The sequence below is a fragment of the Aphelocoma coerulescens genome, chromosome 2 (assembly GCF_041296385.1).
Source record: "Aphelocoma coerulescens isolate FSJ_1873_10779 chromosome 2, UR_Acoe_1.0, whole genome shotgun sequence".
Classification (NCBI taxonomy): domain Eukaryota; kingdom Metazoa; phylum Chordata; class Aves; order Passeriformes; family Corvidae; genus Aphelocoma; species Aphelocoma coerulescens.
The window spans coordinates 66,927,992-67,072,170 of record NC_091015.1 but is presented as its reverse complement, the minus strand read 5'-3'; the positions used below and the strand labels follow the sequence as shown (position 1 = coordinate 67,072,170).

The following is a 144,179-nucleotide window of genomic DNA, read 5'->3' as shown; positions in this document are numbered from 1 at the left end:
AGTTGGTATGTCCAATTTATATCACAGGAGGACACAGCGGGAAAAAAGTTCACACTAAAAGGAGTACTCCAAACTAGGCAAGTGGGCACAGGCATCTCCCAATTTAATTAAGTATACCCAACACCACTTAGTGGTGAAAGCTGAGTCACCACTGACAGAAATGAGAAATTTGAATACCAGCCTTTTGTAGTTTTTAACCTTCTGAACAAGAACTAGGTCTAGCCTGTTTGTCCTCACTTGCCAAATACCACTGAAGTGCCTTTACTATTAGAAAGTACCTCTACCAAGCAAAAGAAGCCCAAGACGGCTCAATCTCTCGGCTGGCAGAACCAGAGCTGACATAGCTTGGAGCTGCATTTAAACAAATGATTCAGATTATCTGTCTGCCCTCCAGAGAACAGTGATCTCTTGGCTCATTTATATAGACTTGGGCTATAATCAAATGCAACAGATGTAGAAAAATTGAAAACTGACAGCAACTGAAACATAACTATTATTTTTCCTTTTCATCCACCAGTTATAAAACTATTCAACTTGTGCACTTACACAACAGAACACAGTAAGTAAGTAATAAAGTCTTTTATTCAGAACAGATTAATGTGTCTTTCCAAGAGAGTCACAATTTCAACTTAAAAAGTCAGCATTACCAATTCACCTTTCCTGAAGAGGAAATCCTTGTTGTTTATCAAATGTCAACTGCAAAATGTGTAAATAAAATAAACAAACAATCCACGCCAAAACCCACACCACAGAAGCTCTATTTAGATTTACATATTAAAAACCACATCTTCATAGATGACAACTCTATCAGTTTATACTTCAGGTGCTTCTCCTCCAGGAACCAGCTATAAAAGAATAAGACAATTTTACATTAGTGCCATAGATTTGAGCTTTACAAACTCCATACATTCTTGCTTTACAACACTTTAGGAGATGAAGACTAGAGTGGACCACAGAACTGGGTTTTAGATTCAGCATTATCTTCTTATCACAACAGAGGAAGTCAGCCACTTCCAGAGAAGCACATACCAAAAAGAATCTTCAAAATACAGAGGAAGTTTAACAAAACACAAAGGAGATCCTAGGAAACACACATTTTTGTTTTTCTCTTTGCTATTCACTCCAAGGATACAATTATATCTGGAAATACCACAGATAATTTTCAAAACAACAAAGAACACATTTCCTTTCACAAAGAATTTCTCCTACTGCTGATTCTTCCCCAAACTTGCTATACTGAGAAGCTGGTTTCCTCTTTCCAACTTCTGTTGTAAAGCAGGGCCCAAAAACTAAGAGCCTGAACCCTTCTACAGGCAGCAGGCAGTAAGCACAAACTTTTCCAGTGAAGAAAGTAAAGAACTGAACAGAAATACAAAAGAAAAACAATGAATAAGGGAAAAAAAGATAACCATTCCTTTTACTGATACGTTTTTAATAATCAGCTGAACATTTTGAGGCAAAGATTTGCTACTTTTGGGACCAAAGTAAGAAAAAGTCTAATGCAATTTTACCCCACACAAGAAACCGGAACATGCACTATCCTTCATGGATGGGGAACAATAAACAAAGCAGAAAATGGCTCAGAAATTAAGTCAAGATGGCACTTGCTCAGACACACTGTGTAGAGGTACAAGATAGGTAAGAGAACAAAATCATTTGCACAGAGCTGACTTTGACTCAAGACAGTTTTCTTCTGCCCACAAATCAGGAATGCTGTTATTTAGGAAGTCCAGACTTTAAGCCATCTATGCAAACAAGAAAAAAACTACTGTGGTTTTGCTTCTGTGGCATTTAGGAAATTGCAGAATTCAGCAATTGCAAAATTGCAATATTTAATTACTATTTCAGTATTGATCTACATACAGCAGCACATGATAAACTAAAAATCATAATGCTTCTGATTTGGTATAATCAACAGAACTTTAGTTTTTTTATTTTTTCAGAGTATGTAGAGATTCAGCTCTCTGGGTATCACATGGTATCATAATCACCAAATGACTTGACAAGCTTGTAAGCACCCAAACTGCTACAAACACATTTATACATAAGATAACAAATGAAATGTAGATGTATTCCATCTACATACTTATGCAGGCAAACAGCAGTTAGAAGCTGCTGTATGAAGCACCCGAGTGGGTGAGATCAGTGATTCCCTGCACATCTGAAAACCTGAAAAACATTCAATAAAATGAAATTAGGGCTATGCTCCTTTCTTTTTTCCCTTTTTTTTTTTTTTTTTTTTTTTTTTTTAACTGTAAAATCTACCAAGTAAGGCAACAAGGTCAGTTTTCAGGATAATTCATAGAATCATATGCCCTGGAAGCTACTTGAAAATAGCTTATGTAACAAAACTGTCTGGAAAGCTCATCTTGAAGTAGTTGAACTCAGTTACTGTTCAATTTACAGGTACAGAAAATGAATGCACAGTCTTTTAACAGTGATGACTTAACTTTGTTATGTTATTTCCATTTAGTAAAATCTTGACTAGCTTTGTTATTCTTCTGCCCTCAGGTGATATTCACTGAAGTAGCATTAGAAAAAGTAAGAACACATAATCAGGTACAAAGATCCCAGTTTGTATTACAGAAGTAAAACAAATCTCTAAGATCACAGCTATTGGAACTAACAAATAAATTAGCCATACTGCAGCATAATCTTGATAAATGGACCACCTGAGTAAAAAAAAGCTTACCTAGCAACTAAAAAGCACTTTTTGTCTCAGTACGCAAACATACAGATTCACCCGCTAAATCCTGGAAATTTCTTGAATACCAGTGGTACACAAAATATGTTTTCAATAGCAACAGGTCTTACCAAGGTAATACTCTTTAAGTCTGCTACCTTTTAAATCTTTGCCTAGACTTTAAGGGAAGTTTCAAAAGCAAACAAACTGCTGGAAAATTCAACACATAACCCATGCAAAATCAAGGCTACAAATTAGGAACCTGATTACACATATAAATCATGCAACAAGTACTCTGTGGCATGGCTGAAGAGATCCCCCTCTGTAATTTATGTCCAAAGCATAAACTATTCAGCTAGTAAGTATTCAAAAAATATAAGTCCACCTTTCTTATAGGTCTTACACAATCATTTTCCTCAGCAAACCAAGCATTAAATAGCATCAAGAGGCAGAAGTAATACTTAAAATTCTGTAACATCTTCTAATACAATATCTGAAAATCCAGTTCCGGGGAAAATAAGGCCCAGCACTTTAAAGTAAAAACATTTAGTTATTTTAGTTTTACACTGCACTGTGAATTTTTCCATAAAATAAAAATATCAGAAAATTACAACTAAGCCATACAAAAAGCTTCTAGCTAATGTACTCAAATATGTCAAAGGCATTTAGTGAATTGAGCCAAAGCATAAAGTGGATGGCTTTAACTCTTTCCATCAAAGGTTACTGACAAAATCATCAGATCCTAGGAGTGTTCCAAAAATTTTTTTATCACTCATCACAATATGAATGCATGAACTCATGCATTTGTCCACAAGCTCTGTAAACAAAACCAAAAGATGCTTTTTATAGAGTGTACCTATTTTTAGAACAAAAACCTTGACATTGTGATGACAAAAAGTAACTCCCACAGTCACGGGTAAAAAAAATAAAATCAAAAAGACACAAAAAGATATATGTTAAGGAAGAAGTTTCTTTGCACACTCTGCTGCTGCTAGTACGTAGACAAATTTCTCGGACAATGATTTTAACATGAAAGGATCATGTACACTTCAGTGAGAGCACTTACTGTTGCCAGTTTGTGGCTAATGACCACATGGCCAAGTACCAGCACTCAGCCCCAGCCATGGCCAAAGCCACCTTCCTGTCCACTGCCCCTGCCCTATGGCAGGGGCCAGGCGAGGAACCTCCCACTGAGCTTCAGCACCGTTCACACCACCCAAAGGTACCCACACACAGCCTCTTTGTTTTTTCTTCCCCCTTCTCTTCCCTGCCCACCAGACACTGAGTGAGTGTGGGAACATCGCGGTGACACTGGTTACCAAGCGGCAGGAGCTGAGGTGTTGGTGGTCATGTTGGCCACCATACTATATCCAGTCCCATCCAATTGCTGCGCTCCCCAGCAGGCCTGACAAGCAGTATCAGAGCTGTTGCTCCTCCTCTTCCGCCTCTACCCTCTAGCCCCACCCCTGCCCCACCAATGCCCTCTGCCGGCTCAGTTTTTCTTCCTTTTTTCCTCCCTGTTCTCCTCTAGCCAGTACAACCAGTAGTGGAACAGCCCAGCAGCACCAGTGTTAATCATCCCGTCATGTAAGTCACCGTTTTTGTGATGTGGAAGTATTTTATTCGCTGTATGTCATAGCTATTTCCTGTGTGGATTTCCACCCCCCGGGTTTTCTTATTTGTTCACAAGAGTGCTGTTGCATGAAGGCTCTTTGGAAGCCTTTTTGCACAGACAGCTGGCTTGGAGCTGAAAAAACACTGGCTGTTCAAACATGTTTTGCTTGCTTAATGCTGCAGCATTAAATAAAACTGTTATATCAATTTCTTGTGTCGATGTACATTTTGTAACACGGCAGAATCCAGAAGAATTGAATCTGAATAAACTCAAACTTCAAACCAGGAAGGTGTGGTCATGGAGTTGCTTTTTACATCAGGCAACACTTAGAATGTGACACTTTATTGTGCCATAAGTCGAGTCTCTCCTGATGGGAGAGAATTTGCTGAGAGTCCTTGCAAGGCGCTTAAAAGATAAAACGAGACGTCTTCTGTAGTTTCAATGCTTCTAGATAGTTATTTATTAAGTCTTATCAGAGAAACTGAGCCACTAGCATGACCCAGGTACAGCATGGAAGGAGGAAAAGTAGAAGTGAGAGCAATTATCAAGATTTACACAGCCTTTTAAAGACATTTTAACCAATAGTTACTAAAAACGTACATTATTTTTACTTTCTTACCAGTTATTCAGTAACATGACTAGGAACTGCGAATTTTCTATCCAATCAATCCAAACTACTTTTACTGCAAAAGAAGGAGAAGATTTAGAGAACAACAATCCTCCATTTTGATATTTTTTACTCTTATCTATTTACTACAAAGAGAAGCCCAAAACCTCTATAAATTTTTCACCCTGTGACAATCTTACATAGTAGTCTATAACCTAATTCACACCACTGTGTTTTTCTAGCTGTTGTCTGACTGTTGGTAATTTTTTCCAAGGTTTAAAGCTATACCAGTGGTGTCCAGGGGGGTAAAACCCCTTAAAAATAGGCAGAGAAATATTCTCAGCACCCTGGGTTCCTACAGAATGTATTGACCTCTGTCTTGGGTTGGATGATTAGCAGGTTGAGAGAGTGTCTTGGTTTAAAAGACAGGTGTCTGCCAAGGAAGGTGGGAACCTCCCTTGGAATGGAAAATGTGACCCCTTTCCTCCAAATTATTGTAACTTTGAAATTAAGGGGCTTTCAGGCAAAGATATGGGAAAAGGAATAACAGTTCTTTACTAGTATGTATGTGTATAACAAGGCAAGCAAACAACAACAGTGGCAGCAACAACAAACCAAGAAAACCAGAAACCCCAATAAACAGTCTCTTCCTGTTCTTTAAGCCATTTCCCCTTTGCTATAGTTGCGGCCACAGCTGGCAGGGGCGCTGTTGGCTCCCGTCTGGGCAGGGCAGGTGCGATGATTCCCCTGCAGCTGCAGGGGGTGCTCCGGTGCACGATAGGAGACCACGAGGTTAAATGGCAGCTTGGCTGAGCTGGGAAGTCATGGGTGCCAGTTGGTCATGATTGCAGGGTTACCCTGCAGAGGTGGCCCATAAGGGGTCACCCCACACGTTGGCTCTGGACCCTCTCCCAACAGCTGGAAAACAAAAAACCAACCAACCAACCAAACAAAAAATTAAGCAGACTTGCAGTGCAGGAAAACCACAGCAGACCGGGATCTTGGAGTCCAACACACAGGAGTGGCTGCGGCAATGTATCGTGGGCAGAGGGTTTGGCAAGAGCCGGTTCCAATGTTTCGGCACCACACACGCTGGTTCTGAGCGCTGAGTAGTCAGGTGGCAGGGAAGCAGGCAAACAGCCCCTTCCTCCCCTGAACTCAGAAACCACACTCAGCAAAACCCTGGCCAAAACCTGCGGGGTACCCCCCTCACCTTTTTCTTGCCCCCAGCCAGAGCCATTTCAATGGAATGTTGTGACACCTAGCTACATAATTTTTTCCTAATTGCCCCATTTGTCTCTTAGGCAATACCATCACACCCCCACACCCCCACTCCATTGTCCTTCTTCCAGGTAGCAGATGGGGAAAAAAATCACTGAAAGAAACAAACCCAGAACAGAGAATTAGGATAAAAGGGTTAGAATAGTAAGGGTGATGCTGTTGTGGATGTTTGCTACAGGCCACCTAAGCAGGAAGTGTGTGGCAGCTTGGGGCAGCCTCAAAGTCTCAAGCCCTGGTTCTTGTGGGGGACTTTAACTACTCTGACATCTGCTGGAGAAGCAACATAGACAAGCATGAACAGTTTAGGAGGTTCCTGGAAAGCACTGATAACTTCTTGTCACAAGTAGTGGAGATTCCCAGAAGGAATGGTGTGCTGCTTGACCTTATACTAACCAACAAGGAAGGCCTTGATGACATGAAGTTTGCAGGCAGCCTTTGCTGTAGTGACCATGGGATTGTAGAGTTCAGTACTGAACAAAGTAGCAGGAGAGAGAGCAAGATTATGACCACAGACTTCAGGAGAGCTAACTTTAGCATCTTTAGGGATCTTGGAAGAATTCCATGGGAGCAGCCCCTGCAGGGAAGAAGTATCAAGAGAGCTGATTGATATTCAAGGTTCTCTTTCTTCAGGCTCAATGACAATCCCAGTGAGGAAGAAATCAGTCTAAGGGCACACGAAATCTCTGTGGATGTATAAAGAACTACTGTCATGACTAAAGTACAAGAAAGAAATACACAGGAGATGGAAGGGGGGTCAGGCTACTTGCAGTGGATATAGGGCAATGGTCAGAGTAAGTAGAAATGAGGCTAGAAAGGCCAAGGCCCACCTGGAAGTAAATCTGGCCAAGGATGCCCAGAGTCTTTTTCAAATACATCAATAACAAAAGGAAAACAAAGGATCATGTGGGCCCATTATTTAATGGGAAGGGGACCCTGGTAACAGAGGATGCAGAGAAGGAAGAGGTATTGAATGTTTTCTTTGCATCAATATTCACTGATAAGAGCAGCCCTCAGGAATCTCTGACCCAGGAGACCCAGGGTAAATGAATTTTGGGAGAAGCACCTTCCCTTGGTTAAGGAGGATTGGGTCAGAGAATACCTAAACAAAGTCAACATCCACAAGTCCTTGGGCCCTGACAGGATGCATCCTTGAGCGCTAAGAGAGCTGGTGGACATCATAGCCAGGCTGCTCATGATCATCTTTGAAAGGTCATGACGATTAGGAGAGGTGCCTGTGGACTGGAAACGTTCAGTGATAGCAAATGTCACCCCTGTCTTCAAAAAGGGCCAGAAGGAGGACCCAGGACCAGTCAGCTGACCGGCCAGCCAGCCTTGCCTTGATCCCTGCAAAGGTGATGGAGTGCCTCATTCTGAAGGCCATCTTCATCTATGTGGATGACAAGAAGGTGATCAGGGAGTAGTCAGCATGGGTTCACTAAATGTAAGTCATGTTTGACCAACCTGATGACCTTCTACAATGAAACAACCACCTGGCTGGATGAAAGCAGAGCAGCGGATATTGTCTGCCTCAGTTTCAGCAAGACTTTCAACACTGTGTCTCACAACATCCTCATGGGCAAAGTCAAGAAGTGTGGGTTGGAGTGGACAGTGAGGTGGACTGGGAACTGGTTGAATGGCAAATCCTAGATGGTCATGATCCATTGCACAGTCTGGTTGGAGGCCTGTCACCTAGGGTTCTATACTGGGTCTAGTATTGTTTAACTTGTTCATCAATGACTTGGATGAGGGGGCAGATACCTCCTCAGCAAGTTCGCTGATGATACAAAACTAAGAAGTGGATGACACCTCAAAGGGGTGTGTGGGCCTTCAGAGGGACCTCGACATGTTGGAGAGATGGCAGAGAAGAACCTTCTGAATTTCAACAAGGGCAAATGCAGGGTCCTGCACCTGAGGAGGAATAACCCAAACACTAGTACAGGCTGGGTGCTGACCTGCTGGAAAGCAGCTCTGAGAAAAGGACCTAGGGGTCCTGGTGGACAAAAAACTACCCATGAGCCAGCAGTGTGTCCTTGTGGCCAAGAAGGCCAATGGTGTCCTGGGGTACATTAGGAAGAGCTCTGCCAGGAGGCCAACGGAGGTGATCCTGACCCTCTGCTCAGCCCTGGTGAGCCACATCTGGATTATTGTGTCCAGTTCTGGGCTCCTCAGTACAAAAGAGACATGGAGCTCCTGAAGCTCCATGCAGAGATCTACAAGAATGATTAGGGGACTGAAGCATCTCTCTTAGGAGGAATGTGGTGCTGCCTCCAGAGGTGTAACATACACAGGTATCACAGGGCTGCTAACTCAGTTCTTAAATTTGGTTAGTTGCTAAGTGCTAAGTTGCTGTGCTAAGTTGTTAAGTATCTCCTAACACCTGGACCTTCCCAAGTAAAATGCAGCTTCTGAAATCAGCAGATATTGCTGCCCCACTGGACTCCACACAGGAGTCCTTTGCAGAGCAGAGATGTAATGCTGGATGGACTCACTGCAGGGCTGCTGCCACTCCCTTGAGCAGAGGGTTTGTGAAGTGATAGCTGGGATAGTTATAATGGCTGCATGAGTCAGCACAGGCAGGACACTGGAACCACCAGAAAACCTCAGATGGAATGCAAAGAGTGAATCCGTTTTTATTACCATCTGGGACATCCCCAAAACAACACCCAGACAAGAGACATCCAGGGATACAGGTACCTCTGAGTTCAGTTCATGCTAGGGGATCACCAACCCTGCTGTTTTCATCTCTTTGTCAGCGATTTGTGCAGGCGTATTTTATTACTGTGCTTTGAGCTTCTCTGGAGCAGGGCAGTAATGTAGATACAAAAATGCTGCTAGCAAGGATTTTCTTGCTATTTTCTAAGTCCATGAGAGACTTCTCTCTCTCACAGAAGAGGTAGCAGAGTATGTAAACAACCAAGCCACCTGCAACCTTGAAAAAGTCTTGTTTATGGTATAGTAGAAAAATATTTTGACAATGGATGTTTTAGGATTTTAGCCAATCACCCCAAGGGGTGGCTGATCCTTTGTCCAATTAGACTATGAAGAAAAAAGTCTGTAAAAGAGTTTGTGAAATAATTAAATGAATAAATCTTGGTGCACAATTCCTGCATGTTGGATCTTCTCTCCTCCTCCTCCCTATGGCTGCGGGACACGGTGATATACCCTAGGGCCCAGGCCTGTGGTAATATAGTAATCTCAATCATGTGCAGCAGAGCACCACTGAATCTACCAAAGGCCTGTGTTATCTAAACAGAGATGTTCTACTTGTCAAATATAGGAAGCTAAAGAAAGATTTGTATGATACACATCTTTTTCTACACCCCAGCTGCATGTCACTGGAGCATGTCTATAATCCTCTACATCAATCTTCCATTATTATCCCACACTGGATCTGAAAATGACTAGCCGTTCCATTACACCAGCGTAAACTATGTCCCCTTGTTTTTCAAAGCTGATGTTATTTCCATGGTGATCTATTGTCACTGTCCTTCCTAGTCTATGGCTCTGGTTACACTTTAGCCTTCCTTTGGGCTGTGGCTGCTGAAGTCACCCAATTTTGCAATCTTGGGAAAGAGTCCAGATCATTGATTAAAAGTATTAAATGGAACTGACCCCAGGAAGATGAATTATGCCTCTCTGTAGATGACCAAATCTCCACCTTATTCCCAATTCCAGAACTGAGAATATTTGTTTACACTTTTAAAGGCACATCTGTTCTGTGAAGTTGTGATGAAAAGATGATGGTGGTGATCTTTATTTTTCCTTCTCCATCATTTCTAGAATAAATGCTTTCAGTCAGAAATGGTTTCTTTCTGCTTTCTGCTAATGTTTCTGCTGTGTGTTGTGGGAAATTATGCATAGAGCCACTGACTTGTCTTTTTCCATCCTCTGCTTCATTGGACTGAAGGTTTCTCTTGAGCCTGAGATCCATCACACAGCCTCAGTTTTACTTAGAGCTCTTTCTTTGTTGGGATTTTCACAGGCTGAAAGACAACCTTGGTTGTCCTCCTTATTATTTCCATTTTCATTTTGAGCACCAGCTAACCTGCTCCTAAGGAAGCAGAATTATAAGCTTAATGGATGCTTAGTAGAAGTGTAATCCTTTTGTTGTCGTTTTCTGCAGTGCTGTGAGATTATGTGATGAGGTTTATAGAGTCCACAGCATGTCTATTGAAACAAACTGATGTGCTGAATGAGTATTTTTTATACAGGAACACTGCTTCTCTACCTTATCTTGTGAAATTTTCTCTCACAATGTTTCTACCTGAAGGGGGGAGAATAAGGAAGAGAAGTCTCACAGGAGCACGCTTCTGTGAGTCACAGCTCTATTTTTCACACTCAGCAGATTCAAAACTAAAGTTTGTCCTTCCTGCAAGCTTTCTCAGGCTGAAATTGCAGACCTTTCAAGGCTCACTTTCCTTCACTTGATCCTTTTTAGATGCTTCACAGGACATATTATCTTGCAGGCAAATTAGTTTCTCTCTCATCAGAATTGGGTTTGGCCACTGTACACAGAATTTCTCCAAGTACAAAGTCTCTAAGGAGCAAGAGAGCCGATTGTTCTTAATATGCTCAAATACTGACAAGCTTGTGATTTTCCTTCCGCATTTATATGCTTAAAGCTTATGGTTCAGGTCTTGCTGGAGAGGTTTTTTTGTGGAAGAACATAGGCAGAGAAAATATTTGTATCCCAATTTCTCACTAGCTTGACAAGTAAAACCAGTGATTTACAATCAAGCATAATGGGAATGATTTGTAGCAATTCAACGCATTATCAGCATATATCGGTGTGTGGCATCAATGTTAACAGAGATGTTGGGAGGCATAGCAAGAAGAGAGGTGGTTTACATGGTCAGGAAAAGAGATGATGCCTGAAAAGTTCTCTGAAAGGCAGCCTATGCCACACACCACAAGTTTCTCTAACACAGAAAAGAGATGCCTCTTCTTCCTCATGACCTGCCTCTTTTCCTGAGTAAGGAGGTCACTATTTCTTGAGCTTTTACTTCTAGAACGGATCCCTCCCTTTCAGTACCAACTCAGGTCATTCCATGAATCAGCAACAAGTTGTCCCTTCACAGTTTCCTGCCTCAGCTTATGAGCAGCTCTTGCAAGAGCATTGCTGCTGCTGTTCCCTCCAGCTTGAGTCTGTTTACCCTGGATGCAGCTCTGCTGTTTCCAACTGCTACCTTCCGTACAGGCCCTCCACTGGACTTACAAGTACAGCTGTTGTAGGAACCCAGAGTGCAGAGAATATTTCTCTGCCTGTTTTGAAGGGTTTTTACCCCCCTGAACAACACTGTTTTGACCTTCGACCATGGAAAAAATTGCCAACTATTGGACAAGAACTAGAAAATACAGTGGTGTGAATTAGGTGATAGACTACTATGTAAGATTGCCACAGGGTGAAAAACTTAGAGGTTTTGGGCTTCTCTTTGTAGTAAATAGATAAGAGCAAAACCCATCAAAATGGAGGATTGTTGTTGCTCTCTAAACCTTCTTCTTCTACTACTCCATATTCTGCAGTAAAAGTAATTTGGGATGATTGGACAAAAATTCTGCAGTTCCTGGCTGTGTTACTGAATAATTGGTAGAAAAGTGAAAATAATATACATTTTTAGTAACTATTGGTTAAATTATCTTTAAAAAGCTGTGTAAATCTTGATAATTATGCTTTCTCCTGCATTCTCTGCTCTGTGCTCTGGGTCACGCTAGTGACTCTGTTTCTCTGATAAGACTTAATAAACAACTATCTAGCAGCAGTGAAGGCTGAAAGTCTCCGTTTGTCTCTCGAACTAACTCCTGGCAAGGACTTTAAAAACTCTCTCCCATCAGGAGAGATTTGATTTACGGCACGGATCTGTGTCAGCTGTGATGTGAGGTTTGTTTGCACTAACCCAGGAAGTGGGTATAGAGATACATAAAGAGCTAGGAATAAATACAGGCCTATAGGCATACATATAGGTAGTGGTATAGATATGTGTGCATGTTATTTTTTCCCAGTTGTTTCTAAGAGGTGATTATGTTCACTTGGTAACAGAGGGCAGAGGTAGTGGCGTTTTGTACTGTTGTGCCCAATGTGAATAATAGTTTTGGCAAAAAAGAGTTCAGATAGACATAAAATTTTCTTCATTTCAGTGAGGAACACAGCCAGGGCTGTCTACTTCAGCCTACAGCAATATCTCCAAACTGTGTGGTTTTCCCTTTTACCCTGATAGATAATTCCAGAAATAAATCTTACGGGAGAGAGAAAGCCTTTGGCATTCCAAGGATACAAACAAACTTGCTGGAGTGATCTATTGACAATTTCTACACTCAATACATTACCCTTTCCTTTAGCGATATTTAATGGAGTTGGTTTTTTTTCAACTGATCGAAACAATTTTGTCATTTTGCTTGAGTGTTGCCAGGAAAACCCACTCCATGCATCTTAAAGCAAATTGGGATCCAAGCATTTTATTTATCTGTTAACAGCACAAAATTAAGCAGCAATAAGAAAAGTGTGTCATTGAGGATAAACAGTGGTAGTATCACAGGTAAACCCCCAAACTTGACATACACAAATGTTAGTAGACACCAGCAAATTTTTAAACACCCTTTGTAAAAAACGTAAAAGAGCTTTCTGAAGAGCATTCACTTTCCCTTGGCAGCCTTTCAATAGCACCACCAACACTGGTGCTGTACACTTACCTTATCAACTAAAGGTACCATCAGATTCTTGGGGGAGTCCAGCTCCAAAACTGAAAATGGCCAGTAACTCCTCCCACACAAAATGTGCCAGGATAGAGAGCTGTTGATGTTCCTCTGGCAGGGCTTTCCATAGCATAACCAATACTACTGCTATTCACTTCTCTTGCAAACTAAAGGCACCATCACTATCTCTCAGTCTCCACAGTGCCCAGCTGTGAAATTGAAAATATCCAGCAATGGACCCTACACAAAAGGAGCCAGGACAAAAAGCTGTTGCTTTTACCTCCTCCCTGTCACTGTTCAACAGCACCACTAGATAGAGCTATGTCCTTGCCTTGCCAGCTAAAGGTACCATCACACAAACGCATTTCAAATGCAACTCCAAAATTGAAAACGTCCAGCACCTGTTCTGACACAAAAGGAGTCAGGACAGAAAGCTGACCCTTATCTTCTCCTGCCAGCCTTTCAACAGAACCACCAACCCGGAGGCTATGTGCTTGTCTTACCAATGAACTGTGCCAGTGCATTCTCTCACTCTCCCCAGAGTCTTTCTCCCATACAGAAAGTGCCAGGGCAGACCTCACCTTGCTCTTGCAGGCTTTCAACAGCACCAATTCCACTGTGGATAGGCAAGTGCATGCCTGCTGCTCTTGCACTATCAAGGCACCACTTATGTCCTGTTTCTCTTGTTCAGTGGAAGTTTAGAGAGGGAGCGAGCACTGCACTACCCTTAGCTCCATTTCCTCAGGGGATCTTGCTTATGCAAAAGAGCCTGTGCTTTAAAAGGACTCCAGGTTTGCTGCACTATCTGGATCTATTGCTTCTCAGCTGTCCCTGCATGCACTTCTCATACATCCCTGGCCAAGAAGCACAGCTGGGCAAGTTTTGAAAAGTACAAGGTGTGCTTGTCATTGACTTGTGTCATACTTTTGAAAATATTCTACAGTACTACATACCTCTTCTACATTTGTGTTTGTTCAATACTGATCCTCATTCTCCACATCCTCACTCTTCAGGAAACAGGGACTGCTTGGCCTGTACTCCTGCTGCTAGTCTTAGTGGCTTTTCTTTGCCAGACCGCAAGGGTATTTTTTCAAGCTAAACTGACGAACACATCAGCCTGCTCCTGCCTACATGTGTGCATTGTGTTAATGCTTGTGAGCATTGGTTCTGAAAAAGATACAGGAAAAAAAAAGAACAAAACCCCCACCATAAAATATAATCCTGTTTCCATTTGCAACCTTTTTTGATTTGTGTCCTTAAAAGAGTTTTTAGAACTGAAAACCCCCTGGTATTTCAGGCAAATAATGGTCTCATTGTTACTCAATGTCATTGAGTTCTGAGGTAAAGAGAGAGGGAAGCTGTTTTGGAATAAACCTACATCAATGGCCTAGTTCAGCTGCTGACCAAACACTGCAACTCGGCACTTGCTCTACCACCTAAGCTTCACCAGCAGTTAACCCTGACTCTTGAGAGAGACCAGCTCCAGGAGTGAGCAGGAGTTAAAGGTGTTTCTAGCTCTAATTTTTGAAGATCCAAAAGCTTCTTGGCAGCCCATTTAGAATCCTAGCATCACAGGAACTCTGAGCTTGCTCTACTACCTAAATCTTATGCCACTGTCCTTTGCATCTCTCAAATTTACAGGACAACCTACTCTATGCTTTAACTTCACAAACTCATTAAGAAATACCACAAAAAGCAAATGACAAAGATGGGCACAATCTCTTTCTCTAGACCATTCTAGCGTGTGAATTTAACTATTCACCACTTAAGTAATGGTATTTCATAGCTTATAACACGTAAGGTTTAATATTGTGCACCTATGACCAAAATCCAAAAGAATTACGTACCCAACAGACAAGTGCACTCATACGTCCTCCTGCATCATGGGTGCATTTACTACCTGACACCAAAAAGCATGAAAGCCTCAGGAGTTCAGCAGCTGTTGGATCTGCAGTCTATGTTTACTGCCATAAGTTAATGGATTTTTACCTAACTTCCTAACATATTTAAAGGCTGCAGGAGACAGCAATTTGCAGGTGAGAACAGGTGCAAAATTGTCCTGTAGCTTTTTCTTATGAGGTCATTAAGAAATATAACAAACTATCACCAGAAATAAGGCCTCAATGGCATTTTGCCCTGACTAGTCTTGCACATGAATTCACCTATCCACCACTTTAAATCATAGTGTTTGATAACTTATAGCCCATAATTCTTAATACTGTGCACCTACAAGCAAATCTCAAAAAAATGAAGCTGACATGGAAGTGTTCGTACATCCTCCTCCATCACAGCATGGGTGGTCCCTGTAACACATAAGGATGTATAAAAGTCTCAGAAGCCCATCTGCTGTTGGATCATTGAAAGCTTCCTTTCTAAGTTGATGTTTTGTACTTTCCAGCTTGAAGGTTTGTTCTCTACCGCTTCCGTAAGTTTATCAAATACCTTCTGTTATGCCCACAGAAACCCCTGTCAGTCTTGCCTTGCACCTAAGGGCACTCATAGAGCCTTTGGTAGGTCCCTGATGGCTCTGAAAGCTTATCTCTAAATTTTTATCATTACTTTTACTATAAGCCATCTACAGTTGTCTATAAATGCCTGCTGATGGCCCTGCACAACAGCCCATGGAGTGCCTTTTAATATGTCCCATGAAAAGCCTACAGCCACCTGGAGTGCAGTAGGGGCATCTGCTGATGTTTTTCTTCTCCTCACTGGTCTGAGAATGCTTTTTAATTCAATTGATCTGCTGTGCAAATCTAGAACCTTCATATGCCTTCTCATCTGTCCACAGGGCCTCCATGTGCCTTTCATTGCACCTAAGAGCCCCTGCAGTGTCTTTGGTGCACCCCCAAGGTACCTCTGAGCGACTATGCATAAACCTATTCCAAACTCAAGGCACACAGCTGCAGTCACACTCAGTGGTATATGGGGGCATTCTGGTGTGCAGCATGCCTTTCCAAGTGCCTTTTGATGTAACCCAGCAGTGTTTTTGAGTCATCAGGAATTCACTGGGTCATCTGATTACCTTTTTGTTCCCTCTGTTCCTGTGCATCAAACCACAGGGACAGGTAATGGCTGTTTTCAGCTTTTGCTGTTTATAGCTTTGTCTTACTTCAGCTGAGAGTGTTATGATAAAAACCCTGGCCTTGAGCCTAGCCAGGTACTTGGGCACTGCATCACTGCTGTTCTAGGCTGAGCAACAGATGTCTTGATTGTATTACAAAGGAATAAGAAAAAGAAAAACCAAAATAAGTGTTTATATGTCTAAATAGACCCATTCTTTTTACAGCAGGACAATCTTCTGATACACTTTAGATCTTAAACAACATTTACAAAGCTAAAGAGTGCCTGAAAGGAACAGAATTATAAAAGAAGCAAAAAGTTTCTATTGAACACCTAAGCTAAACTGTTCAAAAATTTCAAGTGAAAAACACTTAGGAGCTAGTTCAGTTGAGAAAAGCAGATTTTATTTCAAACAGCAGCATACATACAACATTTTCAAAATATACATATCTGAAAACAAGAGACTGCATTTCATTAACCACCTTGCTGTGGTTTATCAACTGTTAAATTATATTTGGAACCGGGTGAAGTTTCTGCACCATCGCCTTCCTATGAGTTGGATGCTCTCATGTTTCATCATTGGTATAATGGTGTAAGATAATGGTTAACTGCCAGTACCTCATAGAAAAGAACCCACACAGCTTGTCTATTTGCTATCACCTGGTGGTTTCAGCTACCTAAGTATTTTAAATACAGAAATATTATTTTTAACAGGTATGGCAAATCATGAACTTCAGGGAAACACTCTATGCATGTCATAGACAAATTTGACTGGCTATATATATATCTCTCTGAAGGAAGGTTCCTGAACCAGGACTAATTCCAACAGAAGCAACACAGCAGCATTTTGGTAAAGAAAGAAGACAACCTTTCCTACAACCCTTCCCTTTTATTATGATGCAGAACAAAGATTAAAATAATCAGAAGTTGCTTATATTTCTATATCTTTAAAAATATGATTGCATTACCAATTTTTTTGTTTTACCACAGCTTAAGAAGTGTCAGAATATGCTACACACACATAAATATCCTAACCCATCCACCATTTATCAATTCCCCATAGAAATATTTTCTACATAAATTTGCTTAAAATATTATTTAAATATAACATCTTACTAGGAAAAAAAGAATACATCATCATAAGATTCAGTTTGCAGGTAATTTTCAACGCACTAGAACACAATGAAGTTGCTCAAATTATAGCAAAAAACTTTGTCTTCTTATGGTGGTGGTGTATGGTGTTTGAAAAACACATGCAAACAGATTAAGAATAAATGGTGATCACTTCACGTCCACTGCCTCGGACTAGGAGAACTCTATCCAGACCTTCTGTCAGAACTTCCAGAAATTCCATGTCTGAAATACCATCTGGTCAAGGAATTTATTCAGAAGAGAAACAAAATAGCTAGTAATCTCTCAAAAAGTCTGACATATAATGCGAAAATAGAGTTCAACAATTTCATCAAAGAGTTTTTATGTGTCACCCTTTACTGTCCCATTACTGGTTATTCAAGTGGAAGTGAGGCCTAACTTGGGGGAAATTCCTAGTTTTTCCCTAGTCACCTACAAAAAAAGATAAAAGTAGGAAATTTTAAAATTAGTTCAAAGTTAAGAAATGCTTTATACCAATAGAAAATCCCCCTCCCTCAGCGCTACCAAGATTTTTTATAACTCTCTTTGTGTCACTTTCTTAAAGGCAGACTTATGCTTACCATACTTACTAATGGTTATCCCAACAGGTAATGGCAGAATCACAAAAATGAAACCCTCAATTTCAAGAAATATGGAATAAATACAGTAGAGGATACAGTTTTCATCCCCTTTTCTGTTTTTAGGAGGTCCAGGCATATTCAGGAGAACTAGCTGAGCATGTTGTGATTTATTAAGCACTACTCCGTTGAGCTTCACAGCGGTGTGCATTCTTCTCACATTTGACTGATTTCTAGCATGCAAAGAAACATTTTTAAGCACTGTCATAATACTTATGTAATTGAATCATATGTTATTTATTTGAAATTACAAGTATGTAAACCAAGCTATTTTCATGGACACTAATATTTGTACATATTCAAAATAAATAAGAAAATTCAATACCTTTGACAAGAACATTTAAGTCTGAAATTCAAGCAGTTCTAAGTAATTTGTCAGAATGCACAAATCTTCCAGTTGTCAATTATCTTTTACCAAGATGAATCAAAACTTTGGTTTCAATAGAAATTAAAGTTCAGACAAGAACCACTAAGAATCCAGTTTGAGTTATATAAAAAAGTAACTGGATTTATACAAGAATTCCCAGACAATGAAATTACAGGTATGCAATGGAAAGATCACAGTATTTATGTTGTACAGTACAAGGTTTTATTCACGCTCCTTTGGAAACATTACAAAATTCTATAAGCCAGTGAAGAAAATTCAGAAACACCACAGAATTTTGAAAAAATTACTAGCTTCTCACACCGTAAGAGTAAGGCAGTAAGCAGTGAACTGAAATTGAGCCTATTCCCTTACATTATCAACATTACCTAATATTTTCCTTGATGCATCTACAAATGTAATTGTTGTAGGTTTGTGCACAGGAAGAAAAAACGGCTAGGATTTAAAAAAAAGTCCTTACTGTAGTATTTCACTTGTATGGTTTAGTTGCTTTTCAGAACAAAATAAAAGAACAGTTTCCTTACAGTTCCTGAGAAACAGCTATCTGTGTAAAGTTAGCCATGGCTGGAAATGAGTCATATGCTACAATGTGACCAAAATATTCAAACTCTAACTTAGTCCATTTGTCCAAAAGATCTGCTGCCCAAAAAGAGATTTCTTTTTTTTTTTTTTTTTTAATAAATAGTTAAAATGCATTTGGCCTGAAATTTAGTGGCCAGTGAAAAACAGCCCTACCAATTCAATTGATTCTCTATACTCTGCCACCCCTAATCTTCCCCCTACAAGAGAATGACATTTCTAAAACTGAGTTTATCAGTCCCTCCTGGGGGATTTTCTATCACGATGCCCATCTATCCTAAGAACCAACTGCACAAGAACCATATATGGAACAAAGGAATGCTTGAAGCTCAGTTTTTTAGAAGCAGAACTGCATTTTGAGATGACCAAACAAGAACTATGAAGAAAGGCAAGATTGTATAATTGAGATGTATAAATATTGAAGCTGAAACATTGTTAAACTAAAAATAACACGCAGGGTGTAACTTTGTGACAGTGGGCAAAAAATTCAGCACTGAAATAAAGGCTTGCATTGTGTAAAATGTGAACTGAGGCTTACTAACATCACTTATCCTTCAAACATTGGTAGAACTGAAATCATACTTAGTAGACAAAGTAAACTTCCCAAATTTTCAAAAGAAGCTCAATTTGTTAAGCAGATAAAATTAAGAAAATGCTGAACTCTAAAAAAAAGCAGAGCAGTCAAGTGAATTTCACTCAAGAGAGGTAGTATCCCATTTTTGTGTGCTGTCATATATGTCTGAACTTATGTTATTTCTACACATGCATGGGTTGGTAGAAGGCAGGCAAGAACTGACTTTTGATGAAACATGAAAGTTCCCTTTGTGAACAAATATTCCTTATTGTGCAAGTAGTTATAGCACAATGAGAGGCTATTCTTCCAGAATAAAAATATATTCAATTTTAAATGTAGTTAATTAGAACACTAAATACTATGCTGGTGCAGAGGAGTACTGTCAATATTTATATTCTTACAGAAACTAAAACACATGTTTTGTGACTTAGCTTGAATAGAAATTTGATAATACTTAAGAGAACATTAACAAGTCACAATGATGAATATTTTTTCAGCACGTGCTATATCACATTATATTAAAAAGGAACAAAAGAATAAATGCATTGCAAATTATGATTTAAAAACATGCATAAAATGTAAAAGATCACAAGAACCAGAGAACCCAGCCTATGTTGTTTAAGTGAAGTGAAATTTAGACTTACAGATTTCCCCATTCTCTATGTGAAAGGGAAGCAAATGCATAGAAAGAAAAAATTATGCCATCAGGTACATTATTAAGTCAACGATATTAATATACTGTACAGGCACACCAAGTTTGAACTGTAATTTCTACCCAACTACACATTGTAGTTTTAAAATAATAATATCTGAAATCAGTGTCTTGCACAATTCTAAAGTAGTGATAAGAACTATTTCAAAGATACTAATTTTAAAAGCCCTTAAAGATTAGAGTATAATGCAGCCCAGGACAATGCTTTAGAGCATGAGCACAATAATTTTTGGAATCTGCAGAAGGCAAACTGTTTCTAAAGAGCTCAAAGCAAATCCACAAACCAACTTAGGATTTTAGGTACTGATTTTAAATATGCTTTCTAACTGCATTGCCTAAAAGTCCTAGATTTAAGATATGTTTTCTTTAGATATTAAGATTTCCCTTGACATCCACAGTTTTGGTTTGGTCATGTGCAGAAAATAATTTAAGCTATTCTTCTAAAATCACAACATGAGGAAACAAACAAACTGATTTCCTTCTGTAATTGTTTTTGTGTCTACTACATTGGTTTGACACAAGGAGTAGCTCTTATCTATCTAAGAAGAAGACATTAGGGAATATTTAAAACAGGAAATATTTAATATAGCAAGACATACATATTTAGACAAGTTTTATATTGCTTTAATTTACAGGATGAGCACTGAATGTCCATTAAAAAGCCAACCAACCAAAAAAAACCCCCAACTCCCCCTCTCTTCCTTTGTTCAATAAAACACCCCCCACACCCAAAAAAACATGCACCCAAAATCAAAAACACAACCTAAGTGTCTTGAAAGACTATCTGCTTCTTTGGTACTCCCTCTAGTACCAAACACAACAAAAATACACTAATTTTTCACACAGAGGGAGAAAGAAGAAGTTATCATTAAGCTTTTTAACATATATGCTTTCTGGTACAATCCAGATGTTGAGTTTACAGCTTGAAGTCTGCTATATTTAAACTTCACTCAAAACATTCTCTTTACAGTCATTCGACCCATAATGTACCCATAGTACATACTATTTTTATAAGGATGCCATTTAAGTGAAGTGCATGAAAAGATTATTTTTGTATTCAAGTTTAAATAAAGCAGAATCACTTAAAAAACAAAACCCAGATAAAACAACCAACTAGAACCCCTCCCCCCATTAAAATAAACACAATGAAATAAAAAGCTCCACATACCACATGCATACTTACGGCTTCATGTTGAAAATATCTTTAAAGCCAGACACATTTGAATCCTTGTTTTTATGCTTTTCCGCTACAAACTTTTCTTTAGTCCAGGTCATTTGCACTTTCTCTGGCATAGCAGCAGCCACACTTGCTTCAACTGCTGGAGCGGAGTGTGAGGCAGTGTTTCTATCATGGATCAGCTGGGCCTGGCCACAAAACAAATAATCACCGCAAGATTCAGTCAAAACTAGCATTTTCAAATTACACATTATTAAAATTTTGAAAAGGAATTTCATAGCAGGAGAACCAAAGAGGTTAAAGAAAAATGCACCTTACTTTGTGAACAAATATGAGACTATTGTGACTTTAGCATGAAGTGAAATTGCTTGTAAAAATGTACTTAATTGTTCATATTTGCAAAACTACATCTTACCTGGAACATTACTTTTGTAATGAACTCAAGTGAATTTCAATTTCACCAGAGAGTACTTTATTAACATCAGGGCATTTTGCCAATGAAAAACTTGAAAGCCAGTACTCTCATTGTTCACGAGTTACATTATTTCACAGATACTGTTGTAAACATTGTCCATTTCCCATGCCTTTAGCTGAACTACCACATGACTCTCATGACGCCAGTATGGGACTGGCTGAATTGAAGGCTAGCTGTAGATTTAAATTATTAAATTAGATTATTTATGCCTGCAAGAGCATAACATAACAAATTATGAATATTACATAACAAATCCAACCAATCTAGCCATGAAGGGGCCTTCTCTTCCCTTTTAACAGTAGAAAGTCAAATCAACTTCAAGAACACAAAAGCGCATGTCGGAAGAATATTGTGTTTTCTATTTTCCATTCCCCTTGCTTCTTTGGAGAAAAGAAAGATTAAATATTTAGCACATTATTTACTTACTTTCCCTCATAATACTTTGTCCATAGACTTCTCTATTTCCATCAAATGCAACACAAATACAGTAACTTAAGACTCTGAAAATTATAAATGAATTGGTATTTGGGGGCAGGATTCTTTTTGTGCTTTGGAGTTTTCTGTTTCGGAGGAGGTATTTATTTTTTTCCTGTGATTGTTTGTTTGTTTGTTTGTTTGCTTTTTGTTTAACAGTTCTGAAAGCTATTCAGAGACTTGTTAAATCATGAGTTGAAGGTCCTGTTCTGTTTGGGAACCCCAATTATTCACGTTAGACATCATCATGGTCCCTCCACATATATGTTGATTAAGAATTTCATGCAGGTCAATAAAAAGCACGAATAAAACCCAAGCAGATGAGAATACTACTTTTGTCTCAGAAAAGCAATTCCTCTAGTGGTTCACAAATTGTAATTGCAGGTGGTTTTAAATGCCTTTGAGCTTCTGTATATTCCCTAAATTATTTCCTAGTCCTTATCCTCCAGGATTCCCAAATTCTTGAGTTAATTTCTGAGGTTCATATAAATATCTCTTAGTCTGATGGTCTTCCTATGTTCACAGATGATTAAACGATGATTCAAGGCCACAAATCAGAAATTCCTATGAATACAATTAATTCTATGACGAGAATGAAAAAAGCTAACAAATACATGCCAATATTATAAATACCATGGAACAATAGCTGATGGACTAAAATTTCAAAGGAACACTGTAAGATGAGTTCAGTTCAACTATACTTCAATGGAAGAAAATTTGCCATGTTTAGAAAGACAGTGAGACCAAGAGAAATTCTGGACCTATAATACACATCTATAAAAATGCAAACACAACAAAAACACATTCTTGTTAGTGCTATTTTGATACCAAATTCAATTCATGAAACACAACACTTTGCTCTCTCACTCCATGATGAAAGGGAAATACAATGGTATACAGCACTTCTACAAACTAGGCTACACATTTTAGATATGAGCAACGCTTCAAGTGCACACTAAACTCATTGATTAAATCAGTCCATTTCCTTTCACTGTCACCATGCAGAAAGCAGTAATGACATATATGGGTTAATAATGGCTTGCAAATAAGCATAGAAATCTCCTTAAAAGACCTAGTATATCAATACAGTCTCTGCGAATCTTCAGTATTTCAACAGAGAAACTATAAAGGAAGTCAATGGTTGGTGAAAACATGAAATATATTTATTAATGTAACACCCTGCTTCTGGCTCTTAAGAAAACAGGAAATCTCAGAAATGTGTTTCTTTTACGGAAAGTAAGTTTGAGAAAGAGAATATAGTTCATGTCGCAGAAGCATCATCTAGAGACAAGAAATACAGGTTAAGATAATGAATGTAGAAAAAATGACTAAAAACTCCTCCATAACAATGAATGATTAAATTGTTCATGTGTAGTTCAGTTTGCAGTAGTGGCACTTCAAATATTGCAATGGAAAATATGTCTAGTCAGCACTATGTCCAACTACCTCTTCCTCTTGGTAATCATTAGTCAGCAGTGCCTGAACATCTTGGACAACGGACAATGGACTGGAGTAGCTGTTTCTTCTAATTGAGCCTCGAGATTCATCTGTGATGCTCTGAATCTGGGACAAAAATGTTACCAATGACAAAAAAAAAGTCTACAGAAAAAAGCAGATATCATATTCTTCTTCATTTCAGTAGATGAGATGTGGTATCAGCTTATAAGGCTCTTTTTAAAATGTTTAGTAGTTAGTTATGAAGTCCCTTTAAAAACATTTGTGAAAACATGAAGCCAGTTGAATCTTTCAGTCTCTATGGGAAGCTCAAATATTCACTTCTTTGTGAGGGTCACGTCCTTTTGTATACGTACATATTCAGGTGAATTTTTTTACTCAATTACAAACAAAAGCATGAAAAAAATTAAAGCATGTGAGAAAGCTACTTTCCAACTCTAAAAACCTAAAACCTTAAAAATCTAATGATTCACAAACTATAATTTTGCTCCTCACATGCATGCACCCAAATTTCTGCCAATGTTACCTAACAGCACAACCCAACACAATTTGGTGGGGAAAGGATTATTACCTTCTCACAGGTCCCATTACCACTGCCTGGCCCAAGAGTCATTACTGAGGGTTAACCAGAGAAAAAAGCCAAAAACCACCAAAAAGGGAAGCAAGAAAGTGAGCGAGGCTCTACATTTTCCTTTCCCTTTGTAGCATGTTGCAATGGGGTCTCCTGCAACATGCATTAGACAGCGAGGCCCGTGGAAAGAAATAGGGAGCGATTCTTGATAGAAGTTTCAGAGATCTTTATTGTCCAGCCACATGGCCGGGGGACTGCCGAAGAGCTGAGCAATCACAGGACAACCAGGGTCCTCCCTGGGCAGGGGAACACAAAATAACCAACGGGGAACAGGATTAGGGTACATGTGACCAGGAGACCCCATGCCTAGGCCATGCCTCTACCCCAGGGTCCCCTCTCCCAGGACCCCATGGCAGGGGGGAGGAACCCCAACAGTAGCGCTATTGACAAAGTCAAATAAATAAATGTTTGCCAGCTAAACTTAAGTTGCCTATCTTATGCTTTGCAGGCACATGTTATATTTACACCCAAACAGAAGCAATTTGACCAAGTTTTCCAAGAAAGTAAACAAAAATCTGATGAGTCCTCGATGCCCTGTTCTACAAGAAAACCCAGAGGGCAAGATCAAATCAGTTCTATTTTTAAAAAGTGACAGAAGAAGGAAGGGTGAGGGTGATTGCTCAGGGACAAAAGCAGGCCTATGAAACAGCAAAAGAACACTGTACAAAACCAAATGCACCTCTTTGAGAAGGTCTTGGCTTCATTTGAAGGCATCCACTTCAGGTTAAAGTGAGGTTAAAGTACTAATCTTTGTGGTAACAGGAAACCAAATTACACTCACCATTCAAAGCTGGAATACCAGGTTATATTTGAATGCCTGGAGACAGACAATAAAAAGAAAAGCAATGCTAATTTGAACTAGAGATACTAATAAATGAAATGTTTTGGAGGTCAGCAAAAACATGAAAAGAATGGCTCAGCTCATTTAAGGAAAGATGATCAGAGTAAGAATGGGCCTGAGTACATCTGATGTACACTGAGTACATCTACTCATCTTGTAGCTCCAGAGGACAAAAATTATCCACATTTTCTTATGAAAATACAAAAGAACAAGGTAGATTTAGATATCCTGATCAGAAACAATACATAGGTATGACTTTTAATCTTGGACAAGTCAGTAAATACTAGGGGTTCTTGGAATTATCAAGGGTTTTACTTCAGACCCTGAAATAAATTCAGTGATATTTTGAATGTCTCCACCAAAATTGTTGGGGTTTTGACACTGACTAGAAGCCAGGCACTCACAAAAAACTATCCACTTATTTTCCTCTGCTATAGCTGAGCAGAGGAGGGGAAATTAAAACAAAAACTTCATGAGTGAGATAAGGATTAGGGGAAAAACTAAGGCAAAACAGGTTCAAAACTCAAACAGTATAAAGAAGACTTATTGTTAACAGAATTAAAAGTAAAAAGTAATGAGAACTAAAATAAACCTTTAAAACACCTTTCCTTCCCAATCCCTCCCTCTTTCACACTGACTGTGCAAGGAGACAAAAACATGGGGTTTTGGTCAGTCTTTGTCACTTCCTAAAAATCTTCCTTCAGTACGCTTAAGGAAAGGAGTTTCCTTCTTCTGCTGTGCCGTGGGATCCTTCCCATGGGGATAGTTCTCTGTGAACTTCTCCAGCATGGTTTTAACATTCACGAATAGCAGCCCATCCGACCTGTTGTAACATGGCTCCCTCCCACGAACGGTGCAGTCTTCCCAATGCTGCACATCGTGGGTCATTTTAGTTCATGGGGTTTAGTCTTTTAAGGATAAGCTGTTCTAGTTTGGAAGCAAGGGCTCTCTATCTCTGGAAGAAAGGGTCTTCTCTCTCTCTTCGAGTTCCTCACTAGATTACAGCTTTTCAGCATCCACGTGCTCCAGCATGAGCACTTTTCCTCATGGGCTGAGCGTGGATCTCTGCATCCCCCCCCATGCACTTCATGAATTACAGGGAAATAATTTGTTGTATCATAGTCCTCACCACAGCTTGCAGAAGAATCTCAGCTCCTATGCCCGAAGCACTTCCTTCTCCTCCCTCCTTTCACTGACCTCGGTGCTGCCATGTTGGTTCTCCTCACATGTCCTCACTTTTCCTCTTCTCTGACTCAGAAGAAAATTTTTGTCCATAGGTAGTATTGTTCTCAAGTTTTATCAATTGAAAAGTTCTTATTGAGCTTCGCTATGCCAAAAAGGTTGATCTCGACTGTGTTCCATGTCGGGGAATTGTTTGCCATGTTTTTGTCGTTGGCCACGTGGTCCCTGCCGGCACCACATGGGTGGCCCTGGGCACGTTGCTCCTGCCCTCAGGAGGGCTTCGGCCTTGGGAGGGCCCCAGCCGTGCAGCCTCCCCTGGCCCCAGGAGGGCTCTGGCTGCACATTTTTGGCCATGCCACCCCAGCTGCACGGGCATTCCCAGTGCTGGTCACAGCACCTGCCCATTGTCAGAGCCTTCAGCGCTTGGCTCTGTGCCAGACATAGTAGAAGCTTTGAGCAGCTTTCTCCTGCCCACAAAAAACTAGACTGTTTTTTTAAACTAATACACTCAGGTTTTACCCTGCTTGATAAGAAGGAAGAAACTGAAGCTATAACGGTGATGGTAAAGTTCAGATAAAAGTGAGTAATAAAGAAAATTATATGGAGGGAATAGAAAGAAATAAAAACTTCCAAGCAAACAACTCTGAAGTATAGTCCAGATTCCAACCAGCTCAGAGCTGAGGAGAAATTCTTTCATCTCCTCCGCAGTTGATGTGCCATAGACTACAGAGCATTATTCATGTGGAAGTTAAATCCTTCAGAATCTCCAATAGATAAATCACTCAAACTCCACTTGAAAGATACTACTGTTCAATAAAGAAACAGTAAGACTGAATAGGATGTACAGAAAAGTTTGGTTTGTTACTGAAAATATGTTAGGCAGGCTCAAATTGAAAGAAAACTACCATGACATGGATAAGAAAGAGGATTTACAGTATCACATCATTGTAATAATAGCAGGCATCTTTAGGAATCTTTAAAAAATCCTGTGAGGTGGAAAAATGAATAGAGAGAAGAGGAGAAATAAAAGGAAAAAAACCATTAAAACCCCAAACTGCTTGGACTTGTACGATTAACATCAAAAAAGAAAAGCCACAAGAAAAACAATCTAGCTGTTTTACAAATGAGCAATTAAACACAGTAGAGTTCTCTTATTTGCCGTGGGATGGAAATAATTTTTGTGATGGCAAAGCCAGAGAATTCACTACCTTCTACATCACTAAAAAATCTTGATAATACTGAAAGAGTTAGCAGAATATATGAGGGGGTAGAAGCACAAGCCAAAAGGAAAGGACTTATAAGTTACAAATATTCATAAAATTACAGCTGAACGAAGCTTGTTACTAAATATGCAAAATAGTAAGGATAGGGGAGCAGCAAAAACAGCATTTCCATATTGATACTACAGGATTATAGTTTGTTGGCCTAAGTTTCCTTCCAGAAAGAAATCAGTTGATTCATAAAACATTCAAAATAATGCAGAAACTAAAAAAAATATTCAGTGCGATTTGAACAGATTTGTATTATATTGTGTAATATGGTGTATTTGTAAGTTATATGAGGAGTGGCTGAGGGAGGTAGGCTTCTCTAACATGGAGAAAAGGAGGCTCAGGAAGGTCTTTCTCATTCTATTCAACTACCTGGAAGACAGTTGTAGTGAGGTGGGGATTGGTCTCTTTTCCCCAGTAATAAGTAACAGGACAAGAGGAAATGGCCTTAAGTAGTACCAGAGGAAGTTTAGATAGAACATTAGGAAAAATTTCTTCACGGATAGGGTTATCAAGCATTTGAATGGGCTGTCCTGGGAGGTGGCTGAAGTTGAGGTACTGGAGGTATTTAAACAACATGTAGATATGGCACTTAGGGACATGGTTTAGTGGTGGATGTGGCAGTGTTAGGTTAAAGGTCTTTTTCAATCTAAATTATTCTATAATCCTAAAACCAAATCACAATCAAAGCTAATCAGTCCAGTTGTATAATCATGAATCTTATCTACTGATGCCAAGTTTGGAAAGGCTGTGAATATATTCCACACTGATGCTCAAATGTTTTGCTAATTAACACTTGCACTCAACAAGAACCGGAAAACTCTTCAAATCTGTTTAAATAAAAAATTATTTCTTTTCCCACGTAACTTTAACCTTGAAAGTTGTCTTGGGGTGACTTTATGATGTTGTATCCCATATCTCTGCCCTATGCCCAGAAAATAATTTCGTGCCTTTCTATGCCTTTAAACTGAGCCTGAGAGGGGGAAGAGAAAAAAAAAATGAGCAAACTCTTCAAAGCAGTTTACAGTTTGTTTCAAGGACGCAGAGATAGAGACAGTTCTCTGTGTTCAGCTGCGGCAGCAGAGGGAGAGTGGAGGGAAGCACTCTGCTTGCTTTCAGAGCCAGTTTTCAGCCAGTTTTCAGCTACTTTTTCTCCAGAAAGAGAGACAGAGAGTTGAACTTTGCTTTCCTGGGACTTTGGTTTTTTTTCCCCTTCTTTTTTGGACTGTTTCAACATCAGAACACATCGGGACCTTTTCCACAGAAGTGGAGGCCCTAGAGGAGGGGGCCCCACCCTGTCCCAGCTTTGAGGAGGAAGAGAGAGTCTACCTATGGAAGGACTCTGAAATTTTCCCAGGTTTTTTTCTCCACAGTAAGAGGTTTTACTATTTAGCATTATTATCCTCTCTGGTGTGTTTGTTAAATAAATAGTTTTTATCTCTTTCACTTTCTTCGAGGAAAATTAGTTTTTTCCTGAGCCTGGTGGGGGGAGGGGTGGTTGTAACCTGCCTTCTCTCAGAGGATATATTTCCAAATTTGTCCAAACTGGCACACAAGTAAAACTGGTTGTAGAGAAACACAGAATGCAGTTACGAAAGTTCTTAACTAGTTAGAAACTGATAAGAAGCCACAGCCCAAAGATAGTACTTTCAGATTTTTCACAGAACATCTTGTCAAGTCAAAGTTCCTACCTCCCTTTCCCTCTCATTCTTTGATAGCTGCATCTGTTTTAGCATCTGAGATCGCTGTTCCATCATAAGTGTCTTCTCATACGTGAACGCAGAAATATCATTTTCAAACTGCAAAATAAATTGGCATTAGAAACACCAGAAGAAAAGTACTACTTGGAAGAACAACATTTAGACAGTGTATCTCATACCTGTATTCATTCAGTGGTCCTGGATGTTTTCATGGCAATAGAGTAATCCTAAGCATATAATTTATCAATCACTTCTGTCCTCATTCTTAAAACTTAATCTTCGAACAGCAATTTCATACAGTGACCTATCCTACTGTAACAATACTATTGTTGTTTTATCTAAATTTTAGGTACTTGGAACAGACTTTCCACTATTCTGTTCCAACTAGGCTGCCGAAGTGAGAGTTGAAAGCAGTTATTTAAACTGGGCCTGCATTGCCTCCACCTAAGCATGTGTGTACACTTGTTTGCTTAAAAACTGTCCAGAGGCACAAATAACACATTATCCTTGCATCAGTGAGAAATGTCCATAAACAGAAGCCATTAGGAAAAAATTCTGAAATATATTCTCACATTGGCTCAAAACTAAAATGCAACACAAAAATCTACAGCAGTCACCTGTGTTGTCACTGACTTGTAAGGTATCTCTTATCCTCTGGAAGATTCCCAGAATTAAATATTACCCACAGCAGAAAAGAATAAATTGTATTTCTGTAGTGGTTTAACACTAGCCAGCAACCAAGGCTCATGCAGACTCTCACTCACTCCCTCACAAGTGGATTTGGGAGAGAATCAGAGGGATAAAAGCTAGAGAACTCATTAGTTGAGATAAAGACAGTTTAATAGGAAAAGCAAAAACTGTGCACACAAGCAAAGCAAAACAAGGAATTAATTCAATGCTTCCCATGGGCAGGTCCCCATCATGCATAATGGTTACTTGGGAAGACAAACTGCATCACTGCAAACATTCCCCCCTTCCTTCCTCTTCTCCCCACCTTATATATTGAGCATGATGTCATATGGTCTGGAATATCCCTTTAGTCAGTTTGGATCATCTGTCCCAACAGTGTCTCCTCCCAACCTCCCCTAACTTCCTTGTCAGTGTGGCAGTACAAAAAGAAGAAAAGATCTTGGCTCTGTGTAATCCCTGCTCAACAATAACAAAAACATCTCTATATTACCAACCCTGACATTTAATCAAGAACAAATCCAAAACACAGCCCCATACCAGCCACCATGAAAAAAATTAACTCTACCCCAGCTGAAACCAGCACAACTTTCTATACTGTCTTCTGCTCAAAATCCAACCAAGGCTGAGCCTTTTTATGGCACTCTGTGTTCATTCAACTGTACATGCCACAGCTTTTTAGACTTTCATATTTAGTAGTCTAAGCAAAGAATAGTAAATCTTTCACATGTAAATTTTTCCTAAGTAATTAAAACAATTCCTAAAATTGTTTTATGATTGATTAGCATGATAAATCTTTTTAATAAGTTCTGGTGATTCTAGAAACTAGTGGTGGTAGAAGTTTTGAACCAGTTTACTCATCTTCATCCCACTTCAGAATGAGCAGAAGTTTTGGTTGGTTTTTTTTTTCCATGCGCCTTACTTTGGGCATTATGCTAGTCACCTTTTAGTGCTGGAAATTACATCCTTAGTTTCCAAAAAAAGTGGACCTAGACAGAGTATAGCTTTAGTCCTTTCCTCTTAAACAGTTTATGACCCATATTTAGAAAAGGAAAAAAGTTACAAAATTCATTTTGTCACTACCTTGACTTGTGAAACTGTAGCTATACTGTCTTGCTGTTCAGTGCTGGCTGAGGCTGGTGATGCCAAAAACAACTCTCATTTGAGACTAGGAATTCCTTATTCCAGAGAGGTATTCTTCCAGCAGTTAGAGACATGGACAAGTTCATCCTGTCCCATACCATCTGTCATAGCTTATTAGATTAAGCACATTCAGCCTTCCATTTCACTGCTTGCTAAAAAGTCAAGCTTTTTCCTTCCTGAATGAACCAGCTCTATGGACTAGTCCTCATAAATAAAGTAAGAATTAACACATCAAACATCTCAAACTCTGCTTGACAAACCCATTAAACTCACCACCATGTACACTAGCATTGTAACACGGTAAGACAACGATGCTTATCTTCTTGTTCTCTGTGGGTCTGGAATCTTTCAATTTCTGTATTTGGGCTAATGTCTCTTTATTTGAAAAAAGCTAAATCTGTTTTCCCAAGTTTAGTCCCAGTATCACCTTAAAAATATTTAGTAACAAACCATTTCAACAACTTCCACTTGAGCATTCAGTCTAAGATGGTATAAGAACATCTGAAGATCCTTCTTCATTTGAATACTATTATCATCCATTTGAGCGACGGTGAAGATACGCATTTTACATTTTCTCCGAACCTACCAAAAAGATACATTATAACAGTTTGTAACACGGTGATTGCTACTACCATGCATAATTTGAACAACGTGAAGGAGTATTGAATTAGATATGCTTAGAACCATTCAGTGCTAGAAAACTAAATCCCAGCCATTTTCTGTTGTCCTTGCCTTGTGCTGTCGAAGGAGAAAAGGCAGCAACATCAGCATACCACCATCATGAACAATCCACCACACATCTGTATTTCCTTCAGTAAAACGTTCTTGATTTGTTGGAAATAAGTCAATGTTTTTAGCCACCAAAAGTGCTTGTTGAGCTGCAGTTGTTTCTCGTACAGTATCTGTAAGGGAAAACAAGACATTTAATCAAGAACTCCTAGTTTTCATTTACAGATTTTGCTTTTGTTTATAATTCAAAAGTTTCAACCCTCCCAGATTTTGCTGAGGCAAAAGAGGAATATCCTAGGTGTCTTGGCAAAAGACCTGGGTGTCTTGGTTCCAGCGGTTATTCTACACCACTTCATGCCATTGCTGGAAGCAAGGGGGAGTATTTTCCCAAGAGAAGGGGTTCCTTCTGGTCAAATAAACATGGTGCTGATTCCAAGGTGGAGGGAGTGGTTGGGTGGCACCAGTTCCAAGGCAAAGGGAGTGGTTGTGTGTCGGGGTCTCCTCCCCCCGCCATGTAGCCCTAAGGGGAGACACGGGGGTTCCCTGCCCCTGGTCAGCCTCGTTCCCCATTGGTTGGTTTGTGTTTCCTGCGCGGGCAAGGACCCTTGGTCCCGTGACTGTAACAGTTCCTCGGCAGAGCCCGGCCATGCGGCTGGGGAAATAAACATCTCTCTGAAACATCTATCAAGAATCCGTCTATATATATTTCTTTTCCACAGGACTCCTGGTTTGATATAGGCGTGTTACAGTATCCCCACTGTAACAGTTGTGGTGGCATGGCTGCAATCAGGTGGAGCTCCATGGTGAGCATTTTTGCATGTGCATCATTCTCTCTTTCGTATGCTTTTTGTTATTAACATTGTTGCTGTATCCAGTATCTTGTTCTTAACCTCTTATCTTTACCTTTTGTGCCTCCAATTCTCCTCTCCAACCAGCCACAGGGGAAGAGGAAAAGTGAGCGAGTGGCAGCATGGTTTGGAGTGTGTTAGTGGGAACACTTAACTGGGGAGTACTATTCCTAAACCACAGAAGTCTTTATTTGGTATCTGAGGTAAGGCACAATGGGTTGAGATAACAACAGACTGCCCAGAGCGGGTTGGAAACAAATTTGATCCAGGCATTTTTTATTTTAGGTATAGAGCCACTGGTCACAGTGTTGCATGGTCAGTTTATGTGGGAGTCTTACCTAAGCCTGTATATATTCCTGTGTGCACTCCTCATGATATTTTTCAGAGTAGCAAGAGGGATCAGGATTTCTTTGCTGATGTACCCTGGGATGTCAATTTATGACATGATAACGTCAAGGGTCATTTGGGATGTATCTTGAATGTTGCTCTCCGACTCTTAACCTTGAGCACTACCTTTGCATGTTTATTAATCATACACACTCTGTGGGGAGATCAGGGGAGGATGATTTTCCCCAGCTTTTCACCCCCTTTTCCTGGCCTTTTCCACGCCCTTCAGCCTGTTACATTTTGAGAATCTGAATTCTGTTTAGATGTTAAGGAAATAATATTTTTGGTGGTAAGCCTGCCATGTGTCCTCAGTCTACACCATGTTTAGAGTGAAGGAGTTTTCTAGGGACGTTATTCAGAGATCTGCCCCAAGGGTCATGAGTGACATGGAAGGTGGGAGAAAATGGGCCAGCTTTTGAAGGATTATTGTGCTCCAATGGTTTGGAACGTCACTCCTGAACAACTACAGGACCCTGGTAAAGTGACAGAATACTTGAAGGAAAAATGCTGCAGCAATTCCAGGGAGGTGTGAAGTTTTGCAGCGTGCTGGGCCCTGGCTACTATTTACTGTGCATTCCTTGATACTAGAAAGCAGTCTCAGGGGGAAGAGGAGGAAAGCAGACTGACAGGCACTGTAGCCACTCAAACTGCAGCTGAACCAGAGGAACAACCTGTGCCAGTAGCAGTTGCCCCTATATAGAAAAAGAAATCCAAGACAAAATCAGTTCACTTAGTGAGGTATGAAGAGGAAGGCAGGCCCTCACAAGAGGAGGAACAGGCAGGACCAGAGATAATCACCCAATCCCTATCTCCAGGTGAGCTGTGAGATCTGCAAAAAAAATTTCAGCCACCAGTTGGGTGAGCCCCTAGTGACTTAGCTGCTCTGATGCTGGGATATTGCTGCTGATGTGCAACTACATGGTAGTGAAGCCAAGCAACTGGGATCCCAGACTTGGGATGCCAGCACTGGCAAGGGGATTGGGAAGAAGACAGAAACGCAGCCTCTGGAGGCAACTGCTGTCAAGCATGAAGGAAAGGTATTTTCACAAGGATGACCTAGCACTGCGCCCAAGCAGGTGGACCACCATGGAGAAAGGTATCCAGTACCTGAGAGAATTAGCTGTGCTGAAGGTAATCCATAGGGATTCAAATAACAAACAGTCCCCTGTAGATCCAGATGAGGCTCATTGTACACAATCCACATGGCAGAAATTTGTACAGTGTATGCCATCATTGTATGCCAACTCATTGGCACTGATGTCAATGAAAGGAGAACAAACAGTGCTTCAGGCAGATATCTGACTCCAACAACATGAAGATCATCTGAAAAAGGGCTACTGGCATTATAACTGGATATTATAAAGGGATTCAAGCTTCTTCAGAAGTGATTGGCACTAAAGTACAGCTCCTCCTGGCATCCTGAATGCCAGTGCTGGACTAGATATTCAAAGGGAGAATCCTTTCCATACATCATGCCACTGACGTTACATGGAGTAAGTGGGTCACGCTGATCACACAGCAAGCTTGAAGAGGAAACCCCAATTACACAGGGATCTTGGAAGTCATCACAAACTAGTCCAAAGTTGAAAATTTCATACTAACATCAGAGGAGGAAAAGATGACACATGCTGAGGAGGCCCCACCATATAATCAGCTACTGGAAAATGAAAGGTGTTATGTTCTCTTTACTGATAGTCCCTGTCATATTGTAGGAATACATGGAAAATGGAAAGCTGCTCCATGGAGTCCTATGTGCTGAGTCACAGAAGCTATTGAGGGACAAGGTGGATCAAATCAGGTTGTGGAGCTGAATGCCATCCAGCTGGCTTTAAGTAAATGCTCTGTAGCAGTGGCTAGAACTATAGAAAATGACCTACTGGCAGCACAGAGGCAAAGCCACCGGGTCTGCTGAATTGTGCTAAGACATCGCTGCCTGGGTAGAGAAGGTGGCTGTAAAAGCATGCTGTGTAGATGCATACACACCCCAAAGTCATGCTATCAAACAACATCGCAACAACAGACAAGTGCATTGGGCAGCCAAGAATGAAGTCTCTCAGGTGGATGTGGACTGGCAACATAGGCTGAATTATTTCTGGCTCAGTGGGCCCATGGTATCTTAGGTCATCAGGAAAGAGATGCAAGATACTGATGGGCCTGTGATTGAGAAGTGGACTTAACCACGGACAATAAGTATGGACTACTATAGATACACCAGTCGTGAGCTCCTGATGCAGCTTGCAACCAGCCCTCCTGCCCTGGAAGACACCTAGGACAGATAGAACCCACAGTCATGGACTAAATGAACTCAAGAGACATCTTGGAGGAATGGATATTGACTGTGGAAATGATACTTGTTCATGTGTATGTATACATATATATATTAGTTGGAAGGTGTAGGATCTGGGCATGACATAAATGGTATAGAATAAGGAGTGGATAATGTTTTGATTCTGGCCAGGACAGGGTTAATTTTTGCAACAGCCAGGAGGGGGCATCAGGTAATTACCCAGAGGTAATTCTATACCACCTCAGGTCATTGCCAGGGTAAGGGAGTCTCTTCCAAGGAGAAGGGGCTTCTTCTGGTTGAATAAGCATGGCACTGGTTCAAAGCCAGAAGGAATGGCTGGCTGGCATGGTTCTGAGCCAGAGGGAGTGGTTGGGGTGGCATGGCTGTGGTTGAGGCAAGCTCCACGGTGGACGTTTTTGCATGTGAATCACTCTCTCTTTTGTATACTTTTTGTTATTAGCACTGTTGCTCTTACTGTTCATTTTCTTATATCATTGCTTTTTCCAGTAAATTGTTCTTATCTCAACCTGTGATCATTACCTTCTGTGCCTCCAATTTTTCTCTCCAACCCAGCACAAGGGGGGTGGGAAAGAGGAAGAGGGGCAAGCAAGCAGCAGTGTGATTTGGAAAGTCTCAGTGGGAGCACTGAATTGCTGAGTAGCATTCCTAAACCATGACACTGATTATAGTGACCAACCTGGTTAGAAGATGAAAAAGCAATGCCATGGTTGAAGAGGGCTGAGAAAACCCACTCCAGATGAAATCAGATATGGAGAAGTATTCAATTGTCCACCACATGTTCAGTAGCACATTTCCTCCACACAGCAACTACATTAGTTACACAGCTGAATTACAAATGCAAATGAGAAGGTCAATAAACACATACCAACAAAATGTTTCCACGAGAAACGATTTTCTGTCTGCTTCCACGACTGTGGCCATGCCATCAGGACCGTGTTGTGCTTCATCCCTCCTAGACCAGCTGACTGAATCAAATAGGATATTCCATCTCTAAAGTTAGGAGACACCACAATCTGGCAAAATCCTTTAGTCTTTTCTACTCCCATTAAGGCCTTAACATTCTGCAATAGGAAAATTACACACAGGGAAATACAAATCATCAACACTGATAATTAACACCAGACGGAATAACAGCATTAAATAATAGAAAAACTTTATCAACAATGTATAACCAACATGAAGAAATCACTAATTCCAAAAGAGTAAACATGATTCTATGAGAACTAGAGTCCAAATTGCTACCTCCCCAGAAGACACCACACAGTTTTTTCATTATTTTAATTATTCAGCCTTTTATTTCCAAAGAAGAATGAACAAGACATGAGTAAAAACACATAGATAAATAAAGCAACACTGCTTCAGGTAAAGTCAAAACCACTGTCTGACAAAACAACATATGGTTGGAATGATCAGTCCTTTCTTTTGGAATTGGAAGGGTTTGGAAGTGTGATGCCAAGTACTTAAGAAGAAGAGGCTGCCAAAGTTCCTTAAAAACCTTTGACATTAAGAGGCTGATTATTTATCAGCTCCCAAAATGGAAAAACAGATGTGCAGGAGACACTTGGAGGCACTGTCCAATAATGACAAGATAAACAGACCAGATTAAATACACCACACCCCTTTAATTTCAACATGGCTCTCCTCCATTTAAACACTGACAAACATGAAGACACATAACCAGGTAATTTAAAAGAAGCATTCAAACCAATATCAAGCTTGACTAGGGAACATGAGCTTTGGCATTTATTATTTTCTGATTAAATAACTTTGAACTCCTCCATCATTATCAGTGACTCGTGTGGAGATCAACATGTTTCAGAAGGAAGAACTAATATATCAATATTTTGAATTTTACAAAAACCAAAATCTGTCAAAAATCATCAGGAACAGATTGGATCACTGCCTCAGTGTGGCTTCACATCAGAAACTCCATTTAATAGAGAAAAAAGAGTCTTCAGAGAATTTGCTAGCAAAGCTAACCAGTATGTCTGTGCAAATATCTGTGAGGGTTTATCAGTGTAAATAGATGCTTTTTTTTTAAAGACAGACAGAAGAATCCCTTATTTCCTACAGGTCTCCTAGAAACACTTTCCAGTTTAAATTTTCCAGAATCAATGAGGCCTCCAGATGCTAGAACTTTTACAATTCATCTTCATTTCCATTTTAAAAGCAGTAGTTTCCTGAATCTTAACACCAGGTCTGACTTGCTAGAGAACTCATGGATTAGGCCTTCCTTAAACTCATTAATTTTCCACCTCTCAGAAAAATAGCTAAGTTAGGCCATCTACAGATAACATTTCAAATTCTTGTGGGTAAACAATTTCTGTTTAAAGGGTTTTTTCTGTTTTACTTCATAGGCCTGATTTTGTATTCTTCATCTTGTTTTCTACTCACACCTGATGATAGCAACAGCTTAGTAACAACTACTTTTACAATATAGCATTGCTAGACTTTTCAACTTGTTTTCAAGTTAAATGGTCTCTTAGAACTTTTTCATGTGATGTCAAATAGGTCATCTGTCTTTTTACTTTGTTATTTTAAAACCCACTATGGATAAACCTGAATACCAAGAGAAAAAAAAAGAAAACTGGGAGGAAATGGGCAGTTGGCTATGTTAGCTAGTCCATTTCAAGATTTTAAATGCCCATCTATTTAAGAGATACCATGTCTGAAAAAATCACAGGTGTTTTTACACAGCTTTGAAGACTATTTGGATCAAAATGGTAGACATATCAACTGGTACTCTTTCGAACCACACTGCAGAAATTAACCAATTTGGAAGATACAATGGCAATCAAAACCTACTTTTGGACATTTCAATACAATACAGGAAACATGGTACTTTCTCCAAATGTTTCCCCACTCTAAAAAGATAGGAGTAGGCGAGTTTGCATAGGCCAGTAAATAAAATTATTATTACTAAAGAAACATTGAAATTCAATTCAATTGTGTTTGTAAGCACAGTTGGATATAATTTTAAATTCTATGACAACTTACTATTTTTTCCTACCCATCCTACTTCTTCTGGAGATATGGGATAGATAGAAAGATAAAACAAAGGATCTCAAGAAGGATCTTGTTCACAGTATTCTGGCAAAGTCTGTGCCTAATCCTAATTCTCTTATGTGTTGCTAGAAGACTGTAGAAAATCACATCATGAGGATGATATTATGCCAAGCATTTGCATTTATTAGTTAAACATTAATTTTTTTGTTAAATATATTCTGTTTTCTTTATAAGGTAATTTGTTAAAACTTGAGTAGTTTGTTTTTTATTTAATGTAATTTGATTGTAGGCTCTCAATATTAAAGAAAAAGCTAGGAAGTATCAGTATTGCCTCATCCTACTGGAAAATTTTATAAAACATTTTGCTACATACACCAATCCATTCTTTTTTTACAATCATTGATTGCGCTGATAGCAAAAATAGATGTTTTATTCAATATTTTACAACAGTCTGTTCTAATTCAATGTGTGAGTTACCCAGATCCAGATTCAACATTTAAATACTAAGGTAAATTACAAGTATTTGCAAGCTCTCTTTTACATACCTCTTCAGCTTTCTGAGTTTCTGTACATTTATCTAAGTAGATTCCCTGAAGCACAGAACCCACAATAGTCAGTCCTTTACCAGCCTTCAACTGAGAAGTAAAAGAAAGCAATCTTGGGTGTTTCACTAACTGCTCATTATCCAAGTTTAACAAGACCAAAAGTTGAGGTCTGCCAAACAAAGGAAAAAAAAAAGTTAAGTGCACACACACACATTCATCAGGAAGAACTGGAAAATTAAAATTAACAATTAATAAAATGCAGATTAATTGCTTAATTCAATGGAAAACAGTCAACTACTAAGTAGGTAAGCCATAATTTGCAATAGCAACAACAGTTCAGGTACAGAATAACTACATAAGCCACCATAACGTCATTTTGAAAAGCTCTCTTAAAGACCAGCTTTACATAGAAAATTATAAAATCACAGTTATTTTACCCTTCCAATGTCATCTGGTGCAACCTGCTGCTTGAAATGACTAAACACTGAATGCACACCACATTGTTTACTGCTCCAATCAGTTGGATTTGGAAAACCTCTAGAAACAGACATATCTCCTCCGGATCACCTATTCAATGCTTAATTATTTTATCATGTTCTCTCACTCTTCTACCCTAATCTGTTGTAGGGAATCTGACTCCATCTTCTTAGTAACCTTCTTTTAGGTTTTAAATATTTATAAGTCAGTTATAACATCTTTTACGCTCCTCTTCAGCCTCCTCCAAGCAGAATAAGCATAGCTCCCCTCAGCCTCTCCCCAGAGGAAATATGCTCTTGTGCTCCAACCATGATCTGTGGTTGTATCTACTGGAGTTTATGTCATTCCTACACCACAGCACCTAAACATGGAAGAAATATTCTAAATGTATTCTAATGAGTGCTCCCAGTATATTTACTTCTCAATGGACTATCTATCCTGCTGCCAATGCTGTCCAGCGTGTCATTGCCAAGACATGCTGCTGGATTTCTATCTACTGGGAACCACAGGTCCTTTTTACTAGAGCAGCTTCTCAGTCTTGTATCACTGCTCTGAATATGCCTGTGCCGGGTACTGAACTTGCAGTTATCCTTCTGGATTTTCATGATGTTCTTAACGACCCATTCCTCTACCTGCGTAGATCCATCCAAAAGGACAGTCAACCCCTTAATCACACCAAAAGTACTTGAAGTTCAGTTTCAACTGCATACTAGATGAGAATGCATTCTATTTCCTTTAATCAATATTCAATCTACTTATTTTTCCCAAACCAACATTTATACATTTCCAATTGCTACGAATTCAAAAGACTGATGAAGAGTTGGATCATACTTCCTACCTCAAGACTAGCACAGTTTAAGTTGTAACAAGATGGTTCGGTTCTAGCAATTACATTGACACAATAGAAAGGTAAGTCATTTGGAACTGAAGCAGTCAAATATTTAACAGGATTGTCAACACTACATTACATTGGTGTCTCTGAGATGCCAAGTTCATCAGTCACAGGACAAATGGTAAAACAATGCCACTATACTGATGGACAACAGAACATTGCATGTGCATGCACTCTGTGATACTATCACTGAGCAGTGACAAGAATTAAAGTATCACATTACATTCATCAGAAATTACAATGTGCAAATGTCTTTCGTTTTTAAATGTTAAGTAATTTTTTATGTTGGCTTTGAGGAGAATTGAGTTTAACAAGTAAAAAAAATATATTGCAAAAATAGTAGTGAACATCTAACGCCATTACAGTAAAACGTGAGATTTTATTTTAATGGTATCTAAGCAATTTAGAAAGTGCTACTATTGAATGAAGCTATATAAAAAGTATACCACAAAAATGAATTTAAACAAATAAAGGGTCCTCTGTAGATTTGTACAATGTATTTCAGAGGGAACATATACAGAAGCAAAAAAAAAAAAAATTGCACCTATGGAAGTACAGTGTTTCTTCTGTAGAGACAGTGAGATTCAAAGATAACGCTTTGTTTGAGTATGAAAAGTCCATAAATAATCAAACATTTCAAATCTTCTGCACTTTTGCAAACCATGTCAACACCATATGGATTTAAGTTCTAGTTAGTTTGCCCATACTTCTAGCAAAGTTGATTAGATGCTGACCACAAGTCACATTCCATTTCAGTAAAATAGTAGTATTGCAATGACATCATTGCCATGCCCAAGTTAAAACATTATTTTAATGGTGAATTTCACTCTGTCTTTACTTCACTGCTTTACTAGAAGTATTCCCAATATATTTACATATTTCAAGAATTATGCGATCCTGAAAAACATAGGACTCTACCTCCAGTTCTTGGTGTGAGGAGGACCGTCTTCAACACGAAGCAAAGCATAGCGAGCTGCATTCAGAGACAATCCTCGGATTCCATCACCCCATTCTTTTTCCGCTCTTCAGGATACAAAAGAGATTCAGTTAACAGGGTCCCACTTATTTATACAAATCAAATACTTTTTCTCATGTGGAGGATAATGGATGTAAAAAATGATCCTTTTTTTTTTGCATGAATGCATGAAAAAACCTTGTCTTGCAGATTTAAATCAAGACTGAAGACTAACCAAGGTGAAGCAGTTTCAGGTCCTTTCAAGGTAATTTTTTCTGTGTTTATAAATATTTACTATGGTCTAGTTTATTCATACTTCAAAAGCATTTTTGTAATGGTGAGAGCTACTTAAGTTGCCTTTTAGCACTAGAATGAATAAGTGAAGGATAGTTAAAAGGAATTATTTTAAAGCAGCAAAATTAGTAAGTGAAACTTGACTTCACATGGATTAGTAACCTATCTTGCCGTCAGCACCACCACTACAGCCTTCTCCACTTTCTTTCCTTCCCAGCTTCTCTCCCAGAAAGTCTGAAGCTCCATCTATTCTCCTGACCACTTTCAATCTCCCTACATTTTCCAGTCCTTTTAATTCCAATATTAGAATATTGGTGATTGAAAGTGGTCAGAAGAATGGATTCTACAATGGCAAGGGGTCCATCTCCCTTGCCCACCCTCCCTCCAATTTTCCCTCATGAATTCTCTCTGAACTTTGCTACCTCTAGCAAAGCATCTCCTTCAACAAGGTAGATGTCCTGGTATGTGCCAACATTTGTAGAACCTATATACGAGTTTGGAATTACACATAATTTTATGTATGCGCCTATATACATACAGGCAAGCAGAACTGCTACCATCTAATCTGACTTCCTCACTAAAATTGGGAAATCAATTTCCTTATCATTACTGCAGTAAATTGAGATGTTAAAATCCAGGAAAGCAACTAATCTGGAAATGGAGATATTAAAAGATGGAGAATCCACAGGGTGGAGCAGTTTATACCGGCTGATCCACTTAAGAGCTGTGCTTAATCACTCATCAAAACAAGTGGCCTAGCTTCAATTTCCTGCTCCAAGATCTTACTATTTTCTTTCAGCATAAGGTATCTTTCCTTAGAAAGGGATAGCATGCACATTTACTGATCATAATTTCCTGTAGTGTTTGTATATGTTGTTTAGTTGGGGAGTTTTTTTGTGTTGTTTGCTGGTTTAGTTTTTTGAAGTTTTTTTTATGAACACAGCATGCTCTTTAAGACTCATCGTTGCTCAGCATGTCCTACAGGTATCTCTTGACAAATGCATACAGTGCAAAGTATGTTGCAATTTAAAGATTAATTCTAGAAAGTAATCAAGTCCACACACCAAAAAAAAGTAGAGTTTGAGCTTCTTCACAAGGTAATAATAATTTACAGTTCTGTAATAGTTGCTGCTTGATATTGAGAGGTAATGTTCATGAAGTGCCAAAAGTTTACACCATCATCTCTGCTCCAATGAGAGTTTCCCAGACTTATTGGTTCTTATTTCTATCAGTTCTGGCCGTTGAAAAGTTTGGAACAGAGCTTCCAGAGAAATTCAAATCTGAAAACTTACAAGCCTTAACAGAGATAGGATCTTACCTTGTTTCAAAGAATATTCTGAACTTTATTACTTCAGTTGTATCTCTTTCATATAAAACAGCTTTTTGCTGAGTGGTAAAGATATTAAATATAGAATAAATAAGATATATGGTCTTACCCTCTATATTCTATGTATTTGTATATACATCCTGCGATTAGCATGGCAATCAAAGCATAGTACCAAGAGCAAATGAACATCAAGGCAAGACATAAACTCATCCCCAGGAATGAAAGAGTCCTAAAAGAAACCATTTTTTTCCATTTTTTTAAATAGGCATGCAAATGTTCTACAAAAATAATTTCTTATATAACTTCCAGAAAGGCCTTTCTTCCTTCAAAGGCTATTTTTTAGCTACTATAAAAGCAAAAATACATTGTCCCAATTTGAGCTTATAAGAAAAAACTGCATTCCGAACCTTTGTGTGACATAAATAATACATCTGAATTAGATATAATAATATATTTATTACATTTGTCAGTGTTGAAACTTTATCAATACCTCCAAGTAAGGTCTGTTTCAAAACATATTATCACTTATTACTGTTGATTTGAATTTATGCTAAAAAAATTCTAACAGTAATAAACAACTTTGTTACTTCCACCAAAATAGTTGATTAGTTTAAATTCAATTTGACTCATCAATTCTATTCCTCACTTCTGTTGTGGTCTGTCTCTCCAGCAATAACACAAGTCAGTAGAATACAGAAAACAGTCTTCTAAAAGTTATAAAGAAAGAATGACTAAGCTGAAAAAATTACAGAAGTATTGCCAGACTTAAGTCTGTATGCCTGGTTTGCCCACACTTATTATCAAGTATAGATGTAAATAATTTCAAAATGGACAGTTTTGTGTATACTTTTAGTCACATACAACCTCCCAAATTCATTTTCACCCAATTTCCAAATTAGAGTTAGCTTTGACTATATCGACAGAGTGTCAATAGACCCAAGTTTGGTTTGGTACCTTTAGTTTGCTTCTTTAGTACATTGAGTTAAATTTTAAACTAAGGGAATGCTTTCTACCAGTTCTGAGCACAGCAGTCTTGTAGTTAGTCTAAATAAATAATAGCCGCTCTTTTATGTCTGAATTAACCTAAGACTCTACTTTCGCTCAAAAAACAAAATGCCATCCCAATTGCAGCTGAACATTCCAACACCTGCTTTGGCTAGAAGTAGTCACACAGTGAATCAGCTGCCTCACGGATGTCTCTGAGAAAAATATAAAAATGAATTGTTGCCAAATGCATGTATCTGGAGGGTTAGGTGTCAAACTAGTATGTAACTACGGAGCAGATTCAACAAGTTTTTTCAAAGCTAAAACTGCAACATTCCATTTTCACTCAACTCTTTGAAAGGAAAAATCATAAGCAGCTCTTACATCCTAAAATCACAGCAGCTTATCTACTAAATGCTCTAGTATTTAAGGTTATATTAGCAGTAAAATTTCTCAATAGAATTACTTTAAATTAAATTATGTACTTTTAACATACAGTTAAAAAAAAAAAAATAAAGCAGTTTCCCAATCTTAGTTTGAAATGTTTAAACTCTTAACATAATTAAAAAAGACTAGACAAAAACCCCACACTTTCACCTTTTGTGTTATTGATCTTTACTCACTTTTTAAAAGGTTGACTTCAGTTACCAAATGCTATGTCCAAAGCATATTTTAAAACCAGTCATCACATAATCAATGAGCCAACTGATGTATATTGAAAGAGATTTTTTTTCTGTAGAAGTTTTGGGTTTGTATATTTTTTTGCACAACCAAAATCAAAATTGTCCTAACCTTCCTGAACACTTTTACCAGTTCTCCTTAAGTATATACACAATTCAGATTTTATGGTTTTTCATCCCCATTTTCACACAGAAGATCTCTTGGCTTATAAGCAGAATAAAATGTCATCCTGTAACCCCTTTCCAAACCAGCTACACTGATCATGAAAACATGTGGCTAATGTTATTACTATGGTGCTATTCCAAACACATGAAAAAAAATTATGCTCTAACTCATTTAGGTCAGAAAGGAGATTTTGTTTTATTATTGCAATAAAATCAACAATTTAGGGTGTATAGTTAGTTTTAACCCTTTTGAATGAAGAAATATTCCCTACCAGTGGTAATACTTGAAACGAGGTCTCCAGTTGGGAGTTCGCAAAAGTGTCTGAACTGCGCAAGCCAGATTTACAAACATATAGCACATAAGGAAAAACCTGTTAAGAAAGGAAGAGCATTTTCTAATAAGAAATGTACTAGACAAATGTGCTTTAAAATGTAAACAGAATCCAAAAAAGGGAAGAAATGGATCCATTTTCCTGTGCACTGTGTTTACAGTGGCCAAGAGAACACAAGACATACATTAAGATTACTTATAGAATATTAGGCCTCAAAATATGGTATCACATGTATTTTGGAAACAAATGCAGCAAATAACTGACAATCATGGTGTATCATTTTTGGCTGGGACAGAGTTGATTTTCTCTTTCTATAGTAGCTCAGATGGTATCATGTTCTGGACAATGTCAATAAAATAAAATTCTATTCATATTCTAAAATGTTGAATTGTTTTTTCTGTCTCTGTTAGATGCACTTTACTTAAATAGCAGTAATTGTTATTTGAAAATCCAAGTTTTTTTAAAAGTGGAACATACTTTTATTAGCATTCAAGACCTCTGTCATGGAAAAAATTTTTTGGGCCTAGAAATCAGTTCAACCAAAACATTTTGTTGTTTTATATTATCTGTGGGATCAAATAGAAATACAATTTGCTAGAAAACAAAGTCTAACGTATTATTTCAAAAAGAAAAATAATTACCTACTTAATTTAAAAATAAAATACTATTTAACTTAAGAACACAAAACACCACACTCATACTTACATTGAAAGAATTGGTGCTACACTGTCCAATGAGGCTATCAAAATTCCTATTTCACAAATACCAGCAGTGAGGAGCAGAGCCCAAGTTGGTTCTCCATTTGCTTTTCCATGACCAAATATCTATTTCAATTCAAGATTAGGGAAAGCTGTTCATTATACAATTATGAGCCATGGTACAAATCATGAACTAACTTACTTAGTTCTAACTGGAACTAAAAGTAGACATTGGTTACAAAGGAAAATGATGCAATCTATACTGTGAAAAATCAAAACTAAAATTGCAGAACACATATTTCCAATATTAAATATGCTTACTAATGTAAGCAATGACTACATAACATTAAAGTACAATTGCAGCTGTTGTTGAAATATTCTTAAATAAATTAAAAACCATATGGATAAGAAATTTATGCCCAGTAAAAAGTTAATACAGTATTTTTTGTAACACAGAAATGAGGTGTCAATTCAGTCCTTATCAACATAATAACATAAGGAGGACTTGGATAAGACTATGATCCTGCACAGAGCCCTACCCAAAACCATTTTGCATGTGGCAATTTCCTTTGTGGAGAATTCTATCCAGCTATACTGGTGACAGATAGCAAAATGCTTTGCCTGAAGTTCCAGTGGTATTTATTCTCTTCTGTATTTCTCCATTCAATTACAGAAATTAAGTCCTTATTCATTCTCCATACTGTCTTCTGTAGCTTCCTGTCCTCCATCAATTTTCCTACCATTATATTAAAATCCCCCTTTTTTCTACTCATGTTTCAAGTATTTTGGTTTTTTTTCCTTAAATATGTCATACTCTTGCTTCTATAATAATCTCCTTTCATTTCCTTGATTGTCCATGCAGTAGCCATATCACTCCAAAACTGCAAGTGCATCCTCAAGTGTCAAATCCCTCTTTAAATATACTGCTTCTCTTCAATTCCCTTTCTCTCACTTCCCAAACCACAAATCTTTTCCTTTTGATTCTTCACTCCTTTCAAGTCTAACTCTGAAGACATGTAATTATAATGTCACCCTCTCTGTACCAAATTTTTTCTTCAGGCAAAAGTAAATTTTTCTTGTTTCTCTTTCTCTATACTACCCAGCACTTACAACTTATTGCATTATAACCCCTTTGTGTTGACAAATCGAACTCCACCACTACTCAGTCCCTCCACCCTAGCATACTTAGTGTATTTACTTCCCATTACAGATACTGATACTCTTGCAAGTCTTGAGGTAAGCTTTCAAACTCCAAACTTCACCATAGAGATCACAGCTTTACTCTCCAGACACTATTATCTTTCCGAGCCTTATTTACTAATTTTTAATTCAAGTGTTGTTGTTTAGGTTTTGCAGAAGCAGCCAGCAAGAATTCTCTCATCATCTTCTGTTTGCCAGCTCCCTTACTTTGAGAAAAATCTGATTTATTTCTTCTTAAAACATGCACAGAGGTGTTGGAACAAATCTTCATGTTTGGAGTAGTGGGATAGAATTCTACTGTTATATCTTTGCTGACTTCGTTTACCTTACAAAAATGAATAAAAAGTAGGTTTATATCTCCATAATATGAGAAGTATTATGCATTTCCATAGTGAGATTAAATAACTGTTCACAAATACAAGCAGTAAACACAGCGTGGAGTTTAGAATTTCAGTTATTAGTTGCTTCTTAGTTCATTTATTTCCATTTATAGAATACTATATTCTCAGTTTGGAACCACTAACTTTCATGTGTAAGAACAAACATAATTAAATTGCACTGCACAAAAGTACTGAAGCTCAAACTTTGTCCTACAATAGCCTGATCTATTATTCTACACAAATAGAACTGAGTTCCAAATCTTTTCTTCACATTCTACAGGAACAGCAGAAATAATGCCTCATATTTTTTTGTCAAAATAGAAGTCACATTGGAAGTACTGTAACAACAAGAACAAAAGAAATCTCACTTGAATAAACGGTACAATGCCATCTCTTGCAATGGCCTGCAACAGCCGGGGTGCACCAGTGAGACTCTGGAGACCAGCGCCACATGTTGAAAAGAATGAACCAATCACAATAACCCATGGAGAAGGCCAGGCCAGTGTACCAACCACCAGATTTCCATTAACTGCTTCTCCAAACCTTAGGAAAGAACAGGGGAAACAAAAATAATTAAAACAAAACAAAAAAGAATCAGTAAGCATTAAAATAACTTTTAATATAGTTTCAACACCCACATTTCAATGTTTTTGGACAACAGCACTTTTTAACAATAAACACTATGTTACAGTACACACTATAGGATTTCCCAACCAAGCAATCTCTCTTTACCGTGCTGTTTTAAAGACAGTAAAATTGCTTCACATTAAGTGCTGCCTCTAAGCAGTTATGTAGCAATTACCAAATATCTTGGCAAACTTTTCAGAATTAACAGCAATAGCAGGAGTATGTACATATGTATCTTACAGATTCTTGTGACAGCTAGGAACTAGATGGCAGAAATCTGTTCCACTAGTAATACAAGTATACCCTGGGGCATAAGCAGGAGATTCACAAAAAGTATTAGCCCTTCCTTTTAAAAGTGTGACACTGACAGACAACAAGTAAACAGAGAAATTACTAGACACAACGATTTTGAGTTTTCCACATCTTCTGGCTGTTTTGCTACCTGATGCAATTTTTAATTTACTACAGCAAACAAGTGGGTAGAAGTCAGGAAGAGGTGCTTTCATCACAGTCCTGAGTGTCCCATCCAATACTACCGCCACTATTTTTTTTGATACTTAACTTAATGTTAATTTAGGCATGACTTGAATAAACTACAAAAATGTTATTCCTTGCTCACCCCTCCTTCGAATTGACAGTTTTGTTTTAAAAGCAAGTAAGGTTCTTGTAGTTCAATCTTACTGTTGTTAGTAAGCAGCCAAAATTTATTTTAAGGCTATCTCTACCGTATATATATATATATATATATCTCACTATTATGTTTTTCCAATGAGTTCAGGTTTTCCAAAATAAAAGGAAAAGTCTACAGAAATGAAAAAAGATAAAAACTAAGAAAAATTAAGTGCTTTTTATCTTTTCAGACCTGCTATTAAAATAGGGTCAAGAAACACAGCAATAAAGTGAATAAAATAAGTCAGTGTTCAAATTCTTGCTTATGCCCAAGTTTGGATGCATGACTACATATATTTTCAGCAGAGGGGAAACGAAAATGTAAATCACACTCCTCAAAATTATAGGACAAAACCCATAGTGTGCTTCTATATCAAGATTTATATAACTACACATTTATTCTTTGTTCAAATTCTAATGCCTGTTTTTTTAACTAAACACAGGATAGGAATAACTTGAAGAGATGTAAGAAACAGAAAAATGTACAACCTACTTTTTTCCCATTGCAGACATAACAATCATAATGAAAAAAGCCTCAAAACCCAGTTTTTAAACCAGACTAAAAATCCATACACTTTACTATTCTGATGGATTTCAGCCACATAAAAACTGGCAGCAATGTAAATGAAAGTTCATGGATTCAAGGCTCTTGCTGCTATGCAACCTGCTCTAATGATAGATAACAGCTTGGAAAATTCCCTTCCCCTCTGCCCTGTAAATTTAAAAAATGTGAGTTTATAGATATTAGCTCTGCATTAATTTCTTATTTCAGAATTCATTTACTATTTCCTAGGCAGTTTGATTTGACTTTTATATTTACTTTGAAGAAACAATTACCAGGTATTTTCACTGATGCGGCAATATAATTTTAAAGTGAAAATCACAGAATCAAAGAACGAGTAAGGTTGGAAGGGACCACAGTGGGTCACCTGATCCAACCTCTCTGCTCAAGCAGAGTTATGCCAGAGCACATTGCATGGGATTGCATCCAGATAGTTCTGTAATATCTCCAATGAGGGAGACTCCACAAGCTCTCTGGACAATCTGTTTCAGTGCTCAGTCACCCGCACAGTAAAGAAGTTCATCCTTGTATTCACGTGGAACTTCCTGTGCATCAGTTTCTGCCCATTGCTTCTTGTCCTGTTGGCTGGCATCACTGACAAGAGCCCAGGTCCATCTTCTTGGCACCCCTCCTTTACTTACTTAAATACATTGATGAGGTCCCCTCTCAGTTGTGTCTTCGTAAGGCTGAACAGGCCCAGTTCCCTCAGCCTTTCCTCGTAAGAGAGATGCTCCAATTCCTTTATCATCTTCATAGCCCTCCACTGGACCTCCAGGGACTCCATGTCTCTCATGTACTGAGGAGCCCAGAAATGGACACAGCAATCCAAATACTGCCTCACCAGGGCTGAGTAGAGGGGCAGGATCACCTCCCTCGACCTGCTGGCAATGCTCTTCCTCCTAGTGCAACCCAGGATTACACTGGTCTTCTTGGCCACAAGGGCATACTACTGGTCCAGTATAGAACCCTGGGGGACACAGGCCTCCAACTAGACTCTGCCACTGACCATGACCCTCTGGGATTTGCCAGTCAGCCACTTCTCAATCCACCTTACTCTCCACACTTCTTGAGTTTACCTATGAGGATGCTGTGAGAAACAATGTCAAAAGCCTTTCATGGAAGAAACCTGCTGCTTCTTGTATTAGTTTGATTAGAAACCAGCTTTTAACTTCCGGTTTTCCTTCTAGACTAATGAAATAAGTAGTCTCAGCATCAACTTCACCACCTTTTAAACAATACCCCACTGCCACAACCAAAAGCAAACCTGGGCCTCAGTAGAAAAGAGAACCAGACACCAGCAAGAAAACAAATGTGAAACCTGACAAAAATTTCATCTTAACCAACTTCTCCTAATGGAGAAATTGATAAAAATCTGGAGATTTTCTTCATGCTCATATCCATCACATTTATTCCCTTCATCCTTCATATTATGCCTTAAATTTGTCAGGCAATTACATGCTTGAAAATCAAGATGACTCCTGATGTACAACTGAGATTTTAAAACAAAAAATAGTCATATGTCTAGAGGAAATCATGATGGTGCACTGCAGTCTTATAAAGTCCCCTTGTCACATAACTCCCAAATTTTTTAATTGGTCTTCAAAAGCCTATTACTTCTCCCAAAGTAATATCCCCTTATCCCCATGCATCAGTTCTGCAAATACTAATTATGAGTTTCTTTGTCAAGGACATTTTATTAGGCTGGTTCAACTTCAAACATTTATCTTAGGTTCTGCTTCTGCTTCTTGAAGGCATACAGTCTGGTAACCTGACCAGTTTTTGCAGCCATCTCAGTTTAACAGACAAGCTTTCCCTCCAGTTTTAACCTAAGCAAAATAAATATATACCATATGCATATTTCACAGAAGAGCCATTAATAAGTCCTATTAATGTAACTTATGATTATACTCCCTGTAATATTAGAAGTTGAATACGACTTACTTATCTCTTAATATCACACCTTCTATACAGGCACCAAACAACACTATACAGGAGAGATCTGTTACTGAGACTGAAGGAAGATTACTCTCTAAAAAAATCACATAGAAAAAACCCCACCACTTTTCACCTAGGTATGAAATGAAAACATCCACAACAATGAAAGTATGTGTGTGCATTTCCTGGTTGCTTTTTGTTTGTTTTTTTTCGTTCTTCCATGCTACAATTTTTTAGTTTATGTTCTTCATGACTGTATTCGACTCATAGCGATTTGTGAAGTATTGGAAGTAGCCAGTTCATATATCATGCAACAGAACAGGTATTTTCTCATACAAATAAGCAAGTACTTGTGTACATTAGGTTTTTGAAGGACCGACAATTTCAATTGCTGGTTGTTTGGTTTAAGATCTGGTTATACTGAGTATAACAACCACCTGCCAACTGAAACATAATGCTAAAAACTGTTGGATCGCTTGACTAAAACCATCAATTATATATTGGAATTTGAAGCACTAGTAGAATATAGAATACATATATTTGTTAATAAATTTTGACATATTTTAATAATATTTATAAATAATACTGATATTTTAGACAAATATAAAATATTTCTTTTCAGTTTAGATTTCATTCATTTTATACTCAGGGAACTCTAACGACTTTCCGGTAAAAATTCTGTTGCACCTACAAAATGTAGACTAGAAAAAAGGATACAAATAAAAGATGTAGTTGAAATAGCCAAAATCGTTCCAGTAGGAATAGATTTCTGAGCATCCTTTAGATCTCCAGATCTGTTTGAACCTGCCATAATACCTTAAAAAGAGACAAAATTTATGTCATAAAAACAATTAGCAATAACTCCCTGTTACTAACTAATAGAATATGAACATCTAATTTTAAGCCAAATTTAACTCAGGGATTACCAATGGAGCAGGCTACAAAAGTATAATATAATCCTTCACAAATAGTCAATTTATAGCTTCATTTTATTCAGAAATCTGTGTTACTACCCACTTGAATAAGCAAATCCTATAAAGGTTAGTAAAAAGACAGATTAAAAAAAAATATTTTTCAAGCATAACCTCAGAATAATTCTTGAAATGAAGGAGTAGCAAAATACTGGGGATGGATGTTATAAATTAATAGGGATTTAGCAATTTTAGCCAGTGTGACCTAAGGCACTGACTTTCTACTAAACAGACCATCAAAATAGCATATGCAAGCAAATCAATAAACTAACAAAAAAAAGCTTAGAAGCAAAAAAGAAAAGAGCAGGCAAGAAAAAGAATGGTTAGAAAAATCACATGTACACATGTATGTGAATCTAAAAAGAGAACAGAAGTACTTTGTAGAACATACTGTCATAGGAGGGAAAGAAACCCATACAATAACTATTTCTGCCATCTCTCCTAGAACTGACCTGACCACTGGAAGCAAAAACATAGAAGCTAATGTCAAGATGCTCCAGTGCAAAAACACTGTCAAACTCCATGGAATGAAACATTAACCATGGGTTCAGATATGATGAAATGTTGGTAAGCATCTGAAGTAAAGAAATGGGAGCAGTGGGGTTCAAACAATGAATACAAAGGGACACTTCCACTTGATAATACTAGCAAACAGTGCTGCAGCTTCTTATTGGAGTTCTGTTCTGTTACTTGATATTACTTCAGCTGGGACTTGAGAAGAAAAACATGTCTGGCTGTTTCAGTCAAGCGTGAGCTGAGGAAAATGAAATACAACTAGTTTAAGCTTGACAAAAAAGTCTACACAGTTAGTGTAGCAAAAAAATATTGGACATTTAAACAAAGCCCAGGCAGTTAACCAGGCAGCTTGAATACCTGCAGAATCATTTGAATATTAAACTGTTCTCATGCCTTTGAAGATTAAAGTATTATAAAGGTATGCATCTTATTTTGAATAAGCATTTAGTAACCCATAAGGATTTTGCCTTCTTTTCAGACATAGAAATGGCCCTTAAACAGATTTCCTGTTTAAGTCCTATAACCTCCAAAAGTCATCAGCCATGACCCATGTCTCCCTAGCACCAGAAGGTTTTAGGTATATAAACTTGGACACAGAAACTAGCAACAGAATGAGTCACCAATAAGATTGGTGAAAATGAAAAATTTTCACATGAAATTTTTTTTTCCAGGTATAAGTACACATTCTCAGGCAAGAAAAATAATTGTATCTACCTGTCACAGATGGGAAATAAATCCCTACAAGCATTGTGAAGTAGGTCATGATGTCTGTAAAAACATAAGGAAGTCCACCCATTTTTGACTCTTCTGATCCAGCAACTGATGGCTGATCTTTTTTCTCAACTATTGATCCTTTTTCTGAATAGGCACTCCAGAGATTATCTACAAGGTCGAGGAAAAAACAAAAATCAGTGTCATCTCTCTGTTTCAGGATATCGACTAGTGAGAATGCAATAATCCTAGGAATCAGATGCCTTTTTCTTACACAAAAATCATTACATTTCCCAGTATGATTAATACCAATAGTAACTGGTGGGCATTCCAGTCCATGCCAGTAAAAATGCAGTAGTGTGAGATGCGTCCTGCAAAATTTTCTCCTCCTTTAAAGGAAAATATAGAATTAAATTCTAATATATTTGTAGAACATACATTTCCATTGCGCAGGCACACAGATGTACTATTGTGAAAAAATAAGGAAACTTACTTCCAGGTTCCAGGAATCTCAGTATATACTAATACTTCTTGTTCTTGTGTTTTGAGGAGCAATATGAAAAAGAAATCCTACTTAACAGTAACTTGAGTTCTTTGAGACCTGCTGTACAGAATAATCCTGGATAACAGTTCAGGATTCAGCTGTTCATGGCTAAAGATTTCCACATGTTGACAAAAGCAGGGTAACCAGACTTCAGAAGATCACTGATAAGCAAAAAAACCCCCAGCAGAATATGGCTCAAATTCCCCAGCAAACTAAGCATATTTGTTTGAAGACTGATAGGTCAAAAAGCCAGAAACTTTTGAGAGCTTACATTTATGGAAACACTGGTTCTGTACCTTGATAAGATTGTGAGAACAGCCCACACTGATTCTTATTTGAAAATGAGATAAGTTGTCCTATCATATGTGAGGAAACAAAGTGGATACTCTCCTGCCCTGTCAAGAAGGCAAAGGATTTTACAGGAAATAAACAATTCCCATGGACTGCCAGCATGATCAAATAGCCAATTTTCAGACATCCTGAATAACTTTAGGGAATTCAAGTACAATATTTTAAGTTTTTATAATAGCAAGAAGTAACCTTGAGTAAAATAGAAGATGGACTTTGAACCATTAGTGGCCAAAGATAGGGTACTCATACCCAGATTTTTAACAAAAATCTTACAATCGGTAAGCATATACGGAAGTGTGCATGAGAAGCAGAAGAGAAAGCAGATCAAAGATTAAAAGTAAGTATCATTTGGTAAAGAATGCTATGTGTATTCAATCAAATGAAGAAGAGTAACAGACTGATCTAGAGATAAAACTGAAGCCTAAGAAGAGTTAATGAAACAAGAGAATTTTAAATTTCAGGAATTTGAGAAGTGACGTAAAATAAGACTAGATCTCCAAATTAGCATCTACCTACCCCCTGTGAAACATAAGAAGAAAGTCCAAAATTAGTTTGTAACTGCCAATCAAGAGCACTTAATCTCTTAATGAGCACTCAACAGCTTGTGTCCTTTATTCAGCATGACATATGGAGTGACAGTGACTTGAGCACTGCGATGCATACAACTTAATTGTGGAACTGTGCATGCCAGCACAAGTGGATAAAATTGGCTTAGATATTTTGTTAAATAGAAATCACTTTCCTATTTCACAGCATGTCACACAGAGCTTTCCTATGCTCATTTTCCCAAAAGTGATAATTCAAGTGGACTTGAAAGTTGGGGTGAGAAAAAAGAATAACTTTCCAGAAAAGTCCAGACATTTGTCCCTTCTAGGACCATTCCTTGATTGCGAAGGCTCCTCTAGCAACATTGAGGATACATACACAAGAACTGGTACAATGTATCAGACCAACATGCTACCATGAAGCAGAACAACGTTGATTAAACCTAGTTGCAGAATTGTATCATTTTTGTTAGAGTTACAGGAGTATTTAGTCAGTCACTCGCAGAATGATTTGTTATTGTTAGGACAACATTCACAGAAGGTATATAAGAGATGAATACTTATTGTATATGAGTGCCCAATAAATGGTGTGGACTTATCACACTTCCTAAGACATGCAGTCACGGCATCTGAATACTCCCAGCCACAGCTCAAGAAACTTTAATTTGCAAAGCCTGCAGCTCCAAAGTCTTCACACAATGTAGAACATATATCAACTGGAAGAAAACTCTCCTTGAGAAATCTGTGCCACTTGAGCTCAAGCGAACACTAGGTATCAGAATGTGTGCTCACACTCAGCAAGTAGAACACCTAGTTTTAGCATTCGGTGTAATTAGGTTAGTGAAATTGTTACAAAGTAGTTCTTGTTCAGAGAAATGTTAATCAGCGAACGGGAGCAGAGCACGCACTTCCAAAAGCAGGGAAAGCAGTACTCAGCCCAAAATCTCCAAGAACACTGAAAGACCTGAGGTTGAGGCGAAATAATATTGATACCCAAGGACAAACAGAAAGCCATTTCTTTCATTTAAAAGTGTTTCAGGGAGACGTAGAAATTAAAGACTCATGAGTAGCACCTGCACAGGAACAGTCAACAGCAACAATAGCAGTTGATAGAGGCAATAAACATAGGAATTATCTTTGGGTTCTGACAAAACATAGTAGTTATTCACAGTTTTTCTTGAGTTTTGAAAAACTGGGGAAGCCTCAACTCAGTTTTTGTAAAAGAAAACTGTCAGAACTATTCCAATTCTTTGAGGGAAACATAAATTAAGGCAATCCACTTAGATCAGTCCATCTGTATTTCCCATGTTTTTAAAATATTGCTCACCCAAGGAATCTATAGCAGACATTGGATAAGAGGAAATGTCCTCACATGGATAAAAAAAAAACAGTTCAAAGACAGAAAGTAACAGGTAAAAGTAATGAATAAAATATCCATTCCTCCAAGATGTCTCTTGAGTTCATTTAGTCCATGACTGTGGGTTCTATCTGTCCTAGGTGTCTTCCAGGGCAGGAGGGCTGGTTGCAAGCTGCATCAGGAGCTCACGACTGGTGTATCTATAGTAGTCCATACTTATTGTCCGTGGTTAAGTCCACTTCTCAATCACAGGCCCATCAGTATCTTGCATCTCTTTCCTGATGACCTAAGATACCATGGGCCCACTGAGCCAGAAATAATTCAGCCTATGTTGCCAGTCCACATCCACCTGAGAGACTTCATTCTTGGCTGCCCAATGCACTTGTCTGTTGTTGCGATGTTGTTTGATAGCATGACTTTGGGGTGTGTATGCATCTACACAGCATGCTTTTACAGCCACCTTCTCTACCCAGGCAGCGATGTCTTAGCACAATTCAGCAGACCCGGTGGCTTTGCCTCTGTGCTGCCAGTAGGTCATTTTCTATAGTTCTAGCCACTGCTACAGAGCATTTACTTAAAGCCAGCTGGATGGCATTCAGCTCCACAACCTGATTTGATCCACCTTGTCCCTCAATAGCTTCTGTGACTCAGCACATAGGACTCCATGGAGCAGCTTTCCATTTTCCATGTATTCCTACAATATGACAGGGACTATCAGTAAAGAGAACATAACACCTTTCATTTTCCAGTAGCTGATTATATGGTGGGGCCTCCTCAGCAGGTGTCATCTTTTCCTCCTCTGATGTTAGTATGAAATTTTCAACTTTGGACTAGTTTGTGATGACTTCCAAGATCCCTGTGTAATTGGGGTTTCCTCTTCAAGCTTGCTGTGTGATCAGCGTGACCCACTTACTCCATGTAACGTCAGTGGCATGATGTATGGAAAGGATTCTCCCTTTGAATATCTAGTCCAGCACTGGCATTCAGGATGCCAGGAGGAGCTGTACTTTAGTGCCAATCACTTCTGAAGAAGCTTGAATCCCTTTATAATATCCAGTTATAATGCCAGTAGCCCTTTTTCAGATGATCTTCATGTTGTTGGAGTCAGATATCTGCCTGAAGCACTGTTTGTTCTCCTTTCATTGACATCAGTGCCAATGAGTTGGCATACAATGATGGCATACACTGTACAAATTTCTGCCATGTGGATTGTGTACAATGAGCCTCATCTGGATCTACAGGGGACTGTTTGTTATTTGAATCCCTATGGATTACCTTCAGCACAGCTAATTCTCTCAGGTACTGGATACCTTTCTCCATGGTGGTCCACCTGCTTGGGCGCAGTGCTAGGTCATCCTTGTGAAAATACCTTTCCTTCATGCTTGACAGCAGTTGCCTCCAGAGGCTGCGTTTCTGTCTTCTTCCCAATCCCCTTGCCAGTGCTGGCATCCCAAGTCTGGGATCCCAGTTGCTTGGCTTCACTACCATGTAGTTGCACATCAGCAGCAATATCCCAGCATCAGAGCAGCTAAGTCACTAGGGGCTCACCCAACTGGTGGCTGAAATTTTTTTTGCAGATCTCACAGCTCACCTGGAGATAGGGATTGGGTGATTATCTCTGGTCCTGCCTGTTCCTCCTCTTGTGAGGGCCTGCCTTCCTCTTCATACCTCACTAAGTGAACTGATTTTGTCTTGGATTTCTTTTTCTATATAGGGGCAACTGCTACTGGCACAGGTTGTTCCTCTGGTTCAGCTGCAGTTTGAGTGGCTACAGTGCCTGTCAGTCTGCTTTCCTCCTCTTCCCCCTGAGACTGCTTTCTAGTATCAAGGAATGCACAGTAAATAGTAGCCAGGGCCCAGCACGCTGCAAAACTTCACACCTCCCTGGAATTGCTGCAGCATTTTTCCTTCAAGTATTCTGTCACTTTACCAGGGTCCTGTAGTTGTTCAGGAGTGACGTTCCAAACCATTAGAGCACAATAATCCTTCAAAAGCTGGCCCATTTTCTCCCACCTTCCATGTCACTCATGACCCTTGGGGCAGATCTCTGAATAACGTCCCTAGAAAACTCCTTCACTCTAAACATGGTGTAGACTGAGGACACATGGCAGGCTTACCACCAAAAATATTATTTCCTTAACATCTAAACAGAATTCAGATTCTCAAAATGTAACAGGCTGAAGGGCGTGGAAAAGGCCAGGAAAAGGGGGTGAAAAGCTGGGGAAAATCATCCTCCCCTGATCTCCCCACAGAGTGTGTATGATTAATAAACATGCAAAGGTAGTGCTCAAGGTTAAGAGTCGGAGAGCAACATTCAAGATACATCCCAAATGACCCTTGACGTTATCATGTCATAAATTGACATCCCAGGGTACATCAGCAAAGAAATCCTGATCCCTCTTGCTACTCTGAAAAATATCATGAGGAGTGCACACAGGAATATATACAGGCTTAGGTAAGACTCCCACATAAACTGACCATGCAACACTGTGACCAGTGGCTCTATACCTAAAATAAAAAATGCCTGGATCAAATTTGTTTCCAACCCGCTCTGGGCAGTCTGTTGTTATCTCAACCCATTGTGCCTTACCTCAGATACCAAATAAAGACTTCTGTGGTTTAGGAATAGTACTCCCCAGTTAAGTGTTCCCACTAACACACTCCAAACCATGCTGCCACTCGCTCACTTTTCCTCTTCCCCTGTGGCTGGTTGGAGAGGAGAATTGGAGGCACAAAAGGTAAAGATAAGAGGTTAAGAACAAGATACTGGATACAGCAACAATGTTAATAACAAAAAGCATACGAAAGAGAGAATGATGCACATGCAAAAATGCTCACCATGGAGCTCCACCTGATTGCAGCCATGCCACCACAACTGTTACAGTGGGGATACTGTAACACGCCTATATCAAACCAGGAGTCCTGTGGAAAAGAAATATATATAGACGGATTCTTGATAGATGTTTCAGAGAGATGTTTATTTCCCCAGCCGCATGGCCGGGCTCTGCCGAGGAACTGTTACAGTCACGGGACCAAGGGTCCTTGCCCGCGCAGGAAACACAAACCAACCAATGGGGAACGAGGCTGACCAGGGGCAGGGAACCCCCGTGTCTCCCCTTAGGGCTACATGGCGGGGGGAGGAGACCCCGACACACAACCACTCCCTTTGCCTTGGAACTGGTGCCACCCAACCACTCCCTCCACCTTGGAATCAGCACCATGTTTATTTGACCAGAAGGAACCCCTTCTCTTGGGAAAATACTCCCCCTTGCTTCCAGCAATGGCATGAAGTGGTGTAGAATAACCGCTGGAACCAAGACACCCAGGTCTTTTGCCAAGACACCTAGGATATTCCTCTTTTGCCTCAGCAAAATCTGGGAGGGTTGAAACTTTTGAATTATAAACAAAAGCAAAATCTGTAAATGAAAACTAGGAGTTCTTGATTAAATGTCTTGTTTTCCCTTACAGATACTGTACGAGAAACAACTGCAGCTCAACAAGCACTTTTGGTGGCTAAAAACATTGACTTATTTCCAACAAATCAAGAACGTTTTACTGAAGGAAATACAGATGTGTGGTGGATTGTTCATGATGGTGGTATGCTGATGTTGCTGCCTTTTCTCCTTCGACAGCACAAGGCAAGGACAACAGAAAATGGCTGGGATTTAGTTTTCTAGCACTGAATGGTTCTAAGCATATCTAATTCAATACTCCTTCACGTTGTTCAAATTATGCATGGTAGTAGCAATCACCGTGTTACAAACTGTTATAATGTATCTTTTTGGTAGGTTTGGAGAAAATGTAAAATGCGTATCTTCACCGTCGCTCAAATGGATGATAATAGTATTCAAATGAAGAAGGATCTTCAGATGTTCTTATACCATCTTAGACTGAATGCTCAAGTGGAAGTTGTTGAAATGGTTTGTTACTAAATATTTTTAAGGTGATACTGGGACTAAACTTGGGAAAACAGATTTAGCTTTTTTCAAATAAAGAGACATTAGCCCAAATACAGAAATTGAAAGATTCCAGACCCACAGAGAACAAGAAGATAAGCATCGTTGTCTTACCGTGTTACAATGCTAGTGTACATGGTGGTGAGTTTAATGGGTTTGTCAAGCAGAGTTTGAGATGTTTGATGTGTTAATTCTTACTTTATTTATGAGGACTAGTCCATAGAGCTGGTTCATTCAGGAAGGAAAAAGCTTGACTTTTTAGCAAGCAGTGAAATGGAAGGCTGAATGTGCTTAATCTAATAAGCTATGACAGATGGTATGGGACAGGATGAACTTGTCCATGTCTCTAACTGCTGGAAGAATACCTCTCTGGAATAAGGAATTCCTAGTCTCAAATGAGAGTTGTTTTTGGCATCACCAGCCTCAGCCAGCACTGAACAGCAAGACAGTATAGCTACAGTTTCACAAGTCAAGGTAGTGACAAAATGAATTTTGTAACTTTTTTCCTTTTCTAAATATGGGTCATAAACTGTTTAAGAGGAAAGGACTAAAGCTATACTCTGTCTAGGTCCACTTTTTTTGGAAACTAAGGATGTAATTTCCAGCACTAAAAGGTGACTAGCATAATGCCCAAAGTAAGGCGCATGGAAAAAAAAAACCAACCAAAACTTCTGCTCATTCTGAAGTGGGATGAAGATGAGTAAACTGGTTCAAAACTTCTACCACCACTAGTTTCTAGAATCACCAGAACTTATTAAAAAGATTTATCATGCTAATCAATCATAAAACAATTTTAGGAATTGTTTTAATTACTTAGGAAAAATTTACATGTGAAAGATTTACTATTCTTTGCTTAGACTACTAAATATGAAAGTCTAAAAAGCTGTGGCATGTACAGTTGAATGAACACAGAGTGCCATAAAAAGGCTCAGCCTTGGTTGGATTTTGAGCAGAAGACAGTATAGAAAGTTGTGCTGGTTTCAGCTGGGGTAGAGTTAATTTTTTTCATGGTGGCTGGTATGGGGCTGTGTTTTGGATTTGTTCTTGATTAAATGTCAGGGTTGGTAATATAGAGATGTTTTTGTTATTGTTGAGCAGGGATTACACAGAGCCAAGATCTTTTCTTCTTTTTGTACTGCCACACTGACAAGGAAGTTAGGGGAGGTTGGGAGGAGACACTGTTGGGACAGATGATCCAAACTGACTAAAGGGATATTCCAGACCATATGACATCATGCTCAATATATAAGGTGGGGAGAAGAGGGAGGAAGGGGGGAATGTTTGCAGTGATGCAGTTTGTCTTCCCAAGTAACCATTATGCATGATGGGGACCTGCCCATGGGAAGCATTGAATTAATTCCTTGTTTTGCTTTGCTTGTGTGCACAGTTTTTGCTTTTCCTATTAAACTGTCTTTATCTCAACTAATGAGTTCTCTAGCTTTTATCCCTCTGATTCTCTCCCAAATCCACTTGTGAGGGAGTGAGTGAGAGTCTGCATGAGCCTTGGTTGCTGGCTAGTGTTAAACCACTACAGAAATACAATTTATTCTTTTCTGCTGTGGGTAATATTTAATTCTGGGAATCTTCCAGAGGATAAGAGATACCTTACAAGTCAGTGACAACACAGGTGACTGCTGTAGATTTTTGTGTTGCATTTTAGTTTTGAGCCAATGTGAGAATATATTTCAGAATTTTTTCCTAATGGCTTCTGTTTATGGACATTTCTCACTGATGCAAGGATAATGTGTTATTTGTGCCTCTGGACAGTTTTTAAGCAAACAAGTGTACACACATGCTTAGGTGGGAGGCAATGCAGGCCCAGTTTAAATAACTGCTTTCAACTCTCACTTCGGCAGCCTAGTTGGAACAGAATAGTGGAAAGTCTGTTCCAAGTACCTAAAATTTAGATAAAACAACAATAGTATTGTTACAGTAGGATAGGTCACTGTATGAAATTGCTGTTCGAAGATTAAGTTTTAAGAATGAGGACAGAAGTGATTGATAAATTATATGCTTAGGATTACTCTATTGCCATGAAAACATCCAGGACCACTGAATGAATACAGGTATGAGATACACTGTCTAAATGTTGTTCTTCCAAGTAGTACTTTTCTTCTGGTGTTTCTAATGCCAATTTATTTTGCAGTTTGAAAATGATATTTCTGCGTTCACGTATGAGAAGACACTTATGATGGAACAGCGATCTCAGATGCTAAAACAGATGCAGCTATCAAAGAATGAGAGGGAAAGGGAGGTAGGAACTTTGACTTGACAAGATGTTCTGTGAAAAATCTGAAAGTACTATCTTTGGGCTGTGGCTTCTTATCAGTTTCTAACTAGTTAAGAACTTTCGTAACTGCATTCTGTGTTTCTCTACAACCAGTTTTACTTGTGTGCCAGTTTGGACAAATTTGGAAATATATCCTCTGAGAGAAGGCAGGTTACAACCACCCCTCCCCCCACCAGGCTCAGGAAAAAACTAATTTTCCTCGAAGAAAGTGAAAGAGATAAAAACTATTTATTTAACAAACACACCAGAGAGGATAATAATGCTAAATAGTAAAACCTCTTACTGTGGAGAAAAAAACCTGGGAAAATTTCAGAGTCCTTCCATAGGTAGACTCTCTCTTCCTCCTCAAAGCTGGGACAGGGTGGGGCCCCCTCCTCTAGGGCCTCCACTTCTGTGGAAAAGGTCCCGATGTGTTCTGATGTTGAAACAGTCCAAAAAAGAAGGGGAAAAAAAACCAAAGTCCCAGGAAAGCAAAGTTCAACTCTCTGTCTCTCTTTCTGGAGAAAAAGTAGCTGAAAACTGGCTGAAAACTGGCTCTGAAAGCAAGCAGAGTGCTTCCCTCCACTCTCCCTCTGCTGCCGCAGCTGAACACAGAGAACTGTCTCTATCTCTGCGTCCTTGAAACAAACTGTAAACTGCTTTGAAGAGTTTGCTCATTTTTTTTTTCTCTTCCCCCTCTCAGGCTCAGTTTAAAGGCATAGAAAGGCACGAAATTATTTTCTGGGCATAGGGCAGAGATATGGGATACAACATCATAAAGTCACCCCAAGACAACTTTCAAGGTTAAAGTTACGTGGGAAAAGAAATAATTTTTTATTTAAACAGATTTGAAGAGTTTTCCGGTTCTTGTTGAGTGCAAGTGTTAATTAGCAAAACATTTGAGCATCAGTGTGGAATATATTCACAGCCTTTCCAAACTTGGCATCAGTAGATAAGATTCATGATTATACAACTGGACTGATTAGCTTTGATTGTGATTTGGTTTTAGGATTATAGAATAATTTAGATTGAAAAAGACCTTTAACCTAACACTGCCACATCCACCACTAAACCATGTCCCTAAGTGCCATATCTACATGTTGTTTAAATACCTCCAGTACCTCAACTTCAGCCACCTCCCAGGACAGCCCATTCAAATGCTTGATAACCCTATCCGTGAAGAAATTTTTCCTAATGTTCTATCTAAACTTCCTCTGGTACTACTTAAGGCCATTTCCTCTTGTCCTGTTACTTATTACTGGGGAAAAGAGACCAATCCCCACCTCACTACAACTGTCTTCCAGGTAGTTGAATAGAATGAGAAAGACCTTCCTGAGCCTCCTTTTCTCCATGTTAGAGAAGCCTACCTCCCTCAGCCACTCCTCATATAACTTACAAATACACCATATTACACAATATAATACAAATCTGTTCAAATCGCACTGAATATTTTTTTTAGTTTCTGCATTATTTTGAATGTTTTATGAATCAACTGATTTCTTTCTGGAAGGAAACTTAGGCCAACAAACTATAATCCTGTAGTATCAATATGGAAATGCTGTTTTTGCTGCTCCCCTATCCTTACTATTTTGCATATTTAGTAACAAGCTTCGTTCAGCTGTAATTTTATGAATATTTGTAACTTATAAGTCCTTTCCTTTTGGCTTGTGCTTCTACCCCCTCATATATTCTGCTAACTCTTTCAGTATTATCAAGATTTTTTAGTGATGTAGAAGGTAGTGAATTCTCTGGCTTTGCCATCACAAAAATTATTTCCATCCCACGGCAAATAAGAGAACTCTACTGTGTTTAATTGCTCATTTGTAAAACAGCTAGATTGTTTTTCTTGTGGCTTTTCTTTTTTGATGTTAATCGTACAAGTCCAAGCAGTTTGGGGTTTTAATGGTTTTTTTCCTTTTATTTCTCCTCTTCTCTCTATTCATTTTTCCACCTCACAGGATTTTTTAAAGATTCCTAAAGATGCCTGCTATTATTACAATGATGTGATACTGTAAATCCTCTTTCTTATCCATGTCATGGTAGTTTTCTTTCAATTTGAGCCTGCCTAACATATTTTCAGTAACAAACCAAACTTTTCTGTACATCCTATTCAGTCTTACTGTTTCTTTATTGAACAGTAGTATCTTTCAAGTGGAGTTTGAGTGATTTATCTATTGGAGATTCTGAAGGATTTAACTTCCACATGAATAATGCTCTGTAGTCTATGGCACATCAACTGCGGAGGAGATGAAAGAATTTCTCCTCAGCTCTGAGCTGGTTGGAATCTGGACTATACTTCAGAGTTGTTTGCTTGGAAGTTTTTATTTCTTTCTATTCCCTCCATATAATTTTCTTTATTACTCACTTTTATCTGAACTTTACCATCACCGTTATAGCTTCAGTTTCTTCCTTCTTATCAAGCAGGGTAAAACCTGAGTGTATTAGTTTAAAAAAACAGTCTAGTTTTTTGTGGGCAGGAGAAAGCTGCTCAAAGCTTCTACTATGTCTGGCACAGAGCCAAGCGCTGAAGGCTCTGACAATGGGCAGGTGCTGTGACCAGCACTGGGAATGCCCGTGCAGCTGGGGTGGCATGGCCAAAAATGTGCAGCCAGAGCCCTCCTGGGGCCAGGGGAGGCTGCACGGCTGGGGCCCTCCCAAGGCCGAAGCCCTCCTGAGGGCAGGAGCAACGTGCCCAGGGCCACCCATGTGGTGCCGGCAGGGACCACGTGGCCAACGACAAAAACATGGCAAACAATTCCCCGACATGGAACACAGTCGAGATCAACCTTTTTGGCATAGCGAAGCTCAATAAGAACTTTTCAATTGATAAAACTTGAGAACAATACTACCTATGGACAAAAATTTTCTTCTGAGTCAGAGAAGAGGAAAAGTGAGGACATGTGAGGAGAACCAACATGGCAGCACCGAGGTCAGTGAAAGGAGGGAGGAGAAGGAAGTGCTTCGGGCATAGGAGCTGAGATTCTTCTGCAAGCTGTGGTGAGGACTATGATACAACAAATTATTTCCCTGTAATTCATGAAGTGCATGGGGGGGGATGCAGAGATCCACGCTCAGCCCATGAGGAAAAGTGCTCATGCTGGAGCACGTGGATGCTGAAAAGCTGTAATCTAGTGAGGAACTCGAAGAGAGAGAGAAGACCCTTTCTTCCAGAGATAGAGAGCCCTTGCTTCCAAACTAGAACAGCTTATCCTTAAAAGACTAAACCCCATGAACTAAAATGACCCACGATGTGCAGCATTGGGAAGACTGCACCGTTCGTGGGAGGGAGCCATGTTACAACAGGTCGGATGGGCTGCTATTCGTGAATGTTAAAACCATGCTGGAGAAGTTCACAGAGAACTATCCCCATGGGAAGGATCCCACGGCACAGCAGAAGAAGGAAACTCCTTTCCTTAAGCGTACTGAAGGAAGATTTTTAGGAAGTGACAAAGACTGACCAAAACCCCATGTTTTTGTCTCCTTGCACAGTCAGTGTGAAAGAGGGAGGGATTGGGAAGGAAAGGTGTTTTAAAGGTTTATTTTAGTTCTCATTACTTTTTACTTTTAATTCTGTTAACAATAAGTCTTCTTTATACTGTTTGAGTTTTGAACCTGTTTTGCCTTAGTTTTTCCCCTAATCCTTATCTCACTCATGAAGTTTTTGTTTTAATTTCCCCTCCTCTGCTCAGCTATAGCAGAGGAAAATAAGTGGATAGTTTTTTGTGAGTGCCTGGCTTCTAGTCAGTGTCAAAACCCCAACAATTTTGGTGGAGACATTCAAAATATCACTGAATTTATTTCAGGGTCTGAAGTAAAACCCTTGATAATTCCAAGAACCCCTAGTATTTACTGACTTGTCCAAGATTAAAAGTCATACCTATGTATTGTTTCTGATCAGGATATCTAAATCTACCTTGTTCTTTTGTATTTTCATAAGAAAATGTGGATAATTTTTGTCCTCTGGAGCTACAAGATGAGTAGATGTACTCAGTGTACATCAGATGTACTCAGGCCCATTCTTACTCTGATCATCTTTCCTTAAATGAGCTGAGCCATTCTTTTCATGTTTTTGCTGACCTCCAAAACATTTCATTTATTAGTATCTCTAGTTCAAATTAGCATTGCTTTTCTTTTTATTGTCTGTCTCCAGGCATTCAAATATAACCTGGTATTCCAGCTTTGAATGGTGAGTGTAATTTGGTTTCCTGTTACCACAAAGATTAGTACTTTAACCTCACTTTAACCTGAAGTGGATGCCTTCAAATGAAGCCAAGACCTTCTCAAAGAGGTGCATTTGGTTTTGTACAGTGTTCTTTTGCTGTTTCATAGGCCTGCTTTTGTCCCTGAGCAATCACCCTCACCCTTCCTTCTTCTGTCACTTTTTAAAAATAGAACTGATTTGATCTTGCCCTCTGGGTTTTCTTGTAGAACAGGGCATCGAGGACTCATCAGATTTTTGTTTACTTTCTTGGAAAACTTGGTCAAATTGCTTCTGTTTGGGTGTAAATATAACATGTGCCTGCAAAGCATAAGATAGGCAACTTAAGTTTAGCTGGCAAACATTTATTTATTTGACTTTGTCAATAGCGCTACTGTTGGGGTTCCTCCCCCCTGCCATGGGGTCCTGGGAGAGGGGACCCTGGGGTAGAGGCATGGCCTAGGCATGGGGTCTCCTGGTCACATGTACCCTAATCCTGTTCCCCGTTGGTTATTTTGTGTTCCCCTGCCCAGGGAGGACCCTGGTTGTCCTGTGATTGCTCAGCTCTTCGGCAGTCCCCCGGCCATGTGGCTGGAGAATAAAGATCTCTGAAACTTCTATCAAGAATCGCTCCCTATTTCTTTCCACGGGCCTCGCTGTCTAATGCATGTTGCAGGAGACCCCATTGCAACATGCTACAAAGGGAAAGGAAAATGTAGAGCCTCGCTCACTTTCTTGCTTCCCTTTTTGGTGGTTTTTGGCTTTTTTCTCTGGTTAACCCTCAGTAATGACTCTTGGGCCAGGCAGTGGTAATGGGACCTGTGAGAAGGTAATAATCCTTTCCCCACCAAATTGTGTTGGGTTGTGCTGTTAGGTAACATTGGCAGAAATTTGGGTGCATGCATGTGAGGAGCAAAATTATAGTTTGTGAATCATTAGATTTTTAAGGTTTTAGGTTTTTAGAGTTGGAAAGTAGCTTTCTCACATGCTTTAATTTTTTTCATGCTTTTGTTTGTAATTGAGTAAAAAAATTCACCTGAATATGTACGTATACAAAAGGACGTGACCCTCACAAAGAAGTGAATATTTGAGCTTCCCATAGAGACTGAAAGATTCAACTGGCTTCATGTTTTCACAAATGTTTTTAAAGGGACTTCATAACTAACTACTAAACATTTTAAAAAGAGCCTTATAAGCTGATACCACATCTCATCTACTGAAATGAAGAAGAATATGATATCTGCTTTTTTCTGTAGACTTTTTTTTTGTCATTGGTAACATTTTTGTCCCAGATTCAGAGCATCACAGATGAATCTCGAGGCTCAATTAGAAGAAACAGCTACTCCAGTCCATTGTCCGTTGTCCAAGATGCTCAGGCACTGCTGACTAATGATTACCAAGAGGAAGAGGTAGTTGGACATAGTGCTGACTAGACATATTTTCCATTGCAATATTTGAAGTGCCACTACTGCAAACTGAACTACACATGAACAATTTAATCATTCATTGTTATGGAGGAGTTTTTAGTCATTTTTTCTACATTCATTATCTTAACCTGTATTTCTTGTCTCTAGATGATGCTTCTGCGACATGAACTATATTCTCTTTCTCAAACTTACTTTCCGTAAAAGAAACACATTTCTGAGATTTCCTGTTTTCTTAAGAGCCAGAAGCAGGGTGTTACATTAATAAATATATTTCATGTTTTCACCAACCATTGACTTCCTTTATAGTTTCTCTGTTGAAATACTGAAGATTCGCAGAGACTGTATTGATATACTAGGTCTTTTAAGGAGATTTCTATGCTTATTTGCAAGCCATTATTAACCCATATATGTCATTACTGCTTTCTGCATGGTGACAGTGAAAGGAAATGGACTGATTTAATCAATGAGTTTAGTGTGCACTTGAAGCGTTGCTCATATCTAAAATGTGTAGCCTAGTTTGTAGAAGTGCTGTATACCATTGTATTTCCCTTTCATCATGGAGTGAGAGAGCAAAGTGTTGTGTTTCATGAATTGAATTTGGTATCAAAATAGCACTAACAAGAATGTGTTTTTGTTGTGTTTGCATTTTTATAGATGTGTATTATAGGTCCAGAATTTCTCTTGGTCTCACTGTCTTTCTAAACATGGCAAATTTTCTTCCATTGAAGTATAGTTGAACTGAACTCATCTTACAGTGTTCCTTTGAAATTTTAGTCCATCAGCTATTGTTCCATGGTATTTATAATATTGGCATGTATTTGTTAGCTTTTTTCATTCTCGTCATAGAATTAATTGTATTCATAGGAATTTCTGATTTGTGGCCTTGAATCATCGTTTAATCATCTGTGAACATAGGAAGACCATCAGACTAAGAGATATTTATATGAACCTCAGAAATTAACTCAAGAATTTGGGAATCCTGGAGGATAAGGACTAGGAAATAATTTAGGGAATATACAGAAGCTCAAAGGCATTTAAAACCACCTGCAATTACAATTTGTGAACCACTAGAGGAATTGCTTTTCTGAGACAAAAGTAGTATTCTCATCTGCTTGGGTTTTATTCGTGCTTTTTATTGACCTGCATGAAATTCTTAATCAACATATATGTGGAGGGACCATGATGATGTCTAACGTGAATAATTGGGGTTCCCAAACAGAACAGGACCTTCAACTCATGATTTAACAAGTCTCTGAATAGCTTTCAGAACTGTTAAACAAAAAGCAAACAAACAAACAAACAAACAATCACAGGAAAAAAATAAATACCTCCTCCGAAACAGAAAACTCCAAAGCACAAAAAGAATCCTGCCCCCAAATACCAATTCATTTATAATTTTCAGAGTCTTAAGTTACTGTATTTGTGTTGCATTTGATGGAAATAGAGAAGTCTATGGACAAAGTATTATGAGGGAAAGTAAGTAAATAATGTGCTAAATATTTAATCTTTCTTTTCTCCAAAGAAGCAAGGGGAATGGAAAATAGAAAACACAATATTCTTCCGACATGCGCTTTTGTGTTCTTGAAGTTGATTTGACTTTCTACTGTTAAAAGGGAAGAGAAGGCCCCTTCATGGCTAGATTGGTTGGATTTGTTATGTAATATTCATAATTTGTTATGTTATACTCTTGCAGGCATAAATAATCTAATTTAATAATTTAAATCTACAGCTAGCCTTCAATTCAGCCAGTCCCATACTGGCGTCATGAGAGTCATGTGGTAGTTCAGCTAAAGGCATGGGAAATGGACAATGTTTACAACAGTATCTGTGAAATAATGTAACTCGTGAACAATGAGAGTACTGGCTTTCAAGTTTTTCATTGGCAAAATGCCCTGATGTTAATAAAGTACTCTCTGGTGAAATTGAAATTCACTTGAGTTCATTACAAAAGTAATGTTCCAGGTAAGATGTAGTTTTGCAAATATGAACAATTAAGTACATTTTTACAAGCAATTTCACTTCATGCTAAAGTCACAATAGTCTCATATTTGTTCACAAAGTAAGGTGCATTTTTCTTTAACCTCTTTGGTTCTCCTGCTATGAAATTCCTTTTCAAAATTTTAATAATGTGTAATTTGAAAATGCTAGTTTTGACTGAATCTTGCGGTGATTATTTGTTTTGTGGCCAGGCCCAGCTGATCCATGATAGAAACACTGCCTCACACTCCGCTCCAGCAGTTGAAGCAAGTGTGGCTGCTGCTATGCCAGAGAAAGTGCAAATGACCTGGACTAAAGAAAAGTTTGTAGCGGAAAAGCATAAAAACAAGGATTCAAATGTGTCTGGCTTTAAAGATATTTTCAACATGAAGCCGTAAGTATGCATGTGGTATGTGGAGCTTTTTATTTCATTGTGTTTATTTTAATGGGGGGAGGGGTTCTAGTTGGTTGTTTTATCTGGGTTTTGTTTTTTAAGTGATTCTGCTTTATTTAAACTTGAATACAAAAATAATCTTTTCATGCACTTCACTTAAATGGCATCCTTATAAAAATAGTATGTACTATGGGTACATTATGGGTCGAATGACTGTAAAGAGAATGTTTTGAGTGAAGTTTAAATATAGCAGACTTCAAGCTGTAAACTCAACATCTGGATTGTACCAGAAAGCATATATGTTAAAAAGCTTAATGATAACTTCTTCTTTCTCCCTCTGTGTGAAAAATTAGTGTATTTTTGTTGTGTTTGGTACTAGAGGGAGTACCAAAGAAGCAGATAGTCTTTCAAGACACTTAGGTTGTGTTTTTGATTTTGGGTGCATGTTTTTTTGGGTGTGGGGGGTGTTTTATTGAACAAAGGAAGAGAGGGGGAGTTGGGGGTTTTTTTTGGTTGGTTGGCTTTTTAATGGACATTCAGTGCTCATCCTGTAAATTAAAGCAATATAAAACTTGTCTAAATATGTATGTCTTGCTATATTAAATATTTCCTGTTTTAAATATTCCCTAATGTCTTCTTCTTAGATAGATAAGAGCTACTCCTTGTGTCAAACCAATGTAGTAGACACAAAAACAATTACAGAAGGAAATCAGTTTGTTTGTTTCCTCATGTTGTGATTTTAGAAGAATAGCTTAAATTATTTTCTGCACATGACCAAACCAAAACTGTGGATGTCAAGGGAAATCTTAATATCTAAAGAAAACATATCTTAAATCTAGGACTTTTAGGCAATGCAGTTAGAAAGCATATTTAAAATCAGTACCTAAAATCCTAAGTTGGTTTGTGGATTTGCTTTGAGCTCTTTAGAAACAGTTTGCCTTCTGCAGATTCCAAAAATTATTGTGCTCATGCTCTAAAGCATTGTCCTGGGCTGCATTATACTCTAATCTTTAAGGGCTTTTAAAATTAGTATCTTTGAAATAGTTCTTATCACTACTTTAGAATTGTGCAAGACACTGATTTCAGATATTATTATTTTAAAACTACAATGTGTAGTTGGGTAGAAATTACAGTTCAAACTTGGTGTGCCTGTACAGTATATTAATATCGTTGACTTAATAATGTACCTGATGGCATAATTTTTTCTTTCTATGCATTTGCTTCCCTTTCACATAGAGAATGGGGAAATCTGTAAGTCTAAATTTCACTTCACTTAAACAACATAGGCTGGGTTCTCTGGTTCTTGTGATCTTTTACATTTTATGCATGTTTTTAAATCATAATTTGCAATGCATTTATTCTTTTGTTCCTTTTTAATATAATGTGATATAGCACGTGCTGAAAAAATATTCATCATTGTGACTTGTTAATGTTCTCTTAAGTATTATCAAATTTCTATTCAAGCTAAGTCACAAAACATGTGTTTTAGTTTCTGTAAGAATATAAATATTGACAGTACTCCTCTGCACCAGCATAGTATTTAGTGTTCTAATTAACTACATTTAAAATTTAATATATTTTTATTCTGGAAGAATAGCCTCTCATTGTGCTATAACTACTTGCACAATAAGGAATATTTGTTCACAAAGGGAACTTTCATGTTTCATCAAAAGTCAGTTCTTGCCTGCCTTCTACCAACCCATGCATGTGTAGAAATAACATAAGTTCAGACATATATGACAGCACACAAAAATGGGATACTACCTCTCTTGAGTGAAATTCACTTGACTGCTCTGCTTTTTTTTAGAGTTCAGCATTTTCTTAATTTTATCTGCTTAACAAATTGAGCTTCTTTTGAAAATTTGGGAAGTTTACTTTGTCTACTAAGTATGATTTCAGTTCTACCAATGTTTGAAGGATAAGTGATGTTAGTAAGCCTCAGTTCACATTTTACACAATGCAAGCCTTTATTTCAGTGCTGAATTTTTTGCCCACTGTCACAAAGTTACACCCTGCGTGTTATTTTTAGTTTAACAATGTTTCAGCTTCAATATTTATACATCTCAATTATACAATCTTGCCTTTCTTCATAGTTCTTGTTTGGTCATCTCAAAATGCAGTTCTGCTTCTAAAAAACTGAGCTTCAAGCATTCCTTTGTTCCATATATGGTTCTTGTGCAGTTGGTTCTTAGGATAGATGGGCATCGTGATAGAAAATCCCCCAGGAGGGACTGATAAACTCAGTTTTAGAAATGTCATTCTCTTGTAGGGGGAAGATTAGGGGTGGCAGAGTATAGAGAATCAATTGAATTGGTAGGGCTGTTTTTCACTGGCCACTAAATTTCAGGCCAAATGCATTTTAACTATTTATTAAAAAAAAAAAAAAAAAGAAATCTCTTTTTGGGCAGCAGATCTTTTGGATAAATGGACTAAGTTAGAGTTTGAATATTTTGGTCACATTGTAGCATATGACTCATTTCCAGCCATGGCTAACTTTACACAGATAGCTGTTTCTCAGGAACTGTAAGGAAACTGTTCTTTTATTTTGTTCTGAAAAGCAACTAAACCATACAAGTGAAATACTACAGTAAGGACTTTTTTTTAAATCCTAGCCGTTTTTTCTTCCTGTGCACAAACCTACAACAATTACATTTGTAGATGCATCAAGGAAAATATTAGGTAATGTTGATAATGTAAGGGAATAGGCTCAATTTCAGTTCACTGCTTACTGCCTTACTCTTACGGTGTGAGAAGCTAGTAATTTTTTCAAAATTCTGTGGTGTTTCTGAATTTTCTTCACTGGCTTATAGAATTTTGTAATGTTTCCAAAGGAGCGTGAATAAAACCTTGTACTGTACAACATAAATACTGTGATCTTTCCATTGCATACCTGTAATTTCATTGTCTGGGAATTCTTGTATAAATCCAGTTACTTTTTTATATAACTCAAACTGGATTCTTAGTGGTTCTTGTCTGAACTTTAATTTCTATTGAAACCAAAGTTTTGATTCATCTTGGTAAAAGATAATTGACAACTGGAAGATTTGTGCATTCTGACAAATTACTTAGAACTGCTTGAATTTCAGACTTAAATGTTCTTGTCAAAGGTATTGAATTTTCTTATTTATTTTGAATATGTACAAATATTAGTGTCCATGAAAATAGCTTGGTTTACATACTTGTAATTTCAAATAAATAACATATGATTCAATTACATAAGTATTATGACAGTGCTTAAAAATGTTTCTTTGCATGCTAGAAATCAGTCAAATGTGAGAAGAATGCACACTGCTGTGAAGCTCAACGGAGTAGTGCTTAATAAATCACAACATGCTCAGCTAGTTCTCCTGAATATGCCTGGACCTCCTAAAAACAGAAAAGGGGATGAAAACTGTATCCTCTACTGTATTTATTCCATATTTCTTGAAATTGAGGGTTTCATTTTTGTGATTCTGCCATTACCTGTTGGGATAACCATTAGTAAGTATGGTAAGCATAAGTCTGCCTTTAAGAAAGTGACACAAAGAGAGTTATAAAAAATCTTGGTAGCGCTGAGGGAGGGGGATTTTCTATTGGTATAAAGCATTTCTTAACTTTGAACTAATTTTAAAATTTCCTACTTTTATCTTTTTTTGTAGGTGACTAGGGAAAAACTAGGAATTTCCCCCAAGTTAGGCCTCACTTCCACTTGAATAACCAGTAATGGGACAGTAAAGGGTGACACATAAAAACTCTTTGATGAAATTGTTGAACTCTATTTTCGCATTATATGTCAGACTTTTTGAGAGATTACTAGCTATTTTGTTTCTCTTCTGAATAAATTCCTTGACCAGATGGTATTTCAGACATGGAATTTCTGGAAGTTCTGACAGAAGGTCTGGATAGAGTTCTCCTAGTCCGAGGCAGTGGACGTGAAGTGATCACCATTTATTCTTAATCTGTTTGCATGTGTTTTTCAAACACCATACACCACCACCATAAGAAGACAAAGTTTTTTGCTATAATTTGAGCAACTTCATTGTGTTCTAGTGCGTTGAAAATTACCTGCAAACTGAATCTTATGATGATGTATTCTTTTTTTCCTAGTAAGATGTTATATTTAAATAATATTTTAAGCAAATTTATGTAGAAAATATTTCTATGGGGAATTGATAAATGGTGGATGGGTTAGGATATTTATGTGTGTGTAGCATATTCTGACACTTCTTAAGCTGTGGTAAAACAAAAAAATTGGTAATGCAATCATATTTTTAAAGATATAGAAATATAAGCAACTTCTGATTATTTTAATCTTTGTTCTGCATCATAATAAAAGGGAAGGGTTGTAGGAAAGGTTGTCTTCTTTCTTTACCAAAATGCTGCTGTGTTGCTTCTGTTGGAATTAGTCCTGGTTCAGGAACCTTCCTTCAGAGAGATATATATATAGCCAGTCAAATTTGTCTATGACATGCATAGAGTGTTTCCCTGAAGTTCATGATTTGCCATACCTGTTAAAAATAATATTTCTGTATTTAAAATACTTAGGTAGCTGAAACCACCAGGTGATAGCAAATAGACAAGCTGTGTGGGTTCTTTTCTATGAGGTACTGGCAGTTAACCATTATCTTACACCATTATACCAATGATGAAACATGAGAGCATCCAACTCATAGGAAGGCGATGGTGCAGAAACTTCACCCGGTTCCAAATATAATTTAACAGTTGATAAACCACAGCAAGGTGGTTAATGAAATGCAGTCTCTTGTTTTCAGATATGTATATTTTGAAAATGTTGTATGTATGCTGCTGTTTGAAATAAAATCTGCTTTTCTCAACTGAACTAGCTCCTAAGTGTTTTTCACTTGAAATTTTTGAACAGTTTAGCTTAGGTGTTCAATAGAAACTTTTTGCTTCTTTTATAATTCTGTTCCTTTCAGGCACTCTTTAGCTTTGTAAATGTTGTTTAAGATCTAAAGTGTATCAGAAGATTGTCCTGCTGTAAAAAGAATGGGTCTATTTAGACATATAAACACTTATTTTGGTTTTTCTTTTTCTTATTCCTTTGTAATACAATCAAGACATCTGTTGCTCAGCCTAGAACAGCAGTGATGCAGTGCCCAAGTACCTGGCTAGGCTCAAGGCCAGGGTTTTTATCATAACACTCTCAGCTGAAGTAAGACAAAGCTATAAACAGCAAAAGCTGAAAACAGCCATTACCTGTCCCTGTGGTTTGATGCACAGGAACAGAGGGAACAAAAAGGTAATCAGATGACCCAGTGAATTCCTGATGACTCAAAAACACTGCTGGGTTACATCAAAAGGCACTTGGAAAGGCATGCTGCACACCAGAATGCCCCCATATACCACTGAGTGTGACTGCAGCTGTGTGCCTTGAGTTTGGAATAGGTTTATGCATAGTCGCTCAGAGGTACCTTGGGGGTGCACCAAAGACACTGCAGGGGCTCTTAGGTGCAATGAAAGGCACATGGAGGCCCTGTGGACAGATGAGAAGGCATATGAAGGTTCTAGATTTGCACAGCAGATCAATTGAATTAAAAAGCATTCTCAGACCAGTGAGGAGAAGAAAAACATCAGCAGATGCCCCTACTGCACTCCAGGTGGCTGTAGGCTTTTCATGGGACATATTAAAAGGCACTCCATGGGCTGTTGTGCAGGGCCATCAGCAGGCATTTATAGACAACTGTAGATGGCTTATAGTAAAAGTAATGATAAAAATTTAGAGATAAGCTTTCAGAGCCATCAGGGACCTACCAAAGGCTCTATGAGTGCCCTTAGGTGCAAGGCAAGACTGACAGGGGTTTCTGTGGGCATAACAGAAGGTATTTGATAAACTTACGGAAGCGGTAGAGAACAAACCTTCAAGCTGGAAAGTACAAAACATCAACTTAGAAAGGAAGCTTTCAATGATCCAACAGCAGATGGGCTTCTGAGACTTTTATACATCCTTATGTGTTACAGGGACCACCCATGCTGTGATGGAGGAGGATGTACGAACACTTCCATGTCAGCTTCATTTTTTTGAGATTTGCTTGTAGGTGCACAGTATTAAGAATTATGGGCTATAAGTTATCAAACACTATGATTTAAAGTGGTGGATAGGTGAATTCATGTGCAAGACTAGTCAGGGCAAAATGCCATTGAGGCCTTATTTCTGGTGATAGTTTGTTATATTTCTTAATGACCTCATAAGAAAAAGCTACAGGACAATTTTGCACCTGTTCTCACCTGCAAATTGCTGTCTCCTGCAGCCTTTAAATATGTTAGGAAGTTAGGTAAAAATCCATTAACTTATGGCAGTAAACATAGACTGCAGATCCAACAGCTGCTGAACTCCTGAGGCTTTCATGCTTTTTGGTGTCAGGTAGTAAATGCACCCATGATGCAGGAGGACGTATGAGTGCACTTGTCTGTTGGGTACGTAATTCTTTTGGATTTTGGTCATAGGTGCACAATATTAAACCTTACGTGTTATAAGCTATGAAATACCATTACTTAAGTGGTGAATAGTTAAATTCACACGCTAGAATGGTCTAGAGAAAGAGATTGTGCCCATCTTTGTCATTTGCTTTTTGTGGTATTTCTTAATGAGTTTGTGAAGTTAAAGCATAGAGTAGGTTGTCCTGTAAATTTGAGAGATGCAAAGGACAGTGGCATAAGATTTAGGTAGTAGAGCAAGCTCAGAGTTCCTGTGATGCTAGGATTCTAAATGGGCTGCCAAGAAGCTTTTGGATCTTCAAAAATTAGAGCTAGAAACACCTTTAACTCCTGCTCACTCCTGGAGCTGGTCTCTCTCAAGAGTCAGGGTTAACTGCTGGTGAAGCTTAGGTGGTAGAGCAAGTGCCGAGTTGCAGTGTTTGGTCAGCAGCTGAACTAGGCCATTGATGTAGGTTTATTCCAAAACAGCTTCCCTCTCTCTTTACCTCAGAACTCAATGACATTGAGTAACAATGAGACCATTATTTGCCTGAAATACCAGGGGGTTTTCAGTTCTAAAAACTCTTTTAAGGACACAAATCAAAAAAGGTTGCAAATGGAAACAGGATTATATTTTATGGTGGGGGTTTTGTTCTTTTTTTTTCCTGTATCTTTTTCAGAACCAATGCTCACAAGCATTAACACAATGCACACATGTAGGCAGGAGCAGGCTGATGTGTTCGTCAGTTTAGCTTGAAAAAATACCCTTGCGGTCTGGCAAAGAAAAGCCACTAAGACTAGCAGCAGGAGTACAGGCCAAGCAGTCCCTGTTTCCTGAAGAGTGAGGATGTGGAGAATGAGGATCAGTATTGAACAAACACAAATGTAGAAGAGGTATGTAGTACTGTAGAATATTTTCAAAAGTATGACACAAGTCAATGACAAGCACACCTTGTACTTTTCAAAACTTGCCCAGCTGTGCTTCTTGGCCAGGGATGTATGAGAAGTGCATGCAGGGACAGCTGAGAAGCAATAGATCCAGATAGTGCAGCAAACCTGGAGTCCTTTTAAAGCACAGGCTCTTTTGCATAAGCAAGATCCCCTGAGGAAATGGAGCTAAGGGTAGTGCAGTGCTCGCTCCCTCTCTAAACTTCCACTGAACAAGAGAAACAGGACATAAGTGGTGCCTTGATAGTGCAAGAGCAGCAGGCATGCACTTGCCTATCCACAGTGGAATTGGTGCTGTTGAAAGCCTGCAAGAGCAAGGTGAGGTCTGCCCTGGCACTTTCTGTATGGGAGAAAGACTCTGGGGAGAGTGAGAGAATGCACTGGCACAGTTCATTGGTAAGACAAGCACATAGCCTCCGGGTTGGTGGTTCTGTTGAAAGGCTGGCAGGAGAAGATAAGGGTCAGCTTTCTGTCCTGACTCCTTTTGTGTCAGAACAGGTGCTGGACGTTTTCAATTTTGGAGTTGCATTTGAAATGCGTTTGTGTGATGGTACCTTTAGCTGGCAAGGCAAGGACATAGCTCTATCTAGTGGTGCTGTTGAACAGTGACAGGGAGGAGGTAAAAGCAACAGCTTTTTGTCCTGGCTCCTTTTGTGTAGGGTCCATTGCTGGATATTTTCAATTTCACAGCTGGGCACTGTGGAGACTGAGAGATAGTGATGGTGCCTTTAGTTTGCAAGAGAAGTGAATAGCAGTAGTATTGGTTATGCTATGGAAAGCCCTGCCAGAGGAACATCAACAGCTCTCTATCCTGGCACATTTTGTGTGGGAGGAGTTACTGGCCATTTTCAGTTTTGGAGCTGGACTCCCCCAAGAATCTGATGGTACCTTTAGTTGATAAGGTAAGTGTACAGCACCAGTGTTGGTGGTGCTATTGAAAGGCTGCCAAGGGAAAGTGAATGCTCTTCAGAAAGCTCTTTTACGTTTTTTACAAAGGGTGTTTAAAAATTTGCTGGTGTCTACTAACATTTGTGTATGTCAAGTTTGGGGGTTTACCTGTGATACTACCACTGTTTATCCTCAATGACACACTTTTCTTATTGCTGCTTAATTTTGTGCTGTTAACAGATAAATAAAATGCTTGGATCCCAATTTGCTTTAAGATGCATGGAGTGGGTTTTCCTGGCAACACTCAAGCAAAATGACAAAATTGTTTCGATCAGTTGAAAAAAAACCAACTCCATTAAATATCGCTAAAGGAAAGGGTAATGTATTGAGTGTAGAAATTGTCAATAGATCACTCCAGCAAGTTTGTTTGTATCCTTGGAATGCCAAAGGCTTTCTCTCTCCCGTAAGATTTATTTCTGGAATTATCTATCAGGGTAAAAGGGAAAACCACACAGTTTGGAGATATTGCTGTAGGCTGAAGTAGACAGCCCTGGCTGTGTTCCTCACTGAAATGAAGAAAATTTTATGTCTATCTGAACTCTTTTTTGCCAAAACTATTATTCACATTGGGCACAACAGTACAAAACGCCACTACCTCTGCCCTCTGTTACCAAGTGAACATAATCACCTCTTAGAAACAACTGGGAAAAAATAACATGCACACATATCTATACCACTACCTATATGTATGCCTATAGGCCTGTATTTATTCCTAGCTCTTTATGTATCTCTATACCCACTTCCTGGGTTAGTGCAAACAAACCTCACATCACAGCTGACACAGATCCGTGCCGTAAATCAAATCTCTCCTGATGGGAGAGAGTTTTTAAAGTCCTTGCCAGGAGTTAGTTCGAGAGACAAACGGAGACTTTCAGCCTTCACTGCTGCTAGATAGTTGTTTATTAAGTCTTATCAGAGAAACAGAGTCACTAGCGTGACCCAGAGCACAGAGCAGAGAATGCAGGAGAAAGCATAATTATCAAGATTTACACAGCTTTTTAAAGATAATTTAACCAATAGTTACTAAAAATGTATATTATTTTCACTTTTCTACCAATTATTCAGTAACACAGCCAGGAACTGCAGAATTTTTGTCCAATCATCCCAAATTACTTTTACTGCAGAATATGGAGTAGTAGAAGAAGAAGGTTTAGAGAGCAACAACAATCCTCCATTTTGATGGGTTTTGCTCTTATCTATTTACTACAAAGAGAAGCCCAAAACCTCTAAGTTTTTCACCCTGTGGCAATCTTACATAGTAGTCTATCACCTAATTCACACCACTGTATTTTCTAGTTCTTGTCCAATAGTTGGCAATTTTTTCCATGGTCGAAGGTCAAAACAGTGTTGTTCAGGGGGGTAAAAACCCTTCAAAACAGGCAGAGAAATATTCTCTGCACTCTGGGTTCCTACAACAGCTGTACTTGTAAGTCCAGTGGAGGGCCTGTACGGAAGGTAGCAGTTGGAAACAGCAGAGCTGCATCCAGGGTAAACAGACTCAAGCTGGAGGGAACAGCAGCAGCAATGCTCTTGCAAGAGCTGCTCATAAGCTGAGGCAGGAAACTGTGAAGGGACAACTTGTTGCTGATTCATGGAATGACCTGAGTTGGTACTGAAAGGGAGGGATCCGTTCTAGAAGTAAAAGCTCAAGAAATAGTGACCTCCTTACTCAGGAAAAGAGGCAGGTCATGAGGAAGAAGAGGCATCTCTTTTCTGTGTTAGAGAAACTTGTGGTGTGTGGCATAGGCTGCCTTTCAGAGAACTTTTCAGGCATCATCTCTTTTCCTGACCATGTAAACCACCTCTCTTCTTGCTATGCCTCCCAACATCTCTGTTAACATTGATGCCACACACCGATATATGCTGATAATGCGTTGAATTGCTACAAATCGTTCCCATTATGCTTGATTGTAAATCACTGGTTTTACTTGTCAAGCTAGTGAGAAATTGGGATACAAATATTTTCTCTGCCTATGTTCTTCCACAAAAAAACCTCTCCAGCAAGACCTGAACCATAAGCTTTAAGCATATAAATGCGGAAGGAAAATCACAAGCTTGTCAGTATTTGAGCATATTAAGAACAATCGGCTCTCTTGCTCCTTAGAGACTTTGTACTTGGAGAAATTCTGTGTACAGTGGCCAAACCCAATTCTGATGAGAGAGAAACTAATTTGCCTGCAAGATAATATGTCCTGTGAAGCATCTAAAAAGGATCAAGTGAAGGAAAGTGAGCCTTGAAAGGTCTGCAATTTCAGCCTGAGAAAGCTTGCAGGAAGGACAAACTTTAGTTTTGAATCTGCTGAGTGTGAAAAATAGAGCTGTGACTCACAGAAGCGTGCTCCTGTGAGACTTCTCTTCCTTATTCTCCCCCCTTCAGGTAGAAACATTGTGAGAGAAAATTTCACAAGATAAGGTAGAGAAGCAGTGTTCCTGTATAAAAAATACTCATTCAGCACATCAGTTTGTTTCAATAGACATGCTGTGGACTCTATAAACCTCATCACATAATCTCACAGCACTGCAGAAAACGACAACAAAAGGATTACACTTCTACTAAGCATCCATTAAGCTTATAATTCTGCTTCCTTAGGAGCAGGTTAGCTGGTGCTCAAAATGAAAATGGAAATAATAAGGAGGACAACCAAGGTTGTCTTTCAGCCTGTGAAAATCCCAACAAAGAAAGAGCTCTAAGTAAAACTGAGGCTGTGTGATGGATCTCAGGCTCAAGAGAAACCTTCAGTCCAATGAAGCAGAGGATGGAAAAAGACAAGTCAGTGGCTCTATGCATAATTTCCCACAACACACAGCAGAAACATTAGCAGAAAGCAGAAAGAAACCATTTCTGACTGAAAGCATTTATTCTAGAAATGATGGAGAAGGAAAAATAAAGATCACCACCATCATCTTTTCATCACAACTTCACAGAACAGATGTGCCTTTAAAAGTGTAAACAAATATTCTCAGTTCTGGAATTGGGAATAAGGTGGAGATTTGGTCATCTACAGAGAGGCATAATTCATCTTCCTGGGGTCAGTTCCATTTAATACTTTTAACCAATGATCTGGACTCTTTCCCAAGATTGCAAAATTGGGTGACTTCAGCAGCCACAGCCCAAAGGAAGGCTAAAGTGTAACCAGAGCCATAGACTAGGAAGGACAGTGACAATAGATCACCATGGAAATAACATCAGCTTTGAAAAACAAGGGGACATAGTTTACGCTGGTGTAATGGAACGGCTAGTCATTTTCAGATCCAGTGTGGGATAATAATGGAAGATTGATGTAGAGGATTATAGACATGCTCCAGTGACATGCAGCTGGGGTGTAGAAAAAGATGTGTATCATACAAATCTTTCTTTAGCTTCCTATATTTGACAAGTAGAACATCTCTGTTTAGATAACACAGGCCTTTGGTAGATTCAGTGGTGCTCTGCTGCACATGATTGAGATTACTATATTACCACAGGCCTGGGCCCTAGGGTATATCACCGTGTCCCGCAGCCATAGGGAGGAGGAGGAGAGAAGATCCAACATGCAGGAATTGTGCACCAAGATTTATTCATTTAATTATTTCACAAACTCTTTTACAGACTTTTTTCTTCATAGTCTAATTGGACAAAGGATCAGCCACCCCTTGGGGTGATTGGCTAAAATCCTAAAACATCCATTGTCAAAATATTTTTCTACTATACCATAAACAAGACTTTTTCAAGGTTGCAGGTGGCTTGGTTGTTTACATACTCTGCTACCTCTTCTGTGAGAGAGAGAAGTCTCTCATGGACTTAGAAAATAGCAAGAAAATCCTTGCTAGCAGCATTTTTGTATCTACATTACTGCCCTGCTCCAGAGAAGCTCAAAGCACAGTAATAAAATACGCCTGCACAAATCGCTGACAAAGAGATGAAAACAGCAGGGTTGGTGATCCCCTAGCATGAACTGAACTCAGAGGTACCTGTATCCCTGGATGTCTCTTGTCTGGGTGTTGTTTTGGGGATGTCCCAGATGGTAATAAAAACGGATTCACTCTTTGCATTCCATCTGAGGTTTTCTGGTGGTTCCAGTGTCCTGCCTGTGCTGACTCATGCAGCCATTATAACTATCCCAGCTATCACTTCACAAACCCTCTGCTCAAGGGAGTGGCAGCAGCCCTGCAGTGAGTCCATCCAGCATTACATCTCTGCTCTGCAAAGGACTCCTGTGTGGAGTCCAGTGGGGCAGCAATATCTGCTGATTTCAGAAGCTGCATTTTACTTGGGAAGGTCCAGGTGTTAGGAGATACTTAACAACTTAGCACAGCAACTTAGCACTTAGCAACTAACCAAATTTAAGAACTGAGTTAGCAGCCCTGTGATACCTGTGTATGTTACACCTCTGGAGGCAGCACCACATTCCTCCTAAGAGAGATGCTTCAGTCCCCTAATCATTCTTGTAGATCTCTGCATGGAGCTTCAGGAGCTCCATGTCTCTTTTGTACTGAGGAGCCCAGAACTGGACACAATAATCCAGATGTGGCTCACCAGGGCTGAGCAGAGGGTCAGGATCACCTCCGTCGGCCTCCTGGCAGAGCTCTTCCTAATGTACCCCAGGACACCATTGGCCTTCTTGGCCACAAGGACACACTGCTGGCTCATGGGTAGTTTTTTGTCCACCAGGACCCCTAGGTCCTTTTCTCAGAGCTGCTTTCCAGCAGGTCAGCACCCAGCCTGTACTAGTGTTTGGGTTATTCCTCCTCAGGTGCAGGACCCTGCATTTGCCCTTGTTGAAATTCAGAAGGTTCTTCTCTGCCATCTCTCCAACATGTCGAGGTCCCTCTGAAGGCCCACACACCCCTTTGAGGTGTCATCCACTTCTCAGTTTTGTATCATCAGCGAACTTGCTGAGGAGGTATCTGCCCCCTCATCCAAGTCATTGATGAACAAGTTAAACAATACTAGACCCAGTATAGAACCCTAGGTGACAGGCCTCCAACCAGACTGTGCAATGGATCATGACCATCTAGGATTTGCCATTCAACCAGTTCCCAGTCCACCTCACTGTCCACTCCAACCCACACTTCTTGACTTTGCCCATGAGGATGTTGTGAGACACAGTGTTGAAAGTCTTGCTGAAACTGAGGCAGACAATATCCGCTGCTCTGCTTTCATCCAGCCAGGTGGTTGTTTCATTGTAGAAGGTCATCAGGTTGGTCAAACATGACTTACATTTAGTGAACCCATGCTGACTACTCCCTGATCACCTTCTTGTCATCCACATAGATGAAGATGGCCTTCAGAATGAGGCACTCCATCACCTTTGCAGGGATCAAGGCAAGGCTGGCTGGCCGGTCAGCTGACTGGTCCTGGGTCCTCCTTCTGGCCCTTTTTGAAGACAGGGGTGACATTTGCTATCACTGAACGTTTCCAGTCCACAGGCACCTCTCCTAATCGTCATGACCTTTCAAAGATGATCATGAGCAGCCTGGCTATGATGTCCACCAGCTCTCTTAGCGCTCAAGGATGCATCCTGTCAGGGCCCAAGGACTTGTGGATGTTGACTTTGTTTAGGTATTCTCTGACCCAATCCTCCTTAACCAAGGGAAGGTGCTTCTCCCAAAATTCATTTACCCTGGGTCTCCTGGGTCAGAGATTCCTGAGGGCTGCTCTTATCAGTGAATATTGATGCAAAGAAAACATTCAATACCTCTTCCTTCTCTGCATCCTCTGTTACCAGGGTCCCCTTCCCATTAAATAATGGGCCCACATGATCCTTTGTTTTCCTTTTGTTATTGATGTATTTGAAAAAGACTCTGGGCATCCTTGGCCAGATTTACTTCCAGGTGGGCCTTGGCCTTTCTAGCCTCATTTCTACTTACTCTGACCATTGCCCTATATCCACTGCAAGTAGCCTGACCCCCCTTCCATCTCCTGTGTATTTCTTTCTTGTACTTTAGTCATGACAGTAGTTCTTTATACATCCACAGAGATTTCGTGTGCCCTTAGACTGATTTCTTCCTCACTGGGATTGTCATTGAGCCTGAAGAAAGAGAACCTTGAATATCAATCAGCTCTCTTGATACTTCTTCCCTGCAGGGGCTGCTCCCATGGAATTCTTCCAAGATCCCTAAAGATGCTAAAGTTAGCTCTCCTGAAGTCTGTGGTCATAATCTTGCTCTCTCTCCTGCTACTTTGTTCAGTACTGAACTCTACAATCCCATGGTCACTACAGCAAAGGCTGCCTGCAAACTTCATGTCATCAAGGCCTTCCTTGTTGGTTAGTATAAGGTCAAGCAGCACACCATTCCTTCTGGGAATCTCCACTACTTGTGACAAGAAGTTATCAGTGCTTTCCAGGAACCTCCTAAACTGTTCATGCTTGTCTATGTTGCTTCTCCAGCAGATGTCAGAGTAGTTAAAGTCCCCCACAAGAACCAGGGCTTGAGACTTTGAGGCTGCCCCAAGCTGCCACACACTTCCTGCTTAGGTGGCCTGTAGCAAACATCCACAACAGCATCACCCTTACTATTCTAACCCTTTTATCCTAATTCTCTGTTCTGGGTTTGTTTCTTTCAGTGATTTTTTTCCCCATCTGCTACCTGGAAGAAGGACAATGGAGTGGGGGTGTGGGGGTGTGATGGTATTGCCTAAGAGACAAATGGGGCAATTAGGAAAAAATTATGTAGCTAGGTGTCACAACATTCCATTGAAATGGCTCTGGCTGGGGGCAAGAAAAAGGTGAGGGGGGTACCCCGCAGGTTTTGGCCAGGGTTTTGCTGAGTGTGGTTTCTGAGTTCAGGGGAGGAAGGGGCTGTTTGCCTGCTTCCCTGCCACCTGACTACTCAGCGCTCAGAACCAGCGTGTGTGGTGCCGAAACATTGGAACCGGCTCTTGCCAAACCCTCTGCCCACGATACATTGCCGCAGCCACTCCTGTGTGTTGGACTCCAAGATCCCGGTCTGCTGTGGTTTTCCTGCACTGCAAGTCTGCTTAATTTTTTGTTTGGTTGGTTGGTTGGTTTTTTGTTTTCCAGCTGTTGGGAGAGGGTCCAGAGCCAACGTGTGGGGTGACCCCTTATGGGCCACCTCTGCAGGGTAACCCTGCAATCATGACCAACTGGCACCCATGACTTCCCAGCTCAGCCAAGCTGCCATTTAACCTCGTGGTCTCCTATCGTGCACCGGAGCACCCCCTGCAGCTGCAGGGGAATCATCGCACCTGCCCTGCCCAGACGGGAGCCAACAGCGCCCCTGCCAGCTGTGGCCGCAACTATAGCAAAGGGGAAATGGCTTAAAGAACAGGAAGAGACTGTTTATTGGGGTTTCTGGTTTTCTTGGTTTGTTGTTGCTGCCACTGTTGTTGTTTGCTTGCCTTGTTATACACATACATACTAGTAAAGAACTGTTATTCCTTTTCCCATATCTTTGCCTGAAAGCCCCTTAATTTCAAAGTTACAATAATTTGGAGGAAAGGGGTCACATTTTCCATTCCAAGGGAGGTTCCCACCTTCCTTGGCAGACACCTGTCTTTTAAACCAAGACACTCTCTCAACCTGCTAATCATCCAACCCAAGACAGAGGTCAATACATTCTGTAGGAACCCAGGGTGCTGAGAATATTTCTCTGCCTATTTTTAAGGGGTTTTACCCCCCTGGACACCACTGGTATAGCTTTAAACCTTGGAAAAAATTACCAACAGTCAGACAACAGCTAGAAAAACACAGTGGTGTGAATTAGGTTATAGACTACTATGTAAGATTGTCACAGGGTGAAAAATTTATAGAGGTTTTGGGCTTCTCTTTGTAGTAAATAGATAAGAGTAAAAAATATCAAAATGGAGGATTGTTGTTCTCTAAATCTTCTCCTTCTTTTGCAGTAAAAGTAGTTTGGATTGATTGGATAGAAAATTCGCAGTTCCTAGTCATGTTACTGAATAACTGGTAAGAAAGTAAAAATAATGTACGTTTTTAGTAACTATTGGTTAAAATGTCTTTAAAAGGCTGTGTAAATCTTGATAATTGCTCTCACTTCTACTTTTCCTCCTTCCATGCTGTACCTGGGTCATGCTAGTGGCTCAGTTTCTCTGATAAGACTTAATAAATAACTATCTAGAAGCATTGAAACTACAGAAGACGTCTCGTTTTATCTTTTAAGCGCCTTGCAAGGACTCTCAGCAAATTCTCTCCCATCAGGAGAGACTCGACTTATGGCACAATAAAGTGTCACATTCTAAGTGTTGCCTGATGTAAAAAGCAACTCCATGACCACACCTTCCTGGTTTGAAGTTTGAGTTTATTCAGATTCAATTCTTCTGGATTCTGCCGTGTTACAAAATGTACATCGACACAAGAAATTGATATAACAGTTTTATTTAATGCTGCAGCATTAAGCAAGCAAAGCATGTTTGAACAGCCAGTGTTTTTTCAGCTCCAAGCCAGCTGTCTGTGCAAAAAGGCTTCCAAAGAGCCTTCATGCAACAGCACTCTTGTGAACAAATAAGAAAACCCGGGGGGTGGAAATCCACACAGGAAATAGCTATGACATACAGCGAATAAAATACTTCCACATCACAAAAACGGTGACTTACATGACGGGATGATTAACACTGGTGCTGCTGGGCTGTTCCACTACTGGTTGTACTGGCTAGAGGAGAACAGGGAGGAAAAAAGGAAGAAAAACTGAGCCGGCAGAGGGCATTGGTGGGGCAGGGGTGGGGCTAGAGGGTAGAGGCGGAAGAGGAGGAGCAACAGCTCTGATACTGCTTGTCAGGCCTGCTGGGGAGCGCAGCAATTGGATGGGACTGGATATAGTATGGTGGCCAACATGACCACCAACACCTCTCAGCTCCTGCCGCTTGGTAACCAGTGTCACCGCGATGTTCCCACACTCACTCAGTGTCTGGTGGGCAGGGAAGAGAAGGGGGAAGAAAAAACAAAGAGGCTGTGTGTGGGTACCTTTGGGTGGTGTGAACGGTGCTGAAGCTCAGTGGGAGGTTCCTCGCCTGGCCCCTGCCATAGGGCAGGGGCAGTGGACAGGAAGGTGGCTTTGGCCATGGCTGGGGCTGAGTGCTGGTACTTGGCCATGTGGTCATTAGCCACAAACTGGCAACAGTAAGTGCTCTCACTGAAGTGTACATGATCCTTTCATGTTAAAATCATTGTCCGAGAAATTTGTCTACGTACTAGCAGCAGCAGAGTGTGCAAAGAAACTTCTTCCTTAACATATATCTTTTTGTGTCTTTTTGATTTTATTTTTTTTACCCGTGACTGTGGGAGTTACTTTTTGTCATCACAATGTCAAGGTTTTTGTTCTAAAAATAGGTACACTCTATAAAAAGCATCTTTTGGTTTTGTTTACAGAGCTTGTGGACAAATGCATGAGTTCATGCATTCATATTGTGATGAGTGATAAAAAAATTTTTGGAACACTCCTAGGATCTGATGATTTTGTCAGTAACCTTTGATGGAAAGAGTTAAAGCCATCCACTTTATGCTTTGGCTCAATTCACTAAATGCCTTTGACATATTTGAGTACATTAGCTAGAAGCTTTTTGTATGGCTTAGTTGTAATTTTCTGATATTTTTATTTTATGGAAAAATTCACAGTGCAGTGTAAAACTAAAATAACTAAATGTTTTTACTTTAAAGTGCTGGGCCTTATTTTCCCCGGAACTGGATTTTCAGATATTGTATTAGAAGATGTTACAGAATTTTAAGTATTACTTCTGCCTCTTGATGCTATTTAATGCTTGGTTTGCTGAGGAAAATGATTGTGTAAGACCTATAAGAAAGGTGGACTTATATTTTTTGAATACTTACTAGCTGAATAGTTTATGCTTTGGACATAAATTACAGAGGGGGATCTCTTCAGCCATGCCACAGAGTACTTGTTGCATGATTTATATGTGTAATCAGGTTCCTAATTTGTAGCCTTGATTTTGCATGGGTTATGTGTTGAATTTTCCAGCAGTTTGTTTGCTTTTGAAACTTCCCTTAAAGTCTAGGCAAAGATTTAAAAGGTAGCAGACTTAAAGAGTATTACCTTGGTAAGACGTGTTGCTATTGAAAACATATTTTGTGTACCACTGGTATTCAAGAAATTTCCAGGATTTAGCGGGTGAATCTGTATGTTTGCGTACTGAGACAAAAAGTGCTTTTTAGTTGCTAGGTAAGCTTTTTTTTACTCAGGTGGTCCATTTATCAAGATTATGCTGCAGTATGGCTAATTTATTTGTTAGTTCCAATAGCTGTGATCTTAGAGATTTGTTTTACTTCTGTAATACAAACTGGGATCTTTGTACCTGATTATGTGTTCTTACTTTTTCTAATGCTACTTCAGTGAATATCACCTGAGGGCAGAAGAATAACAAAGCTAGTCAAGATTTTACTAAATGGAAATAACATAACAAAGTTAAGTCATCACTGTTAAAAGACTGTGCATTCATTTTCTGTACCTGTAAATTGAACAGTAACTGAGTTCAACTACTTCAAGATGAGCTTTCCAGACAGTTTTGTTACATAAGCTATTTTCAAGTAGCTTCCAGGGCATATGATTCTATGAATTATCCTGAAAACTGACCTTGTTGCCTTACTTGGTAGATTTTACAGTTAAAAAAAAAAAAAAAAAAAAAAAAAGGGAAAAAAGAAAGGAGCATAGCCCTAATTTCATTTTATTGAATGTTTTTCAGGTTTTCAGATGTGCAGGGAATCACTGATCTCACCCACTCGGGTGCTTCATACAGCAGCTTCTAACTGCTGTTTGCCTGCATAAGTATGTAGATGGAATACATCTACATTTCATTTGTTATCTTATGTATAAATGTGTTTGTAGCAGTTTGGGTGCTTACAAGCTTGTCAAGTCATTTGGTGATTATGATACCATGTGATACCCAGAGAGCTGAATCTCTACATACTCTGAAAAAATAAAAAAACTAAAGTTCTGTTGATTATACCAAATCAGAAGCATTATGATTTTTAGTTTATCATGTGCTGCTGTATGTAGATCAATACTGAAATAGTAATTAAATATTGCAATTTTGCAATTGCTGAATTCTGCAATTTCCTAAATGCCACAGAAGCAAAACCACAGTAGTTTTTTTCTTGTTTGCATAGATGGCTTAAAGTCTGGACTTCCTAAATAACAGCATTCCTGATTTGTGGGCAGAAGAAAACTGTCTTGAGTCAAAGTCAGCTCTGTGCAAATGATTTTGTTCTCTTACCTATCTTGTACCTCTACACAGTGTGTCTGAGCAAGTGCCATCTTGACTTAATTTCTGAGCCATTTTCTGCTTTGTTTATTGTTCCCCATCCATGAAGGATAGTGCATGTTCCGGTTTCTTGTGTGGGGTAAAATTGCATTAGACTTTTTCTTACTTTGGTCCCAAAAGTAGCAAATCTTTGCCTCAAAATGTTCAGCTGATTATTAAAAACGTATCAGTAAAAGGAATGGTTATCTTTTTTTCCCTTATTCATTGTTTTTCTTTTGTATTTCTGTTCAGTTCTTTACTTTCTTCACTGGAAAAGTTTGTGCTTACTGCCTGCTGCCTGTAGAAGGGTTCAGGCTCTTAGTTTTTGGGCCCTGCTTTACAACAGAAGTTGGAAAGAGGAAACCAGCTTCTCAGTATAGCAAGTTTGGGGAAGAATCAGCAGTAGGAGAAATTCTTTGTGAAAGGAAATGTGTTCTTTGTTGTTTTGAAAATTATCTGTGGTATTTCCAGATATAATTGTATCCTTGGAGTGAATAGCAAAGAGAAAAACAAAAATGTGTGTTTCCTAGGATCTCCTTTGTGTTTTGTTAAACTTCCTCTGTATTTTGAAGATTCTTTTTGGTATGTGCTTCTCTGGAAGTGGCTGACTTCCTCTGTTGTGATAAGAAGATAATGCTGAATCTAAAACCCAGTTCTGTGGTCCACTCTAGTCTTCATCTCCTAAAGTGTTGTAAAGCAAGAATGTATGGAGTTTGTAAAGCTCAAATCTATGGCACTAATGTAAAATTGTCTTATTCTTTTATAGCTGGTTCCTGGAGGAGAAGCACCTGAAGTATAAACTGATAGAGTTGTCATCTATGAAGATGTGGTTTTTAATATGTAAATCTAAATAGAGCTTCTGTGGTGTGGGTTTTGGCGTGGATTGTTTGTTTATTTTATTTACACATTTTGCAGTTGACATTTGATAAACAACAAGGATTTCCTCTTCAGGAAAGGTGAATTGGTAATGCTGACTTTTTAAGTTGAAATTGTGACTCTCTTGGAAAGACACATTAATCTGTTCTGAATAAAAGACTTTATTACTTACTTACTGTGTTCTGTTGTGTAAGTGCACAAGTTGAATAGTTTTATAACTGGTGGATGAAAAGGAAAAATAATAGTTATGTTTCAGTTGCTGTCAGTTTTCAATTTTTCTACATCTGTTGCATTTGATTATAGCCCAAGTCTATATAAATGAGCCAAGAGATCACTGTTCTCTGGAGGGCAGACAGATAATCTGAATCATTTGTTTAAATGCAGCTCCAAGCTATGTCAGCTCTGGTTCTGCCAGCCGAGAGATTGAGCCGTCTTGGGCTTCTTTTGCTTGGTAGAGGTACTTTCTAATAGTAAAGGCACTTCAGTGGTATTTGGCAAGTGAGGACAAACAGGCTAGACCTAGTTCTTGTTCAGAAGGTTAAAAACTACAAAAGGCTGGTATTCAAATTTCTCATTTCTGTCAGTGGTGACTCAGCTTTCACCACTAAGTGGTGTTGGGTATACTTAATTAAATTGGGAGATGCCTGTGCCCACTTGCCTAGTTTGGAGTACTCCTTTTAGTGTGAACTTTTTTCCCGCTGTGTCCTCCTGTGATATAAATTGGACATACCAACTACTATTTTAGGAGAATTTCAATAAAGTGAGGAATGGCCGTTTTTACTTTGTCATGATTGACAAAAAATAACAGGTTCTAAATCACATCCATTGGAGCTTATGCTTCCACAATACACTGCTCAAGTGATTTCTGTATGTAAATACCTTTGCAGAGGAATCCCAGCTGCCTGCTGGCAAGGGGAGTAACAGCATGGACTCAGAGACAGGATGTTCTATCTCTTGCCTTCCCATCAGCAGCAGAAGAAAGAAGAGTGGTCCATTACAGAGCACACACTGAAGCTATGCACTTTGATTCCTGTCTGAGTGTACCATCATATTCTTTCACTGTCACAGAGTCCACTTGCAAATCTTAAGATGCTCAGCATTTGCTGCAGAAAAATAAGAACTTATTACAAAAAAAGATTGTGCTGGGTATCACCTTTTTCCAGGCAGCCTGTAAAAACCCATATTAGTGCTAAGGCTTTTTTCTTTTAAAGCTGTGTGCAGCCTCATTTTTTTGCACACTCCCAGCAACCATTGCCTTTATTACAATCCCTCCACAAAACACAGCAAAGAGAAATCAGTTGCTAGATTTTACATTCAGAGAGGAGGATAGCAACTGCCCCATGCACACCAGGGCAATGAGCTTTCCTTTCAAACTCTATGTACCTTCATATTCTTTCAATCTCGCAGAGATCTTGTGCCCTTCCTAAAAATATCCTGTAAAAATCTCCATCACAATTGACGTCAACTGAGAAAACTCATTCTGTCTGTATTTTTAACTCACACCCCTTGAATTGCACCACACACCCTGTTCTCTGCCTTCCTTCTCATTTGCAGCTGTGTGTTCTGTAGATAACAGGCTGTGAGGAAAAAGAGTAGTCCAGCCACTGTCAACAGTCCTGAAATAATTTCTTTGTGAGCTGTACCTGCACACTCTTCTGTTTAGCTTTTACTCTCTGTGAGATTGAAAGAATGTGATCATACATGTATTTTAGAACTCTGGCAGTGCTTTGGAGCTATGCACTTCTCAGCTGAGTGTACCATCATAATCTCACTGTCATACAGTCCACCTAGCAAAACTGAAAATGCTCAGCAACTGCAGTAGAAAAAAGCACCTTGTATAGTCTCAAGTAAGGACAGTAAATGGTCATGATTTGCAGCTGAAAAAATTCTTACTTGCAAAATTTAGTGTCTTAAATATGAGTGAATGGTATAATTTGAACAGTTTCATTTATACAAGAGGAATTTGACAGATAAATTTTATCTTCTGCTAAGATTAAGGTAACATTTCCTGAAGACAATGAGTCTCTCCTTCATTGAGGAAATGAAACACATTGATTTTGTATACAATATTAAAACTTCTGTAAAACTTTCAAAATCATAATGGCTTGTCAGTTTATGGTTGTTGAGCCTGACACATTAGGTGATGTCCTGTGCATTTTGCATGCTTTAAAGTCACGCACAAGTAATTTTATTGTTTCCTTTTTATTTCTAAAACACCTGTTCATCAAACCATATAAGCACAGAACTAAATCTCATCTTCTGTCTTGTTGCTATAAACTATTGTGTTGCTGTAAAATATTTTAGCTGACAGAAACTCAAGCCAACAGCTTTGTACTCCTACTTGTATATGTGATTATTATGCAGTTGCTCAGAACAAGTTAACAGGCAAATGCATGCTCTAGCTACACAGAAGGCACAAAGCACCTGGCATTTTCCTATCAGTCACTGGAAGAGGACAGATTCTCCCAGGTAACTCTGTCTAATATAGAGATAAGAGAACTTGGACCCCTCTCCCAGTAGGAGCAACACTCTGTGTTTCTGCAGTGAGTGAAAACTGCTTTAACAAGATCCTTTTCTTTCTACAATACTTGAAAAAAAACTCAAAACACAATTTTAAAGCTAATAAAATTGATACCTTGCATTCGGACCGCATTCAGGTAGCAGTCACACTCCTCTTGCAGCCCACGACCTGTACTCACACCATGGTGCTCTACACGCTCATTGTCTGTCAGCTCTCTGTACTGTTCCTGCACTTTCAGTCCAGCAGTGGTTACAGTGTCCCTGTGTCACAGAGAAAGGCTCCAGGAGAGAAGAACTTCTTCTGTTACCCCTTCTCACAGCAGCCTTTTGTTTGAAGGCACGTTCCCTCCAAGCGGTATGGACCGTCCCATTTTTTCACTCTCGCAGAGACCAGTTCCAAACCTTAGAACCACTGCCAGCTGCTCCCAAGCAACAGGGCTAAGAACAGAAGCCCACCGACGGCATTCACCTTGCCCTTCGTAGCCTGTATTCTGCACTCACCCTGGGTGAGTTCTGCACTTCACTTTTCCCCTCGGCTATGTATGAGAACCCAATACCCTTTCAGTCTCACGCAGTCCGAAGTGGCCGTCTGGCTCTCACTTAGAGAAACGCGCCAGCACAGAAACGGTCACTGCACTAGTGCTCTTGTCTCCAAACTTTCCAGCAAAGCGCCACAAGCTGGACCTCTGCAAGACTGAGGTTAAAAACTGAGTGCTTTAAAGTCCAGACCATCACACTACGTGTGAGGTTTCCAGATTGTTAAAAGGACAGTGAGTGGCACCTCTTTGTGGTGCCAATGGAAGTTTTTAAATGTCAGGAAGAGAGTAAGGTCAGTGAACACACTCTCTCTCTCTCCCTCTCTCCATTTCTCTGTGTGAGCCGTGGCTGGAAACTCTTCAGTTTAGATTCAGGCTGCCAGAGTGCCCAAAGGCCATAGTAGGTAGAGCTGTGACGGAAAGCGCATAGCACCAGTCTCTCGTAGGACTGGCGGTGCTGTCAGCTGAGAATGATTTTCCTTGCTCAAGCCTTACCTGGCACCTGCTGAGCGGCTTCACCCAGCCTGGAAACCAGTGCCTTCCCTTGTTACAGTGGGGATACTGCAACACGCCTATATCAAACCAGGAGTCCCGTGGAAAAGAAACATATATATGGACAGATTCTTGCTAGATGTTTCAGAGATGTTTATTTCCCCAGCCGCATGGCCGGGCTCTGCCGAGGAACTGCTACAGTCAGGACCCGAGCTCCTTTTGCCCGCGCAGGGAAACACAAACCAACCACTGGGGAACGAGGCTGACCAGGGGCAGGGAAACCCCGTGTGTGTGTGCCCTCAGGGCCCCTCTTCCCAGGGCTACATGGCGGGGGAGGGACCCCGACATTCCCTCAAGCTCTAGTTACCAGTGCAGTCTCTCACTCTCGCAAATCCCCAAAAGCTTAAAACATTCAGCAGCTGCATCCACGCAATAAGTCCTACGGACTCTGCAAGGCGCGCAGGTGATTCTCCCTTTTCTGCTGCACCACACGTCATCTCAATGCCGCAGAGACCACAGCAAAATGGCACATTTCCACTTGGAAAAGCAAAACACGCCAAGGCAGAAAGCATTAGCTAACAAGCCTCCTTGGGTTTTCCTCTCAGCTTTTCATCTTTGGAGCAAGCCCTGAATCTACGAACTTTGATTCTAAGCCAAATGCCTTGGCATATTCTCAGAGCCTGATATGGTCACCGCTTCACAAAAAAAAATGTGTCAGAAAAAACAAAATGTGTCTGTCGAAACATGCCGATGCACTGCGCATTCCTTCACAGTCCATCGTACCACACTATACTCTGTCGCACTTTCTGACACTATCTATACCGAAGTTTCCTGACATGTCTCGGACAGAGAACCGTGCCGAACACTCGTGGCAACTTGCCCTTGCACCACCTGCCAGGGCCAGTCCTCTTTCCTTTACGAAGCTGCAAAGCGCTGTCAGATGGCGGTGCTGTCTGCCCAGTCCTGGCGGCAGCTCCAAGCACCACGGCGTGCACTGCAAGTCTCGCAAGGAGCAAAGATCCCAATGGACGTCTCGCACAGAAGAAGGTGCCAGCACAAAAGCATGCTCTTCACCACCCCTGCTCGTGGCCCAGCCTGTGGCTGCTGCGTTAAACGTCTTGCACTTTGAAAGACTCCTCCAAGCAAGGGCTTCTCCCCGGGCAAAGTTCTCTGAGCAAGAGCTACACGGACAGCGTGCACTCTGCGAAACCAAAAGGCTTTATCCCTGGACCTTGAGCTGAGGAAAAACCATGCACAGCACACGGTGGCTCTGTGTGCAGTGTGCACGCTGAGAAGCGGCAAAGTGGATTGCCGTGGCTGGGCTTCTCTTGCGTCCACACAAAGCAAGGCAAAGAACGAAGCCGCAGAGCACCGGGCTTGTGTGTGCAGCGCACCGAATTGCAGAAGTCCAGCGAAAAGGAAAGGGTGTCCTTGTAGCTCGAGCTGAGCAAAGAAACCGTGCACGGTGCACCGTGGGTGGGTGCAGCATACATGCGGAAAGGCAGCAAAGTTCACTGCCGTCGCTGGGCTTCTCTTCAGTCCAGACTACTTAAGGCAAAGAATGAAGCCGCAGAGCACCGGGCTTGCGTGTGCAGTGCACCGAATTGCCCAAGTCCAGCAAGGGCTCGTTCACAATCCGAGTCAGCTGAGAGCATTCTCACTGCTCCAGAAAGGAAGGCACAGCCGTAACTCTTCATCCCACAGCATGGACATAGGCACTTTCCTAGTTGTTCAGCATTGCAGAGTCCCTGCAGCTAGAGCTCACCCAGGAGCAGGCGTCAAAGCAGAAGGCTTTCCTAAAGCACGCCTCTCCAAGCAGCCTTCGGAAATCTCAAATCACACTGTGGCTCCGTGACTTTCTTCTAAGACAGACACCCGCCTTGCTTTCACTCTCGCAGCTCCCTTGGCAGCCTCCAGCAGCTGCTGTCCTGGAGAACGGCCTGAGAAGTAGAAGCCAGTGCTGGGCTGCACCTTCGCCTTCCGCACGTAAGCACCCCCAGACTCACCGGTACACTCTGTTCTTCCCTCCTCCACTGCACGCTACCATCGTGTTCTCCGAAACTCGGAGACTGAAGGGAAGTGCAATTGCTTCCACAGAGAGCTGCAAGAGGACTGGACAGCAGCAGCAGCACGGGTAACTGCCGTGGAACTTCCTCCTTCCCAAGGCTATAACGTGAATTCTGCAGGCAGGAGAGTGGCAGCCACGCTTACCTTGCAGCCTGTACGACGAGCACGCGAGCCTGGCGCTCTGCAGCTTCGTTCTTTGCCTTTTCGAACACGCTGTACCTTCATTCTCCCGGAGGCGGATGGTCATCTGCTTCTCGCCCCAAGCACTGTGCCCAGCAGCGAAGGGCTGCAGTGCACTGCTTCTGTCGAAACTTGCGTGGGCCATGCCCCTTTGCTTCTAAGCGCTACGTACCACTGCATTGTCAGTTTCTTAACATTTGTAATTTAAGAATTTATACATATTTGAAATCATACAAATATGTTCTAACCTTCCCAGTTCTGCCTCAGAAGACTTCAAAATTATTATAATTCAGCTATTTTTTTTATTTACTATTTAGTGAATTAAAGAATGTTGACAAAACACAAGCAAATGCTACATAAGGAATTATTAAATCCCCCTTCCTAAACCAGGAGGGGTTTTTGCAGCCATAGACTGCAAATAGGACATGAATAAAATGCAGAAAAGCCCTCTACCAGCTCTCAAACTAAAGTGCTGCTCAATCTCATGCCATATGTCTTAAGAAGGTATTTTATCTTTGCCTCACTCCACCTATTTATAGCACATTCTGCAATCTCAGACGGGGGTGCAGAATGTGATGAAGGCAATTTAGTCACTAAAATTCAAAGAAAAAAAAAAGGCTACTTGGATTAATGGAACTAATTTTGAAAGAGAATTAATTTCTTTTTAATCCCACCAACAGTAAAGCCCCAGTTTCTAGTGTGTGTCAAGATTACATTACAACAGTGCTGTAATCTGTCTCCTAGAAAACAGAGCATAGCCCTGATGTAAAGATATGTTTGCATGAGAACATTTTGTATGGAAATGTTTTGTGTGTTGATTTGTATCCTAAAAACTAATCCTTCATAATGGATAAAATTATCCAGCAGAGTAAAAATATTAATGTAACAAAAACTGTCTAAAGGAGCTACAACCAAAGAAGCCTCCCCGAAGATACCTGACTAAGACTTGAAAGTTTAAGTTAAACCACTAAGATTGGATAAAAAGAAAACCCATTCCTTAATCATCTCAGGCCTAGGAAAACAAACAAACAAACAAACAAGGCTGAAAGAGGAGAAATACCCATAGGTAATGAAATAACAGATCAAGTAGGAGATGTTGAAATTCCAAAGAAATCAAAATGGGCTTCCCCACTGATTATTGAACGCCTGGAAGGGGCACAACCAGAGTCAGTTAAGCAATATCCTCTCAAGCATGAAGCACCAGTAGAAATAAAACCAGTAATTGCCACATTTATTGATCAAGAGTTGTTAAGAGAGTCTAGGTCTCCCTACAATACCCCAATTCTACCAATACAAAAGCCAAATGGAAATTATCAATTAGCTCAAGACCTGAGAATGATAAATACAATATCAAGAACACTGTGTCCTGTACTAGCCAATCTTTGCACTTTACTTACAAAATTACAAAGTGACTGGGTGTGGTTTTCAGTTCTAGATTTAAAAGGTGCTTTCTTTTGTCTGCCATTAGTTGAAAGCAGTCAGGAAATTTATGCCTTTGAATGGGAAAAACCCCAAAACAGGGAAAAAAGCCAGCTTACATGGACCCTATTGCCACAAGGATTCCAAAAATAGCCCCACAAGAATTGGAGATCATTAGCTAAAGAACTGGAAGCCTGGACACCGCCACTCTGGGAAGGTACACTTCTGCAGTACATTGATGACCTACTAATAACAACAAGAACCCATGAAGACTGCAAAGAATGAGCTGTAAGTCTTTTAAATGTTCTGGGACTAAGTGGATATAGGCTCTCCCCTGAAAAGGCTCAGCTAGTCCTCCAAAAAGTAAAATATGAACTGGCAGGAGGAGAGAGAGCCTTGGAAAATAACAAGAAAGAGACAATTTGTCAGATGCCCCAGACAACTACAATAAAAAAAACCAAAACTAAGAACTTTTCTGGGAATGACAAGACAGTGTAAGTTATGGATCTACAGCTATGGACTAATTGTGAAACTCCCCTAAAAGAAACTGAGGGGACCCACCTATACTGGACACCAGAGACTAATAATGCATTTGTAACTCTGAAACGTGAGTTAATGCAAGCTCTGACATTGGGCATACTGGATGTCATTAAATCTTTTCTGTTGTTTTCACATGAAAGGCAAGGACCGGTGTTGGGACTTTTGGCACAGAAGCTAGGACCGTACAAAAGGCCAGTGGCTTATTTCTCCAAGCAGCTGGATGTGGTCAGCCAAAGACAGTCCGCCTGCCTGTGTGCAGTGGCAGCTGGGACCCTGAACATAGAGGAAGCCCTCAAGTTCACAATGGGCCAGCAGATAACCGTTTTTGTCTCACATACAAAGTCAGCAGTGCTCACACAGAAAGGAAATCACTGGTTGACCCCATCTCACTTTCTCAAACACCAAGCTGTCCTAACAGAAACAGAGGATGTGAGTATCCAAGTAACTAACATCTTCAATCCAGCAGCTTAACTCCAAGGCAAGGCCGCTGAGGAGCCTGTACAGCATGACTGCATTGAAACCATGGAGGCAGTTTAGCTGCCCAGACTTGAAGGACTCTCCACTAGAAAACACAGACAACTGGTTCACTGATGAAAGCAGCTATGTCAAGAATGGTAAGCCGTTTGCTGGCCATGCAATTACAAGCACAGACGTTGTCATTGAAGCAAATCTGTTACCTGTGCGGACATCAGCTCATAAGGCTGAAATAATAGCCCTAACTGGAGCCTTAGTATCAGCTGAAGGAAAACCTATCAACATTTGGACTGATTCAAAATATGCTTTTGGAGTAGTACACACTCCCGGAGCTATTTGCTGTCGAGAAGGGCCCCGGCCCTGGCCGCGCTGGTGGCGAGGTGGCTCTGCAGCCCGCAGGCAGCCCCAGGGCTGTGCAGCCATCTGTAACGTGCGCTGGGAGCCGCCGGGAACTATTTTACACCTCCCGGGGGGCTGGGGAGGCGCACGGAGACCACGCAGCAGGTCGCTGCCGTTACGAAAAATTAATCCACAATGCCTCAGGTTTATGTCCGAAAAGGAGACAGAAGAGTCCTGCAACATTCTTCGACTACAGGGAGAGTCCATGGGGCTTTTCCCATGGGGTCTCTCAAACAGTTGTGGGATACAGCCCCCTTTTGATGCCAAGTACCTGGCCAAAACGCCCTCTTCCTTTTTCCCACTGGCTGAGGTATTCGGGAGGTACAGACTTCCCGAACTGCCTACTCTATGCCCGCCTCTAATATGCACCCCTCTTTTGGCATCAAAAAGAAAGAAAAAGAAACCATTCCTAATTCTATTAAGTCTTTGTTGCCTTGCTCTAGGTTCAGGAATTTAACACGGCCTTGATTAATCAACAGTCTCTGATGATTAGTAACAGTTCTAGAGAACTAATAGTTTCTTCTGTTACTTCACTACCCATAAGTTCCTAGCCTTGTCTACAGGCAGATTCATACAGTCTGTTTGCAAAGACTCATCCATCTCATTCCTTTTAATCCCTCCTCTTTTTATTTGATCTGTATAGGAGAAAGTTTCACGAAGCATGTCTGGACGTCAGGCGGCTCTCTTGAAAGCTGCTTATTGCATAGGCGAAGTTACAGCATTTCAGGGAGTGGGTATCCAGAGCCAGCCATAGACTTCCTTCTTTGGCCCAAAGTCCCGTCCTATTATGGACGTCACGTCGGGTGTTGACCCACCACTTAGGTTCAGCTGGGCTAGCCAACCATAGCCACTCTTCAGATCCTCCTGGCCCTCCACAGAGCCAGCAATTGCTAAGGTTAAAAACTTTTGCTACTTCTTCTCCTAAGGCCGCAAATTGATTCTCCCACTCCTGGCCTAAACTTAGCTGACCATATAAAAGTAGAACTATTAAGGAAAATATTTTAATAATGTGATCTAATTAGCTAGTCTAATTTTCCCATTGTCTTCTGCACCACCTATGGCAATTGAAGACACAGAAACTACTTAACATAAAATAATCCAGCAAGTATTAGCCCCCCAGTGAGTGGAGATTCTAGAGGAGGGATGCCCACAGAGACTATTTCAGCAGATGGTTTGTGGGTAGGCACGCAGGGCTTCCATGGATGTCGAAGCACTGGCTACTGCTCCGGCCCACTCTTGCAGAGTGTCAGTTACAGCCTCCCAGCCTTCTCCTCCAGCTGAGATGTCCAAATCTCCGAGGCTTCAGAGACCTTGACCCAAGTGTTCAGCTGTCTTGATGGCTGTTTCTGTCGTCAGTGACGCTTGGAATGGGCCACGCCATTTCACTGCCACTGGCGCTTCTTTCTACTCCTTAACTAGGACTCAATCTCCTGGTTGGATGTTACAAGCAGCAAAGTCCAAAGGCGGGGCTTGTGCCAGCTGAGCTTCCTGTTGAAGGGGTTTCACAAGAAGCAGCATCCTGGCCACAGATGGTTTTAAATATACATCACTTACCTCTACCCCCCAACTAGGTTGAGATTTACCAGGGTAATTCATAACAACAACTGCAAAGGAGATAACCGAATCTCTCTTCTAAGTCGGGCCCTCATACTCGCCAAAGCCAATGGCCAAAGCCCTACCCATGGCATCTTGGTTTCTATTACCAGCTTCAAAAGGTGTTTATTTCTCTCTTCATTGTTTTCTACCCGAGCCGAGCTCTGGGGGTGCCAGGGCCTATGGAGGTTCCATTGTATTCCTAAAGAAGCCAAAACCCCTTGAAGGATCTTTCCTGTAAAATGAGTTCCCCTATCTGAGTCTATTGCTTCTACAATGCCGTATTGTGGAATTATTTGTTCCAAAAATGCCTTAATAACTGATCCTGTCCTTGCTGAAGCAGTTGGAAATGCTTCTGGCCACCTTGCTAGCTGACTTACCGGAAGATATTAAGCCTTCCCACTTGAGGCATCTCAGGAAAATCCTCCTGGCATCTTTGGAAGGGACATGCAGCCCAAGGCCTCCCTCCCCTGGCAAGTTACTTTGTAACTTGGCTGTTTGCTCTAGCACAGATCAAGCAACCTTCGAAGCTCATTTTGCCAGTCTAAAAAGACCCACAGCAACATGTATCATGAGGAAGGCTTCTGCCAATACTCAGGAAGTGAAAGGACTCTCTTCACGGAGTTGTTTTAATATTGGTATGGCCAAAGGTTCTGGTATCTCTTGTTTGCCATCCTTTGTAAACCAATTATTGCCTTTTTTCTCTGCCACATGACTTCTAACTGTATCTCAAACTCCTCTTGTAGAAAAGACAGCTTCCCGGGCAGTGATGGAGTCACTGGGAGCAAAGGGGGCATCGTGGAGAGTTCTGGCAAAAGTGTTGCTTTCTGAGTTTCTTCATCCACCAAAAAGGAGACAGAGGCGTCCTGTAACATTCTTCAACTCCAGGGAGAGGCCATGGGGCTTTTGCCATGGAGTCTCTCAAGTGATTGCGGGATGCAGCCCCCTTTTTATGCTAAGTTCCTGGCTACAGCACCCTCTGAGGTACTCGGGAATTACAGACTTCCGGAACTGCCTACTCTATGCTCCCCTCTAATATGCACCCCCCTTTTGGTATGGAAAAGGAAGAAAATGAAGCTATTCCTAATGCTATGAAGTCTTTGCTGCCTTGCTCTGGGTTCAGGAATTTAGTAGGGCCTTGGCTGAGCAACAGTCTCTGTTGATTAGTAACAGTTTCTAGAACTAATACTTTCTTCTGTTACTTCCCTCCCTGTAAATTCCTAGCCTTGTCTAAGGACAGATTCCCACGGTCTCTTTGTAAAGACACATCTATCTTACTCCTTTCACTCCCACACCTTCTTGGTGGTGGGACGGCTCCCCCCGGCACAGCACCTGGCACAAAACCCCCGTATGCACACACACCTCACACACACACACACCTGCACTTACCCTGCACTCCGCTGCACACACGCTCCCCCGCACACTAACACCCCCCTCCACATCCCCACCATGCTATTTGCAGTGGCCCCGCCCCTGCCATCCAGGCCGGCTGGCAGCACCCACTCCTCGCATGCTTCCCCATGCCTTGCATTTCCTTGCTGCCCCCTCTGTAGCCTTCCCTCAACCTGCCTTTTCTCCCCTGCCTTGCATTGACCATCTCACCCATCCCCCATCTGACTTCCTTTCACATTCATCTAGGCCTGGCCTCACCTTTCCTTTTCCTTCTAGGACCCTCATTGCCTTGCTTTGCCTTGCCTCGCAAAGCCACCACTTGCCTTGCCTTGCCCTTGAACCCCTCCCTTGCCTTGCATGACCTTGCTCACCTCTCCCCCACCTGGAATGCAAGACCCCTTTTCAATGACATTTCCTGGCCTTGCCCTGCCCTTTCTGCTCCTCCTAGGAATCTCAACGCTCTCAAGCAATCTCTGGTGTTTCAGGATCCCATGAGAGGAAGACCAGGGGAGGACGCATGTTGCCACACTCATCTCTATAGGCAGCCTTTGTCTGGGAGCAATCCTTGCATGTCTTGAATCTTGGAAGGGCAATTCACATTTTGCCCTTGAGCTCCAGGATCAGAATGAGAGTTCTTTTGCATACAAAGGAAAGCAGGTAGCTCAAGTCTTTTAGGTGCAGAGGAGAGATGACCCACGCGGGATCAAGGCCACACAGAGCACTTGGTCCGGGCCACTTTTGTGTACCAGCAGTCCTTGAATGTACTTCTCACCTGCCTTGCCTGGCCTTGGCAACGTAACAGTTTCCTTGCCTTGCCCTGCTGGCTCTCTGTAGCCTTGCATTCCTTTGCACGGCCATGCCCCGCCCTTGACCTGCCTGCTGCTTTCCTCCAGGGCCTTGGCTTGCCGAGCCCTTCTTGTTCTGCCTGGCCTAACCATCAGTGGACTTTCCTTCCCACGGCCAGCCTTGCCTCTAACTTCTGGACCTTCTCTTGCCTACCACTCCATTTGCTTTCCCCTCGCTGCCCTGGCCTTGCCTACCTCTCCCTTGACTTACCCACAATTGCATGCACTTGGTTTGCAGCACCTTGCCTGCATAGAAGGCAAGGGAAAGAGTGGTAGGCAGGGCAAAGCAAAGCCAGCAAGTTGGAGGTAGTGTGAGGCAAGGCAGACGTAGGCAAAGGAAGCAGAGCAAGGATAGCTTAAGAAGAACTAGACAAGGTACTGAAGGCAAGGCAAAGCCAAGAGACTCAGAGTGCCTTTCCTTGGGAAGGCAAGGACATAGTGCCAGTGTTGCTGGAGCAGATGTTAAGGTACCATGGGGAGGAACAGTCCAGCAAGACATTTCTCTTCTGGCCCCTGTGCGTGTAGGGGCAATTGTTGGACATACTCAATACTGGAGGTGGATCAGTCGCTGGATGTGTTGTATTTTGGAGGAGGGGATGCCGTTTCTTTGGAGATGGGCTTTCAGTTGCTCTCTTTGGCAAGGAAAGCAGGTTTGCATGTGCACATCAGGTGCTCTTAGGGATTTTAAAGGCTTTTCCCAACAGGCAGAGCTCTCTCTGGGTTAGAGCTGTTGAGCTGTCGGTGGGAATGCAAAGGCCAAGCTCGTGAGCCTTTTGTCCTGGTGCCTTCAGTGTGTGAGCAGTCCCTGGTGCCGGTGTCTTTGGATCCTGACTCTGGGAGAGGGAAGGCTTAGGATGGTACCTAGAGCTGAGAAGGAAAGTGCTGAGAACAGCGTGTGTGCTGCTAGTTTGAGGGGTGCAGGTGAAGTTGTAGGCAGCAAGAGCTTCCTCAAGCTGGCACTGTTTTGAGCTCTGTTTTTGCCAGATGGTTTCAAGTTGGTGGGCAGAATCTGCGAGAGGGAAAAGATTTGTTTAGGCCAAAGAGGTTTGTCTGCCTCTTGGAGTGTGGTGTAAAGAAGAGTGTGCTCTTGGAAGGGGAAGATGAGGGCAATCTTTTTGTCCTGACACCGTTGATTTGTGTGCAGGGCCGTTTGCAAGTTGCCTCTGCCCTTGGGGTGGTTTCGAGCTGCGCCAGGTGCTTGGCCTTCTTTTGCAAGTCGTCAGCGCCATCGTGTGGTTGTTTCGATGAGCGCTGACAGTGCCCGGCAAAAAGCCAAGCGCTTGGCTGGCGCGGCCCCAGTCGTGTGGGAGCAGTTGGTGGAAGAGCTTCGCTGTGCATCCTGCCTCTTGGAGACATAAAAGAATGTGATCCCGGGCGTAGCGGGGAAGCAAGAGGAATCTTTTCACTGTTGGCCGTGCAGTTTCTAAGCGGCAAAAGTAAAGGCAGTTCCAGCACGGCCTCTTTCTTTCAGAACCTTTTCTGGGCCATCATGAACATGCCCAACATGTAACTCGCACCCACTGAACTGCATCAAAGGCCCTGGAGATAGGCACTTTCCTTCAAGCTCTATGTAGCATCCTACCCTCCACCTCTCGCGGATCCCAAAGCCCTTCCAAACATTCAGCAGCAGCACACAAAGAACAAGTGCTAGAACAAGGTGTTGGCATTCATACTCCTTTTAAAGTCCGTAAACTAGGCGAAACATTCCAGTGACCAGCACTTTCCTTCGCAACTATATATAGAGCATCATCACAATCTCTCCAAGTGGGTAAGTCCACCCTTGCAGCACAGAGTTTCCAGCCAAAGTTCGGACTGAGAGATGGGCCAGGTGACAAAGCATTTGTTGACTATCTCTCTTCTCCGGAACACTTGATACTCACAGCGCAATCAAGTCCACACACCTTCAGTGTGGCCAAGTTCAAGCAGCTAGAGCTCACAGAGATGGGAGAGTGAGGACAGAACACGTTCCAAAAGTACCGTGTACTTACAGAAGCATTAAAACTGTGCACAGCAGTCTGCAGCACTGTAGCTTCCTTCTCCGACAGATGTGCCATCCCATTGTTGGCTCTCGCATCCCAGTTGCTAGCTGCTCTCCTGAAGAAAAGAACTAGAAGAAAAAGCCAATCCTGGGCTGCGTCTTCCCCTTGCCTCACGTAATGCCACCTAAACAAACCGTGGCACGCTCGACTTCCCCACTCCTTGGCATAGACTCCTTCGCATGTGTTCTGTGCATCTCGGAACCTAAATGAAAGCGCCAGTGCTTCCAGGGGTGGTTGGAAGAAGAGAAAGCAGAAGCACAAGTAAGTAGCAGTCGTTGAACTCCCTCCTTCTCAATGCTATGGTGAATTTGGCAGAGGTGAGTGCCACCTACTCTCCTTTCTCAGTTTGTATGCTGCGGACAAGAGCCCAGCGCTCTGCTCCTTCGTTCGGCCTCTTAAGTAACCATGTGGCACATTCATTCTGCCGGAGTCGAGCCGTCGTCCACGACTTCCACAGAGCACATTGCCGGCAGCGAAATGCTCCAGCCGACTGCTTCTGCCGTAACACGCCTGGCCTATGCACTTTCCCTCGCAGCGACGTACACCAGCACATGGGGTCTTTCCTGTCGTCCAAATGTAAAGGGTCTCAGCTGCGTCTGGCACAGAGAACAGCTTTAGGTCAACAAGCTCAGCCGGAGCTTGCCCTGGACGCGTGGAAAGCTGTAGATTTGCACCACCTTCCGGCGGCAGCCCTCTCTCTTTTACAGCCCGCACAGCGCCGTCAGATCGCGGTGCTCTCTGCACCTTCCTTCTCGGGTCCAAGTAGCACGGCGAACCTTACAGCCTTGCAGGGAGGGAAGACGCGGATAGGCGTCTCGCAAAGAAGAAGGTGCCAGGACGCAAAGATGTTCTGCCTTTCTCCTCCTCCTTGCCCGAATTGCCGTGCTGCGTGGAAAGTCTCGGCCAGCGAAAAGCTAATCCAGCAAGTGTTTCTCTCCTGACGCATTTCGCTGAGCGAGAGCTCCACGGACACTTTCGACGCTGGGAAACGGCAAGACAACGACTGTACGTGGAGCTGAGGGAAATCCGTGCACAGCACACTGTGGCTGCGTTGCAGTGTTCACGCTGAAGAGCGGCAAAGCTCCAAGCCATCGCGGCGCTTCAGTTCTGTCCGGACCACAGAAGGCGAAGAACGAAGCAGCTGGGCACCGGGCTAATGTACTCAGTGGAGCGAATTTCAAATGTCCAGCCAAGAGCTGCTTCACAAGCCGATTCAGCTGAGAATGCTCTGCCTGCTTCACAAAGTAAGGCGCAGCCCTTGCACTCCAGCACACAACCTGGCCAGAAACAGGTTCTTCAGCCTTCAGGGCTGCAACGTCCGTGCAGCTTGAGCACGCCCAGAAGGACGCGTCCAGAAAGAAGGCTTTCTTCTGGGACCCCCCTCCTCCAAGCAGCCTCGAAACTGAGCACAACACACTGCGGCTCGCCGGCTTCCTTCTCAGATAGACGTACCGTCACGCTATGTACACTCTCGCAGCTCCGTCGCCCACTTGCAGCAGCTGCTGCTACCAAAGCAAAAGGCTTCAGAAGTAACAGCCACTGCTGGGCTGCACTTTCGCCTTGCCTCACGTGAAGCAGCAGAAACTGTCCGCTGCACTCGGTATTTCCAGTCTCTGCCGCATCTACCACTCGTCACCTCTGCATCTCCAAGCACGAAGCTGGGCACGACTCTTTCCAGGGAAAGCTGGAAGAGAAATGGGTAGCAGCACCAGTAGCTGCAAGTTGAACTTTCTGTTTCCAGCTGCTAACGTGAATCCGCAAAGAAGCGAGTGCCAGCCACGCTTCCTCTGGCAGCCTGTGCGATGCGCACAGCAGCTCGGTGCCCTGCCGTCATTCTTATGCTCTTCGTACCACGATGTCGCGCTTTCCTTTCTGCCGGAGTCGAGCCGTCGTCTCACTTGTCGCACAGAGCACTGCGCCGGCAGCCAAACGCTGCAGCCGACTGCTTCTGCCGTAACACGCCTGGCCTATGCACTTTCCCTCGCAGCGACGTACACCAGCACATGGGGTCTTTCCTGTCGTCCAAATGTAAAGGGTCTCAGCTGCGTCTGGCACAGAGAACAGCTTTAGGTCAACAAGCTCAGCCGGAGCTTGCCCTGGACGCGTGGAAAGCTGTAGATTTGCACCACCTTCCGGCGGCAGCCCTCTCTCTTTTACAGCCCGCACAGCGCCGTCAGATCGCGGTGCTCTCTGCACCTTCCTTCTCGGGTCCAAGTAGCACGGCGAACCTTACAGCCTTGCAGGGAGGGAAGACGCGGATAGGCGTCTCGCAAAGAAGAAGGTGCCAGGACGCAAAGATGTTCTGCCTTTCTCCTCCTCCTTGCCCGAATTGCCGTGCTGCGTGGAAAGTCTCGGCCAGCGAAAAGCTAATCCAGCAAGTGTTTCTCTCCTGACGCATTTCGCTGAGCGAGAGCTCCACGGACACTTTCGACGCTGGGAAACGGCAAGACAACGACTGTACGTCGAGCTGAGGGAAATCCGTGCACAGCACACTGTGGCTGCGTTGCAGTGTTCACGCTGAAGAGCGGCAAAGCTCCAAGCCATCGCGGCGCTTCAGTTCTGTCCGGACCACAGAAGGCGAAGAACGAAGCAGCTGGGCACCGGGCTAATGTACTCAGTGGAGCGAATTTCAAATGTCCAGCCAAGAGCTGCTTCACAAGCCGATTCAGCTGAGAATGCTCTGCCTGCTTCACAAAGTAAGGCGCAGCCCTTGCACTCCAGCACACAACCTGGCCAGAAACAGGTTCTTCAGCCTTCAGGGCTGCAACGTCCGTGCAGCTTGAGCACGCCCAGAAGGACGCGTCCAGAAAGAAGGCTTTCTTCTGGGACCCCCCTCCTCCAAGCAGCCTCGAAACTGAGCACAACACACTGCGGCTCGCCGGCTTCCTTCTCAGATAGACGTACCGTCACGCTATGTACACTCTCGCAGCTCCGTCGCCCACTTGCAGCAGCTGCTGCTACCAAAGCAAAAGGTTTCAGAAGTAACAGCCACTGCTGGGCTGCACTTTCGCCTTGCCTCACGTGAAGCAGCAGAAACTGTCCGCTGCACTCGGTATTTCCAGTCTCTGCCGCATCTACCACTCGTCACCTCTGCATCTCCAAGCACGAAGCTGGGCACGACTCTTTCCAGGGAAAGCTGGAAGAGAAATGGGTAGCAGCACCAGTAGCTGCAAGTTGAACTTTCTGTTTCCAGCTGCTAACGTGAATCCGCAAAGAAGCGAGTGCCAGCCACGCTTCCTCTGGCAGCCTGTGCGATGCGCACAGCAGCTCGGTGCCCTGCCGTCATTCTTATGCTCTTCGTACCACGATGTCGCGCTTTCCTTTCTGCCGGAGTCGAGCCGTCGTCTCACTTGTCGCACAGAGCACTGCGCCGGCAGCCAAACGCTGCAGCCGACTGCTTCTGCCGTAACACGCCTGGCCTATGCACTTTCCCTCGCAGCGACGTACACCAGCACATGGGGTCTTTCCTGTCGTCCAAATGTAAAGGGTCTCAGCTGCGTCTGGCACAGAGAACAGCTTTAGGTCAACAAGCTCAGCCGGAGCTTGCCCTGGACGCGTGGAAAGCTGTAGATTTGCACCACCTTCCGGCGGCAGCCCTCTCTCTTTTACAGCCCGCACAGCGCCGTCAGATCGCGGTGCTCTCTGCACCTTCCTTCTCGGGTCCAAGTAGCACGGCGAACCTTACAGCCTTGCAGGGAGGGAAGACGCGGATAGGCGTCTCGCAAAGAAGAAGGTGCCAGGACGCAAAGATGTTCTGCCTTTCTCCTCCTCCTTGCCCGAATTGCCGTGCTGCGTGGAAAGTCTCGGCCAGCGAAAAGCTAATCCAGCAAGTGTTTCTCTCCTGACGCATTTCGCTGAGCGAGAGCTCCACGGACACTTTCGACGCTGGGAAACGGCAAGACAACGACTGTACGTGGAGCTGAGGGAAATCCGTGCACAGCACACTGTGGCTGCGTTGCAGTGTTCACGCTGAAGAGCGGCAAAGCTCCAAGCCATCGCGGCGCTTCAGTTCTGTCCGGACCACAGAAGGCGAAGAACGAAGCAGCTGGGCACCGGGCTAATGTACTCAGTGGAGCGAATTTCAAATGTCCAGCCAAGAGCTGCTTCACAAGCCGATTCAGCTGAGAATGCTCTGCCTGCTTCACAAAGTAAGGCGCAGCCCTTGCACTCCAGCACACAACCTGGCCAGAAACAGGTTCTTCAGCCTTCAGGGCTGCAACGTCCGTGCAGCTTGAGCACGCCCAGAAGGACGCGTCCAGAAAGAAGGCTTTCTTCTGGGACCCCCCTCCTCCAAGCAGCCTCGAAACTGAGCACAACACACTGCGGCTCGCCGGCTTCCTTCTCAGATAGACGTACCGTCACGCTATGTACACTCTCGCAGCTCCGTCGCCCACTTGCAGCAGCTGCTGCTACCAAAGCAAAAGGTTTCAGAAGTAACAGCCACTGCTGGGCTGCACTTTCGCCTTGCCTCACGTGAAGCAGCAGAAACTGTCCGCTGCACTCGGTATTTCCAGTCTCTGCCGCATCTACCACTCGTCACCTCTGCATCTCCAAGCACGAAGCTGGGCACGACTCTTTCCAGGGAAAGCTGGAAGAGAAATGGGTAGCAGCACCAGTAGCTGCAAGTTGAACTTTCTGTTTCCAGCTGCTAACGTGAATCCGCAAAGAAGCGAGTGCCAGCCACGCTTCCTCTGGCAGCCTGTGCGATGCGCACAGCAGCTCGCTGCCCTGCTCAAGCTTGGAGCTTTGCCGCTCTTCAGCGTGAACACTGCAACGCAGCCACAGTGTGCTGTGCACGGATTTCCCTCAGCTCGACGTACAGTCGTTGTCTTGCCGTTTCCCAGCGTCGAAAGTGTCCGTGGAGCTCTCGCTCAGCGAAATGCGTCAGGAGAGAAACACTTGCTGGATTAGCTTTTCGCTGGCCGAGACTTTCCACGCAGCACGGCAATTCGGGCAAGGAGGAGGAGAAAGGCAGAACATCTTTGCGTCCTGGCACCTTCTTCTTTGCGAGACGCCTATCCGCGTCTTCCCTCCCTGCAAGGCTGTAAGGTTCGCCGTGCTACTTGGACCCGAGAAGGAAGGTGCAGAGAGCACCGCGATCTGACGGCGCTGTGCGGGCTGTAAAAGAGAGAGGGCTGCCGCCGGAAGGTGGTGCAAATCTACAGCTTTCCACGCGTCCAGGGCAAGCTCCGGCTGAGCTTGTTGACCTAAAGCTGTTCTCTGTGCCAGACGCAGCTGAGACCCTTTACATTTGGACGACAGGAAAGACCCCATGTGCTGGTGTACGTCGCTGCGAGGGAAAGTGCATAGGCCAGGCGTGTTACGGCAGAAGCAGTCGGCTGCAGCGTTTGGCTGCCGGCGCAGTGCTCTGTGCGTCAAGTGAGACGACGGCTCGACTCCGGCAGAAAGGAAAGCGCGACATCGTGGTACGAAGAGCATAAGAATGACGGCAGGGCACCGAGCTGCTGTGCGCATCGCACAGGCTGCCAGAGGAAGCGTGGCTGGCACTCGCTTCTTTGCGGATTCACGTTAGCAGCTGGAAACAGAAAGTTCAACTTGCAGCTACTGGTGCTGCTACCCATTTCTCTTCCAGCTTTCCCTGGAAAGAGTCGTGCCCAGCTTCGTGCTTGGAGATGCAGAGGTGACGAAGTGGTAGATGCGGCAGAGACTGGAAATACCGAGTGCAGCGGACAGTTTCTGCTGCTTCACGTGAGGCAAGGCGAAAGTGCAGCCCAGCAGTGGCTGTTACTTCTGAAACCTTTTGCTTTGGTAGCAGCAGCTGCTGCAAGTGGGCGACGGAGCTGCGAGAGTGTACATAGCGTGACGGTACGTCTATCTGAGAAGGAAGCCGGCGAGCCGCAGTGTGTTGTGCTCAGTTTCGAGGCTGCTTGGAGGAGGGGGGTCCCAGAAGAAAGCCTTCTTTCTGGACGCGTCCTTCTGGGCGTGCTCAAGCTGCACGGACGTTGCAGCCCTGAAGGCTGAAGAACCTGTTTCTGGCCAGGTTGTGTGCTGGAGTGCAAGGGCTGCGCCTTACTTTGTGAAGCAGGCAGAGCATTCTCAGCTGAATCGGCTTGTGAAGCAGCTCTTGGCTGGACATTTGAAATTCGCTCCACTGAGTACATTAGCCCGGTGCCCAGCTGCTTCGTTCTTCGCCTTCTGTGGTCCGGACAGAACTGAAGCGCCGCGATGGCTTGGAGCTTTGCCGCTCTTCAGCGTGAACACTGCAACGCAGCCACAGTGTGCTGTGCACGGATTTCCCTCAGCTCGACGTACAGTCGTTGTCTTGCCGTTTCCCAGCGTCGAAAGTGTCCGTGGAGCTCTCGCTCAGCGAAATGCGTCAGGAGAGAAACACTTGCTGGATTAGCTTTTCGCTGGCCGAGACTTTCCACGCAGCACGGCAATTCGGGCAAGGAGGAGGAGAAAGGCAGAACATCTTTGCGTCCTGGCACCTTCTTCTTTGCGAGACGCCTATCCGCGTCTTCCCTCCCTGCAAGGCTGTAAGGTTCGCCGTGCTACTTGGACCCGAGAAGGAAGGTGCAGAGAGCACCGCGATCTGACGGCGCTGTGCGGGCTGTAAAAGAGAGAGGGCTGCCGCCGGAAGGTGGTGCAAATCTACAGCTTTCCACGCGTCCAGGGCAAGCTCCGGCTGAGCTTGTTGACCTAAAGCTGTTCTCTGTGCCAGACGCAGCTGAGACCCTTTACATTTGGACGACAGGAAAGACCCCATGTGCTGGTGTACGTCGCTGCGAGGGAAAGTGCATAGGCCAGGCGTGTTACGGCAGAAGCAGTCGGCTGCAGCGTTTGGCTGCCGGCGCAGTGCTCTGTGCGACAAGTGAGACGACGGCTCGACTCCGGCAGAAAGGAAAGCGCGACATCGTGGTACGAAGAGCATAAGAATGACGGCAGGGCACCGAGCTGCTGTGCGCATCGCACAGGCTGCCAGAGGAAGCGTGGCTGGCACTCGCTTCTTTGCGGATTCACGTTAGCAGCTGGAAACAGAAAGTTCAACTTGCAGCTACTGGTGCTGCTACCCATTTCTCTTCCAGCTTTCCCTGGAAAGAGTCGTGCCCAGCTTCGTGCTTGGAGATGCAGAGGTGACGAGTGGTAGATGCGGCAGAGACTGGAAATACCGAGTGCAGCGGACAGTTTCTGCTGCTTCACGTGAGGCAAGGCGAAAGTGCAGCCCAGCAGTGGCTGTTACTTCTGAAACCTTTTGCTTTGGTAGCAGCAGCTGCTGCAAGTGGGCGACGGAGCTGCGAGAGTGTACATAGCGTGACGGTACGTCTATCTGAGAAGGAAGCCGGCGAGCCGCAGTGTGTTGTGCTCAGTTTCGAGGCTGCTTGGAGGAGGGGGGTCCCAGAAGAAAGCCTTCTTTCTGGACGCGTCCTTCTGGGCGTGCTCAAGCTGCACGGACGTTGCAGCCCTGAAGGCTGAAGAACCTGTTTCTGGCCAGGTTGTGTGCTGGAGTGCAAGGGCTGCGCCTTACTTTGTGAAGCAGGCAGAGCATTCTCAGCTGAATCGGCTTGTGAAGCAGCTCTTGGCTGGACATTTGAAATTCGCTCCACTGAGTACATTAGCCCGGTGCCCAGCTGCTTCGTTCTTCGCCTTCTGTGGTCCGGACAGAACTGAAGCGCCGCGATGGCTTGGAGCTTTGCCGCTCTTCAGCGTGAACACTGCAACGCAGCCACAGTGTGCTGTGCACGGATTTCCCTCAGCTCCACGTACAGTCGTTGTCTTGCCGTTTCCCAGCGTCGAAAGTGTCCGTGGAGCTCTCGCTCAGCGAAATGCGTCAGGAGAGAAACACTTGCTGGATTAGCTTTTCGCTGGCCGAGACTTTCCACGCAGCACGGCAATTCGGGCAAGGAGGAGGAGAAAGGCAGAACATCTTTGCGTCCTGGCACCTTCTTCTTTGCGAGACGCCTATCCGCGTCTTCCCTCCCTGCAAGGCTGTAAGGTTCGCCGTGCTACTTGGACCCGAGAAGGAAGGTGCAGAGAGCACCGCGATCTGACGGCGCTGTGCGGGCTGTAAAAGAGAGAGGGCTGCCGCCGGAAGGTGGTGCAAATCTACAGCTTTCCACGCGTCCAGGGCAAGCTCCGGCTGAGCTTGTTGACCTAAAGCTGTTCTCTGTGCCAGACGCAGCTGAGACCCTTTACATTTGGACGACAGGAAAGACCCCATGTGCTGGTGTACGTCGCTGCGAGGGAAAGTGCATAGGCCAGGCGTGTTACGGCAGAAGCAGTCGGCTGCAGCGTTTGGCTGCCGGCGCAGTGCTCTGTGCGACAAGTGAGACGACGGCTCGACTCCGGCAGAAAGGAAAGCGCGACATCGTGGTACGAAGAGCATAAGAATGACGGCAGGGCACCGAGCTGCTGTGCGCATCGCACAGGCTGCCAGAGGAAGCGTGGCTGGCACTCGCTTCTTTGCGGATTCACGTTAGCAGCTGGAAACAGAAAGTTCAACTTGCAGCTACTGGTGCTGCTACCCATTTCTCTTCCAGCTTTCCCTGGAAAGAGTCGTGCCCAGCTTCGTGCTTGGAGATGCAGAGGTGACGAGTGGTAGATGCGGCAGAGACTGGAAATACCGAGTGCAGCGGACAGTTTCTGCTGCTTCACGTGAGGCAAGGCGAAAGTGCAGCCCAGCAGTGGCTGTTACTTCTGAAGCCTTTTGCTTTGGTAGCAGCAGCTGCTGCAAGTGGGCGACGGAGCTGCGAGAGTGTACATAGCGTGACGGTACGTCTATCTGAGAAGGAAGCCGGCGAGCCGCAGTGTGTTGTGCTCAGTTTCGAGGCTGCTTGGAGGAGGGGGGTCCCAGAAGAAAGCCTTCTTTCTGGACGCGTCCTTCTGGGCGTGCTCAAGCTGCACGGACGTTGCAGCCCTGAAGGCTGAAGAACCTGTTTCTGGCCAGGTTGTGTGCTGGAGTGCAAGGGCTGCGCCTTACTTTGTGAAGCAGACAGAGCATTCTCAGCTGAATCGGCTTGTGAAGCAGCTCTTGGCTGGACATTTGAAATTCGCTCCACTGAGTACATTAGCCCGGTGCCCAGCTGCTTCGTTCTTCGCCTTCTGTGGTCCGGACAGAACTGAAGCGCCGCGATGGCTTGGAGCTTTGCCGCTCTTCAGCGTGAACACTGCAACGCAGCCACAGTGTGCTGTGCACGGATTTCCCTCAGCTCCACGTACAGTCGTTGTCTTGCCGTTTCCCAGCGTCGAAAGTGTCCGTGGAGCTCTCGCTCAGCGAAATGCGTCAGGAGAGAAACACTTGCTGGATTAGCTTTTCGCTGGCCGAGACTTTCCACGCAGCACGGCAATTCGGGCAAGGAGGAGGAGAAAGGCAGAACATCTTTGCGTCCTGGCACCTTCTTCTTTGCGAGACGCCTATCCGCGTCTTCCCTCCCTGCAAGGCTGTAAGGTTCGCCGTGCTACTTGGACCCGAGAAGGAAGGTGCAGAGAGCACCGCGATCTGACGGCGCTGTGCGGGCTGTAAAAGAGAGAGGGCTGCCGCCGGAAGGTGGTGCAAATCTACAGCTTTCCACGCGTCCAGGGCAAGCTCCGGCTGAGCTTGTTGACCTAAAGCTGTTCTCTGTGCCAGACGCAGCTGAGACCCTTTACATTTGGACGACAGGAAAGACCCCATGTGCTGGTGTACGTCGCTGCGAGGGAAAGTGCATAGGCCAGGCGTGTTACGGCAGAAGCAGTCGGCTGCAGCGTTTGGCTGCCGGCGCAGTGCTCTGTGCGACAAGTGAGACGACGGCTCGACTCCGGCAGAAAGGAAAGCGCGACATCGTGGTACGAAGAGCATAAGAATGACGGCAGGGCACCGAGCTGCTGTGCGCATCGCACAGGCTGCCAGAGGAAGCGTGGCTGGCACTCGCTTCTTTGCGGATTCACGTTAGCAGCTGGAAACAGAAAGTTCAACTTGCAGCTACTGGTGCTGCTACCCATTTCTCTTCCAGCTTTCCCTGGAAAGAGTCGTGCCCAGCTTCGTGCTTGGAGATGCAGAGGTGACGAAGTGGTAGATGCGGCAGAGACTGGAAATACCGAGTGCAGCGGACAGTTTCTGCTGCTTCACGTGAGGCAAGGCGAAAGTGCAGCCCAGCAGTGGCTGTTACTTCTGAAGCCTTTTGCTTTGGTAGCAGCAGCTGCTGCAAGTGGGCGACGGAGCTGCGAGAGTGTACATAGCGTGACGGTACGTCTATCTGAGAAGGAAGCCGGCGAGCCGCAGTGTGTTGTGCTCAGTTTCGAGGCTGCTTGGAGGAGGGGGGTCCCAGAAGAAAGCCTTCTTTCTGGACGCGTCCTTCTGGGCGTGCTCAAGCTGCACGGACGTTGCAGCCCTGAAGGCTGAAGAACCTGTTTCTGGCCAGGTTGTGTGCTGGAGTGCAAGGGCTGCGCCTTACTTTGTGAAGCAGGCAGAGCATTCTCAGCTGAATCGGCTTGTGAAGCAGCTCTTGGCTGGACATTTGAAATTCGCTCCACTGAGTACATTAGCCCGGTGCCCAGCTGCTTCGTTCTTCGCCTTCTGTGGTCCGGACAGAACTGAAGCGCCGCGATGGCTTGGAGCTTTGCCGCTCTTCAGCGTGAACACTGCAACGCAGCCACAGTGTGCTGTGCACGGATTTCCCTCAGCTCCACGTACAGTCGTTGTCTTGCCGTTTCCCAGCGTCGAAAGTGTCCGTGGAGCTCTCGCTCAGCGAAATGCGTCAGGAGAGAAACACTTGCTGGATTAGCTTTTCGCTGGCCGAGACTTTCCACGCAGCACGGCAATTCGGGCAAGGAGGAGGAGAAAGGCAGAACATCTTTGCGTCCTGGCACCTTCTTCTTTGCGAGACGCCTATCCGCGTCTTCCCTCCCTGCAAGGCTGTAAGGTTCGCCGTGCTACTTGGACCCGAGAAGGAAGGTGCAGAGAGCACCGCGATCTGACGGCGCTGTGCGGGCTGTAAAAGAGAGAGGGCTGCCGCCGGAAGGTGGTGCAAATCTACAGCTTTCCACGCGTCCAGGGCAAGCTCCGGCTGAGCTTGTTGACCTAAAGCTGTTCTCTGTGCCAGACGCAGCTGAGACCCTTTACATTTGGACGACAGGAAAGACCCCATGTGCTGGTGTACGTCGCTGCGAGGGAAAGTGCATAGGCCAGGCGTGTTACGGCAGAAGCAGTCGGCTGCAGCGTTTGGCTGCCGGCGCAGTGCTCTGTGCGACAAGTGAGACGACGGCTCGACTCCGGCAGAAAGGAAAGCGCGACATCGTGGTACGAAGAGCATAAGAATGACGGCAGGGCACCGAGCTGCTGTGCGCATCGCACAGGCTGCCAGAGGAAGCGTGGCTGGCACTCGCTTCTTTGCGGATTCACGTTAGCAGCTGGAAACAGAAAGTTCAACTTGCAGCTACTGGTGCTGCTACCCATTTCTCTTCCAGCTTTCCCTGGAAAGAGTCGTGCCCAGCTTCGTGCTTGGAGATGCAGAGGTGACGAAGTGGTAGATGCGGCAGAGACTGGAAATACCGAGTGCAGCGGACAGTTTCTGCTGCTTCACGTGAGGCAAGGCGAAAGTGCAGCCCAGCAGTGGCTGTTACTTCTGAAGCCTTTTGCTTTGGTAGCAGCAGCTGCTGCAAGTGGGCGACGGAGCTGCGAGAGTGTACATAGCGTGACGGTACGTCTATCTGAGAAGGAAGCCGGCGAGCCGCAGTGTGTTGTGCTCAGTTTCGAGGCTGCTTGGAGGAGGGGGGTCCCAGAAGAAAGCCTTCTTTCTGGACGCGTCCTTCTGGGCGTGCTCAAGCTGCACGGACGTTGCAGCCCTGAAGGCTGAAGAACCTGTTTCTGGCCAGGTTGTGTGCTGGAGTGCAAGGGCTGCGCCTTACTTTGTGAAGCAGGCAGAGCATTCTCAGCTGAATCGGCTTGTGAAGCAGCTCTTGGCTGGACATTTGAAATTCGCTCCACTGAGTACATTAGCCCGGTGCCCAGCTGCTTCGTTCTTCGCCTTCTGTGGTCCGGACAGAACTGAAGCGCCGCGATGGCTTGGAGCTTTGCCGCTCTTCAGCGTGAACACTGCAACGCAGCCACAGTGTGCTGTGCACGGATTTCCCTCAGCTCCACGTACAGTCGTTGTCTTGCCGTTTCCCAGCGTCGAAAGTGTCCGTGGAGCTCTCGCTCAGCGAAATGCGTCAGGAGAGAAACACTTGCTGGATTAGCTTTTCGCTGGCCGAGACTTTCCACGCAGCACGGCAATTCGGGCAAGGAGGAGGAGAAAGGCAGAACATCTTTGCGTCCTGGCACCTTCTTCTTTGCGAGACGCCTATCCGCGTCTTCCCTCCCTGCAAGGCTGTAAGGTTCGCCGTGCTACTTGGACCCGAGAAGGAAGGTGCAGAGAGCACCGCGATCTGACGGCGCTGTGCGGGCTGTAAAAGAGAGAGGGCTGCCGCCGGAAGGTGGTGCAAATCTACAGCTTTCCACGCGTCCAGGGCAAGCTCCGGCTGAGCTTGTTGACCTAAAGCTGTTCTCTGTGCCAGACGCAGCTGAGACCCTTTACATTTGGACGACAGGAAAGACCCCATGTGCTGGTGTACGTCGCTGCGAGGGAAAGTGCATAGGCCAGGCGTGTTACGGCAGAAGCAGTCGGCTGCAGCGTTTGGCTGCCGGCGCAGTGCTCTGTGCGACAAGTGAGACGACGGCTCGACTCCGGCAGAAAGGAAAGCGCGACATCGTGGTACGAAGAGCATAAGAATGACGGCAGGGCACCGAGCTGCTGTGCGCATCGCACAGGCTGCCAGAGGAAGCGTGGCTGGCACTCGCTTCTTTGCGGATTCACGTTAGCAGCTGGAAACAGAAAGTTCAACTTGCAGCTACTGGTGCTGCTACCCATTTCTCTTCCAGCTTTCCCTGGAAAGAGTCGTGCCCAGCTTCGTGCTTGGAGATGCAGAGGTGACGAAGTGGTAGATGCGGCAGAGACTGGAAATACCGAGTGCAGCGGACAGTTTCTGCTGCTTCACGTGAGGCAAGGCGAAAGTGCAGCCCAGCAGTGGCTGTTACTTCTGAAGCCTTTTGCTTTGGTAGCAGCAGCTGCTGCAAGTGGGCGACGGAGCTGCGAGAGTGTACATAGCGTGACGGTACGTCTATCTGAGAAGGAAGCCGGCGAGCCGCAGTGTGTTGTGCTCAGTTTCGAGGCTGCTTGGAGGAGGGGGGTCCCAGAAGAAAGCCTTCTTTCTGGACGCGTCCTTCTGGGCGTGCTCAAGCTGCACGGACGTTGCAGCCCTGAAGGCTGAAGAACCTGTTTCTGGCCAGGTTGTGTGCTGGAGTGCAAGGGCTGCGCCTTACTTTGTGAAGCAGGCAGAGCATTCTCAGCTGAATCGGCTTGTGAAGCAGCTCTTGGCTGGACATTTGAAATTCGCTCCACTGAGTACATTAGCCCGGTGCCCAGCTGCTTCGTTCTTCGCCTTCTGTGGTCCGGACAGAACTGAAGCGCCGCGATGGCTTGGAGCTTTGCCGCTCTTCAGCGTGAACACTGCAACGCAGCCACAGTGTGCTGTGCACGGATTTCCCTCAGCTCGACGTACAGTCGTTGTCTTGCCGTTTCCCAGCGTCGAAAGTGTCCGTGGAGCTCTCGCTCAGCGAAATGCGTCAGGAGAGAAACACTTGCTGGATTAGCTTTTCGCTGGCCGAGACTTTCCACGCAGCACGGCAATTCGGGCAAGGAGGAGGAGAAAGGCAGAACATCTTTGCGTCCTGGCACCTTCTTCTTTGCGAGACGCCTATCCGCGTCTTCCCTCCCTGCAAGGCTGTAAGGTTCGCCGTGCTACTTGGACCCGAGAAGGAAGGTGCAGAGAGCACCGCGATCTGACGGCGCTGTGCGGGCTGTAAAAGAGAGAGGGCTGCCGCCGGAAGGTGGTGCAAATCTACAGCTTTCCACGCGTCCAGGGCAAGCTCCGGCTGAGCTTGTTGACCTAAAGCTGTTCTCTGTGCCAGACGCAGCTGAGACCCTTTACATTTGGACGACAGGAAAGACCCCATGTGCTGGTGTACGTCGCTGCGAGGGAAAGTGCATAGGCCAGGCGTGTTACGGCAGAAGCAGTCGGCTGCAGCGTTTGGCTGCCGGCGCAGTGCTCTGTGCGACAAGTGAGACGACGGCTCGACTCCGGCAGAAAGGAAAGCGCGACATCGTGGTACGAAGAGCATAAGAATGACGGCAGGGCACCGAGCTGCTGTGCGCATCGCACAGGCTGCCAGAGGAAGCGTGGCTGGCACTCGCTTCTTTGCGGATTCACGTTAGCAGCTGGAAACAGAAAGTTCAACTTGCAGCTACTGGTGCTGCTACCCATTTCTCTTCCAGCTTTCCCTGGAAAGAGTCGTGCCCAGCTTCGTGCTTGGAGATGCAGAGGTGACGAGTGGTAGATGTGGCAGAGACTGGAAATACCGAGTGCAGCGGACAGTTTCTGCTGCTTCACGTGAGGCAAGGCGAAAGTGCAGCCCAGCAGTGGCTGTTACTTCTGAAGCCTTTTGCTTTGGTAGCAGCAGCTGCTGCAAGTGGGCGACGGAGCTGCGAGAGTGTACATAGCGTGACGGTACGTCTATCTGAGAAGGAAGCCGGCGAGCCGCAGTGTGTTGTGCTCAGTTTCGAGGCTGCTTGGAGGAGGGGGGTCCCAGAAGAAAGCCTTCTTTCTGGACGCGTCCTTCTGGGCGTGCTCAAGCTGCACGGACGTTGCAGCCCTGAAGGCTGAAGAACCTGTTTCTGGCCAGGTTGTGTGCTGGAGTGCAAGGGCTGCGCCTTACTTTGTGAAGCAGGCAGAGCATTCTCAGCTGAATCGGCTTGTGAAGCAGCTCTTGGCTGGACATTTGAAATTCGCTCCACTGAGTACATTAGCCCGGTGCCCAGCTGCTTCGTTCTTCGCCTTCTGTGGTCCGGACAGAACTGAAGCGCCGCGATGGCTTGGAGCTTTGCCGCTCTTCAGCGTGAACACTGCAACGCAGCCACAGTGTGCTGTGCACGGATTTCCCTCAGCTCGACGTACAGTCGTTGTCTTGCCGTTTCCCAGCGTCGAAAGTGTCCGTGGAGCTCTCGCTCAGCGAAATGCGTCAGGAGAGAAACACTTGCTGGATTAGCTTTTCGCTGGCCGAGACTTTCCACGCAGCACGGCAATTCGGGCAAGGAGGAGGAGAAAGGCAGAACATCTTTGCGTCCTGGCACCTTCTTCTTTGCGAGACGCCTATCCGCGTCTTCCCTCCCTGCAAGGCTGTAAGGTTCGCCGTGCTACTTGGACCCGAGAAGGAAGGTGCAGAGAGCACCGCGATCTGACGGCGCTGTGCGGGCTGTAAAAGAGAGAGGGCTGCCGCCGGAAGGTGGTGCAAATCTACAGCTTTCCACGCGTCCAGGGCAAGCTCCGGCTGAGCTTGTTGACCTAAAGCTGTTCTCTGTGCCAGACGCAGCTGAGACCCTTTACATTTGGACGACAGGAAAGACCCCATGTGCTGGTGTACGTCGCTGCGAGGGAAAGTGCATAGGCCAGGCGTGTTACGGCAGAAGCAGTCGGCTGCAGCGTTTCGCTGCCGGCAATGTGCTCTGTGGAAGTCGTGGACGACGGCTCGACTCCGGCAGAATGAATGTGCCACATGGTTACTTAAGAGGCCGAACGAAGGAGCAGAGCGCTGGGCTCTTGTCCGCAGCATACAAACTGAGAAAGGAGAGTAGGTGGCACTCACCTCTGCCAAATTCACCATAGCCTTGAGAAGGAGGGAGTTCAACGACTGCTACTTACTTGTGCTTCTGCTTTCTCTTCTTCCAACCACCCCTGGAAGCACTGGCGCTTTCATTTAGGTTCCGAGATGCACAGAACACATGCGAAGGAGTCTATGCCAAGGAGTGGGGAAGTCGAGCGTGCCACGGTTTGTTTAGGTGGCATTACGTGAGGCAAGGGGAAGACGCAGCCCAGGATTGGCTTTTTCTTCTAGTTCTTTTCTTCAGGAGAGCAGCTAGCAACTGGGATGCGAGAGCCAACAATGGGATGGCACATCTGTCGGAGAAGGAAGCTACAGTGCTGCAGACTGCTGTGCACAGTTTTAATGCTTCTGTAAGTACACGGTACTTTTGGAACGTGTTCTGTCCTCACTCTCCCATCTCTGTGAGCTCTAGCTGCTTGAACTTGGCCACACTGAAGGTGTGTGGACTTGATTGCGCTGTGAGTATCAAGTGTTCCGGAGAAGAGAGATAGTCAACAAATGCTTTGTCACCTGGCCCATCTCTCAGTCCGAACTTTGGCTGGAAACTCTGTGCTGCAAGGGTGGACTTACCCACTTGGAGAGATTGTGATGATGCTCTATATATAGTTGCGAAGGAAAGTGCTGGTCACTGGAATGTTTCGCCTAGTTTACGGACTTTAAAAGGAGTATGAATGCCAACACCTTGTTCTAGCACTTGTTCTTTGTGTGCTGCTGCTGAATGTTTGGAAGGGCTTTGGGATCCGCGAGAGGTGGAGGGTAGGATGCTACATAGAGCTTGAAGGAAAGTGCCTATCTCCAGGGCCTTTGATGCAGTTCAGTGGGTGCGAGTTACATGTTGGGCATGTTCATGATGGCCCAGAAAAGGTTCTGAAAGAAAGAGGCCGTGCTGGAACTGCCTTTACTTTTGCCGCTTAGAAACTGCACGGCCAACAGTGAAAAGATTCCTCTTGCTTCCCCGCTACGCCCGGGATCACATTCTTTTATGTCTCCAAGAGGCAGGATGCACAGCGAAGCTCTTCCACCAACTGCTCCCACACGACTGGGGCCGCGCCAGCCAAGCGCTTGGCTTTTTGCCGGGCACTGTCAGCGCTCATCGAAACAACCACACGATGGCGCTGACGACTTGCAAAAGAAGGCCAAGCACCTGGCGCAGCTCGAAACCACCCCAAGGGCAGAGGCAACTTGCAAACGGCCCTGCACACAAATCAACGGTGTCAGGACAAAAAGATTGCCCTCATCTTCCCCTTCCAAGAGCACACTCTTCTTTACACCACACTCCAAGAGGCAGACAAACCTCTTTGGCCTAAACAAATCTTTTCCCTCTCGCAGATTCTGCCCACCAACTTGAAACCATCTGGCAAAAACAGAGCTCAAAACAGTGCCAGCTTGAGGAAGCTCTTGCTGCCTACAACTTCACCTGCACCCCTCAAACTAGCAGCACACACGCTGTTCTCAGCACTTTCCTTCTCAGCTCTAGGTACCATCCTAAGCCTTCCCTCTCCCAGAGTCAGGATCCAAAGACACCGGCACCAGGGACTGCTCACACACTGAAGGCACCAGGACAAAAGGCTCACGAGCTTGGCCTTTGCATTCCCACCGACAGCTCAACAGCTCTAACCCAGAGAGAGCTCTGCCTGTTGGGAAAAGCCTTTAAAATCCCTAAGAGCACCTGATGTGCACATGCAAACCTGCTTTCCTTGCCAAAGAGAGCAACTAAAAGCCCATCTCCAAAGAAACGGCATCCCCTCCTCCAAAATACAACACATCCAGCGACTGATCCACCTCCAGTATTGAGTATGTCCAACAATTGCCCCTACACGCACAGGGGCCAGAAGAGAAATGTCTTGCTGGACTGTTCCTCCCCATGGTACCTTAACATCTGCTCCAGCAACACTGGCACTATGTCCTTGCCTTCCCAAGGAAAGGCACTCTGAGTCTCTTGGCTTTGCCTTGCCTTCAGTACCTTGTCTAGTTCTTCTTAAGCTATCCTTGCTCTGCTTCCTTTGCCTACGTCTGCCTTGCCTCACACTACCTCCAACTTGCTGGCTTTGCTTTGCCCTGCCTACCACTCTTTCCCTTGCCTTCTATGCAGGCAAGGTGCTGCAAACCAAGTGCATGCAATTGTGGGTAAGTCAAGGGAGAGGTAGGCAAGGCCAGGGCAGCGAGGGGAAAGCAAATGGAGTGGTAGGCAAGAGAAGGTCCAGAAGTTAGAGGCAAGGCTGGCCGTGGGAAGGAAAGTCCACTGATGGTTAGGCCAGGCAGAACAAGAAGGGCTCGGCAAGCCAAGGCCCTGGAGGAAAGCAGCAGGCAGGTCAAGGGCGGGGCATGGCCGTGCAAAGGAATGCAAGGCTACAGAGAGCCAGCAGGGCAAGGCAAGGAAACTGTTACGTTGCCAAGGCCAGGCAAGGCAGGTGAGAAGTACATTCAAGGACTGCTGGTACACAAAAGTGGCCCGGACCAAGTGCTCTGTGTGGCCTTGATCCCGCGTGGGTCATCTCTCCTCTGCACCTAAAAGACTTGAGCTACCTGCTTTCCTTTGTATGCAAAAGAACTCTCATTCTGATCCTGGAGCTCAAGGGCAAAATGTGAATTGCCCTTCCAAGATTCAAGACATGCAAGGATTGCTCCCAGACAAAGGCTGCCTATAGAGATGAGTGTGGCAACATGCGTCCTCCCCTGGTCTTCCTCTCATGGGATCCTGAAACACCAGAGATTGCTTGAGAGCGTTGAGATTCCTAGGAGGAGCAGAAAGGGCAGGGCAAGGCCAGGAAATGTCATTGAAAAGGGGTCTTGCATTCCAGGTGGGGGAGAGGTGAGCAAGGTCATGCAAGGCAAGGGAGGGGTTCAAGGGCAAGGCAAGGCAAGTGGTGGCTTTGCGAGGCAAGGCAAAGCAAGGCAATGAGGGTCCTAGAAGGAAAAGGAAAGGTGAGGCCAGGCCTAGATGAATGTGAAAGGAAGTCAGATGGGGGATGGGTGAGATGGTCAATGCAAGGCAGGGGAGAAAAGGCAGGTTGAGGGAAGGCTACAGAGGGGGCAGCAAGGAAATGCAAGGCATGGGGAAGCATGCGAGGAGTGGGTGCTGCCAGCCAGCCTGGATGGCAGGGGCGGGGCCACTGCAAATAGCATGGTGGGGATGTGGAGGGGGGTGTTAGTGTGCGGGGGAGCGTGTGTGCAGCGGAGTGCAGGGTAAGTGCAGGTGTGTGTGTGTGTGAGGTGTGTGTGCATACGGGGGTTTTGTGCCAGGTGCTGTGCCGGGGGGAGCCGTCCCACCACCAAGAAGGTGTGGGAGTGAAAGGAGTAAGATAGATGTGTCTTTACAAAGAGACCGTGGGAATCTGTCCTTAGACAAGGCTAGGAATTTACAGGGAGGGAAGTAACAGAAGAAAGTATTAGTTCTAGAAACTGTTACTAATCAACAGAGACTGTTGCTCAGCCAAGGCCCTACTAAATTCCTGAACCCAGAGCAAGGCAGCAAAGACTTCATAGCATTAGGAATAGCTTCATTTTCTTCCTTTTCCATACCAAAAGGGGGGTGCATATTAGAGGGGAGCATAGAGTAGGCAGTTCCGGAAGTCTGTAATTCCCGAGTACCTCAGAGGGTGCTGTAGCCAGGAACTTAGCATAAAAAGGGGGCTGCATCCCGCAATCACTTGAGAGACTCCATGGCAAAAGCCCCATGGCCTCTCCCTGGAGTTGAAGAATGTTACAGGACGCCTCTGTCTCCTTTTTGGTGGATGAAGAAACTCAGAAAGCAACACTTTTGCCAGAACTCTCCACGATGCCCCCTTTGCTCCCAGTGACTCCATCACTGCCCGGGAAGCTGTCTTTTCTACAAGAGGAGTTTGAGATACAGTTAGAAGTCATGTGGCAGAGAAAAAAGGCAATAATTGGTTTACAAAGGATGGCAAACAAGAGATACCAGAACCTTTGGCCATACCAATATTAAAACAACTCCGTGAAGAGAGTCCTTTCACTTCCTGAGTATTGGCAGAAGCCTTCCTCATGATACATGTTGCTGTGGGTCTTTTTAGACTGGCAAAATGAGCTTCGAAGGTTGCTTGATCTGTGCTAGAGCAAACAGCCAAGTTACAAAGTAACTTGCCAGGGGAGGGAGGCCTTGGGCTGCATGTCCCTTCCAAAGATGCCAGGAGGATTTTCCTGAGATGCCTCAAGTGGGAAGGCTTAATATCTTCCGGTAAGTCAGCTAGCAAGGTGGCCAGAAGCATTTCCAACTGCTTCAGCAAGGACAGGATCAGTTATTAAGGCATTTTTGGAACAAATAATTCCACGATACGGCATTGTAGACGCAATAGACTCAGATAGGGGAACTCATTTTACAGGAAAGATCCTTCAAGGGGTTTTGGCTTCTTTAGGAATACAATGGAACCTCCATAGGCCCTGGCACCCCCAGAGCTCGGCTCGGGTAGAAAACAATGAAGAGAGAAATAAACACCTTTTGAAGCTGGTAATAGAAACCAAGATGCCATGGGTAGGGCTTTGGCCATTGGCTTTGGCGAGTATGAGGGCCCGACTTAGAAGAGAGATTCGGTTATCTCCTTTGCAGTTGTTGTTATGAATTACCCTGGTAAATCTCAACCTAGTTGGGGGGTAGAGGTAAGTGATGTATATTTAAAACCATCTGTGGCCAGGATGCTGCTTCTTGTGAAACCCCTTCAACAGGAAGCTCAGCTGGCACAAGCCCCGCCTTTGGACTTTGCTGCTTGTAACATCCAACCAGGAGATTGAGTCCTAGTTAAGGAGTAGAAAGAAGCGCCAGTGGCAGTGAAATGGCGTGGCCCATTCCAAGCGTCACTGACGACAGAAACAGCCATCAAGACAGCTGAACACCTGGGTCAAGGTCTCTGAAGCCTCGGAGATTTGGACATCTCAGCTGGAGGAGAAGGCTGGGAGGCTGTAACTGACACTCTGCAAGAGTGGGCCGGAGCAGTAGCCAGTGCTTCGACATCCATGGAAGCCCTGCGTGCCTACCCACAAACCATCTGCTGAAATAGTCTCTGTGGGCATCCCTCCTCTAGAATCTCCACTCACTGGGGGGCTAATACTTGCTGGATTATTTTATGTTAAGTAGTTTCTGTGTCTTCAATTGCCATAGGTGGTGCAGAAGACAATGGGAAAATTAGACTAGCTAATTAGATCACATTATTAAAATATTTTCCTTAATAGTTCTACTTTTATATGGTCAGCTAAGTTTAGGCCAGGAGTGGGAGAATCAATTTGCGGCCTTAGGAGAAGAAGTAGCAAAAGTTTTTAACCTTAGCAATTGCTGGCTCTGTGGAGGGCCAGGAGGATCTGAAGAGTGGCTATGGTTGGCTAGCCCAGCTGAACCTAAGTGGTGGGTCAACACCCGACGTGAGGTCCATAATAGGACGGGATTTTGGGCCAAAGAAGGAAGTCTATGGCTGGCTCTGGATACCCACTCCCTGAAATGCTGTAACTTCTCCTATGCAATAAGCAGCTTTCAAGAGAGCCGCCTGAAGTCCAGACATGCTTCGTGAAACTTTCTCCTATACAGATCAAATAAAAAGAGGAGGGATTAAAAGGAATGAGATGGATGAGTCTTTGCAAACAGACTGTATGAATCTGCCTGTAGACAAGGCTAGGAACTTATGGGTAGTGAAGTAACAGAAGAAACTATTAGTTCTCTAGAACTGTTACTAATCATCAGAGACTGTTGATTAATCAAGGCCGTGTTAAATTCCTGAGCCTAGAGCAAGGCAACAAAGACTTAATAGAATTAGGAATGGTTTCTTTTTCTTTCTTTTTGATGCCAAAAGAGGGGTGCATATTAGAGGCGGGCATAGAGTAGGCAGTTCGGGAAGTCTGTACCTCCCGAATACCTCAGCCAGTGGGAAAAGGAAGAGGGCGTTTTGGCCAGGTACTTGGCATCAAAAGGGGGCTGTATCCCACAACTGTTTGAGAGACCCCATGGGAAAAGCCCCATGGACTCTCCCTGTAGTCGAAGAATGTTGCAGGACTCTTCTGTCTCCTTTTCGGACATAAACCTGAGGCATTGTGGATTAATTTTTCGTAACGGCAGCGACCTGCTGCGTGGTCTCCGTGCGCCTCCCCAGCCCCCCGGGAGGTGTAAAATAGTTCCCGGCGGCTCCCAGCGCACGTTACAGATGGCTGCACAGCCCTGGGGCTGCCTGCGGGCTGCAGAGCCACCTCGCCACCAGCGCGGCCAGGGCCGGGGCCCTTCTCGACAGCAAATAGCTCCGGGAGTGTGTACTACTCCAAAAGCATATTTTGAATCAGTCCAAATGTTGATAGGTTTTCCTTCAGCTGATACTAAGGCTCCAGTTAGGGCTATTATTTCAGCCTTATGAGCTGATGTCCGCACAGGTAACAGATTTGCTTCAATGACAACGTCTGTGCTTGTAATTGCATGGCCAGCAAACGGCTTACCATTCTTGACATAGCTGCTTTCATCAGTGAACCAGTTGTCTGTGTTTTCTAGTGGAGAGTCCTTCAAGTCTGGGCAGCTAAACTGCCTCCATGGTTTCAATGCAGTCATGCTGTACAGGCTCCTCAGCGGCCTTGCCTTGGAGTTAAGCTGCTGGATTGAAGATGTTAGTTACTTGGATACTCACATCCTCTGTTTCTGTTAGGACAGCTTGGTGTTTGAGAAAGTGAGATGGGGTCAACCAGTGATTTCCTTTCTGTGTGAGCACTGCTGACATTGTATGTGAGACAAAAACGGTTATCTGCTGGCCCATTGTGAACTTGAGGGCTTCCTCTATGTTCAGGGTCCCAGCTGCCACTGCACACAGGCAGGCAGACTGTCTTTGGCTGACCACATCCAGCTGCTTGGAGAAATAAGCCACTGGCCTTTTGTACGGTCCTAGCTTCTGTGCCAAAAGTCCCAACACCGGTCCTTGCCTTTCATGTGAAAACAACAGAAAAGATTTAATGACATCCAGTATGCCCAATGTCAGAGCTTGCATTAACTCACGTTTCAGAGTTACAAATGCATTATTAGTCTCTGGTGTCCAGTATAGGTGGGTCCCCTCAGTTTCTTTTAGGGGAGTTTCACAATTAGTCCATAGCTGTAGATCCATAACTTACACTGTCTTGTCATTCCCAGAAAAGTTCTTAGTTTTGGTTTTTTTTATTGTAGTTGTCTGGGGCATCTGACAAATTGTCTCTTTCTTGTTATTTTCCAAGGCTCTCTCTCCTCCTGCCAGTTCATATTTTACTTTTTGGAGGACTAGCTGAGCCTTTTCAGGGGAGAGCCTATATCCACTTAGTCCCAGAACATTTAAAAGACTTACAGCTCATTCTTTGCAGTCTTCATGGGTTCTTGTTGTTATTAGTAGGTCATCAATGTACTGCAGAAGTGTACCTTCCCAGAGTGGCGGTGTCCAGGCTTCCAGTTCTTTAGCTAATGATCTCCAATTCTTGTGGGGCTATTTTTGGAATCCTTGTGGCAATAGGGTCCATGTAAGCTGGCTTTTTTCCCTGTTTTGGGGTTTTTCCCATTCAAAGGCATAAATTTCCTGACTGCTTTCAACTAATGGCAGACAAAAGAAAGCACCTTTTAAATCTAGAACTGAAAACCACACCCAGTCACTTTGTAATTTTGTAAGTAAAGTGCAAAGATTGGCTAGTACAGGATACAGTGTTCTTGATATTGTATTTATCATTCTCAGGTCTTGAGCTAATTGATAATTTCCATTTGGCTTTTGTATTGGTAGAATTGGGGTATTGTAGGGAGACCTAGACTCTCTTAACAACTCTTGATCAATAAATGTGGCAATTACTGGTTTTATTTCTACTGGTGCTTCATGCTTGAGAGGATATTGCTTAACTGACTCTGGTTGTGCCCCTTCCAGGCGTTCAATAATCAGTGGGGAAGCCCATTTTGATTTCTTTGGAATTTCAACATCTCCTACTTGATCTGTTATTTCATTACCTATGGGTATTTCTCCTCTTTCAGCCTTGTTTGTTTGTTTGTTTGTTTTCCTAGGCCTGAGATGATTAAGGAATGGGTTTTCTTTTTATCCAATCTTAGTGGTTTAACTTAAACTTTCAAGTCTTAGTCAGGTATCTTCGGGGAGGCTTCTTTGGTTGTAGCTCCTTTAGACAGTTTTTGTTACATTAATATTTTTACTCTGCTGGATAATTTTATCCATTATGAAGGATTAGTTTTTAGGATACAAATCAACACACAAAACATTTCCATACAAAATGTTCTCATGCAAACATATCTTTACATCAGGGCTATGCTCTGTTTTCTAGGAGACAGATTACAGCACTGTTGTAATGTAATCTTGACACACACTAGAAACTGGGGCTTTACTGTTGGTGGGATTAAAAAGAAATTAATTCTCTTTCAAAATTAGTTCCATTAATCCAAGTAGCCTTTTTTTTTTCTTTGAATTTTAGTGACTAAATTGCCTTCATCACATTCTGCACCCCCGTCTGAGATTGCAGAATGTGCTATAAATAGGTGGAGTGAGGCAAAGATAAAATACCTTCTTAAGACATATGGCATGAGATTGAGCAGCACTTTAGTTTGAGAGCTGGTAGAGGGCTTTTCTGCATTTTATTCATGTCCTATTTGCAGTCTATGGCTGCAAAAACCCCTCCTGGTTTAGGAAGGGGGATTTAATAATTCCTTATGTAGCATTTGCTTGTGTTTTGTCAACATTCTTTAATTCACTAAATAGTAAATAAAAAAAATAGCTGAATTATAATAATTTTGAAGTCTTCTGAGGCAGAACTGGGAAGGTTAGAACATATTTGTATGATTTCAAATATGTATAAATTCTTAAATTACAAATGTTAAGAAACTGACAATGCAGTGGTACGTAGCGCTTAGAAGCAAAGGGGCATGGCCCACGCAAGTTTCGACAGAAGCAGTGCACTGCAGCCCTTCGCTGCTGGGCACAGTGCTTGGGGCGAGAAGCAGATGACCATCCGCCTCCGGGAGAATGAAGGTACAGCGTGTTCGAAAAGGCAAAGAACGAAGCTGCAGAGCGCCAGGCTCGCGTGCTCGTCGTACAGGCTGCAAGGTAAGCGTGGCTGCCACTCTCCTGCCTGCAGAATTCACGTTATAGCCTTGGGAAGGAGGAAGTTCCACGGCAGTTACCCGTGCTGCTGCTGCTGTCCAGTCCTCTTGCAGCTCTCTGTGGAAGCAATTGCACTTCCCTTCAGTCTCCGAGTTTCGGAGAACACGATGGTAGCGTGCAGTGGAGGAGGGAAGAACAGAGTGTACCGGTGAGTCTGGGGGTGCTTACGTGCGGAAGGCGAAGGTGCAGCCCAGCACTGGCTTCTACTTCTCAGGCCGTTCTCCAGGACAGCAGCTGCTGGAGGCTGCCAAGGGAGCTGCGAGAGTGAAAGCAAGGCGGGTGTCTGTCTTAGAAGAAAGTCACGGAGCCACAGTGTGATTTGAGATTTCCGAAGGCTGCTTGGAGAGGCGTGCTTTAGGAAAGCCTTCTGCTTTGACGCCTGCTCCTGGGTGAGCTCTAGCTGCAGGGACTCTGCAATGCTGAACAACTAGGAAAGTGCCTATGTCCATGCTGTGGGATGAAGAGTTACGGCTGTGCCTTCCTTTCTGGAGCAGTGAGAATGCTCTCAGCTGACTCGGATTGTGAACGAGCCCTTGCTGGACTTGGGCAATTCGGTGCACTGCACACGCAAGCCCGGTGCTCTGCGGCTTCATTCTTTGCCTTAAGTAGTCTGGACTGAAGAGAAGCCCAGCGACGGCAGTGAACTTTGCTGCCTTTCCGCATGTATGCTGCACCCACCCACGGTGCACCGTGCACGGTTTCTTTGCTCAGCTCGAGCTACAAGGACACCCTTTCCTTTTCGCTGGACTTCTGCAATTCGGTGCGCTGCACACACAAGCCCGGTGCTCTGCGGCTTCGTTCTTTGCCTTGCTTTGTGTGGACGCAAGAGAAGCCCAGCCACGGCAATCCACTTTGCCGCTTCTCAGCGTGCACACTGCACACAGAGCCACCGTGTGCTGTGCATGGTTTTTCCTCAGCTCAAGGTCCAGGGATAAAGCCTTTTGGTTTCGCAGAGTGCACGCTGTCCGTGTAGCTCTTGCTCAGCGAACTTTGCCCGGGGAGAAGCCCTTGCTTGGAGGAGTCTTTCAAAGTGCAAGACGTTTAACGCAGCAGCCACAGGCTGGGCCACGAGCAGGGGTGGTGAAGAGCATGCTTTTGTGCTGGCACCTTCTTCTGTGCGAGACGTCCATTGGGATCTTTGCTCCTTGCGAGACTTGCAGTGCACGCCGTGGTGCTTGGAGCTGCCGCCAGGACTGGGCAGACAGCACCGCCATCTGACAGCGCTTTGCAGCTTCGTAAAGGAAAGAGGACTGGCCCTGGCAGGTGGTGCAAGGGCAAGTTGCCACGAGTGTTCGGCACGGTTCTCTGTCCGAGACATGTCAGGAAACTTCGGTATAGATAGTGTCAGAAAGTGCGACAGAGTATAGTGTGGTACGATGGACTGTGAAGGAATGCGCAGTGCATCGGCATGTTTCGACAGACACATTTTGTTTTTTCTGACACATTTTTTTTTGTGAAGCGGTGACCATATCAGGCTCTGAGAATATGCCAAGGCATTTGGCTTAGAATCAAAGTTCGTAGATTCAGGGCTTGCTCCAAAGATGAAAAGCTGAGAGGAAAACCCAAGGAGGCTTGTTAGCTAATGCTTTCTGCCTTGGCGTGTTTTGCTTTTCCAAGTGGAAATGTGCCATTTTGCTGTGGTCTCTGCGGCATTGAGATGACGTGTGGTGCAGCAGAAAAGGGAGAATCACCTGCGCGCCTTGCAGAGTCCGTAGGACTTATTGCGTGGATGCAGCTGCTGAATGTTTTAAGCTTTTGGGGATTTGCGAGAGTGAGAGACTGCACTGGTAACTAGAGCTTGAGGGAATGTCGGGGTCCCTCCCCCGCCATGTAGCCCTGGGAAGAGGGGCCCTGAGGGCACAGACACACGGGGTTTCCCTGCCCCTGGTCAGCCTCGTTCCCCAGTGGTTGTTTTGTGTTTCCCTGCGCGGGCAAAAGGAGCTCGGGTCCTGACTGTAGCAGTTCCTCGGCAGAGCCCGGCCATGCGGCTGGGGAAATAAACATCTCTGAAACATCTAGCAAGAATCTGTCCATATATATGTTTCTTTTCCACGGGACTCCTGGTTTGATATAGGCGTGTTGCAGTATCCCCACTGTAACAAGGGAAGGCACTGGTTTCCAGGCTGGGTGAAGCCGCTCAGCAGGTGCCAGGTAAGGCTTGAGCAAGGAAAATCATTCTCAGCTGACAGCACCGCCAGTCCTACGAGAGACTGGTGCTATGCGCTTTCCGTCACAGCTCTACCTACTATGGCCTTTGGGCACTCTGGCAGCCTGAATCTAAACTGAAGAGTTTCCAGCCACGGCTCACACAGAGAAATGGAGAGAGGGAGAGAGAGAGAGTGTGTTCACTGACCTTACTCTCTTCCTGACATTTAAAAACTTCCATTGGCACCACAAAGAGGTGCCACTCACTGTCCTTTTAACAATCTGGAAACCTCACACGTAGTGTGATGGTCTGGACTTTAAAGCACTCAGTTTTTAACCTCAGTCTTGCAGAGGTCCAGCTTGTGGCGCTTTGCTGGAAAGTTTGGAGACAAGAGCACTAGTGCAGTGACCGTTTCTGTGCTGGCGCGTTTCTCTAAGTGAGAGCCAGACGGCCACTTCGGACTGCGTGAGACTGAAAGGGTATTGGGTTCTCATACATAGCCGAGGGGAAAAGTGAAGTGCAGAACTCACCCAGGGTGAGTGCAGAATACAGGCTACGAAGGGCAAGGTGAATGCCGTCGGTGGGCTTCTGTTCTTAGCCCTGTTGCTTGGGAGCAGCTGGCAGTGGTTCTAAGGTTTGGAACTGGTCTCTGCGAGAGTGAAAAAATGGGACGGTCCATACCGCTTGGAGGGAACGTGCCTTCAAACAAAAGGCTGCTGTGAGAAGGGGTAACAGAAGAAGTTCTTCTCTCCTGGAGCCTTTCTCTGTGACACAGGGACACTGTAACCACTGCTGGACTGAAAGTGCAGGAACAGTACAGAGAGCTGACAGACAATGAGCGTGTAGAGCACCATGGTGTGAGTACAGGTCGTGGGCTGCAAGAGGAGTGTGACTGCTACCTGAATGCGGTCCGAATGCAAGGTATCAATTTTATTAGCTTTAAAATTGTGTTTTGAGTTTTTTTTCAAGTATTGTAGAAAGAAAAGGATCTTGTTAAAGCAGTTTTCACTCACTGCAGAAACACAGAGTGTTGCTCCTACTGGGAGAGGGGTCCAAGTTCTCTTATCTCTATATTAGACAGAGTTACCTGGGAGAATCTGTCCTCTTCCAGTGACTGATAGGAAAATGCCAGGTGCTTTGTGCCTTCTGTGTAGCTAGAGCATGCATTTGCCTGTTAACTTGTTCTGAGCAACTGCATAATAATCACATATACAAGTAGGAGTACAAAGCTGTTGGCTTGAGTTTCTGTCAGCTAAAATATTTTACAGCAACACAATAGTTTATAGCAACAAGACAGAAGATGAGATTTAGTTCTGTGCTTATATGGTTTGATGAACAGGTGTTTTAGAAATAAAAAGGAAACAATAAAATTACTTGTGCGTGACTTTAAAGCATGCAAAATGCACAGGACATCACCTAATGTGTCAGGCTCAACAACCATAAACTGACAAGCCATTATGATTTTGAAAGTTTTACAGAAGTTTTAATATTGTATACAAAATCAATGTGTTTCATTTCCTCAATGAAGGAGAGACTCACTGTCTTCAGGAAATGTTACCTTAATCTTAGCAGAAGATAAAATTTATCTGTCAAATTCCTCTTGTATAAATGAAACTGTTCAAATTATACCATTCACTCATATTTAAGACACTAAATTTTGCAAGTAAGAATTTTTTCAGCTGCAAATCATGACCATTTACTGTCCTTACTTGAGACTATACAAGGTGCTTTTTTCTACTGCAGTTGCTGAGCATTTTCAGTTTTGCTAGGTGGACTGTATGACAGTGAGATTATGATGGTACACTCAGCTGAGAAGTGCATAGCTCCAAAGCACTGCCAGAGTTCTAAAATACATGTATGATCACATTCTTTCAATCTCACAGAGAGTAAAAGCTAAACAGAAGAGTGTGCAGGTACAGCTCACAAAGAAATTATTTCAGGACTGTTGACAGTGGCTGGACTACTCTTTTTCCTCACAGCCTGTTATCTACAGAACACACAGCTGCAAATGAGAAGGAAGGCAGAGAACAGGGTGTGTGGTGCAATTCAAGGGGTGTGAGTTAAAAATACAGACAGAATGAGTTTTCTCAGTTGACGTCAATTGTGATGGAGATTTTTACAGGATATTTTTAGGAAGGGCACAAGATCTCTGCGAGATTGAAAGAATATGAAGGTACATAGAGTTTGAAAGGAAAGCTCATTGCCCTGGTGTGCATGGGGCAGTTGCTATCCTCCTCTCTGAATGTAAAATCTAGCAACTGATTTCTCTTTGCTGTGTTTTGTGGAGGGATTGTAATAAAGGCAATGGTTGCTGGGAGTGTGCAAAAAAATGAGGCTGCACACAGCTTTAAAAGAAAAAAGCCTTAGCACTAATATGGGTTTTTACAGGCTGCCTGGAAAAAGGTGATACCCAGCACAATCTTTTTTTGTAATAAGTTCTTATTTTTCTGCAGCAAATGCTGAGCATCTTAAGATTTGCAAGTGGACTCTGTGACAGTGAAAGAATATGATGGTACACTCAGACAGGAATCAAAGTGCATAGCTTCAGTGTGTGCTCTGTAATGGACCACTCTTCTTTCTTCTGCTGCTGATGGGAAGGCAAGAGATAGAACATCCTGTCTCTGAGTCCATGCTGTTACTCCCCTTGCCAGCAGGCAGCTGGGATTCCTCTGCAAAGGTATTTACATACAGAAATCACTTGAGCAGTGTATTGTGGAAGCATAAGCTCCAATGGATGTGATTTAGAACCTGTTATTTTTTGTCAATCATGACAAAGTAAAAACGGCCATTCCTCACTTTATTGAAATTCTCCTAAAATAGTAGTTGGTATGTCCAATTTATATCACAGGAGGACACAGCGGGAAAAAAGTTCACACTAAAAGGAGTACTCCAAACTAGGCAAGTGGGCACAGGCATCTCCCAATTTAATTAAGTATACCCAACACCACTTAGTGGTGAAAGCTGAGTCACCACTGACAGAAATGAGAAATTTGAATACCAGCCTTTTGTAGTTTTTAACCTTCTGAACAAGAACTAGGTCTAGCCTGTTTGTCCTCACTTGCCAAATACCACTGAAGTGCCTTTACTATTAGAAAGTACCTCTACCAAGCAAAAGAAGCCCAAGACGGCTCAATCTCTCGGCTGGCAGAACCAGAGCTGACATAGCTTGGAGCTGCATTTAAACAAATGATTCAGATTATCTGTCTGCCCTCCAGAGAACAGTGATCTCTTGGCTCATTTATATAGACTTGGGCTATAATCAAATGCAACAGATGTAGAAAAATTGAAAACTGACAGCAACTGAAACATAACTATTATTTTTCCTTTTCATCCACCAGTTATAAAACTATTCAACTTGTGCACTTACACAACAGAACACAGTAAGTAAGTAATAAAGTCTTTTATTCAGAACAGATTAATGTGTCTTTCCAAGAGAGTCACAATTTCAACTTAAAAAGTCAGCATTACCAATTCACCTTTCCTGAAGAGGAAATCCTTGTTGTTTATCAAATGTCAACTGCAAAATGTGTAAATAAAATAAACAAACAATCCACGCCAAAACCCACACCACAGAAGCTCTATTTAGATTTACATATTAAAAACCACATCTTCATAGATGACAACTCTATCAGTTTATACTTCAGGTGCTTCTCCTCCAGGAACCAGCTATAAAAGAATAAGACAATTTTACATTAGTGCCATAGATTTGAGCTTTACAAACTCCATACATTCTTGCTTTACAACACTTTAGGAGATGAAGACTAGAGTGGACCACAGAACTGGGTTTTAGATTCAGCATTATCTTCTTATCACAACAGAGGAAGTCAGCCACTTCCAGAGAAGCACATACCAAAAAGAATCTTCAAAATACAGAGGAAGTTTAACAAAACACAAAGGAGATCCTAGGAAACACACATTTTTGTTTTTCTCTTTGCTATTCACTCCAAGGATACAATTATATCTGGAAATACCACAGATAATTTTCAAAACAACAAAGAACACATTTCCTTTCACAAAGAATTTCTCCTACTGCTGATTCTTCCCCAAACTTGCTATACTGAGAAGCTGGTTTCCTCTTTCCAACTTCTGTTGTAAAGCAGGGCCCAAAAACTAAGAGCCTGAACCCTTCTACAGGCAGCAGGCAGTAAGCACAAACTTTTCCAGTGAAGAAAGTAAAGAACTGAACAGAAATACAAAAGAAAAACAATGAATAAGGGAAAAAAAGATAACCATTCCTTTTACTGATACGTTTTTAATAATCAGCTGAACATTTTGAGGCAAAGATTTGCTACTTTTGGGACCAAAGTAAGAAAAAGTCTAATGCAATTTTACCCCACACAAGAAACCGGAACATGCACTATCCTTCATGGATGGGGAACAATAAACAAAGCAGAAAATGGCTCAGAAATTAAGTCAAGATGGCACTTGCTCAGACACACTGTGTAGAGGTACAAGATAGGTAAGAGAACAAAATCATTTGCACAGAGCTGACTTTGACTCAAGACAGTTTTCTTCTGCCCACAAATCAGGAATGCTGTTATTTAGGAAGTCCAGACTTTAAGCCATCTATGCAAACAAGAAAAAAACTACTGTGGTTTTGCTTCTGTGGCATTTAGGAAATTGCAGAATTCAGCAATTGCAAAATTGCAATATTTAATTACTATTTCAGTATTGATCTACATACAGCAGCACATGATAAACTAAAAATCATAATGCTTCTGATTTGGTATAATCAACAGAACTTTAGTTTTTTTATTTTTTCAGAGTATGTAGAGATTCAGCTCTCTGGGTATCACATGGTATCATAATCACCAAATGACTTGACAAGCTTGTAAGCACCCAAACTGCTACAAACACATTTATACATAAGATAACAAATGAAATGTAGATGTATTCCATCTACATACTTATGCAGGCAAACAGCAGTTAGAAGCTGCTGTATGAAGCACCCGAGTGGGTGAGATCAGTGATTCCCTGCACATCTGAAAACCTGAAAAACATTCAATAAAATGAAATTAGGGCTATGCTCCTTTCTTTTTTCCTTTTTTTTTTTTTTTTTTTTTTTTTAACTGTAAAATCTACCAAGTAAGGCAACAAGGTCAGTTTTCAGGATAATTCATAGAATCATATGCCCTGGAAGCTACTTGAAAATAGCTTATGTAACAAAACTGTCTGGAAAGCTCATCTTGAAGTAGTTGAACTCAGTTACTGTTCAATTTACAGGTACAGAAAATGAATGCACAGTCTTTTAACAGTGATGACTTAACTTTGTTATGTTATTTCCATTTAGTAAAATCTTGACTAGCTTTGTTATTCTTCTGCCCTCAGGTGATATTCACTGAAGTAGCATTAGAAAAAGTAAGAACACATAATCAGGTACAAAGATCCCAGTTTGTATTACAGAAGTAAAACAAATCTCTAAGATCACAGCTATTGGAACTAACAAATAAATTAGCCATACTGCAGCATAATCTTGATAAATGGACCACCTGAGTAAAAAAAAGCTTACCTAGCAACTAAAAAGCACTTTTTGTCTCAGTACGCAAACATACAGATTCACCCGCTAAATCCTGGAAATTTCTTGAATACCAGTGGTACACAAAATATGTTTTCAATAGCAACACGTCTTACCAAGGTAATACTCTTTAAGTCTGCTACCTTTTAAATCTTTGCCTAGACTTTAAGGGAAGTTTCAAAAGCAAACAAACTGCTGGAAAATTCAACACATAACCCATGCAAAATCAAGGCTACAAATTAGGAACCTGATTACACATATAAATCATGCAACAAGTACTCTGTGGCATGGCTGAAGAGATCCCCCTCTGTAATTTATGTCCAAAGCATAAACTATTCAGCTAGTAAGTATTCAAAAAATATAAGTCCACCTTTCTTATAGGTCTTACACAATCATTTTCCTCAGCAAACCAAGCATTAAATAGCATCAAGAGGCAGAAGTAATACTTAAAATTCTGTAACATCTTCTAATACAATATCTGAAAATCCAGTTCCGGGGAAAATAAGGCCCAGCACTTTAAAGTAAAAACATTTAGTTATTTTAGTTTTACACTGCACTGTGATTTTTTCCATAAAATAAAAATATCAGAAAATTACAACTAAGCCATACAAAAAGCTTCTAGCTAATGTACTCAAATATGTCAAAGGCATTTAGTGAATTGAGCCAAAGCATAAAGTGGATGGCTTTAACTCTTTCCATCAAAGGTTACTGACAAAATCATCAGATCCTAGGAGTGTTCCAAAAATTTTTTTATCACTCATCACAATATGAATGCATGAACTCATGCATTTGTCCACAAGCTCTGTAAACAAAACCAAAAGATGCTTTTTATAGAGTGTACCTATTTTTAGAACAAAAACCTTGACATTGTGATGACAAAAAGTAACTCCCACAGTCACGGGTAAAAAAAATAAAATCAAAAAGACACAAAAAGATATATGTTAAGGAAGAAGTTTCTTTGCACACTCTGCTGCTGCTAGTACGTAGACAAATTTCTCGGACAATGATTTTAACATGAAAGGATCATGTACACTTCAGTGAGAGCACTTACTGTTGCCAGTTTGTGGCTAATGACCACATGGCCAAGTACCAGCACTCAGCCCCAGCCATGGCCAAAGCCACCTTCCTGTCCACTGCCCCTGCCCTATGGCAGGGGCCAGGCGAGGAACCTCCCACTGAGCTTCAGCACCGTTCACACCACCCAAAGGTACCCACACACAGCCTCTTTGTTTTTTCTTCCCCCTTCTCTTCCCTGCCCACCAGACACTGAGTGAGTGTGGGAACATCGCGGTGACACTGGTTACCAAGCGGCAGGAGCTGAGAGGTGTTGGTGGTCATGTTGGCCACCATACTATATCCAGTCCCATCCAATTGCTGCGCTCCCCAGCAGGCCTGACAAGCAGTATCAGAGCTGTTGCTCCTCCTCTTCCGCCTCTACCCTCTAGCCCCACCCCTGCCCCACCAATGCCCTCTGCCGGCTCAGTTTTTCTTCCTTTTTTCCTCCCTGTTCTCCTCTAGCCAGTACAACCAGTAGTGGAACAGCCCAGCAGCACCAGTGTTAATCATCCCGTCATGTAAGTCACCGTTTTTGTGATGTGGAAGTATTTTATTCGCTGTATGTCATAGCTATTTCCTGTGTGGATTTCCACCCCCCGGGTTTTCTTATTTGTTCACAAGAGTGCTGTTGCATGAAGGCTCTTTGGAAGCCTTTTTGCACAGACAGCTGGCTTGGAGCTGAAAAAACACTGGCTGTTCAAACATGCTTTGCTTGCTTAATGCTGCAGCATTAAATAAAACTGTTATATCAATTTCTTGTGTCGATGTACATTTTGTAACACGGCAGAATCCAGAAGAATTGAATCTGAATAAACTCAAACTTCAAACCAGGAAGGTGTGGTCATGGAGTTGCTTTTTACATCAGGCAACACTTAGAATGTGACACTTTATTGTGCCATAAGTCGAGTCTCTCCTGATGGGAGAGAATTTGCTGAGAGTCCTTGCAAGGCGCTTAAAAGATAAAACGAGACGTCTTCTGTAGTTTCAATGCTTCTAGATAGTTATTTATTAAGTCTTATCAGAGAAACTGAGCCACTAGCATGACCCAGGTACAGCATGGAAGGAGGAAAAGTAGAAGTGAGAGCAATTATCAAGATTTACACAGCCTTTTAAAGACATTTTAACCAATAGTTACTAAAAACGTACATTATTTTTACTTTCTTACCAGTTATTCAGTAACATGACTAGGAACTGCGAATTTTCTATCCAATCAATCCAAACTACTTTTACTGCAAAAGAAGGAGAAGATTTAGAGAACAACAATCCTCCATTTTGATATTTTTTACTCTTATCTATTTACTACAAAGAGAAGCCCAAAACCTCTATAAATTTTTCACCCTGTGACAATCTTACATAGTAGTCTATAACCTAATTCACACCACTGTGTTTTTCTAGCTGTTGTCTGACTGTTGGTAATTTTTTCCAAGGTTTAAAGCTATACCAGTGGTGTCCAGGGGGGTAAAACCCCTTAAAAATAGGCAGAGAAATATTCTCAGCACCCTGGGTTCCTACAGAATGTATTGACCTCTGTCTTGGGTTGGATGATTAGCAGGTTGAGAGAGTGTCTTGGTTTAAAAGACAGGTGTCTGCCAAGGAAGGTGGGAACCTCCCTTGGAATGGAAAATGTGACCCCTTTCCTCCAAATTATTGTAACTTTGAAATTAAGGGGCTTTCAGGCAAAGATATGGGAAAAGGAATAACAGTTCTTTACTAGTATGTATGTGTATAACAAGGCAAGCAAACAACAACAGTGGCAGCAACAACAAACCAAGAAAACCAGAAACCCCAATAAACAGTCTCTTCCTGTTCTTTAAGCCATTTCCCCTTTGCTATAGTTGCGGCCACAGCTGGCAGGGGCGCTGTTGGCTCCCGTCTGGGCAGGGCAGGTGCGATGATTCCCCTGCAGCTGCAGGGGGTGCTCCGGTGCACGATAGGAGACCACGAGGTTAAATGGCAGCTTGGCTGAGCTGGGAAGTCATGGGTGCCAGTTGGTCATGATTGCAGGGTTACCCTGCAGAGGTGGCCCATAAGGGGTCACCCCACACGTTGGCTCTGGACCCTCTCCCAACAGCTGGAAAACAAAAAACCAACCAACCAACCAACCAAAAAATTAAGCAGACTTGCAGTGCAGGAAAACCACAGCAGACCGGGATCTTGGAGTCCAACACACAGGAGTGGCTGCGGCAATGTATCGTGGGCAGAGGGTTTGGCAAGAGCCGGTTCCAATGTTTCGGCACCACACACGCTGGTTCTGAGCGCTGAGTAGTCAGGTGGCAGGGAAGCAGGCAAACAGCCCCTTCCTCCCCTGAACTCAGAAACCACACTCAGCAAAACCCTGGCCAAAACCTGCGGGGTACCCCCCTCACCTTTTTCTTGCCCCCAGCCAGAGCCATTTCAATGGAATGTTGTGACACCTAGCTACATAATTTTTTCCTAATTGCCCCATTTGTCTCTTAGGCAATACCATCACACCCCCACACCCCCACTCCATTGTCCTTCTTCCAGGTAGCAGATGGGGAAAAAAATCACTGAAAGAAACAAACCCAGAACAGAGAATTAGGATAAAAGGGTTAGAATAGTAAGGGTGATGCTGTTGTGGATGTTTGCTACAGGCCACCTAAGCAGGAAGTGTGTGGCAGCTTGGGGCAGCCTCAAAGTCTCAAGCCCTGGTTCTTGTGGGGGACTTTAACTACTCTGACATCTGCTGGAGAAGCAACATAGACAAGCATGAACAGTTTAGGAGGTTCCTGGAAAGCACTGATAACTTCTTGTCACAAGTAGTGGAGATTCCCAGAAGGAATGGTGTGCTGCTTGACCTTATACTAACCAACAAGGAAGGCCTTGATGACATGAAGTTTGCAGGCAGCCTTTGCTGTAGTGACCATGGGATTGTAGAGTTCAGTACTGAACAAAGTAGCAGGAGAGAGAGCAAGATTATGACCACAGACTTCAGGAGAGCTAACTTTAGCATCTTTAGGGATCTTGGAAGAATTCCATGGGAGCAGCCCCTGCAGGGAAGAAGTATCAAGAGAGCTGATTGATATTCAAGGTTCTCTTTCTTCAGGCTCAATGACAATCCCAGTGAGGAAGAAATCAGTCTAAGGGCACACGAAATCTCTGTGGATGTATAAAGAACTACTGTCATGACTAAAGTACAAGAAAGAAATACACAGGAGATGGAAGGGGGGTCAGGCTACTTGCAGTGGATATAGGGCAATGGTCAGAGTAAGTAGAAATGAGGCTAGAAAGGCCAAGGCCCACCTGGAAGTAAATCTGGCCAAGGATGCCCAGAGTCTTTTTCAAATACATCAATAACAAAAGGAAAACAAAGGATCATGTGGGCCCATTATTTAATGGGAAGGGGACCCTGGTAACAGAGGATGCAGAGAAGGAAGAGGTATTGAATGTTTTCTTTGCATCAATATTCACTGATAAGAGCAGCCCTCAGGAATCTCTGACCCAGGAGACCCAGGGTAAATGAATTTTGGGAGAAGCACCTTCCCTTGGTTAAGGAGGATTGGGTCAGAGAATACCTAAACAAAGTCAACATCCACAAGTCCTTGGGCCCTGACAGGATGCATCCTTGAGCGCTAAGAGAGCTGGTGGACATCATAGCCAGGCTGCTCATGATCATCTTTGAAAGGTCATGACGATTAGGAGAGGTGCCTGTGGACTGGAAACGTTCAGTGATAGCAAATGTCACCCCTGTCTTCAAAAAGGGCCAGAAGGAGGACCCAGGACCAGTCAGCTGACCGGCCAGCCAGCCTTGCCTTGATCCCTGCAAAGGTGATGGAGTGCCTCATTCTGAAGGCCATCTTCATCTATGTGGATGACAAGAAGGTGATCAGGGAGTAGTCAGCATGGGTTCACTAAATGTAAGTCATGTTTGACCAACCTGATGACCTTCTACAATGAAACAACCACCTGGCTGGATGAAAGGAGAGCAGCGGATATTGTCTGCCTCAGTTTCAGCAAGACTTTCAACACTGTGTCTCACAACATCCTCATGGGCAAAGTCAAGAAGTGTGGGTTGGAGTGGACAGTGAGGTGGACTGGGAACTGGTTGAATGGCAAATCCTAGATGGTCATGATCCATTGCACAGTCTGGTTGGAGGCCTGTCACCTAGGGTTCTATACTGGGTCTAGTATTGTTTAACTTGTTCATCAATGACTTGGATGAGGGGGCAGATACCTCCTCAGCAAGTTCGCTGATGATACAAAACTGAGAAGTGGATGACACCTCAAAGGGGTGTGTGGGCCTTCAGAGGGACCTCGACATGTTGGAGAGATGGCAGAGAAGAACCTTCTGAATTTCAACAAGGGCAAATGCAGGGTCCTGCACCTGAGGAGGAATAACCCAAACACTAGTACAGGCTGGGTGCTGACCTGCTGGAAAGCAGCTCTGAGAAAAGGACCTAGGGGTCCTGGTGGACAAAAAACTACCCATGAGCCAGCAGTGTGTCCTTGTGGCCAAGAAGGCCAATGGTGTCCTGGGGTACATTAGGAAGAGCTCTGCCAGGAGGCCGACGGAGGTGATCCTGACCCTCTGCTCAGCCCTGGTGAGCCACATCTGGATTATTGTGTCCAGTTCTGGGCTCCTCAGTACAAAAGAGACATGGAGCTCCTGAAGCTCCATGCAGAGATCTACAAGAATGATTAGGGGACTGAAGCATCTCTCTTAGGAGGAATGTGGTGCTGCCTCCAGAGGTGTAACATACACAGGTATCACAGGGCTGCTAACTCAGTTCTTAAATTTGGTTAGTTGCTAAGTGCTAAGTTGCTGTGCTAAGTTGTTAAGTATCTCCTAACACCTGGACCTTCCCAAGTAAAATGCAGCTTCTGAAATCAGCAGATATTGCTGCCCCACTGGACTCCACACAGGAGTCCTTTGCAGAGCAGAGATGTAATGCTGGATGGACTCACTGCAGGGCTGCTGCCACTCCCTTGAGCAGAGGGTTTGTGAAGTGATAGCTGGGATAGTTATAATGGCTGCATGAGTCAGCACAGGCAGGACACTGGAACCACCAGAAAACCTCAGATGGAATGCAAAGAGTGAATCCGTTTTTATTACCATCTGGGACATCCCCAAAACAACACCCAGACAAGAGACATCCAGGGATACAGGTACCTCTGAGTTCAGTTCATGCTAGGGGATCACCAACCCTGCTGTTTTCATCTCTTTGTCAGCGATTTGTGCAGGCGTATTTTATTACTGTGCTTTGAGCTTCTCTGGAGCAGGGCAGTAATGTAGATACAAAAATGCTGCTAGCAAGGATTTTCTTGCTATTTTCTAAGTCCATGAGAGACTTCTCTCTCTCACAGAAGAGGTAGCAGAGTATGTAAACAACCAAGCCACCTGCAACCTTGAAAAAGTCTTGTTTATGGTATAGTAGAAAAATATTTTGACAATGGATGTTTTAGGATTTTAGCCAATCACCCCAAGGGGTGGCTGATCCTTTGTCCAATTAGACTATGAAGAAAAAAGTCTGTAAAAGAGTTTGTGAAATAATTAAATGAATAAATCTTGGTGCACAATTCCTGCATGTTGGATCTTCTCTCCTCCTCCTCCCTATGG

The 144,179-nt window shown here is 42.9% G+C and overlaps 1 protein-coding gene across 1 annotated transcript; it reads right to left on the bottom strand.

The window, feature by feature from the left end:
- Positions 1 to 31,648: 31,648 nt before the first annotated feature.
- Positions 31,649 to 96,545, bottom strand: LOC138105167 (solute carrier family 12 member 7-like). Its single transcript, XM_069004848.1, has 14 exons — positions 96,365 to 96,545; positions 94,976 to 95,147; positions 93,241 to 93,386; positions 53,190 to 53,357; positions 51,706 to 51,804; positions 50,995 to 51,052; positions 47,564 to 47,738; positions 45,623 to 45,741; positions 44,858 to 44,956; positions 42,866 to 42,985; positions 41,099 to 41,203; positions 38,812 to 38,980; positions 36,126 to 36,321; positions 31,649 to 31,890 (listed from the first exon to the last, which is right to left on the bottom strand). Exons 1-14 carry the CDS (start codon positions 96,543 to 96,545, stop codon positions 31,682 to 31,684), a joined length of 2,016 nt encoding a protein of 671 aa, XP_068860949.1. The 3' UTR covers positions 31,649 to 31,681.
- Between the last annotated feature and the right edge of the window lie 47,634 nt (positions 96,546 to 144,179).

Coding starts and splice junctions, on each gene's coding strand:
- LOC138105167 (XM_069004848.1), bottom strand. CDS start 96,545: ATGGCCCACGCAAGTTTCGACAGAAGCAGTGCACTGCAGCCCTTCGCT. Junction 36,322..38,811: donor AAACTCAGAAAGCTGAAGAG/GTATGTAAAAGA, acceptor TTCCTATTGCAG/AATGTTAAGGCCTTAATGGG. Junction 31,891..36,125: donor CTCGTGGAAACATTTTGTTG/GTATGTGTTTAT, acceptor TTTCCCTTACAG/ATACTGTACGAGAAACAACT.